At 39.1% G+C, this 118,694-nt stretch overlaps 2 protein-coding genes, 1 long non-coding RNA gene and 1 other non-coding gene across 21 annotated transcripts, besides 5 other annotated features; all 4 read left to right on the top strand.

Moving 5' to 3' along the window:
• Positions 1-30,955: 30,955 nt before the first annotated feature.
• MS4A4E (membrane spanning 4-domains A4E) lies at positions 30,956-73,823 on the top strand. Of its 5 annotated transcripts, none has more exons than NM_001393391.1 (9): positions 30,956-31,135; positions 44,022-44,181; positions 45,466-45,499; positions 59,479-59,522; positions 60,961-61,119; positions 65,399-65,500; positions 68,273-68,379; positions 69,135-69,203; positions 72,214-73,823. In NM_001393391.1, the coding sequence occupies exons 2-9, from the start codon at positions 44,038-44,040 to the stop codon at positions 72,548-72,550; spliced, it is 996 nt and encodes a 331-aa protein (NP_001380320.1). In that variant the 5' UTR covers positions 30,956-31,135; positions 44,022-44,037; the 3' UTR covers positions 72,551-73,823. The 5 variants fall into 5 exon arrangements, 4 of the variants coding, with proteins under 4 accessions (NP_001380320.1, XP_011543718.1, XP_016874130.1 ...); XM_011545416.3 differs by lacking the exon at positions 72,214-73,823 and adding an exon at positions 69,639-69,905; XM_017018641.2 differs by lacking the exons at positions 68,273-68,379; positions 69,135-69,203; positions 72,214-73,823 and adding an exon at positions 65,608-66,494.
• Positions 64,937-65,022, top strand: MIR6503 (microRNA 6503). The gene has a single exon (NR_106758.1). It is a non-coding gene; the product is annotated as a microRNA 6503 (primary transcript).
• Positions 72,124-72,979: an enhancer, noted in NCBI's record as "H3K27ac hESC enhancer chr11:59968587-59969442 (GRCh37/hg19 assembly coordinates)". NCBI's record gives its function as "activates a minimal SCP1, AML or CMV promoter by ChIP-STARR-seq in naive H9 embryonic stem cells {active_cell/tissue: H9 hESC(naive)}" and the evidence as "EXISTENCE:reporter gene assay evidence [ECO:0000049][PMID:30033119]".
• Positions 78,093-78,172: an enhancer, noted in NCBI's record as "active region_4764". NCBI's record gives its function as "activates an Ori minimal core promoter by ATAC-STARR-seq in GM12878 lymphoblastoid cells {active_cell/tissue: GM12878}" and the evidence as "EXISTENCE:reporter gene assay evidence [ECO:0000049][PMID:35858748]".
• Positions 80,123-80,410: a transcriptional cis regulatory region, noted in NCBI's record as "candidate enhancer chr11.2530 targeted for multiplex CRISPR interference". NCBI's record gives its function as "positively regulates MRPL16 gene expression in K562 cells {active_cell/tissue: K562}" and the evidence as "EXISTENCE:mutant phenotype evidence [ECO:0000015][PMID:30612741]".
• Positions 88,624-88,783: an enhancer, noted in NCBI's record as "active region_4763". NCBI's record gives its function as "activates an Ori minimal core promoter by ATAC-STARR-seq in GM12878 lymphoblastoid cells {active_cell/tissue: GM12878}" and the evidence as "EXISTENCE:reporter gene assay evidence [ECO:0000049][PMID:35858748]".
• MS4A6A (membrane spanning 4-domains A6A) lies at positions 89,427-102,486 on the top strand. 13 transcript variants are annotated; one of them, NM_152852.3, is made up of 8 exons: positions 89,427-89,551; positions 90,762-91,115; positions 92,352-92,512; positions 94,128-94,262; positions 95,777-95,833; positions 98,482-98,691; positions 100,964-101,065; positions 101,840-102,486. In NM_152852.3, exons 3-8 carry the CDS (start codon positions 92,366-92,368, stop codon positions 101,933-101,935), a joined length of 747 nt encoding a protein of 248 aa, NP_690591.1. In that variant the 5' UTR covers positions 89,427-89,551; positions 90,762-91,115; positions 92,352-92,365; the 3' UTR covers positions 101,936-102,486. The 13 variants fall into 13 exon arrangements, with proteins under 13 accessions (NP_690591.1, XP_005274234.1, XP_024304420.1 ...); XM_005274177.4 differs by lacking the exon at positions 89,427-89,551 and adding an exon at positions 89,646-89,773 and having other exon boundaries at positions 90,762-90,957; XM_024448652.2 differs by lacking the exon at positions 89,427-89,551 and adding an exon at positions 89,646-89,820 and having other exon boundaries at positions 90,762-90,957.
• Positions 104,481-105,680: an enhancer, noted in NCBI's record as "P300/CBP strongly-dependent group 1 enhancer chr11:59935886-59937085 (GRCh37/hg19 assembly coordinates)". NCBI's record gives its function as "activates an origin of replication core promoter dependent on BRD2, BRD4, P300/CBP, MED14 and CDK7 cofactors, with strong dependence on P300/CBP, by STARR-seq in HCT116 cells {active_cell/tissue: HCT116}" and the evidence as "EXISTENCE:reporter gene assay evidence [ECO:0000049][PMID:35650434]".
• On the top strand, positions 109,693-114,852 carry LINC02705 (long intergenic non-protein coding RNA 2705). 2 transcript variants are annotated; one of them, XR_950142.1, is made up of 4 exons: positions 109,693-112,749; positions 113,237-113,368; positions 113,711-113,814; positions 114,224-114,852. It is a non-coding gene; the product is annotated as a long intergenic non-protein coding RNA 2705 (long non-coding RNA). The 2 variants fall into 2 exon arrangements; XR_950141.1 differs by having other exon boundaries at positions 109,693-113,368.
• Positions 114,853-118,694: the final 3,842 nt, after the last annotated feature.

The raw sequence follows: 118,694 nt of genomic DNA, 5'->3' as shown, positions 1-118,694 counted from the left end.
TCAAAAACATTTTTAAAATTTTTATTACTGTATTTTACATTTCTAGCATTACCTTTTCATTCTTTCCTAGAAATTTCTTCTCTCTGCTTATCATATCTGTTTATTCATGTATGTTGTATGCTTTTCCTGTTAAAGTCCTTATAATATTAATCATAGTTATTTTACATTTCTGATCCGATAATTCCAAAATCTCTGCCGCATTTGAATCTTGTTCTGTTGCTTGCTTTGTTTCTTCACACTTTGTCTTTTACCTTTTAACATACATTGTAATTTTTTTTTTGATAGCTGGACATAAAAGGAAGTAAAGTAAATAGGCCTTTTATGTAAGGTATTATGTTTATCTGGCTAGAAGTTAGGCTGCATTTATTGTTTGTTGTAGCTATTTGGGTCAAAGGCTGAAATGTCCTGTAATGTCCTTGTTTTGGTCTCCCCTATTATTATTGGATCTCCCTAGACACCACTTCTTAAATAGGGTCTGAGGTTTACAGTTCATTCACTATAATCTCCTGTTATCATACAGGATCCTGATTCATCTGATGGTAGTGTAGAGTGAGGGGAAACATCCTCTAGTATCATAATTAGGTCTCAGCCTTTTAGCAACTTGTGCTTCTCAGTTATCAACTTCACAAATGCTTCTTAGCCCCTACCTGAACTTAAGTCAGGCAGGATACGAGAGAGAGATGTAGCTGAATATTCAGTTTCCCCACGTGGAAGGATAGAGGAAGGTGGAGTTGTGTATTGACCTTTTCCAAGACTGGTTAGGTTTTGGTATTATCCAAATCAATCAGAATCAATCAGAATCTGAAAAAATAGTTTCCCTTGAGGGAAGACTTTTTTTGTTAAAGACAACAGAATGCCCTGGAGTATTTAAAAAATGGTTATATTACCTTCCTTAATCAGAAGCACAAGATTTTTCTCTGTTCTTTACACTAAATACCTGCTAGGACACTTTGAGGTAAAAGCCATGCAAGTGTTTGACCTCTCCCCAGGACTGGGCCTCATGGAGTTTCAGCTCCCAAGTTAGTCCACATTGAACATCCAGCAGTTCATCGGTTATAATTGATGTGTTCCTATTGTGCTTCTGCTCCTGGTAAGCTGGGAAGCTCTGTTTGGGCCTTCCTGTCCAAATTTCGGGACAAAAATTCAAGTCTGCATAATAACCAACTGACAACATGATGTCAAGATCAAACCTGCACATATCAATATTAACCTTGAATATGAATGGGATAAATGCACCAATTAAAAGGCACAAAGTGGCAAATTGGATAAAGAGGCAAGACCCAACTATATGTTGTCCACAGAAGATCCATTTCACAAGAAATGACACCCATCAACTTAAAGTAAAGGGATGGAGAAAAATCTACCAAGCAAAAGAAAACAGAAAAATGAAGCAGTTGCTATTCTAATTTCAAACCAAACAGATTTTAACAATGATTTTAAAAGATAAAGAAGGGCATTATATAATGGTAAAGGTTCAATTCAACAAGAAGACCTAACTGTCATAAATACATATGCATCAAACCCCAGAGCACCCAGATTCACAAAAGAAATTCTTAGATACATATGAAGAGATTTAGATAACCACATGATAATAGCAGGAGATTTTGACACCCCATTGGTAGTATTAGACAGATCATAGAGGCAGAAAACTAATAAAGATGTTCAGGATCTGAACTCAACATTTCACCAAATGGGTTTAGCAGACTACTACAGAACTCTCCACCCCCAAACAGCAGAGTAAACATTCTTCTCATGTGCACATGGTACATACTCTAAAATCAACCATGCAACCGGGCATAACACAATCCTCAGCAGTTAAAAAAAATCATACCAAACACACTGTCAGACCACAGTGCAATAAAAACTGAAATAAATACCAAGAATATCTTTCAAAACTACATAGTTAAATGGAAATTAAACAATCTGTTCCTGAATGACTGTTGGGTAAACAATGAAATTCAGTCAGAAATCAAGAAATTCTTTGAAACTAATGAGAGCAAAGATATAACATACGAGAATCTCTGGGACATAGCTAGAGCAGCATTAAGAGGAAAATGTATAGTGCTAAATGCCCAAATCAAAAAGTTAGAAAGATCTCAAATGAATAACCTAACATCACACACAGAGGACCTACAGAAACAAGAGCTAACAAACCCCAAAGCTAGCAGAAGACAAGAAGTAACCAGTACCAGAGCTAAACTAAACAATATTGAAATGTGAAAAACCATAAAAAGATTAAAAAATCCAGGAGGAGATTCCTCGAAAGAATAAATAAGATTGATAGACCAGTAGCTAGACTAATAAAGAAAAAAAGAGAAAACCCACATAAACACAGTCAGAAATGAAAATGGCAACATTATCACTAATCCCACAGAAATACAAAAAATGTTCAGAGACAACTATGAACACCTCTATGAACACAAGCTAGAAAACATAGAAGAAATAGATAAATTCCTGGAAACATACAACCTCCCAAGAGTAAACCAGTGAGAAACTGAAACCTTGAACAAACCAATAACAAGTTCTGAAATTAAATCACAACAAAAAGCCTACCAACTAAAAAAAGCTCAGGACCAGATGCATTCATAGCCCAATTCTACCAAATGTATAAAGAAGAGTTGACACCGTCCTACTGAAACTATTCCAAAAATTCAGGAGGAAAGGATCTTCTCTAACTCATTCTATGAGGCCAACATCATTCTGATACCAAAATCTGGCAGACACACACACACACACACACACACACACACACACACACGAAAACTTTAGGCCACTATCCTTGATGAACAGAGGTTCAAAAACACTCAAAAAAAATACTAGCAAACCAAATCCAGCAGCACATAAAAAATCTAATCCACCATAATCAAGTAGGCTTTATCTCTTGGATGTAAGGTTGGTTTAACGTAAGGTGAGTCAATAAATGTAATTCACCACGTAAACAGAACTAAAAACATGATCATCTCAATAGATGCGGAAAGGGCTTTTGATAAAATTCTACATGTCTTCATGTTAAGAAACCCTCAACAAACTAGGCATTGAAGGAATATACCTCAAAATAATAAAATAATAAGAGCCATCTATGGCAAACCAACAGCCAACACCATATTGAATGGGCAAAAACTGGAAAGTTCTCCTGGATGACTGAAACAAGACAAGGATGCCCACTCTCACCACTCCTTTTCATAGTACTGGAAGTTCTAAACAAAGCAATCAGGCAAGAGAAAGAACTAAAATGCATCCAAATAGGAAAAGAAGAAGTCAAACTATCTCTGATTGCAGATGATATAATTCTATACCTGGAAAACCCCATAGTCTGCCCAAAACCTCTTACATCTGATAGACAACTTCAGCAAAGTTTCAGGATATAAAATTAATGTATATAAATCAGTAGCATTTTTATACACCAACAGCATCCAAGCTGAGAGCCAAATCATTCACAATAGGCCAAAAAAAAAAAAAGAATAAAATATCTAGGAATTTAGTTAATGAGAGAGGTGAAAGATCTCTACAATGAGGATTAGAAAACAGTGTTCAAAGTAATCAGAGATGACACAGACAAATAAAAAAGCATTCCATGCTCATGGATAGGAAGAATCAATATTATTAAAATAGTCATTGTGCTAACAGCAATCTACAGATTCAATGCTGTTCCTATCAAACTACCAATGACATTCTTCACAGAATTAGAAAATAAACTATTTTATAATTCATATGGAACTGAAAAGAGCCTGAATAGCCATGGAAATCCTAAGCAAAAAGAACAAAGCTGGAGGCATCATGGTACCTGACTTCAAACTATATTACAAAGCTACTGTAACCAAAACAGCATGGTAATGGTACAAAAACAGACACATTGACCAATGGAACAGAATAAAGATCCCAGAAAGAAAGTGACATGCCTACAACCATCTGATACTTAACAAAGTCAGCAAAAACAAGCAATGTGGAAAGGATCCCTATTTAATAAATGGTAATGGGATAACTGGCTAGCCATCTACAGAAGATTGAAGCTGGATCCCTAACTTACACTATATACAAAAATCAACTAATGATGGATTAAAGATTTAAATGTAAAATCTAAGCCTATAAAAACCATGAAAAATAACCTAGGAAATACCATTCTGGACATAGGCCCTGGAAAAGATTTCATGTCAAAGATGTCAAAAGCAATTGCACAAAAAAAAAAAAAAATGGACAAGTGGGACCTAATTAAAGAGCTTCTCCACAGCAAAAGAAACTATCAACAGAGTAAACAGACAGCCTACAGAATGGGAGAAAGTATGTGCAAACTATGCATCTGACAAAGGTCTAATATCAAGAATCTATAAGGAAATTAAATTAACAAGTGAAAAACAATCAACCCCATTAAAAGGTGGGCAAAGGACATGAACAGACACTTTTTAAAAGAAGACATACACACAGCCAACAAGTATACTTAAAAAACTCTCAACATCACTAATCATTAGAGAATCACAAATCAAAACTACAAGGAGACTGTGGCCATCTCATGCCAGTCAGAGTGGCTATTATTAAAATGTCAAAAAGTAACAGATGCTAAAAAGGTTGTGGAGGAAAAATAACACCATACACTGCTTGTGGGAATGTAAATTAGTTCAGCCTTGTGCAAAGTAGTGTGGCAATTTCTCAAAGAACTTAAAACAGAAGTTCCATTCGACCCAGCTATCCCATTATTAGGTATATACCCAAAGGAACATAAATTATTTTACCATAAAGATACATGTCCACATATGTTCATAGCAGAGACATGAAATCATACTGAATGCCCATCAATGGTAGACTGGAAAAAACGGTACGTATACACCATGGGAAACTACACAGCCATAAGAAAGAATGAGTTCATGTTCTTTGAAGAAACACGGATGGAGCTGGATTCCTTTATCCTAAGCACACTCATGCAGAAACAGAAAACTAAATATCACACATTCTCACTTATGAGTAATAGCTAAACACTGAGTACACATGGACACAAAGAAGGGAAAAACAGACACTGGGTCCTACTGGAGGGTAGAGGGTGAGAAGAGGGTAAGGATTAAAAAACTATCTATTGAGTACTATGCTTATTACATGGGTGATAAAATAATCGGTACACCAAACCTCTGTGGCATGTAAGCATTTATTTTCTTGAACCTCATAATGCAAATCCTTAGAGCTCACTAGCAGTTATTTGAACCAAAGAAGTGGAAAGTGCAAAGCTCTTGAGGGGAGCAGGTTCCTGTGCTTCTGAGGGGGCAGTGTGTCTGGAGACACATTGAGATTGGGATAGGGAGAAGAGAAGGCAATGTTGTCTGAGGTGTCTGCGGGGCCTCAATTATAAAAGAACTTGAGGTCTTATTAAGGACTTAGGTTTATTCTGAGTGAAATAGAGGCACTGGAAGATTTTCAGCAAAAGGAACACAGGATCTGACTAGTGTCTTAACAGTATCACTCTGGCTGCTTGCCATGATAAGAACAGACTGAAGGGAGATGAGGGAAGACGTAGGGAGGATAGTGAGGAGGCTCCGACAGTAGTCCAAGAGAGAGGATGGTGGGTTGGGTTGTTGGGATGCAGCGTTGCTTCTCACTAAAATCCTGGGAGGTTGGTACCTACACTTGTCTTTCAAACTGCATGTCACAAGGGTTTGGTGTACAGATTATTTATTTAAAAACTATACATGTACCCTGAACATAAAATAAAAGTTTTAAAAAAAGAAAGCTACAGAAAACATCAGGAAGAGCAGTGGAACACTATCAGAAAAAGAAAATATATTTCATTCCAAAAAAAAAAAATGCCAGCTCTTTTTTCTCTTGGGAGGGCAAAAAAGGGAATGAGCCGACAATATATCTTCTCACCCACTTAGACTTCCAACTTTCCCTATTCATTGTCTCTGTGAGCCAAAGCCAAGTCTCATTTAGTTGTTTCTCTCTGGAGGGGGACCAGGTAGTGTAATAGAAAGACCACAGGGCTAAAAAGCAGCAGGTCTGAGCTCCGGACAATTCAGCCATTTGCCAATTGTGTCACTCTGGGAAAATCTCCACAAATCCCCTATAAATGTGTGACAGTAAAGCAAACCATTCAGGTTTGTTTGGAGAATTAGAGGCTGGAAAGAGAGAAAGGACAAAGCATTGCTTTCCTATTCTCTCTGCATTGACACAGCCTTTGGAAGTAGCTACTTCTTCCACAGTTATACTACAAAGCAGCTCTTCTTACAAGACTTCTGCTCTTTATTGGTCCCCATAATAGTGTGTTCTCTTCTCATACCTTCCTGCTTTTCTTGTCTGTAGTGACCTCCCTTTCCTTCTTCGTTCCCTTAACTCTGCCCAAATTCTGCGAGGTCTTCATAAAAATCCCTTAAATAAGTCACATGGGATGAATTATGTTTCTTGGGGACACTTTTACTGATACCTGAGCCTTCAAAATGACTGAATGTGGGGAGTGAAAGAAAGAGAGGCGTAGGCACCCACCTCCTAGGATTTGAATGAGCAGTGATGCTGTGTTCCAACAACACAACCCACCATCCTCTCTCTGGGACTACTGCCGGAGCCTCCTCGCTACTCTCCCCACATCTTCCCTCGCCTCCCTTCAGTCGGTTCTTACCAAGACAGGCAGCCAGAGTGGTCCTGTTAAGATGCAAGTTAGATCCTGTCTTCCCTTTGCTGAAAATCTTCCAATGCCTCCTACCTCACTCAAAATAAGCCGTATCTCCTTAATAAGTCGCTTTATAATCCAGCCCCCCAGAAATCTCAGACAACATTGCCTTCTCCTCTCCCTATTCCAGTCTCAATGTGTCTCCAGACGTACTGTTTCCTCAGAAGCATGGAACGTGCTCACCTCAAGACCTCTGCTCTTACCACTTGTTGGTCCAGATAACTGCTAGGGATTTGTATTATCAGGTTCAAGAAAATAAATGCGTGGTTCCACTCATTATCTCAGCATTATTATTTCAGAAGAATAGTTCACACATATTATTAGATTAAATTTTATTCACCTAAATTGCGTTTGAGAAAATTTCTTTATTATCCATTTTGAGTAACGAGTGGGAATCCTAGGAGGTGCTCGAGCAACACCAGGTGGTTACTGCCATGAAAAGGGATGTGAGTCCCTCTGGGGAGGCAGGACTGGAAAAATCTGAGGAGTAGTCAGTGAATTTCTATACTGTGTAAAATAAAGGGAAAGAGAAACAAAACAAAAACTCCAAAAATGGTACTGGCCCAACCATGATGGGAATGGGTATTAGAGAAACGTTCAGAAGTCCTAACTTTATTTCACTTCTTTTAATCCTCTCTCCACCCAGCTTTCACCGATCCACTCTATGGCATTGGAAAATAAATGCTTGGTTCATTTCCATCAGTCAGCTTCACTAGAAACTACTAGGTTGGTTCATTCACTTTCAAAGTCACTTCTAGATCCATGAAACCATATGAGTCATCCTAAAATCTCTCATGGACATATTTCCTTAATGTGTGATCTATAAGTCCAACACCATGAGGGAGGCTCTCAGGGTCGGGCTGGTTCAGGTTATTTCCCTTATGAGAGGCCAGTGGCTGTTCCACCAAGAAGGGAAGAAGCCAGGCACAGATGTTGCCACCTGGCCACTCATCCCGAAGCCTTCCCAAACCCTCACCTTCTGCAATAAGATCCATGTTCCAAAAAGCAGAGAGGAGGGCATGGTAATGTCTCTGGTGTGCCATTTATAACCCAGATTTTTCAGAATATGAGACCAGGTGAGATGTGCAGTCTCAACCTCTCCCTCTAGCTGTATCCACACCCTCCTCCATCATGCATGTGCTCACATTTTACAGAATGTGGGGAAAGACAGGAGAAGGGAGAGGAGAGTAGAGTAAATAACAATTAGATAAAATCTAAAATATGTTTTTCAGTTCACCAGAGTGCAGAGAATGGGGTGGGAGTGGACAAAAAAGTGGTATAAAGTTAGGATGGTACAAAAAGCACCCTTTGAAATTAAAGCACTTTAATACTATCTTGAAAATCAACTTGTGATGTTTTGAAAATTCATTCTCAGGTATCCTCACTAACACCTTTCAATATAAGTAATAATATCTAAATAATACCTACAAAATTTAGCAGATGAAAAAGCTAAGGGTCAGAGGGATGACTTGCTGTATCTACTAGATTCCCAGAGAATATGGGATAGAAATGGGACCCAACCCAGCGCTAGTATACAAGACCAGAGCTGGGAGTTGACTTTTCATAAGGTCTTCCCAGAAGACACCAGATTAGGTAGGAATTCAAATTAGGTAGGACAATTTCTTGTCCACTGCCTCCCTCTTGTGGCTCAATTAAATATGACACCTCAATGTCAAAATGAAGGGGATAATAGGAAAAACAGAAAAACTGGGTTATACATTCATTACCTTCATGACTCACGTGAATCACTTTCTTTCCCTGGGCCACAGACTTCTCATATTTCAGTGTAGAAAGATTTCCACGTCTCTTCTAACTCTGATGTTCTATTTTTATAAGATGTAAATCAGGTCTCTTATATACAGCCCAGTCTAAGCAAAGCATCTCAATATTGTAAGAACTGCCTGTGTGCATGTGTGTGCGTGTGTGTGCATGCATGTGTGTGTGGAAAGAGATGACAACAATTGAGACTACAGAGCAAGTATTAAGAGAACTGTTTGTATTTCTGGACTCCTGAAAATTGTGCACCACCTTCTACATGTCTTTGTGGTCAGTGGTGAACAGGCCATACCATGAGTGCTAGGAGAATTTTCCTGATGCCAGGATTTGAGCTTACCATTGCTCATTTACCCTAATTTCTTCCCAAAGATATGTTACTTTTGGGAAAGAAACTGGGGAAAGATTGAAAAGTAAATCCTAGCTTGCATTCCTGGGACAAATAGTCCCCGAGAGATATATAACTTTAAGCTTGGTTCTGAACTGAGATCATTGTCTCCTCTAGTAACCTGAAGCAGCATCAAGACATCACATCCTACTCTCTGTCCTTACAATAAAAGGCCTCAGTTTAGTATCCCGAAGTCCAACTTGGCCCTACCCTCCAGACACAGATATGAAGATGTAAAGAGAAGGCCAAAGCTTATGGAATAAATCCTACTCAGAAGAGAAGATAGGCACAGGGCCAGGTTCTATGCATTCTGGCTCAATACCAGCGGTAGAATTTAAAAAGCCTTTAGTTGCATCTGGAGAACTCCAGGTTCGTCTAGAGCAGTAGCTCTTAAAATGTGGTTCCCAGAGTAGTAGCATCAGTATCACCTGACATTGTGGTTGACATGCAAATACCCTACCCCAGACCTATTGAATCAGACAGTCTCGGTGTGCATTCTGTGTTTTAAGAAGCCCTCCAGATTTTGATACACACTCAAGTTTGATATCTACAGGCTTATAGCAGTAATTGGCAACATTGACTATACGGTAGAATCCGCTAAAGAGCTACAAAAAATTTTGACTCTCCAACCATAATCCATATTAATTAAATCAGAATACCTGGTAATGGGGCTCATGTGTTAGTACGTGTTAAAGTTTCCCAAGTTATCCCAATGCTCAGACAAGATTGAGATCCATTGCTCTAGAGGCAAAGGCAGACTTCTTGGAGAGTCTTTTGCTTCTGTCTCCATCCTTTCAGCTAACTAGTAGAAGGGCCCAGGCCTTTCTCACATTAACTTCTGTTAAGCAAGTTCTAGTCCCATCTCAGGTTTGTGCAGGTGATTTGTTTTTAAACATAAGCTTGGGACTTTAATTTTACCTGATTAAATTTGATCTGTATTCCAACGCTCATGTTCCAGACTTTTGGGTTGTATCTTCAATCTGGACACTCTCGTTTTATAAATTATACTTCTTGTTTTTGGATCATTTGCAAATAGGATCAGCAACTAAATTCTTGATGAAAATATTAAGTGGTTGAAGATCCAACCAAGAGACTCCACAAAGGATGACATTAACACCCCCTGCATAGGATTTCTACCAGATGACAATCCATATAACTGGTTATTCAGGGCATGGTAGGCAGCCATAGTCCTGATTCTCTGGTTTTCCATATTTAGGGTCAACCCTGAGCCATTTGGCTGAGACCAGCTGGGCCTGGGTGTCATCTGATCACCTTTGTTACAGGATCAGTCCCGAGCCTGTGCACTGAGGCCTCTTCAGTACTTCTTCTGAACTAATAATACAAGGTTCCAAATGTCAGATATAGGAGAAACCGAGTGTTGGAGTTATCTGGGCCTGGGTTTTTAAAATACAAGTAAGGACAAAGGATGTCAAGATGTATAACTCTGATGTTCAGTCTTCGGCTTCAGTCTTCCTCACTTGACTGTCACTCTAGCCCTGAAGCAAATATACCAATGCCATGCCATGAAATTGCCTCATGGGCATAATTGTTGTACATTCCGACTAAACACAATAAGAAGACGGCAGGGCTTGAGTTTCACCACCAGCCCCCAGATGACCGCATAACAGCTATCACATAGTCTTACTGAACTAAAGTACCTGGGAACTTGAACTCCAAGCTCTTGGTGCTGATCCTGTGAAAAGTGCAATGTTGCATGTCCTGTCCCAGCTTCCTCTTTTCCAGGGACTTTCATATCTTAACTGTTCCTCTTGTGGTGCTCTCAGAGCTTTTCTCCACCAACCACTTTTTTTTTCTTTTTGCATTTCAAAACACATCACTTTTCGTTTATTTCATTATACAAATTATTTGCTTTCAAATCCATTTTTTCATGCATAAGTGCATGGCCATTTCTATTTCTTTAGTTAAATTGTCTGGTCCTGCACTTCATCCATTTATATTTTTTCTATGATTACTATGTGGGCATTCTATTCTCATTTTCTTGCCATTCAGTCTTTTTTAACACAACGCATCACTTGTATTAGTTATTGTATACTCCATTTTAATTTCTGATAGTACTGTCTTTACTTCAACATTAGTCTTTATTAAAATACTTTTGGCTAGTCATACTCATTCCACATGGACATAAAGAACATTAAGTCAATTTCCACAAGAGATTTATTTGAAAGTATATTATATTACGTCCGAAAAAAATGTGGAATAACTGACAACCAGAAATAAGTCAATACAGTCAAGTCTCTGTCTATGTTTCTAAATAAAAGGCGTATGTCTTTCCTCATAAAAATTCTTCATGTTTCCACTTAAGTGAATTACTGAACACTTTATATTTTTGTTTTAGTATGACCAAAATATATTCACTTTAGGCATTTAATCTGGTTATTAACAATTAAAAGTCTATAAATATTCATTGGGCTTGAAATTAATCTTATTTTGGTAACAAATATTTGTATTACTTACCTCTAGCTTTATTGATTAGTTAATGTGGGCTGGATTTTTTGTTTTAAGTTAGTGAGGTTTTGGGATGAATATTTGGTCAATTGTTGCCAATGTACCAAGGGTTCTTAAAAAGCATGCTTTCTTTAGTGTTGATTCATTCAAGTATTTTGTAATTCAAATCATCTTTTTTGGCTTACATTCCTCAAAACTTACATATGTTAAAAATTCTCATGAGTACTGTGTTTTTGTTAGTTTCTCACACTCCTAGGCATTTTTTTATTAGTAGAATATTATATGTTATTTGATCATAAGATTCTAAACAACATATCATTATAAATGCCCTCCTTTGTCATACCTGAGAATTTTCCTTAGAACTTTTATTGCCTAATATTAATATTCTATCCCATGTCTTATTGTTTTGGATTTTCTGACCTTCATTTGCCTTTCCGTACCCTTACATTCACTACTGTAATAGGAACTTTTGGAATAGAAATGGGATTTTGTCACTGTGCTGCTTGAATCTTTCTGTGTCTGCACATTGACTGCATGACAAAGCCCAATGTCTCCAGTAAGCATTTGAAGTCCTGTGAATTCCACATTTTGCACGTCCAGGATCTTACCTCTCACCCAAATGAAACTGTCACTTCTCCCACTGTGACAGAATCATAACAAAGTGTTTGCAGTTCCCCCCAGTAAGCCAAACTGTTTCAGGGCTCTAGCCTCTGTGCGCACTGATTCCCCTACCTAGAATGCATATGGCTGCAAGCACCTGCTCTTCTTTGAAAGCATTATTTGAATGTTAATTTTCAATGAATCCTCCTCTTCCCAAGGGAAATTTTAGCCAACACATCTGAACTTTTTGTGCTCTCGTGATGCTCCCTATGTACTGTGTTCAAGGGCAGGGACATTATCTTCTACAGGTATTACTGATCTCTTGCATAGGTCTGCATGGGCCAGATACTTAATAAATATTGGCTGAATAAAATAACTGTGAGTGGTAGCTCATTTGGAATAGGAACCTAGGATAACTTTAGACTGGTGAGAACAAAATGGCAGCCCTGTTCACATATACAGAGGCTGGCACTTAGGAGTCCCTCCTGTGTGAAGCAGAGAATTGTTGCTGTAGCAAACCTGTTTTCAAAAACCTCTTCATTCATGAAAAGAGAGTAATAACAACAGGGAAAATTATGTGAATTTGGAACAAGAGCAAAATAAGACAATGTAGCAATAGTAGACAGTGTAATTACTTGATATGAATGTTAGGCAGTGTATTAATGTATTTCTTTTGCACCGTAAGGTCCAAAATAGTAGCATTGAATGCCACAGCCTATGAGGTATTCATCAAGATTTGTCAATTTAGTATCGGTTTCCTACAGCTTAGAAAAACTGTTTGTCTGAGTACCCATAAGGAGCCTAAATTCCTGGTGGGAGGGGATCTTATCTTTTTTACTTGGTGGTGCCAGTGTTTTTCATATATTAGTCAAGAGAAGAAAGATTTTTATTGCCTCTCTCCAACTCATTTTTCCATTCCTGTCCCCATTGTTGGAAACACATGCTCAGTGTCACAAAAAAGAACTAGCGCTGAAACAAAGGACAAAGGGTCTCTCAGCAAGGCAAATTTACTTCTGCAGAAGGGTGTGTCTCGCATATGGAGCAATGGCGAGAGCACACAGAACAAAGGAAAGCAGGGGTTTTATTATCTCTAATGCAGCTTCTGCTTCTGTGTGTTTCCTCTATTGGCTAGGGTTGGACAGCACAGTCTAACTAGTCGTGACTGGCTAAACATTTAAACTTTCTTAGATAAGGTAGACATGTAAGGAAGGTGAGAAGAGAGAGACGAGGGGTCATTTACGGGGACATTAGGAAGGTAACCTATTCCCTAATAAGGAAAGGAATGTGGACTGGGGTTGTAGCAAGTTCAGGCATGCCTAGGTTCAGACAAGTTGGGGTGCAGCAAAGGCAAGGGGGTATGTGGAATTATAGGATAGAGAACAGGGAAACTGGATAAGCTGTTTGAAGTGGGAACCTAACTGTATCTAACACCATGAATGCCCTGGTTTCTTTGTTTTTCTCTCCTCAATTTTCATCCTTCATTTCCAGGGCTCAGAGTAAAGGATTTTGATTGTTTACTTATCTAAATTACAATCTGAATTGGAGAAATAGTGGTCTTTGTGACATTAAACAAATCATTTTTTGTGTTTCTAAATGCAAAGGATGGGAGGAGGGAGGAGTACATTATTTATCATATAGAGAAAGTCAAAACAAAAAATGTAGGCTAATGTTTCTGAAGACTACAGAGTTGAGGTGAACTTCAGATAAGATTGGAGCTACTGGTTTAGATGTTTAGATGTCATGGAGGCTCCAGCCCCAACTCTTGTGTACCTTTGTGTAGTGTATTAGCTCTACCCTCTTCTGTGTGTTGGCTTCATGCTTAGGCTGATTTCCCACCGCTTAGCAAAAATGTCTACATCAAGTCTAGGCCTTACATCCATATATCACCCTGTAGTTTGGAAGAATAGTGTTTTTAGAATAGTCTAGAGTTTCAAAACAAGACGATTGAGAATCATTCTGATGAGACCATGTAAGGTTACATGTCCACGCTGATTCAATCATTGCAGTGGAAAGGGGGTGTGAAAAGCACATTGACTGGGCCTAGAGCCAGAGCACAGTGGAGGCAGGGACGGAGTCAGTCCTCAGAATTACATGGATCCCCAGTCAGAAGTCACAGATTGCTGGGAAGAGGAAAGTGGAAGATGGATTCTGGGCAGGCAACAAGTGCATACTACAGGTCACTCCTTTGTCTGCCCTATGCCCAAGGACACTTTCTTCTGATCCATTCTTCCAACAATGATCACAGCTAACTGATGTGCATTCAGCCTTTCCCAAGTGAATGTCAAACCAAAAGCCCCATGCACTTAATACTTCATTAAAATATTAAGGGAGCTCTGTCTTAATAGGGAACTCTGCCTAAATAGTAATGTGTGTTTCTTGGCCTGACAGTTCAGCCACTTCCAGTTCTGTTTTCCAGGAATACTGCCTTTTCTCTCTTCAACCACATCCAGCATGAGAACTGAGAAAATGCGAAGCCAACTTAAATATGGTACAACTTTGAGGGCCTACATGGTGATTGTCTGTGATTGTTTAATCCATAGGGCAATTCTTGGGTCTTCCATCAAATAATAAGAAGGAAATTAAACAAAATTTTGGCAGTCTAATAGAAAAAAAGAAATTGGAAAAATAAGAACAATTAAATAATGGTGAATAGAAAGGAAAATATAAGATGTTATACATTTAAAATCTGATATATTAGTAATCTAAATAAAAATGAATACACTATACTTACTATTTAAAATAAATATTAATACCCTGAAAATTAGAAGTAATTTAAAATATACATATGCAAATTGAATAAATAATTAAATAAATAAAACACCATGCCCTGAGAAGTGAGTTATATGATACTAAAAATAATAGACAATGGAAATTTTATTCAAAATATTCAGAAGATTTTTTTTTAAAAAGGGAATGCTCACAAATTCATTTTAAAAGATCTTGATCTAAACCCAACCAGCACACTAAGAGATGGAGAAGTTTTCAGATATTTTTCAGTCTCTGAAAAATCATATTTAAAACACAAGGAAATATAATCCCACAGTGTAACATATATCATTACCAAGTTGTAATTATACTGCGAATGCGTGGGTGGTTTAATAATATTTCACTGCAGACTTCAGAGGTAAGCATGATAAAGAAGGCAATCTTGTAGAACTTAGTGAGGGAGAGGGGCACCATGCAGCCATGTCACTCCAGACACTGTCCCTTGCAGTGCCCTGAGAACAGCCACCACCAATACAGCAGAGCACATGCACAGGCAAGGCCACCTAAGCTCCCAGGTATCTGCCATGGAGTGATGGGCCATGAGTTACACACAGTCTCACTCCTGGAGAAAGCTCTGCCCTTCTGCTATATTGATTGTCTCTTCCTGGTGGGCTCAGATGAAGGGACTGCCCAACAAGGACTAGACACCCTGTTGATCCACATGCAGCAACCCAGCTGGGCCATTAACACAGACAAGATAAAAAGACCTAATAATATCCAAATGAAACTAATAAAACTCCTGGGCATAATTCAGAAAGCAGAAAAGCCTCTCATTGCAAAGATGATTGTCAAGATTTTGAACTTCTCTGTCCCTCCCCACCAAAAACCACAAAAAAAACCCCAGCAATTGGTAGACCTATTTGGCTACTGGTATCACTCCTACAATACCTGATGTAGATCTCTTGAATATACTCATCTACTGGCTTACCATAAAGACTGTTACCATGGAGTTGGACCCCAACCAACAGGACACTCAGGAGGACCTCTAAAGGGCCACCCACCCCACTCTTCTCCTGGACCCCATTGACTCCATTTGCTGTTTGAATCACAGGTCTCAGCAACCTCTCAGTTCACTGAGTGGAGCCTATGGCAAAAGAACACACAGGCCATCGGGCTTTGGATTCATAAACGTAACTCCCCACCCCTTAAGTCTGGGCTGTGAATAGTGACTTCCTTCCAAAGAATACAGAATGTAAAGGGGAATAAAAAGAGTAAATTTACAGTGAAGAAGCCTGACATCACTACCTCAACCAAGTGACTAAGAGTAACAGTGGTAAGTCATGTTGATAGTGTGGGCTGTTGATGGGATGTGATGATACTGGCTCTTTATATCTGTGATCTCCTTCCACAAAACCCAAACATCAGTCTAATCATGAGAAAAATATCAGGTAACTTCCAGTTGAGGGAGTTTCTACAAAACACGTCACCAGTACTCCTCAGAACTCTCAAAGTTATAAAACACAAAGAAGGTACGAAAAACTGTCACAGCCTAGAGGGGCCTAAGGAGATGGACACCTAAGTGGAATGCTGCACCTTGGATGGGATCCTGGAACAGAAAAGAACATTAGATCAGAATCTAAGGAAATCTTGATAAGAAAGTGTGGACTTCAGTTAGCAATAATGTTCAATATTGGTTCATTAATGGTGCATCATACATTAGTAAGATGTTCATAATTGGAGAAACTGGGTGTGGGGCACAGGAGAACTCTCTGCTCCCTTCACAAGTCTTCTGTAAGTCTAAAACTTTTCTGATAGAAAAGTTTATTTAAGATATTTTAATTTTTCTTTTGTTTTTTCACTCTGTTCTGCTAAACCATGTTGTCCAACATAGTTCACTAAAATAAGACAAAACTTTCCAATTCTACATTATAAACAATATAATTATGCTACACAGTTTGGTGTAAATTCTCTTTCATTACCAGGTTCCCAGGAAGAAATAAAACAAAAAATTAGGCTGGACACGGTGACTCAGCCCTGTAATCCCAGCACTTTGGGAGGCCAAAGCAGGTAGCTCACCTGAGGTCAGAAGTTTGAGACCAGCCAGGCCAACATGGTGAAACCCAAGCTCTACTAAAAATATAAAAATTAACTGGGTGTGGTGATGTGCACCTGTACTCTCAGCTACTTTGGAGGCTGAGGCAGGAGAACTGCTTGAACCTGGGAGGTGGAAGTCACAGTGGGCCAAGATCAAGTCACTGCACTCCAACCTGGGCAACAGACAAGACTCTGTCTCAAAAATAAATAAAATAAAATAAAATAAAATAAAATAAAATAATTAAAAAAATAAAATAAACTCCTTTACCCTGGGAGTTAAAAAAACACTCCCAAAATCATCCTGCTTCATTTTTTGGTTTTGCTACTTTTCATTCAGTGATATCCCTCAAATTCTGCATGGGGTTAAGGATGGTTTTCTTTTTTAGCAGTATTCCAACTTTTCTTAGTACCAGCTTCACATTTGCAAAATGTAGATGATGACAGTAATATCAAGCTTCTTAAACAGTTAGCCCAGGGAAAATTATGTACCAGACCCAATACTTAATCTATACCCATGATATTATTTCCAAACACCAAAGCAATAACTCAGGAGTATCTGAAGGAAGGAGGGTAGACGGAGAAAAAGAAACCTTGATTTTCAATCTCAAGGATGACAATCAACTCCAGATTTTCAGAGTCAATGATTTGTGTTAAAATCAATTAACCCTGAATTCAGGCACCTTTTCATGCTGCCATCAGTGGAGGACGGAGAAATCAGTGTGTGCATATTATATTCTCTTTCAGAGCATGGCCTTTGAGATATTATTGTCAATGAAAAGAGTCAAACTCTAAAATATTTGAAGAGATTTATTCCGAACCAAATATGAGTGACCATGGCCTGTGACACAGCCATCAGGAGATCCTCGGAACATGTGCCCAAGGTGGTCAGGGTGCAGCTTGGTTTTATACATTCTAGGGAGTCACGGGACATCAATCAAATACATTTAAGAAAGATATTGCTTTTTTCCAGAAAGGTGAGACAACTCGAAGCAAGAGGCAGGTTGTGGGGGCTTCCAGGCCATAGGTAAATGTAAACATTTTCTGGTTGATAATTGGTTGAGTTTATTCAAAGATCTGGAATCAATAGAAAGGAATATCTGGTTTGTGATAAGTGGTTGTGGAGACCAAAGTTTTATGATAAAGATGAAGCCTCTAGGTAGCAGGCTTCAGAGGCAATAGGCTGTAAAATGTTTTTTTTTATCAGACCTAAAGTCTGTGTTGATGTTAATGCCAGAGAGGTATAAGGAAGCATGCTCGACCCCCACTTCCCATCAAGGCCTGAACCAGTCTTTTGGGTTAAATTTTAAAAGAGCCCTGGCTGAGGAGGAAGTCCATTCAGATGGTTGGGGCCTTAGAATTTTATTTTTGGTTTACATTATGGTACCTTTGCAAAGTTTACAAATTTGGTGATGGCCCCAGGTTCCAAAGTCACTCTTGAGGCACTTCTGTCCCATTGGCCTTATTCAAAACCTCCTGATATTCATTTCCTCTCTGGTCTCTGTGTTCCTGGCATCCTCATGTTGCATCAAGTGAGATCTGTCTCTAGTGACAAAAGTCCCTTGCCACAGTAGCTATGGCCACTGTTTCTTTCAATGGAATCATTTAGGCTTCTAAAGCAAACCTTACAGGCACAATTTTCCCCTTGTCCTCATTGTAATTTCAGCCAAAGAACAGCTCTGAGAGAAAGGGTGAACCAAAGCTGCTATGTAGGCCTAGGGAGCCGGTGGCCCTTGGAGGCTCAGGACAGCCAGTCCCTCCACCAATGTGCTCCACTCCAGAGTCTAGCATCTCTTCAGCCTTTGATCGTTCAGGCCTTGTGTGTGGTGCTTCATCCTAAAATACTGTGGTACCTCAAAGAAATGGAAATGTTTCTTTTATCCACAGCATTTTGTTTCTGCATGATTTATGTATGACCCTCGAATTCTGCATCCTTCTGAAGTGTTCCCACATTTTGGAATGCTTGACTGAGCTCCTAACAATTCATCTGCTCCTTAATTGGATCCAGTTCCATATCTGTTGATGTAACATTGTAAGGTTGATGACGTTAATTGATTATAGTATATTCTATTTTCTTTTCTCTTTCTTTTGTCTTTTTTTTTTCTTACTGGTCTGGACATTTTTGTCTTCCTAACATACCCCTTTCATTGAGTCTTCAAGACTCTTAGTGTTCCAAAAGCATCCATTGTTCAAACAAGGCTTGTCCACCTCATCTCCCAGTGTCCCATGATGCCCCTAAGTGACATACTACTGTGTTACCAATGTAGAACCAACACTGGACTTCATTGTTGACTTGAAACCACCCAATCAAGGCTACCACAGATGTGACACAGGATTTTTCTTGACCACTTTGCAAGCTGGAGACCTCTGGCTGGTGATGGCCCCTACCCAGGCCTTGCTCAGTTCTGGGCTCACTGTAGGAGATGCCCCATCTACTCAGCCTGCCAGACCATGCCTGGTTTGCACTCCAGCATGGATCCCATGTACACTACAACAGTGCCCTCATCCCCTAGTGGGAGGAGGTGTGTGAGTGAGTGAGTGAGGGATTGGGCCAGCCGTTCCAAGCACTGACACAGGAGCAGGCTTCATGCAGGGCTTGACCAGGCATGTCACAAGTGACTCCCACAGTGGACTCCAGCATCCAGATGAGGAGAACACGGTGGCACCCAGGCAGAAGTGTCCACAATGCTGAAACCCCAGAGGGGGTGTTGCAGCACACTAATAGCAATTTTAGTCGCACCATCTGCAGCTTGATGGATGGTAGTGTGTAAACAGCTCTGTCAGTCCCATAGCCTCACTCCAGCCTGCAGCTCCAGGGCTGGCTTGTTCCTGCCACTGCTTCTCATTGCATGGGGTGGCTCCCGCCACTGTCATAGGGCAGAGGGCCACAGTGTTACGGCCTTCTTTGTACCCACATTCGGTGGGTTCTGAGTTCTTGTCCCACGTCCCAGAAGAATGAGGTTATGCTGATAATTGAAAGGTGAGGAGAGTGGAGGAGGATTTTATTGAGAGACTGAACAGCTCTTGGCAGAGAGGGGATGCAAGGGTGGTCCCCCAACCAAAGTTGGGTGTTCTCTCTCACCCGGAGGTGGTCAGTTCCCAAGTATGGCTGAGTCTGGGGCTTTTATGGGCTCAGAATGGCAGAGTGAGTGCTGATTGGCTTGTGAGTATGCAAAAAAGGCTAAAACAAAGGCAACACTCAAAGGTGGGCATGACAACGTAAAAGACCAATTAGGGAAGGGTAGGTACATGTAAAACAGGTGAAAGGTAAGAATCATTCAGAGGAAAGCATGCCAAACAGGAAGATAGGTTCTCAATCTGGTCTGTGGATTTGTCAAGACTTGTAGCTTGGCTTTCAGGCTTTAAACTGTCTTTGATTTGAAGATGAGGTTCACCAGACACCTGCCCCTGTTTGCCTAGGATTTGTCTACCTCCTACTGCTATCAGATGCATCAATCTCCCCAAGTGCTTTTTTTAATATATTTTTCAAAGTTCCTAGTCTCTGAACATAGGTTTTTTGGGGAACTAGGGCCTATACACAATACCCCTTTCTTCTAGTCCTCTCTTTAGAGTGACTTGCAAAATAAGAAAAGAATTCCTTCAACTCAAGGCCAAATGAAATTCAATTAATGTGCCAAACCAGTCACTGGCAGAGCTGGGTCATGCCAGGCCTCCTCTGTAAGAAGAGGCACCTCCAAACCCTAGCAAGGGAAGGGAAGAGCAGGTGATGATGCTGTCTAGTAGGAAGACTGTCTCCCAAACAAATGAAGAAACACAGAGGGGCTGAGCCACACAAACCCAAGCCCTCCTTCCAAACACAGAGGGGCTGAACCACACAAGCCCAAGCCCTCCTTCCAAACTCTGCAACTTTGTGCAGCATTCCTCTTTCCCTGAAGAGAATCAGGTTAAGGAGAGGAAATAAACAGGTGTGTTTCTCTATAGGAAGTTCTGCTGGAAGGAAATGTGAGGCTAGAGACAGAGGAAGTTCCCTCCTAACTGTGAATACCTCTGGGGAAGGAGGCAGGGGGAGGAGGAGACAGGGAGAGCTTTGGGGCTACCTGCAGCATTTTATTTCTGTAAGGAGGAAAACGATGTATCTAAATACAGAAAATGATCATGTCACCTGAATCTCGGGGAAGATATGTAGATATCTGTTTTATCATTTTCTACTCTTTTATCTATGTTTATAAAGTTTCACGATTAGCATATAAACATTACAAGTTATTCTGAAACATTTATCATCTCACCTTTTTATAAAGCTGATCCTTTCTGAAGGAATACCAAAAAAAGAAAAAGAGGAAAATATAAGTGTCCTAGGAACCTCAAAGTTGTTTTATTTTTACTTAATGTACCATTTTTATACAGCTCAGCAATTTATAAAAGTCCCTGAGTGCCAAATATATATATAAATATTTTCCCCTTGTTTGACCTTCTGTCTTCCTCTTTTCTTTGTGTTTCACTGTAGCCCCTCAAACAATGAGTACTCTTTTCAGGACAAAATGTCATGCACAAGTCATAAAGTACAGAGGAACTACACCCTCCAGAACAGTGGTATGGGCAACTTTCTGCCTAATAGATACTTTATATTAACCAAGCAGTAGATTTCCTCTCAAACAAATGAAAAGCAACTGAAGAGAAACCTCATAAAAACACAGCACATTTTTGTTTCCCAACAGTTATAAACAACCCAGTTTTCCTTTCCCTTCTCACCCCATGTTCAGACACTATGAGTATTTCCCAAACTTTGGAAACAAAGACCTAAGTTTCAGTTTCCTGCAATGACATGTTGGTGACATTCTACTGCAGTCTTCAGGGCAACTGCTGATGGCAGAGTTGCAGCTGGCTTGGAAAATTTATTTTTATTTATAAGGGCAGAAGCAAAGGAAGCCCCCAGGTTCACTCACTGAAAATAACTATTGCCCATCTGCATTTGTTTTTGCTGCAGCCCCAAGAGCCACAGTAGAGAGGCTGCTGGCATGGGCAAGCCTGGTCTTGGAGCTTAGGGCCACTGACCTCGGCACTAACATGAGTCCCTTTCACAACAGATTGCCACTGCCCTTACGGATCTGAAACTCAGGGTCAGCATAGGCTCAGAGAGGTCACTGGCATCTAATCCAGCAGACCAGACAGATGTATGAGCACTTTCCCTCCAGAAACCTATTTACTTCTTCAAACACACAAACATTATATTGAGCAACTTTTATAACTTTTTGGTATCTCCTTCTCTGTTTGCAGAATGGAGATAGTTAAACATAATAATACTCCATGATCACAGGATGAGAAAATATATACATCCAGCACTTAGAACAAAGCCCGACACAGTGTAATGTAATTTCATCAGGACTTCTGAGCTTCCTTTTCTTCCTCTTACATCTCTTCCTGTCTCACTTTCTTAAATGATACAGCTTCTCTACACTTCCATATACTGGCACCCTCTTTATTTCCTCCCTCCAGCACTTGCACACAGAGACACCTAAAATCCTCAAGACCACTCCAGTGATTTTCGGGTACCACTCTTGCTAGACAACAGAAAAAAGTAATATGGAAGGAAATTTTGCATCTCAACTCTTTATAGCTTAGATAATGCTAAATGGTCCATATGCTTTCTGATAGTTGAGGGCACATGCATTTATACAATAACATGCACACACAAAGTACCGTCCCATGTGAGTGTTTAGGGGGAACGCTAGGCAAATCTGAGGCTCCAACCACTTTTTGTGTACTTTTCACAATTTCCCAGCAGATGGCAGCAAAGTGTCCTGAGGACGGTTGGGTTTTTCTATGTAATTGAGCTCTGGAGGCAGTGTAAAGCTGGAGGCTAAATTGTCCCTCTAGATACACAACAGGACATAGGCAGGAGTAGCTTTCTGTTCAGTTTCCTCTGAGGCCCGAAGAGAACAGATGACACAGAGTCATGCCAAGGGCAGCCTCTGAAGCAGGTAATTATTCAGATAGAATTGAAATCAACTTTTTTTTTTTATGAGAGGAGTATTCTGTTATCAATATTGTGTAGAATTTCTTACAAGTAGGTGATAAAAAGCAGATGGCAGTTTGTTATTGTTGTAAAAAAAAGCCCAGGACCAGACGGATTCACAGCCAAATTCTACTAGAGGTACAAAGAGGAGCTGATACCATTCTTTCTGAAACTATTCCAAGCAAAAGAAAAAGAAGGACTCCTCTCTAACTCATTTTATGAGGCCAGCATCATCCTGATACCAAAATCTGGCAGAGACACACACACACACAAAGAAAATTTCAGGCCAATATTCCTGATGAACATCGATGCAAATATCCTCAATAAAATACTGGCAAACTGAATCCAGTAGTGAATCAAAAAGCTTATCTACCACGATCAAGGCGGCTTCATCCCTGGGATGTAAGGCTAGTTCGACATACGCAATTCAATAAATGTAATTCATCACGTAAACAGAACCAATGACAAAAACCACAGGAATATCTCAATAGATGCAGAAAAGGCCTTCAACAAAATTCAACAGCCCTTCATGCTAAAAACTCTCAATAAACTAGGTATTAATGAAATGTATCTCAAAATAATAAGAGCTATTTATGACAAACCCACAGCCAATATCATACTGAATGAGCAAAAGCTGGAAACATTCCCTTTGAAAACCAGCACAAGACAAGGAAGCCCTCTCTCACCACAGTTAGGCAAGAGAAAGAAATAAAGGGTATTCAAATGGGAAGAGAGGAAGTCAAATTATCTCTGTTTGTAGATGACATGATTGTATATTTAGAAAACCCCATTGTCTCAGCCCAAAATCTCCTTAAGCTGATAAGCAAATTCAGCAAAGTCTCAGGATACAAAATCGATGCGCAAAAATCACAAGAATTCCTACAGACCAATAACAGACAGAGAGCCAAATCACGATTGAACTCCCATTCATGATTGCTACAAAGAGAATAAAATACCTAGGAATATAACTTACAAGGGATGTAAAGGACCTCTTCAAGGAGAACTACAAACCACTGCTGAAGGAAATAAAAGAAGACACAAACAAATGGAAAAACATTTCATGCTCATGGATAGGAAGAATTAATGTCGTGAAAATGGCCATACTGCCCAAAGTAATTTATAGATTCAATACTATCCCCATCAAGTTACCAATGACTTTCTTCAAAGAATTAGAAAAAACTACCAAATTTCATATGGAACCCAAAAAGAGCCCATATAGCCAAGACAATCCTAAGCAAAAGGAACAAAGCTGGAGACATCACACTACCTGACTTCAAACTATACTACAAGGCTACAGTATGGTACCAAAACAGATATTAGACAATGGAACAGAACAGAGACCTCAGAAATAACACCACACGTCTACAACTATCTGATCTTTGACAAAACTGATAAAAACAACAATGTGGAAAGGATTCCCTATTTAATAAATGGTGTTGGGAAAACTGGCTAGCCGTATGCAGAAAACTGAAACTGGACCCCTTCCTTACACCTTATACAAAAATTAACTCAAGATAGATTAAAGACTTAAACGTAAGACCTAAAACCATAAAAACCCTAGAAGAAAACCTCGGTAATACCACTTAGGACATAGGCATGGTCAAAGACTTCATGACTAAAACACCAAAAGCAATGGCAACAAAAGCCAAAATTAACAAATTGGATCTAATTAAACTAAAGAGCTTCTGCACAGCAAAAGAAACTATCATCAGAGTGAACAGGCAACCTACAAATGGGAGAAAATTTTTGCAATCTATGCATATGACAAAGGGCTAATATCCGGAATCTACAAAGAACTTAAACAAATTTGCAAGAAAAAACAAACAACCCCAACAAAAAGTGGTCAAAGGATATGAACAGACACTTCTCAAAAGAAGACACATATATGGCCAACAAACATATGAAAAAAAGCTCCTCATCACTCATCATTAGAGAAATGCAAATCAAAACCACAATGAGATGCCATCTCATGCTAGTTAGAATGGTGATTATTAAAAAGTCAGGAAACAACAGATGCTGGAAAGGATGTGGAGAAATAGGAATGCCTTTACACTGTTGCTGGGAGTGTAAATTAGTTCAACCATTGTGGAAGACACTGTGGCAATTCCTCAAGGATCTAGAACCAGAAATAGCATTTGACCCAGCAATCCCGTTACTGGGTATATACCCAAAGGATTATAAATCATTCTACTATAAAAACACATGCACATGTATGTTTATTGCAGCACTGTTCACAATAGTGAAGACTTGGAACTAACCCAAATGCCTATCAATGATAGACTGGATAAAGAAAATGTGGCACATATACACCATGGAATACTATGCAGCCATAAAAAAGGACAAGTTCATGTCCTTTGCAGGGACATGGATGAAGCTGGAAACCATCATTCTCAGCAAACTAACACAGGAACAGAAAACCAAACACTGCATGTTCTCACTCAGAAGTGGGAGTTGAACAATGAGAACACATGGACACAGGGAGGGGAATATCACACAACAGGGGCCTGCTGGGGGGTCGGGGGCTAGGGGAGGGAAAATATCAGGAAAAATACCTAATGTAGATGACAGGCTGATAGGTGCAGCAAACCATCATGGCACGTGTATACCTATGTAACAAACCTGCACTTTCTGCACATGTATCCCAGAACTTAAAGTATAAAAAAATTAAGAAATTTTTAAATAAGAAACCTGAAATGTAGATATTCTATAGGAAAAGTGACATGGTTTCTTTAATAGATAAATGACATGAATAAAAAAGAGTGGGAAGGGGAAAATATAGATTGAAGGAGACTTAATTAACATATCAACAAAATGCAATGTCTGGCCTTTGGATGGATGGGGCTGGGGTGTTCTTGACTTAAGAAAATGAACAAATATGTATGAGAAAATAATAAAATTTGAATATGAACTCTATATTCGATGATACTAAGGAATTATTGATAATGCTGTAAAATGTGATAATGATATTAGAAAATGTTATGGAATAAGTGTCATCTGTTAATGATCCATACCAAGGTATAAACTAGTGAGGTGATATTAAATGTGAGATTTACTTTAAAATACTCTTACAAATATGTGCAGGGTGGAGAGAGATGAGAAAACATTGGCAAACTATCGATAATTGTTGAAGCAGACTGGTGGATGTATGGTAATTCATTATACTAACCTCCCTACTTTTGTGTGTGTTTTAAATTTTCCAGAAGAAAAAGTAAAAGACAGAAAGTGGTGATGGTTTCATGAGTGTATATTTATCTACCAAATGATCAAGTTGTATACATTAAATATATACAGCTTTTTGTATGCCAATTATACCTCAATAAAGTGGATTTTTAAGACAGATAAGAAATAAAAATAAGATAGATAAAAACTACACGTGATTGTGAAATTAATGAAATGAGTGTTTTTAGCTCCATCAGTTCAGTTTGGTTCTTTCTTAAAATAGCAATTTCATGTTTTATCTACTGTACTATTTTATTGTATTCCTTAGATTCATTGGATTAGGTGTAGACTTTCTGCTGTTGATGATCTTTGTTCCTATCCATGTTCTGAATTCTACGTCTGACATTTCAGCCTTTCAGCCTGGTTAAAAACCATTGCCGGAGAACTAGCGGAGTAATTTGGAGATAAGAAGAGACTCTAGCTTTTTGAGTTGCCAGTTCTTGCACAGCTCTCAGTCATCTGTTTGTGCTGATGTTCCTTCAATCTTTGAAGCTGCTATCTTTTAGATGGGCTTTTTTTTTTCTTTTATTGCCTTTGATGCCCTTGGGGGTTTGATTGTGGTATAAGTTGGGTTTAGTTGATTGGCTTTGATTCTAGTCAGTAGACTGGCTTTGATCCTAGTCAGTTCCTGGGTATTGGATGAGGCTTCCCTGATTACTGTCTCTCTGCTCACATTTATTATGTTGGGCATTCTGGTCCACAGAACTCCCTTAGGCAGGGGCCACAGTTGGCGGACAAGTAGTATCCTTACAGCTTAGCGCTAATCTGCTGTCTGAATGCTTTCCAGGGTAACACAGTGTTGTCCCTACCTATGGAGTTTAGGTAGAAGCAGGACCACTGGGCTATAAGCTGGGGTGTCTGGTTACAAAAGGCAAAGATTGGTGGAGTTGCCCACCCTATCATCTGGGTGTTTCTGGGGCAAGAGAATGCTGCACTTCTTGGTAATTTCAGGCAGAAAGAAGTAGCACTGCTGAGCTGGAAGCTCCAGCAGATGTGGCTCACCTGTCTACCAGTGGTAGGAGTGGGTAGGGCTGTCCTCTCTGGCATCTGGATGCTTCCCAGGGAAACAGGAGGCTGCACCTGCTGGCTCAGTTCACAGAGAAGTAGGACCACTAGGCCAGAACTCTAGCAGGCATTGCCCACCAGGCTACCAGTGGCAGGGTTGGGTTGCATCACCTGCCCTGCTGTCAGGGTGTTTTCTGATTACAGGAGGCTGTGCCCTCTGGCACACCTAAAGACTGCAATTTCTGGCTGAGTTCACATATAAGAAGGACTACTGGTCTGGAAGCTCTAGCAAGCATTGCCTGCCCGGCTACCAGTGTCGGGGGGTGGGTGCATTGCTTGTCCTTCTTGTCTGGGTGCTTTCTGGGACAAGAGTAGGCTATGGCTACTGGCCAAGTCCAGGCAGAAGTGGAAATGCTGGGTAGGAAGGTGGCACAAGGAATATTATGTGGAGATTATTTCAGAACCCTACAACAGTCCCTAATCAAGAGAGGCAAGAGCTAAAGGAATCAGGAACCCTAGGAGGGCTATGGGACTGCAAGTGTCTTTTCTTGGTAGAAGGCCCAACAGTTAGCTCAATTGTCTGTGTTAAATGTCTGGTAGTTTGTCATTGATACCTTCTGTTACATACCCTCTATGCTCCATCAATCGTATTCTAATCCTACACAAGCATTTTTTAACTCTGTATTTCTCCCACCTCCTCAAGCCAAGCCATCATCTTATTTTTATCAAGAATATTGCTTACAGCCTCTGAATGTTCCCTGGTTTTTTATGTATTCTGGATATATATCCTTTCTTAATTACATGTATTAAAATATTATCTAATATTCTGTGGGTTGTCAACTTTTGCTATGTATATTTAGAGGTTCTGTTATTAAATATATACACACTTAAAATGATTACATCTTTCTGAAGATTGTACTATTTTTATAATTAAAAATTAATCCCTTTGCTCATCAGTAACATATTTTGCTCTAAGGTCAATTTTCTCTGATCAGTTTTTTTTGGGTTAAGGTTTGCTCGATACATCATTTCTCATCCTTGTACTTTACAGTTTTTGTATGCATTAAAATTTACTTCTTTTTAACAGTAATTAGTTCAGTTTTGACCTTTTAAAATTTTATCTGAAATATTTGTATTTTATTACATATGACGTATTTATTTATATATTTGGGATTAAATCTACCATCACACTATTGACTTTCCTGGAGGAAATAAATGTTCTAAATGTTATTAGAATTTGATAAATTAAATACACATGCTTTAATTTTTAGGATTACAAGAACACACAATGAAAGACTTTATAAGTACTAAAATTAATTAGAGGGAGAAATAATGCAATAAAGGGGTATATAGAACCTTCAATCAAAAAAATAGAAAACATTTTTCGTTTGTTCATTTGTTTGTTGTATTTGGTTTCTCTGTTTTACGATATTGATTTTCTTAAATATTCAGTGTTCATTTACACTTTCATTTGGTAATTTCTCCTATCATGTCAGGGAATGTAGGTCTTGCTTACCATAGCTTACATCGGGTGACTGTGAGAGAAGAGGGGGCATAAAGCCAGGTTATACATACAGATTGGTTGTGATGTAGTTGAGAGAAAGCCCCTTCCTTCTCCAGACTAAGGTGACCTCTGTGTCTTCATCATCAGGATCCCAGCTCTAAAGAGTGAGCGCAGGACTTTCATTTGGGAATCAATTCCATAATATTCTCTGCTTTTTGCTTTTCCTTTATACCTTGTGAATGGAAGCTTAGACCTTAATTCTTGTCTCTTTCCTGTTTTTTACTCAGAGCTGGCACTCACATTCTATATACTTGTCTAGAGCAGAACCCTAAAACAGTTTTTTGGTTTGGTTTTTTGCTCATAAAACAGTTCTCATATTTTGGTTTGGGGATAAACTACCTTGTTAGGTGATGCCTGTGTGAGGGACAGAGGAACAACTGACCCCGCTTTTCCAATATAATTTTAAAAATTAATTAACAACTGCTCTGGGCTCTGACCTACTCTGCTGCTTGTTGTTTTGTCACTGAACTTGAGCTCTTTTTTATTTGCTTTTATTTGTATAGTAGTTAGTTTTGTCCTATGCTTATTTAGAGGTAGGGTGATTCTATTTATGTTTCTCTGTCAAATTTCAATTTTATTGTTCTTTATATCACCATAAATCCTCAATCACTTGTCTGCTAAGAATAACACTAATAATATCTCACTTCACACTATATGGAAGAGGAGGTAAGATTGACATCTGTTCTTAGTCTAGAATTTCAACCTCTCTTATAAAGTCATGAAACTCTGTACCTTTGTCTTCTGTAATGCCACATTTTCCTAGTTTGCCTGTTATCTTCTTTAATCTCTTTTTGCCATCCTCTGGAAACCCTTATTTCTGATAATACTGTTTCTATTCTCTAGCAAAAAGGGTCTGATTTTTTCTGCCTCCTCCCACAAGCCTGGGTAACCTCATCCCTCTGGGTGAAGAGCTGTTGGGTTTACCTCTACAGCCATGTTCTCATTCCCTAGCTCCTGCCAGTTATCCAACTTTTGTGAACCTTATTTGAAGGTGCCCACACAATTCAAATTAAATATGCTCCAAGTCTTACTCTTTGTTCCTGCAGTTCTGTCTTGGTCCATGTCTATTGCCTTACTGAATGGCTCTATCATTCATTCAGTTTCCTAACCCAGAATCTGAGCGCCATCCTTTCCTGTTTTCTCTCCTGATTTACACATCCATTATATCAACAAGTACTGTCATTTCTCGTTCCTAAACATCTTTCAAATCCATTCATTCTCTCCAACTTCACTAGCATCATAGGTAGTTCAGTAACCATCATCCCTTCCCTAGAGAACTGCCTCTTTCTTAACCCTAACTCCCTGATTTCAGTATTATTTATTCCTATTGTTGCTTTACATGAAAACCAGGACAATATTTCTGAAATATAACCCATTTAATTCTGAGAATTAAAATAATTTCAGATTATAGACAACAAAGTTTTTGGGATTAGGCAAAACTGGATTTCAATCTCATCTATACCAGCTATATGAATATCTCTGAGTTTCAGTTCCATCTTCTGGAAAATGGGAATAATAATGTTACCTAGCTCCATCCTTCTTCCATTTGTGTGTCTTTTGCTTATTCATCAGGTCTCCAATTAGATGTCCCTTTATCTAGGAAGTCTCCTCTGCCTACCTACCCAACGTTGAGTTCTTTGATCCTCCTATGAGCTCTCTCAGGATATCCAATTTTACCTTGCAGATCACTGATTATAATGGGTTGTAATGATTTATTTATTCATCAGCATTGCCACTTTACCTTGCAGGTAACTGATTATAATGGGTGATTTATTTACTTGTCTATATTGTCAAGTAGCCTATAAAATCCTTGAGCGAAAATCATTTTTCACCATTTTATCTGAAGCACATGGCACACTGCTTGGCTTATAGTAGCTTTTCTCTAAGAAAATGCTGAGTGAATGAAAATTGCATGCCACTTTGCTTTCCTCCATGTAAAGAAGGCATTATTTTATTTTACCAATGAATCAGGTTCAGGGGATTAACAAGGTCATACAAGAAATGATTGCCATTGGGTTTGTCTTAGTCAAAGACCAGCTTGTTCTATGATACCAGCTGCTTCTTTGACTTAGAAAGGTGTTGTATTAATTATTGCTGTACAACCAACTTGTTCCCATTTTGTGGCTATTCATGTTGAACCTCCAAAGGTGAAATATCATGAAAATAAGATATTTAAGTTGTGTATATTAAGGCACAATTACTTTTTCACCAACCTAATACAATAGTAACAGTAGTTCTCTGGGAAGAAGAGTACTGTGGAAATGTGTGAAATTGTGAAAGGGGGCATTTATAAATTACCATTTACTTAGTTGTGTATATAACAATCTTTGAGCAGAGTCTGGCAAACAGAAAATCCTCCACCACTGATACCCACAGTAATTAGCACTATTATTTTCATAGGAAAGACTGTATCAGGCAGCCACTGCTTTTTCAGCAAATTTCAAAATAAACGTCCACACCCATATTGGGAACGCAAAATCAGTTAATGCTTCCGATAAAAAAGAGGAACTAGTTGTGTGTCTCAGAAGTTCTCAACACATCCTTTAAGGTTCCAAACATCTACTAGAAAAGGAGTGCAGATTTAAACTGAGTGAGGTGTGGAGTGGGGGAAGCTGACTGTGTCTGGAACAAAGAACTTTGAGGAACTTGCCCAGAGCCCTGCACTCATCAGACCTGCAGCAGACATTGCAGGCCTGAAGAAAGGTAGGTCCAGGGACTTGCCTTCCTAGGCTCTCGGACTGATAGTTTGTTTCATTTCCTGGGTTTAGGATTTCTGGGAGTGGAGTGAGAAAAAAAAATGAGGTCACTTCCCATGACCCAAGCTGGTAGTCAGGGTTGGGGTGGATTGAGTGCACATTTAAATATGCATTTGGTGAGGGTTGTGGGTGGTTGAGGAACAGTCTTCGCTACAGTTGATGGGAGTTAGAAAAGCCTCCTAAAGGCTGACACTGGAGGCTGGATGAAGTTGTTTTAGTTACTTTTGTTCCGTAAGTTCTCAGGATACCAAAACACTGTAAGCAACATTTTAAACTTTGATTAATTACCTCATCTACTGTTAATGCACTTCTTCCATGGTCTTTATTCTTTGTCTCTGACTGGTTATTTTTATAATTCAAGACTTAAGAAAAGATCTAGCACGTGCAGAATTTGGTGTACATGGAGTAGGGCACAGGCAGGGTCCCCAGCCTTGTACATTTAGATGGGCTGTGGCCTGACGTAGTTCTCCAGTGGTCTTTGGCACTATTCATGTGGCACCCAGGCAGTAAACTGAGGCTGCTCATGATAAAATCTGCAAATGAAAAACATCTTGTAGACTTTTAGCATTCTTAGGATAAGAAAGAAGCTTGTAAGTAGTCGTAGTCATTGTAATCTTTCCCCAGATGAAGTAAATGAAATCCAGAAAAGGGAAATAATGTACCTAGAATCACACAAGTTAACAAAAGGGCTAGGAGCAAAAAACCCAGAATTCTTGGTTCCTAGCCCAGGCCTTTCCCCCTTTTCCCTTCCCATGCCACCATTTCTGCATCCCCATCATCCTCCTAAAAACCATCCAGATTCAGGCCTCATTTTGGGTTTCTAGTCTATTTGATAACTCTGCCAAGAAAAAGGGGATGACCGTGTATACCACTCTCCTCATGCTCTCTTGTGTTGTGACCCATAAGGGGGATGGTGACATAAAAATGAGGAAACAAGAGACTGCTGGTGCTGCTGATCCACAAGGAGACTGGGGCCAATAGAAGAGGGAAGGGTGGTCTAGGTTACCCCACCTCTTTATCCGGGGTGGGGAGGAGGGGCGGGGAAGACATTGTAGTTGTCAAGAACCTGATGCATATAGGTGATGTGGCAAAACCAAGGTTTAGATTCTTCTCCAACCTGAAAGAAATGTCCCTCCCTCATATGTATCCAATATTCTCTGCAGTTAAAAAATATATATTTTGATTGTAGAGAAGTGGAGTCTTGTAAACACACGCTTTCTTTCCTTGGGGACCTTATCTACCCTAGATAATTAACACATGGATTTCTGTGGTGTAAAGATAGGAGGCAGTTATATAAATTTATGTCAAGAATGTCTTATAAAGACAGAGCACCAGCCTTGAATGACCAGAACCTGACCTATGTTACCAAAGAATTATGGAAAATCATAAGAGTCAATTATAAGCCTTAATTTGATATAATGGCTCGGCCCTCAGGAAGCTTACAGCCTTACCCGAGAGGCACTAAACACAGAGGGAGAACTACCAAGTGTGTTTGATAAGACAGACCCAACATGTCCTAAATTCTCAGTCTGAAGGTGTGCGTGAGAGATTGAGGCCGAGTTTCCCTTACATTAAAGAATAGGCCGGGTGCGGTGGCTCACGCCTGTAATTCCAGCACTTTGGGAGGCCCAGGTGGGTGGATCACGAGGTCAGAGGATCGAGACCATCCTGGCTAACACGGTGAAATCCCTTCTCTACTAAAAATACAAAAAAATTAGCCAGGCGTGGTGGCAGGCGCCGGTAGCCCCAGCTACTCTGGAGGCTGAGGCAGGAGAATGGCGTGAACCCGGGAGGCGGAGCTTGCAGTGAGCCGAGATTGCACCACTGCACGCCAGCCTGGGCAACAGAGCGAGACTCCGCCTCAAAATAAATAAATAAGTAAATAAATAAATAAATAAATAAATAAAAAGTACACATTTAGATGGACTAAGAAGAATTATCTTCAGTTTCTTTCAAAATAACTTTGGTTTCTGTGGTGTAAAAGGAAAATAACATAGATTTCTTAAATCCTTAGTTACCACTAGAGGTTGAGTAATCCACATGCGGGAAATGGGGGCTGTAGGAGAATGGTGTCTGAGAGAAGACAGAAACTATGCAAAACTGTTAGTGTGTGAGAAGATTAGATGCTGTGGTGGGTTTGTTGCTATTCTTGTAAGGTGGTCATGGCCGGGGGAGTGGAACATTCCTGCAAACGGGCTCAACATATGCAAATGTCTCAATATAGGAATGAAATTACTTTAGAACAACTTAAATAAGTCCAATATACTTGGGGCTTTAAAAAATAAAAAGGAGAAATTCAAGGTAAGGCTACGATAATAGATATGGGTTGAAGTAGCAGCAATATCAACAACATTAAATTTTTATCTTTATACTAAAGGTGGTGAAATGCAAAGAAAGGACTTTAAAGGGGAGGGTGACACAGTTGTCTTTGCATTTGATCATTTGGCTACAAAGTCAGGGGTGGGTTGAACATCCAAGGCTACAAATGGACACCGGGGAACATTCAGAGGCTGTAAGCAATACTCCTGATAAAAATAGGATGATGGCTTGGCACGAGGAGATGGGAGAAATACAGAGTTAAAAAATGGTTGCGTAGAATTAGAATATGATTGATGGAGCATAGAAGGTATGTAACGGAAGGTATCAATGACAAACTACCAGACATTTAACACAGACAACTGAGCTAATTGTTGGGCCTTCTACCAAGAAAGGACATTTGCAGTCGCATAGCCCTCTTAGCATTCCTGTTACCTTTAGCTCTTGCCTCTCTTGATTAGGGACTGCTTGTAGTGTTCTGAAGTAATCTCCACATAATATTCCTTGTGCCACCTTCCTTTATCTGAAAGATAAATTTTGAGGAAGACTGAATATCTTCTAATTTGGTCTTCTAATGTTTGAAATAAAAATTACCTCTTCTCTTTGCTGGAACAATTTGATAAATGATCAAATTATGGGCTTTATTATAGTGACTTCAAAATTAACCCCAGAGGGGGACAATTCTCTCAAGTTCAGCAAAATTTGAGGGTATGGATTCAGTTTAAGACCAAAAATAAGGCCTGCTATTTTATTTTATTCGTTTGCTCCAAATCTAAATTTTGTATTCTGTTCAGGGGATGCTGAAGTCTACTTATAGGTTTGATTATACCTACTCAATAAAATGTAAATGTAAGTCACCTCATAAACTCCATTATCATTAGAACAGAGATTACAAGAGGAAGAGGAGGGCCTCTTGGCCCACCTCTACATAGTCTTGTATCTACCTAGTCCATGAGAGCAAAAACAAGCACAACCCTGACTCTTCTGACCAATCTTTGAGACAAACTGCAAAAGAGAGGAAGAGTCAACCTCTGACAACACGGTACCATGAATAACATGCTCTCACCAGTTATATAGACCCCTCCTTTCTGCTTTTTCACTTCCCCCAAGACAGGACAGGTTGGAGCAGGGTCATGCCAGGAATAAAGCCCCTCTTTAGCATGTCCTTGAGTGGTAGGAAGTGTTAGAGGAAATTTATGTTTTATACTTCAAGCCAGAAATGAGTAAGTGATAGTAGGAAGACCAATAATAATAGTCAATAGGTAGTTAGTATTTATTAAGTGACATGAACTGGTTTAAATGTTTACCTGTGCTATTTCATCATTAAATTTCTCTACGAGATATGCTGTATTATTCACAGAGTAGAGTTACAGAAACACAAGATTAATTAACTTGAGTAAGGAGTGGCAGGGCCAAAATTTAAATCCGGGTAATTTAATTCCAGAACTCGTTTGCTTAAGAGGATCCACTACACTAGTCTGGCGAATAGAAGAACTCTTTTATTTGCACATTTATTCATTCCTCAGTTGTTGGACATTTGGGTTGTTTGCACCTTTTGACTATTATAGGTAATACTGCTAGGAAAATTCATTTTACAAGTTTTTGTGTGGACATATGTTTTTATTTCTCTTTGTATGTATCTGGGAATGGAAGGGATAGGTCGTAAGGCTGGTTCATGGTTGACATTTTGCAAAGAATCAGTTAGGGAGGAATCCTCCTTATGTTTTAGGAATAGTTTCAGTAGGATTAGCTCTTTGGTATTTATTAGCTCTTCTGTGGTATAAACACTTCTTTGTACATGTGTTAGAATTTGGATGTGAATCTATAGGGCTCAGTAATCTAATCTTCCACCTTAATAAACTGGAAAAAGAAGAACAAACTAAATGGAAACAACTTGTAGAAAAGAAATAATAAAGACTAGAGTGAAAATAATAGAGAGTAGAAACACATTAGAGTAAATCAACAAAACCCAAAGTTCATTCTTGCAACGATCAACAAATTTGAAAAACCTTTAGCTATATTGAATGACAAAAATTACAAGAAGAAATCACTAAAATCAGGAATGAAAGAGGCAGCATAATTACCAAACTTACAGAATTAAAGAAATTATAAGGGATACTATAAAATTATATCCAAATAAATCAGATAACATATGAAATGGTCAAATTTTTATGAAGATACTACTAAAACTGACTGAAGAAGAAATACAAAAATAAGAAGAAATACAAAATCTGAATAGATCTGTAATAAGAGATTAAATGAGGAATTTTAAAAACTTTTATAAAGGAAAGCCCAGGCTCCTGTGATTTCACTGGTGAATTTTACTAAACATTTTAAAAAGAATTAATACCCTTCCATCAAAAACTAGAAGAGAAGGGAACAATTCCAAACTTATTACATAAGGCTAGTATTATTTTGACACCAAAATCAAGAAAAGACAACATAAGCGAACAAAACTACATATGAATGTCTCTCATGAATACAGACACAAATGCTAAAAAAAAATTAGCAAGCAGAATTCGGCAACATGTAAAAAAGATTATATATGAGGACAAAGTCAGATTAATCTCAAGAATATAAAATTTAGCATTCAAAAAATCAGTGTTACATAATGCATTAATAGAATAAAAGACAAAAACCGCAAAAAGCCACCACGAATGCCTCAATAGATTAAAAAATTAACAAAATCCAATACTTTTTATGATAAAAATACTCATCCAATGACGAATAGAATGGAATCACTCCCCTACCAAATAAAAAGCTATTAGAATTAATGAATGAGTTAAGCAAGCTTGAAGGATACAAATAATATACACAAATGAACAGACACTTCAAAATAAGATGTACATGCGGCCAACAGTCATATGAAAAAATACTCAACATCACTGATCATTAGAGAAATACAAGTGAAAACCATAATGAAATGCCCCCTTACACCAATCAGAATGACTATTAACAAAAAGTCAAAAAAATAAAAATAACAGATACTAACGAGGTTATGGAGAAAAAGAAATATTAATACACTGTTGGTGTGAGTGTAAATTAGTTTAACCACTGTGGAACACTGTGGTGATTCCTCAAAAACCTAAAAACAGAAATACCATTCAACCCATCAATCCCACCGTGGGTATATACCCAAAGGAATAGAAATCATTCTATTTTAAAGACACATGCACACATATGTTCATTGCTGCACTATTCACAGTAGCAAAGACATGGAATCAACTTAAATGCCCATCAATAGTAGGCTGGATAAAGAAAATGTGGTATATATACACCATGAAATGCTATGCAGCCATAAAAAAAGAACAAGATCATGTTCATTGCAGGAACATGGATAGAGCTGGAGGCCATTATCCTTAGTAAACTAACACAGGAACAGAAAACCAAATACTGCATGTTCTCACTTATAAGTGGAGCTAGATGATGAGAACACATGGGCACATAAAGGGGAACAACACACACTGGGGCTTATTAGAGGGTGGAGGCTGGGAAAAGGGAGAGGAGCAGAAAAAATAAATTATAGGTACTAGGCTTAAAACATGGGTGATATGGTTGGGCGCAGTGGCTCATGCCTATAATCCCAGAACTTTGGAAGGCTGAGGTGGATGGATCACCTGAGGTCAGGAGTTCAGGACCAGCCTGGCCAACATGGTGAAACCCATCTCTACTAAAAATACAAAAATTAGCCGGGCGTGGTGGTGCATGCCTGTAGTCCCAGGTATTCGGGAGGCTGAGGCAGGAGAATTGCTTGAACCCTGGAGGCGGAGGTTGTAGTGAGCTGAGATCACACCACTGCACTCCAGCCTGGGTGACAGAGCAAGACTCGGTTTCAAAATTTAAAAAAAAAAAAAACCTGGATGATAAAATAATCTGTAAATCAAACCCTATGACACAATACCTGTATGACCAACCTGCACATGTACCCCTGAAGTTAAAATAAAAGTTAAATTAAATATATATACATACAAAAATAAATTGGAGTTCTATATGCTAGCACTGAATAATTTAAAAATGAAATTAAGACAACAATCTCCTTTACAATAGTTTCAAATAGAACAAAATTTATCAAAATAAGCACAAGACTTGTACATCGAATACTACAAAATGTTAAAAGAAATTAAAGAAAATTTAAACAAATGAAAAAAAACTCATATTCAGGAACTGGAAGGCTTAATATTGGTAAGATGGTAATATTATTCAAATTGACCTACAGATTCAACACAATCTTTATAAAAAATTCAAGCAACCTTATTTCAGAAATTTGCAAGCTAATTCCAAAATCATATGGAAATACAAGGGACTCAGAATAGTCCAAACAATTTTGAAAGAGAAAAATAGTTTGGTGCACTTACACTTTCCAATTCAAAACTTACTACGAAGCTATAATTTTAAGACAGTGTGGTATTGGCATAAGGACAGACATATAGAACAATGGAATAGAATTGAATAAAATTGTCTAAAAATAAAAATGGGATGGAATAGAATCATCTAGAAATAAACCTCTATATTTATGACTAGTTGATTTTTGACAAGGATAACACAACTACTAAGTGAGAAAAGAATAGTCTGTTTAGCAAATCATGTTTGAACAACTTCAGATTCACATGCAAAAGAATGAAGTTGGACACTTTCTTACACCAAACAAAACAGCTCAAAGTGGAGCAAAAACCAAAATGTAAGACCTAAATGTAACTAATACCGTTCTATTTAGGTATATTGAGACCTATATGTAGACTTTAGCATCCTGTGAGCAGAACACAAATTTTAGATATAGAGCAAAGAGATAAAATAAAATAGCAGGCCTTATTTTTGGTCTTAAATTTAATACATACCTTCCAATTTTGTTAAACTTGGGAGAATTGTCCTCCTCTGGGCTTAAAGTCATTACAAAAAAGCCCATAGTTTGATCATTTACCAACTTGTCCCGGAAGGGAGACAATTTATTTCAAACATTTGAATACCTAAATAGAAGATATCCAGTCTTCCTCAAAATTTCTCTTTCAAAAAAGTAAGGTGGTGCAAGGGACAGTATGTGGAGATTATTTCACAACCCTACAAGTAGTCGCTAATCAAGAGTGGCAAGATCTAAAGGGAACAGGAACCCTAAGAAGGCTATGAAACTGCAAGTGTCCTTTCCCTGTTGAAAGCCCAACAATTAATTACTTTGTCCGTGTTAAAAATCTGGAGGTTTAAGATCAGTCACTGTGGCTCACACCTATAATCCAAGCACTATGGGAGGCTGAGGTAAGAAGATTGCTTGACCCTGTGAATTTGAGAACAGCCTGGGCAACATGGCAAAACTCTGTCTCTACAAAAAGCACAAAAATTAGCTGGGTGTGCTGGTGTGCACCTGTAATCCCAGCTACTTTGGAGGCTGAGGTCAAGGCTGCAGTGAGTCATGATAACGCCACTGCACTCCAGCTTGTGTGATAGAGTGAGACCCTGTCTCAAAAACTTCTGGTAGTTTGTCATTAATGCCTTCTGTTACCTACACTGTATGCTCAATTGCTCATTAAATGATGACCTTCTTTGCCTCTTTTGACAGTTTTTGATTAGAAGTTTATTTTATCTGACCTAAGTACAGGCAGTCCTTCTCCTTTGACTACTATTTGCATGGAGTATTTCATCCCTTCACTTTCAGCCTGTGTTTTTTCTTAAAGCTAAAGTGAGACTCTTATAGCATATAGATCTGTTTTTTTTTTTAAATTCAGCCACTCTGTGATTGAAGAATTTAATTCCTTTATATTTAAGGTTATTATTAATAGGTAAGTAGTTAGTAGTGCCATTTTGTTATTTTGGGGGGGGGGGTTGTTTTTGTAGATATTTGTTTATTTCTTCATCTCTTGTCTCCCTTTGTGGTTAGGTAATTTTATGAAGTACTAAGCTTTTAATTTTTTTTATCTTTCATGTATCTGCTGCAGTTCTACAGTTCTTATAGTTCTAGAGGCTGGGAAGTCTAAGGGCATGTATGACATAAACCTCTGGTGAGGGTGATCCCATGGAAAAAGATGGAAGTGAGTGCACAAAGCAAAGAGAGAGAGATGGGGCCAAATTTATTCTTTATCAGGAGTCCACTCCTGCCATAGCTTACCCTCTCCCATGATAATGACATTTATCCATTCACGAGGATGAAGGTCTCTGGGTGTAATTACCTCTGAAAGGTCACACCTCTTAAAACTGTTACAATGGCAATTAAGTTTTCACATGAGTTTTAGAGGGGACAGTGAAATCATAGCATTTCATCCACGACCCTCCAAAACTCATGTTCTTCTCACATACAAAATACAATAATTCTGTTTCAATAGCCTCAAAAGTTTTTACCCATTCTAGCATCAAGTCTAAAGTTCTAAGTCCAGAGTCATCAGAAGCAGATATGGATGAGATTCAAGGTATGACTTATCTGGAGGCAAATGTTTCCAGCTGTGAGCCTGTGAAATCAAAACCAGTGATTTGTTTCCAAAATATAATGGTGAGATAGGTATAGAATAGACTGTCTCAGTTCAAAAGAGAGAGCCAGGCAAGAAAAAGGCATAACTGGTTTCAAGTGAGTCCAAAATCCAACAGAGAAAACAGAATTATGTTTTAAATCTGGAGAATAATTTCCTTTGACTCCATGTCCTGAATCCTGGGAGTGCTGATTGGGGCCCTCAGACATGACCCTGCTCCCATATCTTTGCTGGACTCAGTCCGTGCTTCAGCTCTGTTAGGTTGGAGTTGCATGCTAGTGGCCTTATAGTTCTGAGATCTCAAAGGTAGCCCCACTCCCAAGGCTCCACTAGGCATATCCCTAATTGGGACTCTCTGTGTTGGCTCTGACTCCGCATTCCCACTCAGCTTTGCCCTAATAGAGGCTCTTAGAAGTGGCTCCACTCCCATAGCTATATGTGATATTCTTTGATCCTAGGTGGAGAAAGCCATGCCCCTACATCTCTTGCAGTCTGTGAGCCTGTACACATGGATTCCACCAAGGTTTACAGCTTGTGCCTTCCAGGCACAGGTATTCCAGGCATAGTGGCAGTGCGAGCTGAGGTCCTAGGCTCAGGGTTTTGCAAAACTGCTGTGGCATATGGCACAGGTTCACTCACCCAGTTGTGGCTGGATGCAGGTTACCCACAAAGCTAAGGCTGTAACTCTAAAGCACACCTCAGTAACTCAAGCCCATGGAGCAGGGATGGAATTGAGACTGATTCTGGGGTCAGTGCACAACATCATCAAGGCTCCAGGGAAAGAGGGGTGCTTTGGAGGCTTGAGCTCTGGGGAGCAGGTTACTGTTGAAATTTTGGTTCCAGAGACAATCGGGCATAGCAGCAATTCCAACCCTGGGGAATGGAGTGCCACATAGTGTTAACTCTAGACCCTGGGATGGTAGGGCATGGCAATATCCCAGGCTGTGTAAGGCTGGATGTAGCAGCAGCAAGGCCTCAGGAATGACTAGGCCTGTCTGTAGCTTTTTCCTTGGGTTTCTTGGAGCAGGTGCAGAAATGACCCCCTGGGGAGTCAGGGTTTCTCAGAAGCTTGGACTCCAGGGGACAGGTCAGTTCCGGGGAGGTGGGGCACTGCAGCTATTTTGCCTGGATGGTGGGGTGACGTAGCTCAATCAAAGCTATGGGTGCCCAGAGAGTGGAGCACAGTTTCAACTTGAGTTTGGAGGGGCAGGGTGCACCAGCGACTAAGATGGGGGCATGGAGCAGTTCCATGGGAGCCTGGCCTCAGGGAGTAGAGAGTAGATAGCGGCAGTTTGGCTCAGGAATGGCTTCCACGTGTGCATAGTGTAGTGGTGGTTAAGTCTCAGAGATGGAGGGGTGCAATGGCTACTCACTCCTGAAGCAGAATGCACTCTAGCCAGTGATTCAGTTCCAAGAAGGGGCAGCACAGTAGCAACTCAGGCCATGGGGGCCAGGGCACAGTGTCAGCTCCTCCTCTGGGATAGAACAGACATGTGGACTTCAGGTAGCTCTGTCAGCTGAGCTCAGAGCCTGTAAAGACTCTATGTGTCTCCAGTAGTAAGACTGCAGGTGTCTATGGTGGTGATGGGAGCTGCTGGGATCCTGTCACTAACCTTTTCCCTGTAGGAAGAAGGCCCTCCTGACTCAGAGCTGGTTCTAACTGGGGGAAGGGGTGATGGAAGAAAGGTGTTTTCTCTCCTTCTTCCTGCAGCCATTCTGGGTTTCTGTGCTCTACAAGATTTCTGCTACTCCTTTGCTGTTTTCTGGAGCTCTTCCTTAGTTATTTTGGTTGGAATGTAGTTGTTTATTCATTTTTGGTGTGTGTGTGTGTGTGTGTGTGTGTGTGTGTGTGTGTTGATGGCGATGAGGTTAGTAACTTCTAATTGGCCATCTTGCTGACATTCTCTAGAATTCTGAAGACATATTATAGACCTTTTAATTCTAAACTTCTAATCTTTTAAACTTTCTTCTATTGTGACCATTTTCTTGTTTTTCTGTAGAATTCTTGGTGATTTCTTCAATTTTTTTCCAGTTGACTAATTCTATTTTCAGCTATTCCTTGTTATTTAACACATTGGCAAAATTTTTTCTGTCAACATTATTTTATATTTGAAATTTGTTTGAGACAATGTTGCAAACATATTGTGTCACTTTTTGCACTTTATCTTTAACTTTTCATTTTTGTGATTTCATTTTCAATTGAATAAATTATCCATACTTTTTACATATTCTATATGTGATATATATCCAGATGCTCCTAATCTGTGGGACTTCTTGGAGGCTTGTATCAAGCATATCTACTTCCTTCTTTATGGAATCCAATGTAAGACTTATTCAGAGACTAATTGCTTTCTAAGCATGTCTTTTTGTTGGGATTTCTCCTTTACTACTAACTTTGATAGTTCTCAGAACTATAATTCTCCAGGGAAGTGATAGGTATCAGCTGATGCATTTAATTTCTAGGATTATGATCAATAATTTATGCTGTACACCTCAAGGAGACTCTTATCTTTGATAAGTATAATCTGAAATCTGTGACCATAGTGTCCTGTTTCTTTGATACTGTTTCTACATTTTCCCCCAAATTTATCCTTATGCAATCTTTGTTTTTAACACTCATTTCACCTGACTTATAGAGATTTTAGTTGTTTCCCACTTTCATAACAAAATGGAGTTCTAATTCTGTTTGTCCAAATTGTTTTTGGAACTTTTCTAGATGAGATAAGAATAAGAACATTGACTTTTTGGTTACATTCTTACATTTAAGTCCTTATCTTAACTACTTCAATCACATTTACATTATTTATTTCTTATTATTAATTATATTTATCTTTCTTTTAAAAATACTTAACTTCTTATTTTATAATTTGTAATTTTGTACTTTTTATTTTACTGCTTTTCATAATTTTGAATGTATACATTACTAAAATTAATGCTCTAAATGATTAATCTTTTATTTTCATTTTAACTTTTCCCCTCTAGCTTTCTCTGAAATTCACCCTCCTTCTCCCAACTTTAATCAATTTTATTGCTAGATAGCTAATAATGTATTTTCATTGATCTATCAGAGATAAATACACGATGACAATTATTTCCACAGAAATCTGAATTTTTTCTGTACATAGCAAATTTGGACTACAATAACTTTTTTTTTCATTTATGTTACCAATAAAAGGGCACACATCTCCAAACCTGACAGTTTTTAGCATATATGCTCCACTGAAATCAACTATGACTTGAAGGATATTAGCAAGCTTCACTTCCCTAAAATTTTATGGAAGTGGGCCATGAAACATCTGAATATCAATTCAAATACATAGGTAAAAATTTCCATGTGGCTTTAGCCTATCTCCACATTACTTGGTTGGAATCATTATACTGAGGAGAGACAGAGGCATAAAAGTAATATCTTTGTGCTTGGAATTTCAAAAAATGGCTTTATGTATTCTTGCTATGCACCAGCAAGTTAGAATTTAAAGCACTGTAATAGGAAAAGAGATTTAAATTTGTGGTGCCAAGAATATGACTCAGAGCTGTAAGTTTCATTCCCAGAGTTCAGAGCTTATGGGACAAAATACAAGGTTACATGGGAAGATTTTCAGCCCTGAGAATTTAGCTGTGCTTTGGTTATAAAAGGAGGAACTATACAATACTGTACAATAAATTGGAAGGCAGATGAATTTGTGTAGCTTATTACTATTATAAAAGTAATCCTTCATGGGGAAGTGGCTGTAATCAAGAGACTAGGCATTAAAAGGGATAGAAATAAAATCTGAGCAGACTTGGGATTTGAAGTTGAAGAAATTTCTCTAATTTACCTCACTTCTGTCAACATGTCCTCTCTCCTAGCATATTATTGATATCATATAACATTTAAGTCTCTCTCTCTCTCTCTCCACCCCCCACTTAATGTGTTGCCTCTTCCACTTCCCTAGCTCTAACAACTGTTATAATATTGGAGGGGAATGTAGACCAGGTTTTGTCCTTAGGGAGGAATCTGCCCCAAAGTGTCAAGACTTTCTTTTGTCATTTCCAGGACCTCATCCTAAATTACATTTCTTATTGTAGCACCTTTTCTGCTGCCATGACAACCATGCAAGGAATGGAACAGACCACTCCAGGGGCTGGCCCTGATGTGCCCCAGCTGGGAAACATAGATGTCATACATTCATATCTGTGTAAAGGATTGCAAGAGAAGTTCTTCAAGAGGAAACCCAAAGTCCTTGGGGTAAGTCAATTGCAAATCTGGGAGAAGACCAATAGTGTTGTAAACTCACATTTGATCAGAGCTAATGCCCAATACACTGTCCCGCTAGCCTCATAATACATCAACCAGCCCTAGTAACATCAGAATTTAATTTCAGGCCCTTTCTTTGAAAAAATATATAATATTCTATCACATCCTGCTTCCAAATTAATTATATTTAAAATATATTGACTTCAGATCTATTCTAGGGTTGTGGGTCAGCCATGATAATTATATTTAACTTCAATATAGAAGAACGGCAAAAGAAAAGGCCCACCTGTCCACTAGCTGACTCCCCCTCCACAGGCCTTCCTGACAGCTGATAGATGTATATTGCTACTCTTTCTTTCTTGCAGCTTTTCTTAGCCTACTGCTCAGAGGATGAAAAATCTGCTATTCTCTGAGCATTTCCTTCTGGAGTCTCAGGCGAACGTGTCTAAAAACAATATAGAATTAAAACAGTGACAGGTTAGGGAAGGTGAAAGAACATTAAATATAGGTTTATCACTAGCCCAAGCTTCAAACCACTGAGAAAATGTCACTGTGGATTCTTTGGATTCCTTCTCTTTTTTTGCATTATTCATTTTTTTGGAGAGAAATATAGTTACTTCTCATAAAATATGTTATTTATGTTGGCACATACTAGGTTCAATTTTTAAATGTATGGATAATTATTTTAAAATATACTGTATGTTTTAGAGCAGTTTTAGGCTTAAAGAACAATTGAGAGCAAAGTACAGGTATATCCCATATGCCCCTTGCCCCGACACATGCATAGCTTTTCAATTATCAACTTCCCCCACCAGAGTGGGACATTTGTTCCAGTTGATGAACCTATGTTGACACATCATTACTCAAAGTACACAAATCACAATGGGGTTCATTCTCTGTGTTGTGTGTTCTATGGGCTTTAACAAAGGCATAGTGATATGAATCTACCTTTATAGTATCATACAGTATCCCACCAATCCCTGGCAATCACTAATCTTCTATCGTCTTCATAGTTTGCCTTTTCCAGAAAGTCATACAGTTAACATTATAAATTAGGTAGTTTTTAAAGACTGCCTTCCTTCACCTAATAACATGCATTTAAATTTCCTCTATGTTTTCTTATGGCTTAATAGCTCATTTATTTTTAGTACTGAATAATATTTCATTGTCTAGAGGTACCACAGTTTATTTATGCATTCACCTACAGAAGGACATCTTGATGGCTTCCAAACTTTGGCAATTAGGAGTAACGTTGCTATAAATATCTGTGTGCAGGTTTTGTGTGGACATAAGTTTTCAACTCATTCGGGTAAGTATGATTACTATATTGTATTGTAAGAGTATGTTTAGTTTTGTAAGAAACTGCCAAACTGTCTTCCCTGTTACTTTGCAATTTTGAAGATTTCAGTCAACAATGAAGGAGAGTTCCTGCTGTTCTACATAATTGCTAGCATTTGATTTCCTCAATGTTCTGGATTTTTTACCATTCTAATAGGTGTGTAGTCCAATCTCATTACCATTTTAATTTTCATTTCCCTGGTGACATAAGATGTGGGGCATCTTTTTATATGTTTATTTACCATCTCCATATCTTCTTTCTTGAGGTGTCTTATTAAAGTTTTTGACACATTTTTTTAATTGGGATGTTAGTATTCTTAATGTTGAGTTTGAATTTCGTTGTATATTTTGAATAACAATCCTTTGTCAGGTATGTTTTTTGCAAATACCTTCTGTCAGTCTGTGGTTTATCTTTTCTTCTGACAGTGTCTTCTGCAGAGCAGAATTTTTTAATTTTAATAAAATTAAGATGATTAATTCGGTATTTCATGGGTTGTGCCTTTGGTATTGTATTGACAAACTCATCACCAAAACCAAGGTCATCTAGATTTTGGCCTATGTCATCTGTTAAGAGTTTCAGAGTTTTGAGTTCAACATTTGGGTCTGTGATTTATTTTGAGTTAATTTTTGTGAAGGATACAAGGTATGTGTCTAAGTTCAATTTTTGCCTATGGAGGTCCAGTTTTTTAAGTAGTATTTTTTTTTTGGAAAGACTATTCTTCTAATTGTATTATCTTAGTTCTTTATCAAAGATCACTTGACTATACTTCTGTGTCTATTTCTAGGCTTTCTATTCTATTCCCTTGATCTATTTGTCTATTTCTTTGCCAATATCACACAGTCCTGATTACTATCACTTTATAGTTTGTCCTAAAGATGGGTAGTGTTACTCCTAAAACTCCTTCTTCTTCAAGATTGTTTTTGTTATTCTAAGTCTTTTGCCTTTCCCTATAAACTTTAGAGTCAGTTTATCAATATACACAAATAATTTGCTAATATATATATATATATTTTGAGATGGAGTCTGGCGCTGTCACCCAGGCTGGAGTGCAGTGGCCCAATCTCAGCTCACTGCAAGCTCTGCCTCCCGGGTTCACACCATTCTCCTGCCTCAGCCTCTGGAGTAGCTGGGACTACAGGCGCCTGCCACTATGCCTGGCTAACTTTTTGTATTTTTAGTAGAGATGGGGTTTCACCATGTTAGCCAGGATGGTCTCAATCTCCTGACCTCGTGATCCGCCCGCTTCGGCCTCCCAAAGTGCTGGGATTACAGGGGTGAGCCACCACGCCCGGCCATTTGCTAATATTTTGAGGGAGATTGCATTAAATCTACAGATTAAATTGGGAAGAACTGATGTCTTGACAATGTTGAGTCTTCCTATCCATGGACATGGAATATCTCTCCATTTATTTAGTTATTCGACTTATTTTTTTTTAAGTTTCTCTTATAGATTTTGTACATAGTTTGTTAGATTTATGCCTAACAAACACCAAATACCAATACCTAAATATTTAATTTTTAGGGTTGCTAATTTAAATAGTATTGCATTTTTAATTTCAAATTTCACTTATTTACTATAAGTACATAAGAAAGTAATTGACTCTTGTGTATTAAGCTTGTATCCTACAACCTTAATATAATCATTTGTTAATTCCAGGAGTTTTTGGTTGATTCTTTCAGATATTCTACACAGACAATCACGTCATCTGTGAATAAAAGCAGTTTTATTTTTTTCCTTACCAATTGTATACCTTTATTTCCTTTTCTTGTCTTACCATTTCAGCTATGACTTCCAGTAAATGGTAAAAGGAGTAGTGACAGGCTTATCCCTGCCTTGGTCCTGATCTTAGTGAGAAAGCTTTGAATTTCTCCATTAAGTATGAAGTTAGCTGTAGTTTTATTAATAAATATTCTTTATCAACCTAAACAAGTTATCCTCTATTAATAGTTTTTCAAAAGTTTTTATAATAAACAGGCATTGGATTTTGCTCAATATTTTTCCTGCATCTGTTGATATAATCATGTGATTTTTCTTCCTTTTAGCCTGTTGATGTCATTAGTTACATTCATTGATTTTTGAATGTCTAGTCAGCCTTGCATATCTGGGATAAATCCCATATGGTTATGGTATATAATTCTTTTGATACACTATTAGATTTAGTTTGCACATGTTTTGTTGGGAATTTTTGCATCTTTGTTCACCAGAGATGTTGGTCTGCAGTTTTCTTTTCTTGTAATGTTTTTGACTTTTTTTTTTGGTAGATAATAGTGCTAGCTCCATAGAATGAGTTAGGGAGTATTTCCTCTTTTTCTGTTTTCTGTAAAGAATTGGTATAATTTCATTTTCAAGTGTTTGGTAGAATTCCAAACCTTTCCAGGCCTGGTGCTTTCTGTTTTGAAAATTAATTAATTATTTATTTTATTTATTTAATAATTATAGGCTTATTCAGAGTGCCTATTTCTTCTTGTGTGAATTTTGACAAATTGTCTTTAAGGAGCAATTCATTGGCTCAAGGTTATCAAATTGTGGGCACAGAATTGTTCGTAGAGTTATTTTATTATCCTTTTAATTACTATGGGAACTGTAGTGATATTCCCCCTTTCACTTATGAGTAATCTGTGTCCTCTCTCTCTTTCTCTTAGACTGGCTAAAGGCTTATTGATTTTATTTATGTATTTTTCTTTTTTTTAAAAAAAAGCATTGGATTTCATTGAGTTTGTCTATTAATTTTCTGTTTTTAATTTTATGATTTCTGCTCTAATTTCTATTACTTTTTTTTCTTCCGCTTACTTGGAGTTTAATTTGCTTTTCTTTTTCCAGTTTCTTAAGGTAGACTCTCAGGTGATTGATTTTGATCATTATTTTCTAATATATTCATTCAATGTTATAAATTTTTTCTAAGCACTGCTTTCACTACATCCCATAAATTTTGATAAGTTGTTTTAATTTTTTGACCCATTTATAATGCCATGAGATAATTGTACTCCAGCTCCTATTTTAAGAACGCTGTTTACTCATGTTCATGTCCTCAGGCCCAGACGTCAAGAAAACATCAGATTTGCTCTTCTTTTTTTCTTCCCTTGTATACACTCCTTTTTCTTCAGGTTACTTCCCCTTGCTACAATAATTGCTTTCTAATTCCTTGGCCACTTTTCTCTGAGTGTGTGACAAAAGAGAGAAACAGTTGCGGTAGAAGTAGCATCCTAGGTATCAGAAAAGCACCTCTGGGCTGGTTCTGGCATACTCCTTTTAACCGTGAAATGATTGACAGTGGTAGAGATGCTGAGAGATAATATTGGTAAGATAATATTCATGGTTCTTTATGTGAAAAAAAGAGTGACAACAGAATATCAAGGTCATATGACTATATCAAATGAAAAAGAATAAGGATAGCTTAGTGATTGGAAAGGGAGTGGCATAAGCACCATTTTTGTGGTGGATAATCAGTTTTTGCTTTCATCATTTCTAGGTTGTGCGGATTCTGATTGCCTTGATGAGCCTTAGCATGGGAATAATAATGATGTGTGTTGCATTTAGTTCTTATGAAGAACATCCCATTTTTGTGTATGTTGCGTACACAATTTGGGGGTCAGTGATGGTAAGCAGGGTATTTTTTGATATAATTGGATATAACATAATAGAGGTGTAAATACCCTGATCTTTGCAATTTTATTCTAATTCTATCTTGTAATTCTGTAAATTTGAGAATGGTATCTAACCTTTTTAAACTCAATTTTCTCATATTTAAAATAGTAATAATAATATAAAACTTAAAGCTAGGCGATTAAATACTTTATATAAGTCAGTTAGGATATATTACAGCAACACATTGCCAAAGACCCAAACTGGAATGACTTAAGCAATGAAAGCACTGATTGTTTCACAACAAGATTAGGGGCTTATCATTTCCAGAATTGTTTAATTTGGTGGTGTAAGGATTTCATCAAGGACTGCTAGCAGACTATACCAGAGGGGAGATGGTAGACACATCTCATTTTTGATAAATATTTTATATACATATGCCCAAATCAACTATCAGTAAGGGTAATGGACTTGCCATTACTGGCTTAGACTGATTAAGATTTACCTCTGTAGCTGGGAGGAGTCTACACTACCTTTTAGCTCAGGAAAAACTGAAGAAAATGATGGTTTAGTTAGCAAGGAAAAAGAGATGTGGCTGGTAAACAGGCAGTTTCTAATATAGAGTCTACTGACTATCAAATCTCAGGAAATTGTTACCTTAGAAAATTAAATTGTTATTTGATACATTTTGTTTCATAAGTTTAATAACAGTGACTATGATTAATATTAAATTAAAATTAGAATTGGAATTTAAGTTTAAAAACCTTTTCCCAAGAGAAAACACAAGAGAGTTTTGATGCAAATTGAAAGTAAAATTGAGAATAAAATACCAAGTCTTACCTATTGACAAAAGAAAAATAAAATTTATGAGGCGGGTTTATGTTAGAATCAAGGAATCTATTCTAGCATTATAGGGTTTCCATTTATTTCCAAAACTGAGAATGAGACAGTTTAGAGTTTTATAATAGAGCTTAATTTTTGCTCCCCTTCACTCGTGTACAGCGGAAGTGAAAGATTTGAAGGAGAGTGTATTAGTCAGGGTTCTCTAGAGGGACATAACTAATAGGATAGATGTGTATATATATAAAAGGAAGTTTATTAGGGAGTATTGAGTCACACAATCACAAGGAGAGGTCCCACAATAGGCCATCTGTAAGCTGAGGGGCAATGAAGCCAGTTTGAGTCCCAAAGCTGAAGAACTTGAAATCTGATGTTTGAGGGTAGGAAACATGCAGCACGAGAGAAAGATGTAGGCCAGAGACTAAACCAGTCTAGTGTTTCTATGTTCTTCTGCCTACTTTTATTCTGGCCACACTGGCAGCTGAGTAGATTGTGCTCTCCCAGATTGAGGGTGGGTCTGCCTTTCCCAGTCCACTGACTCAAATGTTAATCTCCCTTGGCAACCCCTTCATAGTCACATCCAGGAATGATATTTTGCATCCTTCAATCCAATCAAGTTAACATTCAATATTAACCATCAAGAGTCCACCCCTTGTCAACCTGAACCCACACACATCTCCTGAAGTCATACATGATTTTCAAATAAAGAAAATAAAGACAAAAGGCCAAAATTATGCCTAACATAATGCAGCTATTTTTTGTACAACCCAAAATGCACCAATCCCCTATACAAATGCTATTACCTAAAGTTAACAACACTTAAATGCTAATATGAAGTTAATAGGTCTTATGTCACATGGTAAAGAAAAAAGAAAGAAAATAAAATGAAGATATTTTCTTACTACAAATGTATACATGCACAAACATGTTCTTAACAAAAGAAGGAGGAAATACTCATGACAATTACGGTCTTCATTTCTGCAACTGATCACATGGTTGTAGCTGGTATTGATGACAGCCTTCTTCTACCACCGATTCTGTATTCCCTTTGCCTTCAGGAAGCACCTCAGCAGGTTGTGTTTTTTTTTTTCCTGGTGGAGTGACCAAAACCTTCATTCCAGAAGGCCTAGTCTGGGCCATTTGTAGTCCTGCCCAGATTGGGTTGTTGTAGTTTCCCATTGACCTTAATCATAGGGCATGGTAATACTAAGAGACACCCTAAGGGATCTCCTGTATTCCACACATACTTCCTTACCTCCATTGTGGAGTAGTAGACTAATTTTATCTTGATAGTCCAGGTCAGTCACCCTAGCCAACACTGTAACTCCCTTCTTAGCTGGTTGACTTAGAGGTAAGAGGAGCCCAAAATGGCCAGGTGGCAATCTTAACTTCCAGCTTAATGAAATCATTGTTGTCTCCCGGTGGCAACGTTCCTTCCTCTGGAACTAAGACCTCTAGGCCAGCAGAACATAGTGTTGTGGAAACAGGAAGCAAAAATTTTGCTGGTAGGTCACTAGGGGTGATGGTAAGTGGTGCCACTTCCACTTATACCCCTTGATTTCTGGACCCACAAATCTTGGCTATAGCAGAAACAGTACCTTATATTAGACGCTGATTCAGAGCATGCACAGCCTTCTGGAGAACATTGCCCCAGCCCTGAAAAGTATTGTCACCTGGTTGATGTTGTAATTGTGACTTCAAAAGGACATTCCACCATTCTATCAATCCAGCTGCTTCAGGATGATGGGAAACATGGTAAGACCAGTGAATTCCATGAGAATGAGCCCACTGCCGCATTTCTTTAGCCAACAAGTGAGTGCCTTGGTCAGAGGCAATGCTATGTGGGATACCATGACAGTGGTTAAGGCATTCCATGAGTTCTTGGATTGTAGTCTTGCCAGAAGCATTGTGTGCAGGATAGGCAAACCCATATCCAAAGTAAGTGTCTATTCTGGTGAGGAAAAACCGCTGCCCTTTCCGTGATGGAAGAGGTCTAATATAATCAACTTGCCACCAAGTAGCTGGCTGATCATTCCGAGGAATGGTGCTATATTGAGGGCTCAGTGCTGGTCTTTGCTGCTGGCAAATTAGGTGCTCAGCAGTGGCCATAGCCAGGTCAGTGAATGGAAGTCCATGTTGCTGAGCCCATGCATATCCTCCATCCCTGCCACCATGGCCACTTCGTTCATGGACTCATTGGGCAATGACAGGGGTGGCTGGAGAAAGAGGCTGACTGGTGTCCATAGAATGAGTCATCCTGTTTACTTGATTATTAAAATCCTCCTCTGCTGAGGTCACCGTTTGATAAGCACTCACATGAAATACAAATATCTTCACAGTTTTTGACCACTCGGAGAGGTCCATTCACATACCTCTTCCCAAAATTTATTTGTCACCAATTTTCCTATCATGCTTCTTCCAAGTCCCTGACTACTCAGCCAAACCATTGGCTATAGCCCATGAATCAGTATATAATTGCAGATCTGGCCATTTCTCCTTCCAAGCAAAGTGCACAATGAGGTGCAGTGCTCAACATTCTGCCCACTGGGACGATTTTCCTTCACCGCTGTCCTTCAGGGATGTCCTAGGAAGGGGCTGTAGTGCTGCAGCTGACCACTTTGAGGTGGTGCCTGCATATCGTGCAGAGCCATCTGTAAACAGGGCCCTTGTCTTCTCTTCCTCTGTTAATTGATCCTGGGGAACTCCCCATGAGACCATCAGTGCAGGCTGGGGGAGAGAAGGCAGTGTGGCAGGAATGGGGATCATGAGCATTTGTGCCACTTCCTCATATAACTTACTTGTGCCCTCAGGAGTTGCTCAAGCCTGATCACATATATGCCACTTCCATTTGATGATGGAATGCTGCTGTGCATGCCCCACTTTTGGCTAGACAAGTCAGAAAGCACTCAATTCATGATAGGTAGTTCAGGTCGCATGGTGACTTGATGACCCATAGCCAACCGTTTAGTTTCTACCAAAGTCCAGTAACAGGGCAAGAGCTCTTTCTAAAAAGGAAAGTAGTTATCTGCAGAAGATGGCAGGGCCTTCCTCCAAAATCCTAGAGGCCTCTGCTGTGATTCATCTATGGGGGACTTCCAAAGGCTCCTAACAGCATCCCTCTCTGCTGCTGACACCTCAAGCACAATTAGATCTGCTCTGTTCTATGGCCCAAGTGACAGAGCAACTTGCATAGCAGTTTGGACCTGTTGCAGAGCCTTCTCCTGTCCTGGACCCCACTCAAAACTGGAAGCCTTTCAGGTCTCTTGATTAATGGGCCAAGTAACACCCCCAGGTAACGAATGTGTGGCCTCCAAAACCCAAATAAGCCCACTAGGCATTGTGAGTCTTTCTTGGTTGTAGGGGGTGGGGGCAAATACAGCAACTTATCCTTCACCTTAGAAGGAACATCTTGACAGGCCCCACACCACTGAACCCCTAGAAATTTTACTGAGGTAGAAGGTCCCTGAATTTTAGTCATATTTATTTCCCATCCTCTGGCATGCAAATGTCTTACCAATAAGTCCAGTGTGCTTGCTACTTCTTGCTCACTGGATCCCATCAGTATAATGGCATCAATATAATGGACCAGTGTGATATTTTGTGGAAGGGAAAAGTGATCAAGATCTCCCTGAACAAGGTCATGACACAAAGCCAGAGAAGAGTTGATATACCCCTGAGGTAGGACAGTAAAGGTACATTGCTGGTCTTGCCAGCTGAAGGTAAATTGCTTCTGGTGGGCCTTATAGACAGGAATGGAGAAAAAGGCATTTACCAAATCAATGGCTGCTTACCAGGTACCAGAAGATGGGTTAATTTGCTCAAGCAATGAAACCACATCTGGTACAGCAACTGCAACTGGAGTCACTACTTGGTTAAGCTCATGATAATCCACTGTCATTCTCCAAGATCCATCTGTCTTCTGCACTGGCCAAATGGGAGAGTTGAATGGGGATGTGGTGGGAATCATCACCCTTGCATATTTTAAGTCCTTGATGGTGGCACTAATGTCTGCAATCCCTTCAGGGATGGGATATTGTTGTTGATTTACTGCTTTTCTAGGTAGAGGCAGCTCTAATGGCTTCCATTTGGCCTTTTCCACCATAGTAGCCTTCACTCTATGAGTCAGGGGCCAGTGTGGGGGTCCTGACAGCTGCTAAGCATGTCTGTGTCAATTATGCATTCTGGCACTGGGGAAATGAATGCAGGATGAGTGTGGGGACCCACTGGAGCCACTGTAAGTTGAACCTGAGCTAAAGCTCCATTAATTACATGACCTCCATAAGCCCCTACTATAACTGGAGGATCACAATGACTTTTTGGGTCCCCTGGAATCAATGTCAGCTCAGAGTCAGTGTCCAGTAGTTCCCAAAAGGTCTGATCATTTTTTCTTTCTTTCCCCAATCCAGTTACCTGGTAAAAGGCCAGAGGTCTCCTTGAGGAAGGATGGGAGAAAGATTAACAACATAAATTGTCAGTAGTATAGTGGGATCCTTCTTTAAGAGGACCTGGCCTCCTTTTCATTCAAGGGGTTCTGGGTCTGTAAAATGGCATATGTCTGGAAATTGATAGTGGGGCTGCGATTCTCTGTTTTTATAATTCAAATTAGTGTTTTGTCCACTCGACCTGGAAGTTTTCTGCTTATGTAAATTAAGTAAGAATTCGGTAAGCTTCCTGTCAATTTCACTTCTAGGAACGCTGTAATTAATTAGCCAATACCAGAGCTCTACACAAGTCAGACTATTCTGATTGCTGCTTTGCCTCTTCTGTCTATTATGGTAGCTATGCCTACCTTTCCTTTGATGGCTGAGTGCTGCCATTTGGCCCCTGCTGTCTCTAGATCCAATTATTTTTATTGCATTTAAATTTTGTAGTTGAGTGACTACAGTTTCTACTGTAAGATCTGGCATACAGAGAAAGGCAATCACAGAGCTCTTCAAGGATGCAAGTGCTGCCCTCTCAAATCTATTTCACAAAGTACTGGTCAAGGGTATATCTTCTGAACCCTCCCAGCTGGGATGAATAGGCTTAAAGTGACTAATCCACTCCTTCATCACAATCTGCCTAAGCCTTTGGATCCCTTCCTCTACATTAAACCAAGGAGATCAGGCATTTTCAGCTCACCCACAGTGGGCCATCTTTTAATCCATATTTCAGCTAACCAAGCAAATAAACTAGAACTTTTTTAACTCTGCAAGCTGCAACATTAAATGCAGAATCCCTGCTTAGAGGGCCCAAATCAATAAATTCAGCCTGATCCAACTCTATGTTCTTCCACCATTATCCCACACCCTTAATATTCATTCCCATGCCTGTTTTCCAGATTTCTGCTTATATAAATTAGAAAACTCAAGCAGTTCTTTTCAAGTGTAGCACACTTTCTTGTGTATCGCATTCTGAACCTCACCTCTAGGGGCCTGCTGGGACTTTAGTTATAGGTCTAGAAGCAAACAGGGGCCTTGGGAGTGGGTCCTAAGGAGAATCAACATTGTCTTGCTTGGCAACACCTGAGGAGAAGGCCATCACTATCGGGGAACCTGCCCCGATAGTCACGTAGGTTCTTTTCTGTTTTCCCTAAGCGTTGGCTGGCTTGAGAAATAAAGGGACAGAGTACACAAAAGAGAGAAATTTTAAAGCTGGGCATCCAGGGAAGACATCACATGTCGATAGGTTCCGTGACACCCCACAAGCTGCAAAAACCAGTAAGTTTTTATTAAGGAGTTTCAAAAAGGGAGGGAGTATGCGAATAGGTGTGGGTCACAGACATCAAGTACTGTACAAGGTAATAGAATATCACAAGGCAAGTGGAGGCAGGGCGAGATCACAGGACCACAGTACCGGGGTGAAATTAAAATTGCTAATGAAGTTTGAGGCACCATGGTCATTGATAACATCTTATCAGGAGACAGGGTTTTGAGAGCAACTGGTCTGACCAAAAATTTATTAGGCGGGAATTTCCTCTTCCTAATAAGCCTGGGAGCGCTATGGGAGACTGGGGTCTATTTCACCCCTACAGCCTCGACCATAAGAGACCGGCACATCTGGGGGGCCATTTATAGGCCTATACCCCCAGGCGCGTATTCTCTTTCCCAGGGATGTTCCTTGCTGAGAAAAAGAATTCAGCAATCTTTCTCCCATTTGCTTTTGAAAGAAGAGAAATATGGCTCTGTTCTGCCCGGCTCACCGGTGGTCAGAATTTAAGGTTCTCTCTCTTATTCCCTGAATAATTGCTGTTATCCTGTTCTTTTTTCAAGGTGCCCAGATTTCATATTGTTTAAACACACATGCTGTACAATTTGTGCAGTTAATGCAATTATTACAGGGTCCTGAGGCGACTTACATCTTCCTCAGCTGACAGGATTAAGAGATGAAAGTAAAGACGGGCATAGGAAATCACAAGGGTATTGATTGAGGAAGTGATAAGTGTCCATGAAATCTTTACAATTTATGTTTAGAGATTGCAGTAAAGGCAGGCATAAGAAATTATAAAAGTATTAATTTGGGGAACTCATAAATGTCCATGAAATCTTCACAATCCACATTCTTCTGCCATGGCTTCAGCCGGTCCCTCCGTTTGGGGTCCCTGACTTCCCACAACACATCACTGTTGCATTAGGCAGCGCAGGGTTTATCTCCTTAGACAAAGGTGAAAAGGCTGATGGCAGTGTGGGTTAGGGAGGGGATGTTGCCACTACTGGTGATGGGGAAGCTGTTTTTTCTGGCAAAAAAAAGGCTCCTGAGAGTTTACAAGCTCAGTGTCCCCAGCTTCATCAAGGTTCTACCGCACATCCCCATTCCAAGTTGCAGGGTCCCATTCTTTTTCAATCAATGCTCTCGCTTTAACAGTAGACACCTGGTGAGTCTATGCATGCACCTTTTGTTGCAGGTCAGCAAATCGCATGATAAAAGCTTGTGTCTGAGTGTCCACAATTTCAGCTCTTTCTCTACAGAAGATAAGACTCTCACTCAGGGCAATCTTAGAAGATTTGAGGCTCAGTATCTGCTTCTGAAGCTTAGAGTTAGAATCCCTGAGTTCATAATTTTCTTTCATCACTTTGTCCAGTGAACTTAGGAGCAAAACCAAAAAAAGAACTCCATCCTTAATATTCTGTTTTTCTAGATCATCTCCTGGTACCAAAATCTGTATTAGTCAGGGTTCTCTAGAGGAATAGAACTAATAGGATAGTCAGGGTTCTCTAGAGGGATAGAACTAATAGGATAGATGTATACATAAAGGGCAGTTTATTAAGACCAGAAGACTAAATGAGTCTAGTCTTTCCATGTTTTTCTGCCTCCTTTTATTCTGGCTATGCTGGCAGCTGATTGACTGAGGATGGGTCTCCCTTTCCTAGTCCACCAACTCAAATGTTAATCTCCTTTGTCAACACCCTCACAGACACACCCAGGAACAATACTTTGCATCCTTCAATTCAATCAAGTTGACACTCAATATTAACCATAACAGACAGCAAACACTGTTCCATCTCTGGAAAGTTGCAATATATATATATACATATGATATATAACCTATATATATAATATATATATTACCAATGTCAATAATAGCTTTTTATTAAACTCTTACTATGATCTGGACATTCTGCTAAGTGCTTTTTATGTGTACTTTTTATTTCACATCATCACCACAAACTTTTGAGGGAGGATTTCTCATTATCTTCATTTTATGGATGAAGAGAGGTTAAGTAACTTGCTCAAGATCACAACTGTTTGGTACAGGATCAGGGTTCAAATAGGGTCACTCCATTATCAGAATCACATACATGTAACTACCTAGGTTTCCGCTTTCATGTCCATTTTCTTTTCAAGATCTCATTGAAAACCAGCTTACATGGTTTTAGCCTTCCACACGTGTTCAGTAGATTACCAAGAACTGCAGGAGCTGTGTTTGTCCACTGAGTCATCACTCAGACTCTTGTAGGCATTGAACTAGATTGGTAAATGCAGTAAATTGGTAAAACCCTTTTTTGCTGCTACCTTCCATTATTCTTTCAACCTTTTTTTCCGAACATCACCTGCAAAGTGCCTCTCTTTTCTCCCTTTTACAGTATAAGTACCAGTACCAAGAGCCAGCTGTAAGTTTGTATTATCCTTGGCCTCTTCAGTTCTATTCCTATTTATGTTTCACATTCTTTGTTAAGTTTTTCCTCTGAGATACCATATACATATTTTTTCCTGTGGTAAATGAAATCCCTTTTTTCAATCCTATCTTCAAATACACAAACATACATACACACTTCTAATATGTTTATCTAATTTCTGTATATAACATTTTTCCAAGGTGCTTTACTGAATTTTTTAAAGAGTTTATGGTACTTTTTAGTTTATATTCTTGGATGTTTGCAATATATGTTATTCATACTTAAATAACAGTAGTTTTAGCCATTTGTTTCAACTATTTTTCTTATATAATTATTTTGGTTAATATACCCCAAATAGTAATACATAATAGTCTACATGTTTATCTTGATTTTGACTTTAATAAGATGGTCCTACTTTTTTTTTAATCATTAAACATGATAAAGACTTGTAGACTGAGACAGATGTCCTATCTTGTTACAGAAAGTATAATTATTTATATTTTACCAATAATGTTTAAGTCACTAATAATGTTGGATTGTATTAAATGTCCTATCCTATCAACACTGTAAACATGAGTAGCAATTAACAGGTAACGTTTTTCTTAAATTTATTTATTATATATATTAGAATATTTCAATATTAAAAATCTTTGTAGAGTTGAAGGAACATCCCAAATGTTCATGATGTATTTTATGTTACATGATGGATGATTTGCTCTACTGTTATTTTTTTTCCAATGGTGATTTAGATAACATGAATCATCTCTATGTCTGGGTATTTGGAAACTAAAGAAGTTTATTGAGCTATTTTATTAGTCCAGTTTCTTTATATTAGGATATAATTTTTGAATCATCTGAGATCAAATTTGTAAAGGAAATAAAAAACTCTAATAATGGAATATTATAAGGTAGAGAGTCCAACCAACTTGATTAGCTATTTTGGCTAAATGAAAAATAATTGCCCCATTGATGGATTCAGATGAAGTAGTATATTCTAGTTATCAAATAACTGGGAACTAAATTTTATGTGCTACTATTTTATTTTATAACTTTTTAAACATATTTTCAATGAGAATTATTTTAGTACATTTTTTGTTTATTGTATTCAATATTAATACCATATAAGAATTACTTCTTATCAGGAATTTGGAAGCTTTATCTTTCAGTGTCCTCAAACAGTTTTAATATCATTCCAGTTAGCTATTATTTGAAAGGCTTGATAAATTATCCGGTGGACTCATCTGGCAGAATTTTTCTGTTCTTTCTGGGAAAAGAGAAAATTATGTGCAATCTCTTGCTTTCTAAGATAATTGACCTGTTTATACATATCTATCTAATTTGGAATAAAGTTTACTAAGTTGTGATTTCCAATACTTGTTTAAAACTTTTTATCTCCATTTTTTTCTCTCATTCTTATTTTATTATTTCAGTATCCTTATCAGTTGCAGCAGGAATTAGAACAACAAAAGGTCTGGTGAGTAATGTTTTGTGGGGGGTATCAAAAGGAAAGGATTAATCAATAATGTATTCTGCCAGGGTATAAAACAGGTTTTGTTTGTTTGTTTTTAAAAAAGTCAGGAGCAACTATGCATTTTACTTAGCAGGATCTGTCTCAAAAATTACGATAAGGCTAATGATAGAATTACTGACATAATAATGGATATTTTGTCAAGGTAGTTGATGAGGGAATCTTTATGAAGATATGGAAAATTATTTAGAACAAATATGAAGTGGGATCACTCAAAAAAACTCTGCAGCTTGGGATTCAGCCCATGACAGTCACACCAAGTATTGGTGTGGCATAATGTTTATTGACCAATTGATTAAAAGGTAGATTCTGGCCGGGCGCGGTGGCTCATGCCTGTAATCCTAAGACTTTGGGAGGCCTAGGTGAGTGGATCATTTGAAGTCAGGAGTTTGCAACCAGCCTGGCCAACATGGTGAAACCCCTTCTCTACTAAAAATACAAAAAAATTACCAGGCGTGGTGACGGGCGCCTGTAATCCCAGCTACTCAGGAGGCTGAGGCAGGAGAATTGCTTGAACCCTGGAGGCGGAGGTTGCAGTGAGCTGAGATTGTGCCACTGCACTTCAGCCTGGTGACAGAGCAAGACTCCATCTCAAAAAGGAAAAAAAAAAAGTAGATTCCAACTGTATCCAAAAAGGATTTTGAATTTTCAATATAAGAAATTCACAATAAAATTATTACATAAGAAGCAGCAAATTTAAAATGTAACTCTCATGTCAAGATGCCTTTCATAAAGCCAATAAAATGCAAAAGCCAAGATCTCAACAAGGGTTTTTCTGGCTAAACACTATTTGAGTTTTCTTTGTTCAAAAGATAAATATCAAACTCTGGAGCATGATCAATATCGGTTTTCCAAATCTGGCCTAACCCAACTTCCTAGTGTCTGCCGGGACCTGCAGCCACACTACACTCTTCACACTTTCCTGTGTAATTTTAATACTTATAAAAAGCCTCCTTACCTTACCCATGAGAAGAGAAAGTACAAAAAGGAATACACAACCGAGAAAAATAATTTAAAATGTAGAGAGGCATGAGAGGCAAGCAGTGTTTAGAACAATGATAAGAGATCGGGCACCAGAAGCAAGGAATGGCAGGGAAGGACACAGACATGACTGTCCAGCTAATGTGTAAAAAATCATTGAAAACCCTGATAAATGATTTGGAGATTATCTCATCTTCTCACAGGAATTATCTGAAGAATTTAAGCTGGAGAATAATGGGATCATATTTGTGTTTTGGCGAGAGATCAGAGTTGAAACCACTATAAGGAGACAAGTTAGAAGACTATTGAAATAAGATAAAGGTAGACAGCAGTGTAAAGTAATTAACAGAGATATATCTGAGGATGATGTTGGATTGCTTAATTAATTTTCATTTCTTTCTAGGTTGGAGGTAGTCTAGGAAAGAATATCACCAGTTCAGTCTTGGCTATATCAGGGATCTTAATCAATGCAATAAGCTTGACGTTTTATTCATTCCGTTACCATTACTGTAACCACGATCAGTTGTCAAGTAATTGTTACATGACTATGTCCATTTTAATGGTGAGTGTTTTCTCTTTTCATGAGATATTATCATAGAAGCAAGTTTAGGGGAGTGCTGGCTCTGGCAACAACAATAATTATCATTTCCTAATTGCTGAATGACTTTGGAAGTTGTAAGTGATTGAGAAATAGAATAATCTTTCATTTAGGAGTCAGGTACACATCTCATCTCTGTCTTTATTTTTCCTCTATATGTGATGAGGCAAAATGGGAAGAAAGCTTATAGTTATAGAACACCTACTCCTTAATAGTTACTGGGCTGGGCATTTTGCATAAATTTTTATGTTTAATTTTAAAACATTGATGCAGTGTCTACTGTTATCTCCTCCAGACCCCTCTAAAAATGGCGTCAAAAAGTCAGTCCCAGCCGGACACGGTGGCTCACGCCTGTAATCCCAGCACTTTGGGAGGCCGAGCCAGGCGGATCACGAGGTCAGGAGATCGAGACCATCCTGGCTAACATGGTGAAACCCCATCTCTACTAAAAATACAAAAAATTAGCCAGGCATGGTGGCGGGCACCTGTAGTTCCAGCTACTCGGGAGGCTGAGGCAGGAGAATGGCGTGAACCCAGGAGGTGGAGCTTGCAGTGAGCCGAGATAGTGCCACTGCAGTCTGGCCTGGGCGAAAGAGTGAGACTCTGTCTCAAAAAAAAAAAAAAAAAGATGTCAGTGCCTATTCTCAAATAATAAAGTAAAATTGTCTTGAACAGTATTTTATAAGTGGTAACTCAGTATCCTTTCCCACATCTTTGGATGTTCTTGCAACGTTAACCACTTTTATCCTCAACATGTGGCACCTGAAAAATTCTCAATCTCCATTCTGAATTTTACTACTTTTTTTGTACCAGTTGTCCTTATTTCAATGCTATCTCAATTGCTTTATTCTGAAAATTACCACTTACACAACATTTTGTAAGTAATAAAAGTTCTTGATGTTTTGGGCCATTGGGTAAGTGTGGGGGAAGAGTTCTTGCAGCACATCACAGCAGACTAAAATGCACAATTTAATCTTTATAATTATTATTATTATTATTGTTAGAGATGGAGTTTCACTCTTGTTGCCCAGGCTGGAGTGCAGTGCAGTTCACAATGCACGTGGTGGCACAATCTCTGCTCATTGCAAACTCCACCTCCTGGGTTCAAGTGATTCTCCTGCCTCAGCATCCCAAGTAGCTGGAATTACAGGCATGTGCCACCACGCCTGGCTAATTTTTGTATTTTTAGTGGAGACGGGGTTTCTCCATGTTGGCCAGCCTGGTCTTGAACTCCTGACCTCAGGTGATCCACCCACCTCGGCCTCCTAAACTGCTGGGATTACAGGTGTGAGCCACTGTGCCCAGCCAAATCTTTATTATTAAAAAGCCTACTGGTCATTTTCAACACCACCAAACTTTCAGTTACTTTTCCTCTCTATGAACTTTCAGCCTTTCGCCTTGCTGCTTAGTTCTTTTCCTCACTGTGCCCTTCCCTCATGTGTATGTGGAAACTCAACACTCTTCCTAACTTACTAGACAGAATCAACTGCATTCTGTTTACTTCATTTCTAGCTAATCCCACATAGTCTTGAGGGCTACGTAGTCACACCAAAATAACCGCTTGAGGTGTCTTTGCGAAACTAATTTACTTCCCTTGAGATATCTAATGCTTTTTATAGTAAGTAATTTTATTTCTTGCCACTCACTCAAGATAAGAAAAGAAAGTTTCTTTTGAGAATTTGACAAATTTTCCCAATGTCACTCAGTTAGAAATTGGCAAAAGCAAGATTCAATTGTAGAACTTCTTGTCTCTAATTTCCCTCTTATTTGCTATTGCTATCCCGAAGAAGAACCTTACTTTTAGTTTATGAGGCTCTCTTCATTCATAGACTTTAATGGCACAATGATAGAGACAAAATCTGGAATTGGCCAGGTTCATAGGGCTGATTTCGTGGGCATGGGACCTGTGCAGTTACTCAGGACCTCAGAGTTAGAAGAGCCCTGTGCTTGGTCTAATGCTCTGCTGTTGCTATCTTGAAATTATTTTTAAAAATTTTAAACAAGACACTCTGTAAATTACGTAGCTGGTTCTGCATTCATCTCAATCACCTTTCCCAGAGGTCATGATGAATTCCTATTAACTGTGTGAACATTTTTATGCCTGTTCTAATAGCAGAGGACTTCCATAAGAGCTTTCTGGAATTTGAAGCAATGAGTCTCTTCTTGCCTGGGCACCTTTACATTCAGTCCACAGGTCTATGAGCCCATAGTGTATGCCCCATCACAGGGTTGGCACCCTGGTAGACATAAGAAAGAGAACAGTTCCCTACCACAAAGGAACTTTGGTTCTCCTGGAAGAAAAAGATAGAAATGCTGGAAAGCATATAATTATTAAAGAGGCCAGAAAAAGTTGAGCTCTAGAAAAAAGTAGTTAGAGTCTACCACCCGGAATCATTAGGCAGAACCATATGAAATTGCCAATGATCAACTATACTTAACCTAGAAAGACAGCAGTTTCGTATAGCTCAAGCTAAGATATATATGTAATTTTAATAAGAGAGTCTATAAATTACATAGCTGGTCCTGCATTCATTTCAGTCACCTTTCCCAGAGTCCATGATGAATTCCTGTTAATTGTGTAAACATTTTTATGCCTGTTTTTATAGCAGGGGACCTCCATAAGGGCTTCCTGGGATTTGAAGCAATGGGTCTATTCTTGCCTGGGCACCTGCACAATCAGTCCACAGGTCTATATACATGCTATGTTTTTGGAAGTCCAGCCCTGTATTTGTTTTTGTAAATAAAGTTTTATTGAAATGTAACGAACCCATTTATTTACATATTGTGTATTGCTGCTTTTGTGTTATAATAACAGGTTTGAATGTGTGTGCCAGAGACCTTACGGTCTGCAAAACCTAAAATGTACATTATCTGGCCTTTACGGAAAGCTTGCCATCTTCTAGTCTACACTTCTAGATGGTAAAATCCTTGAAGACAGGGGAATTGTCTGTTTTGTTTGCTGTTCTATATTCTGTGCCTACAACAATGTTTGAAACACAGAGGCCGCTACAGCTGTTGAAGGCACAAGAAAATAAAAAAGCAATGAATGCAAATATTCTCAAGGTCTCCTTAAGTCTGCCTCACTCATATCCTGAGCTCTTGGTCTATTGGCTCTTCCGCAACAGAGGGACTATCCCTAACCATGGAGAGAAAAAGAGAGAATATTTAAACCAGATAATCCCTGCATCAGTCCGGGGTAAAATTAATAGAAATAAGTGTACTGCCCAATTGTTCTCCAAATTTTGACTATGTTTCTTGGCTGAAGACTAGCCCTAAAGCCAGTGCTCTGGGGAGATGGATTAAAGACTGACCTACGTGATGTTCATTGTTGTATTAGCTTCTTATTGTTACTGTAACAAATTACTACAAATCATTAGGCAGAACCATATAAAATCATTTAGTGTCTCAAGACAATACAGTTTGGTTATCTTCTGTTTCTGGAGGTCAGAAGTTCAAAGTGGGTCTCACTGGGCTAAAATCAGTGTGGGCAAGGCCGTACTCCTTTCTGAAGGCTTAGGCAACAATAAGTTTTACTGCCTTTTCTGGCTTCTGTAGGCTGCCTACCTTTCTTGGTTTGTCATCCCATCCTCTACCTTCAAATCAAGCAATGCAGCATCTTCAAAACTCTCTTGAACTCTATTCTGCCTCTTGCTTCCACTTATAAGGATTCTGTCATTACTTTGAACCCACCTGAATAATCCAGGAAAATTCTCTCATTCCAGCTAATAAGCAACCTTGATTTCAGCTGCAAATTTAATCCTTTTTGTTGTGCAAAAAGAACAATGGTCCCCCCAGGGAGGTCTGCATTCAAATCCCCAGAAGCTGAGGATTAGGGGACTAGGATGCAGACCTCCCTGGGGGACCATTACTCTGCTTACAATCACGAAGATATGGAATCATAGTATTTTTTCAATGATATGAGTTTCTAGTACTCAATAGGATATGATGACAATTATCTTTATACTACCTTCCTAACATTTTAAAGCACTTTCATCTTCCATGCCCACAATAGCACTGGGAGGTGCTGAACTAGGGAATAAATGTCTGTGATTATTTTATTAGTGAAAAAAGTGAGAAGCTACTTCAGCAGATCAAGAATTGGTCAAGGGTATGGCTGCCATTGGGAGGCAGGTTTCCTGACTCCCAGCCAGTGCTTTTTCTCTTATGACACTGTGGTTGCTGGGAAATGTTTTCACTTGTCATCTCCATTTCTCACATTCCCTTGTTATGAGTTTTCTCCTAGGGTACGGATGGCATGGTGCTCCTCTTAAGTGTGCTGGAATTCTGCATTGCTGTGGCCCTCTCTGCCTTTGGATGTAAAGTGCTTTGTTGTAGCCCCAGTGAGGTCAGTATTGGCCTTCATTTGAAGGTATCTGTATTACTTTTGTATTGCTGTATAATCAGTTAAACAAACTTATAGTCTTAACACAGTACACATTCATTATATTTCAGTTTCCATGGATCAAGAGTCTGGGCCCAGTGGATGTGGGTCCTTGGTTCAGGATCTTATGACTCTGTCATCAGGGAGTTGGCCGGGGCTGTGGCCTTGTCTAAAGCTTCTGATTCTCTTTCATGTGAATGTGGCGGAATTAATTTCCTTTAAGTTGAGGACTCATGACAATGTACTTTTTCTTTGAGACCAGCAGGAGAGCCAGAGTCTCTAGTGCTTTAATCCTCTCATAAAGCATTCACATGAAGAGGTGAGGTCCATCCAGAATAATGAGTTTTTTTATAAACTGAAAGTCAACAAATCAGTCCTACATACGGGACTTGTATCCCATCTTATACACAGGTTTCATCCACACTTGAGAGAAGGGAATCACAAGGGGTCAGTGAGTGTCACCTTAGAACTCTGCCTAGCACAAGAGCTAAATAAAAGCTCTTTTTCCCCTTCCTTTCTCAAAGGGCATAACCTCTGAATCCAGATAAGAAAATATTTCACAATGAAGAGGTCCCCAAAAGTACTTGGTTTTATTCTATTATCCTATTACAACAACTTTTCCTGGAATACGGAAGGAATGTCATGATCTCAGACTTCTCTATCAGTCTGTGCCCACCTGCCCACTCTCTTACCCTGAGACCTGCAGCAGATGCTCCTGGCAGTTAAGCCAAAAGAAAGTTACACAGAGAGAGGAAAGTGAGGAATGGAAGGAGAGAAGAAATCAAGAAAGAGGCTCTAAGAATAATGGGGTGGGATATCCTCCTAGAATTGAGGGTTCCAGAATGAGGAAATGGATAGTAAAACCCCAACAGCTACTCATTAGCTTCATTACCCAAAGTCTGAAAGGCAGACAAAACCGTCAGCCAAAGAATAAAGTAATTGTAGTTTGAGGAGATTGTTTCTCTGGTGCCCTTCTCCATCATTTTGTGCCTCTCTGTCTTCTTTAGGGATTCCCAGGCAATACCATATCCCACTCCCCGACAACCCTCCCTCATAGAAGAGAGATTGACTATAGCGCATTAACTCTAGTGGTGGGGTTTTGCATTGTAAAACCCTAGAGGTGAGAGATTCTCAGCAATTACCAATGATTTTGTAATTTCATCAAGTGAAGTAACTTTCATGTCATGATATTTAAGTCTGTGTTCCCTTTGGCTCTTTGCATAGAAGCTGGGGAATGTTGTTTCCCTAATCCCCTGGTTTGAGTCCAGAAAAGCAGTGGCTTTGGGGCATATCTTGGCTAAATCTCTATCTCTTCCTGGTCCCCCACCGTGCCCTACCAATCGAATGTTGCACTGAGTTTGTGGAAGAATAACCAGAACTTTTCTTAGTTTTGTGATGATCCCTGCTATTCCAGGCCAGTGTGGTTTTTGCAATGCTTTATTTGTAACCAGCAAATCATGATTTGGGTATGTTGATGTCATCAGCATGAACAACCTGGTTTGGAAGAAGAGCCCCATATTTTTCATGATACCTTGGTTTACCCATCATATTGTGCACTGTCATCCACATGTAAGATTGATCCTCTTGCGAGACCAGGGCAGTGGTCATCAGCAGCTCAGGTCAAGAGCTATCACTGAATGTTGTGTCCTAAATCTAGCCTGATCTAAAGAATGACTGAGAATCCCCACATGACTGATATTGAGAATGAATCAGAGAAGAAAAGAGTAAACTCTGATAATGATGACTTTATGTGGGCAGGAAAGGGGCACTCTGAGGTGATTTGGGTGACTCACCTATGGCATTCTGATTGTTTGTGCTAATTACACCATCAAATTCTCACATGGCAGAAATAGCATCTCCCACACCACTTAAGACAGTTTGATGCCACCAAAAGATTAACAGAAGAATGCTCCAGAAATCTATGCTGACTGTAACACAAGAACCCCACATGAGAAAGTACCAGAATCCAACTCCAATACTGATAGACATATTGATATCATTATTATATGGAATCCAATTATGACCTCTGTGTGTGTGTGTGTGTATATATATATACGTATATATATACATATATATATATATGTGTGTGTGTGTATATATTCAAAATTTTGTTCTCATTTTTTCCCCTGGAACTCAACAACTAATTTCATTGGCCCTTTATCGAGAGTACTAGAAGTTAAATTAATAAATAATGCATTTAATGAGGCAGCAGCACTTGAAAGGTTTTCATTCATCATTAGGACTTTATATAAAGGCATTAAACTGGCAAATAAGATTTGGAAGCAGAAGGGCAAAAAGGTATTGCTAAAACGAGGTCTCCATGCAAAACACATACTTCTGCTCCCCTGTATAACATTCCTCTCACTTACTTGACTTTTTTTCTGCCATATTTGGGGACCAAAGTGCTTTTTCCTTCATGAAGTGGAGATTCATGCCCTTCTCCCCCATCCTTTTCCTTCTGCTTTCCTTCACCCATAGAAAGTACCTTGGAATAGTATAGTCAGTCCTTGCATGTGCACAAGCTATCATTTCAGTAAAGGTATACATGGAGTAAAAATCATATGAAGGATCAGATTCAACTTATATTTTCTATTTTTTCTTCTTCCTCTCCCTTCCCCCACCTTCTGCTGGGCAGAATTATATCTTAATCAAATGTGTATCCTGTGTCACATATGGAAATGTGCAACATATGGTATTTGTTAATGTTTGTTAATTACATTTGCTTTTTTATTGCAGAGCAAAAATAAAATTAGAAGCAATACTTTCATGTGCTACCTCCTTTCTATTCAGATGCAATATGATGGAAAGAGACTAAATGTTGATGTCGACAGTACTGTATGGTGGTAAATAATGTGGACTTTCTAATCAGACAACCCTGGGTTTTCATCTTGCTATCCCATCTTTGTTGTTTACTACCTATGTAGCTATGAACATGCCACAAAATTTATCTGTGCTTCATATTTCTCTTCAGCAAAATAGTAATAATATTGTCTGGCCCATAGACCTATGATAATTTCTTGGTATAATAAAGATAGAGCAATTAGTACTCTGGTACATATGGAGCCTCAAAAGCTTTAATTAATACATATACATATGTACATATATACATATTATTTATATTTGTCAGTTCATCATTTTATTCAGCATATATTTGTAAAGTATCTACAATGGGGCAGACATTGTTTTAAGCATATAAGAAAATAGCGGTGAATAAGAGAGATAATATCCTTCCTCTTGTAGGTTAAACTTTTATGGGACAGGACACAGATTAACATAAAACAATCAAAACATTTTTATATGCTGTTAGAAGCTAACTGTAAGAATTAATGTGCTGGAGAGTGGTTGTTGGTAGTGGTTGTGAAATATGAGTCATTAGAGAGTAACCAGGAAAGTTCTTTTTGAGGAAGCGATATTTTCATTATGATAAGATAAAAAGTATTGAATTTGCATGGACATTCATATTTTCCAACTCAGTATATAGGATTTCTCATTCTGCCCTACACTCACGTATCTATTGTATCCACCTTTCTCCATGCACGCTTTTCATGGGAATGTGAGGCCCTCCTTCTTTCAATGCTAACCTGTCTACTTTCTCCAGCTCCGGAGATGGACAGTATCTGGAAAAAGTCTATTATGACATTCTATCTTCTTGGTTGAGGATTGAAAGGTAATCTAGCAAGAACCACCAAATAGAACCTTAATACTGTTGCTTACTATTATGTAGTATATAGAACCTTAATACTATTGCATAGATGTTCTATGTCTCTTATGGGACATCAGTGAGAATACATGTAGCCTACTTTATTACTGGCATACGTGTGTGTCTGTAAAGGAAGTATGTTTAAAAGAAAGTCAAATAAGCAGAAATAGCAATAAATGGAAATGAAATGAATGCTTGATTTCATGGATGAGCATCTGTCTGTCACAGGGTTCATATAGTAGCATGATGGCTGCTGATTGCAGCAAACTTACCTCTTCACAGCTTCAAGCCCAACAGGAAAGAGGAAAGAGAGGGAGATCATTTCTTAGACAGTGAAGTGAAAATGATGAGAGTAATTTGATTGGAAATGTGTCAGTCATTCACACAATTAATTTTTCCTAGGTCACAAAGCTACCACAGAACTTCACTCTAGTTGAGTTGATGTAATTTGCTCACAGACGAGCAGAACTGAGAAGCGCCAAGTGAAGGATCAGACCCTAGCAAAATCCTTTGCATCTCCAAGTCAAAGTTTACCTCAAGTTGGGCCAATCCCTGACGTTTTAAATATATAAAGGCAAGGGAAGATGATTAACTGCTATAACTGGGCAAAATCCTTCAATGGCTTCCTCTCTAACTCATAATAAAAGCCAGAACTCATACTAAATCCTAGAAGTCCTTACATCTCCTGATTCTTTGTTCTGTCTTGGATTTTGTAAAATATCCTAACTTATATCCTGATATATTGCCTTGAGATTATTTTAAGTGGCCTGAGAATGCCTTCTGTTGGTTTAAATTAGCGCATACATAAACTTTTTAAGGTTAACACTTACATAAGCAACCTAAGATTAGTACATTTTTAGTTGTAAAAAGCTAATGCAAATATTTTAGGCAATTCATGCAAAATATTATGATTTCAACTTGTAGAGAAGGCTGCCTCATTTATTTCATATCATGCAATTTTAAATTTATTCTTTATTTGGTTATTCTAGGTTCTATCTATAAGTGATTAGGATGTAAAGCAGTAGGAAAACGTCCATGAAAACTTTGCCTTCTTTTGCTACATTTACAAGAAAAATAGTTATTCTTTTTATTTATTTATCTAATTTTTGAGACAGGGTCTGGCTCTGTCACCCAGGCTGGATTGCAGGGGTATGATCTTGGCTCAATGCAACCTCCACCTCCTTGGCTTAAGCCATCCTCGCACCTCAGCCTCCCAAGTAGCTGGGCTTACAGGCATACACCACCACACCTGGCTTATTTTTGTATTTTTTGTAGAGACAAGGTTTCGCCATGTTGCTCAGGATGGTGTTGAACTCATGAGCTCAGGCGATCCACCCACTTTGGCCTCCCAAAGTGCTGGGAGTACAGGTTTGAGCCACTGCACCTGGCCAAGATAATTATTCTTTACATACATGATTAAATTCCCCACAACTTACTAGCTGTGGGTAGCTTATCATTGTGTTTCTTCAGTTTCCTCATCTATAAAAATTACAATAGTACCTACCTTATAGGCTCTTACAAAGACTACAGGTATTATTAAAACTTGTAATCACAGAATGAAGATTGACACTGGTAGGCGATATGAAAAGAATGGTGAGTGATACTGATAGGTGACATATAAAGAATTATTAAACAATATAAAAGCAAATAACAAAGTAAAAATAAAATAATAAAATAAGCTAAAGATTAACATAAGTCTTAATTTGAGCACATAAGCAGTTATTATACTTTTAAATATTCAGGAAAAGAAACAGATAAGTGTGTCCACAGAATTCTGATTTTTAAATAACTGTACTAAGTATAAGAGTAATGTCCATATGGGACACAAAGAAGCTGCACTACCCTGAAAATCGGTAATTTTCATTAACTTCAGTGAAGTTTTAGAAGTGGGAATTTATAATATTACTGTTTCAAATTTAATACCAGAATAATCTAAGATTCTCTAAAAATGGAGTCATCTTCCCTCAAACCTATTTTCCAGTCATTGTGAGTTAGGTAAAATGAGATTCCAACTGTAGTACAGTTTTCCACTGTCAATAGTAATACGCAATTGGGATAAAGTAGTGGATCTTTTTCTCTAAGAGAGGAGTATTTAACTTCTACAGATGTCATATTGAGAATGACATGGCAGAACAGGCACCTGGAGTCAGGTGGAAAGGATGATCCTCCTACAAGTAATCAGCTGGGCATGCATATGATATAAATCAATTTTGTGTTTAGGAAAAACTCAGTGTGGGTCACTTAGTGGCTTTGATGTATATTTGGAAACTAGGACTGTTTTCGGTTTGGGTAATAGCTCTCAGTTGGCTATCTGAGAGGATTTTTAGGACAGAAGAAACATAGTAGGGAACAAGAAAAAGACTATAATCTAAGCCAATGTAGTGTAACACAGGTGCATGCATTCAGATAATTTTAGAATGCTACTGACCAGATTGAATGGCAAGCTCCCATACATTCTATATACAAAAACATCAGAAAGTTATTTAAAAATGTGTACTCTGTCATTAATCTTCATTGTAAACACATTCATAGCACCAAAGGATAGGTTTGTTGTGGAAATATAGCAACAATTTGCCAACAGCACACACCATAAATCTTCTTCAAATCTTCAAGAGATAGGTCCTCACCTACACCAATTCCTTTCCTTTAGATCATCTCAACTTGTATTAATAAGACGTAGAGGCAATTTGATTCTCTGTCTGCTTAGTGATTGCAAGTGGCTGCTCTGCTGGGTTGAAGTTAGGCCAAGAATTGCCTTTGTATTGGCTGGTATGTACATGTCTGAGAGCAAGGGCTCTGGCAATTAGTGACAGTGGTTAACCATCAATTTGCTCTGTGAATAATAAGGATAAAAACAAGTCATAAGGTCTTGAGTATATAAGGTGATATTACTGATAACTTCTAACTATAAGTAGTCCAACCTATTCAGGTAGAGTCAGTATACTTGGGACTAAAAATGATTTATTTTTTAAAAAAGTATTTATCGAGTGCTCAATGGTGCCCAGGCTGGAGTGCAGTGGCGTGATCTCGGCTCCCTACAACCTCCACCTCCCAGCCGCCTGCCTTGGCCTCCCAAAGTGCCGAGAGTGCAGCCTCTGCCCGGCCGCCACCCCGTCTGGGAAGTGAGGAGCGTCTCTGCCTGGCCGCCTATCGTCTGGGACGTGAGGAGCCCCTCTGCCTGGCTGCCCAGTCTGGAAAGTGAGGAGCGTCTCTGCCCGGCTGCCATCCCATCTAGGAAGTGGGGAGCGCCTCTTCCCGGCCACCATCCCATCTGGGAGGTGAGGAGTGTCTCCGCCCGGCCGCCCATCTTCTGAGATGTGGGGAGCGCCTTTGCCCCACCGCCCTGTCTGGGATGTGAGGAGCACCTCTGCCCGGCCGCGACCCCGTCTGGGAGGTGAGGAGCGTCTCTGCCCAGCCGCCCCATCTGAGAAGGGAGGAGACCCTCCGCCTGGCAACCGCCCCGTCTGAGAAGTGAGGAGCCCCTCCGCCCGGCAGCCACCCCGTCTGGGAAGTGAGGAGCGTCTCCGCCAGGCAGCCACCCCGTCCGGGAGGGAGGTGGGGGTCAGCCCCCGCCAGGCCAGCTGCCCCATCCGGGAGGGAGGTGGGGGGGGTCAGCCCCCCGCCCGGCCAGCCGCCCCGTCCGGGAGGTGAGGGGCGCCTCTGCCCAGCCGCCCCTACTGGGAAGTGAGGAGCCCCTCTACCCGGCCAGCCGCTCCGTCCGGGAGGGAGGTGGGGGGGTCAGACCCCGCCCGGCCAGCCGCCCCGTCCGGGAGGGAGGTGGGGGGTTCAGCCCCCCACCCGGCCAGCCACCACGTCTGGGAGGGAGGTGGGGGGGTCAGCCCTCTGCCCGGCCAGCCGCCCCGTCCGGGAGGGAGGTGGGGGGTTCAGCCCCCCACCCGGCCAGCCGCCCCGTCCGGGAGGGAGGTGGAGGGGTCAGCCCCCCGCCCGGCCAGCCGCCCCGTCCGGGAGGTGAGGGGTGCCTCTGCCCAGCCGCCCCTACTGGGAAGTGAGGAGCCCCTCTGCCCGGCCACCACCCCATCTGGGAAGTGTACCCAATAGCTCATTGAGAACGGGCCATGAGGACAATGGCGGTTTTGTGGAATAGAAAGGGGGGAAAGGTGGGGAAAAGATTGAGAAATCGGATGGTTGCCTTGTCTGTGTGGAAAGAAGTAGACATGGGAGACTTTTCATTTTGTTCTGTACTAAGAAAAATTCTTCTGCCTTGGGATCCTGTTGATCTGTGACCTTACCCCCAACCCTGTGCTCTCTGAAACATGTGCTGTGTCCACTCAGGGTTAAATGGATTAAGGGCGGTGCAAGGTGTGCTTTGTTAAACAGATGCTTGAAGGCAGCATGCTCGTTAAGAGTCATCACCACTCCCTAATCTCAAGTACCCAGGGACACAAACACCTCGGAAGGCCGCAGGGTCCTCTGCCTAGGAAAACCAGAGACCTTTGTTCACTTGTTTATCTGCTGACCTTCCCTCCACTATTGTCCTATGACCCTGCCAAATCCCCCTCTGTGAGAAACACCCAAGAATGGTCAATAAAAAATTAAATAAATAAATAAATAAATAAATAAAAAGTATTTATCCAGTATTTTTTTTCCTTAGACTTACTGAAGCAAAATGAAGACTTCCCACTAAGCTAAATTTGTGTATCATATATTTCTGTCCCCTTTATCCTCTAAAATCTAATTTCTCTTCACTCATCCTATATATCAAATAGTATAAGAAACGTAATGATACTAAAAGATTAAAGAATATTCAGACGTGATTTTTTCAGTCAATGATAAAGAAATGGGTAATCAATAATGAGCAATTTGTAAGTGTACTATAATAGAATTGCTGCAAAAACTGCTGTCTATTGAGAAAACATGCATCCAACTATTAAAGGTAATTTATATTTATAAAATCAAATTAAATCCACTTGTAAATGTAAGAGAAGCCTCAAAGGGCTTCAATCATTGTTACAACAGTTATAAGAGGTATTTCTATATTTGAGGTTGTAAAATAATAATACTGAATACTATATGCAAAGTCAGGAGCAAATCAACAGTTCTAACAGTCTAACAGTGATGTGTCATTCTTACATTACACAGTAAATTGGATCATAGAGCATGAAACAGATTCAGGAAGAATCATCTCGGGTGTTCACAATGACCATTAAAAATCTGTAGTTGAACTTAGTTTAAATTAACTGTTTTCAAAATTTGCCATTTTCCACAACTCTTATTTTTCTTGATTCTGAGTCCTGATCCTGTAAACTTGCAATACTCTGTGGAAAGGATTTCAAGAGAGATATACTTTTATCTTTAATAAGAACATGAATTAAACCAGAAAAAAAGGAAATGAGTTGAAGGCCACTGCTGTGGCTACTGAAATAATTGATGCATTTTATCTTAATACTTGACTGGAAATTTCCTGTTTCTTTGGTTTGTATCTTGTTATTAATTTTTATCATTAAAATGTATAATAGCTTTATAGTAGCACATATCTATGTTATTTTTCTTCATTATTAAAATTGATTTGGCCATTCTAAGTCTTTATTTCATGTAAATTTTAGAATTAGCATGTCAACATATCCAATCCTAAAAGACCTTCCTGAATTTTGATTAGGAGGGTATTGAATTTATAGGTCTATAAGGGAAGAATTGCTAGCTTAACAATATTAAGTATTCTAATCCATTAACAGAACATACTTTTTAATTGATTTAGGCCTTCATTAATATGTCTCAGCAAGGTTTTTTCATTTTCTGTTAACATGAGGAACGTCCTTTGACATTCATTGTATTGATTTTTCTGGTACTAAATTTTCTCAGATCTTTTTGTCTGTTGTCTGAATACATCTTTATTTTACCTTAAGTTTTGATTAATATTTTCAAAGGATGTGGATCCCATGTTGACAGCTTTTGCCTTCAAGTACTCTAATAATGTCTTATGACTGTCTTCTGGCTTACATAATGTCTTATGAGAAGTCTGCAAGTATCCTTATCTTTGTGATAATGAGTCCTTTTCCCCCTCTGCTGTTAAAACATTCTCTTTCTTACTCATTTTTAGCAACCTAATTAAGTTATGCTTTGGTGTAGTTTGATTTTTCTTCATCCAGCTTGTGGCTAGTTAGGCTGTTTGGATCTGTGGGTTTATACTTTTATCAAATTTGGAAATTCCAATGATTTATACAAATATGTTTTAAATTCATGCTCTCTTCTTGGACTCAGATTACATGTTAGACTACTTCATACTGTCCCACTGATGCTTTATTAATGTTTCCAGACTTTTTTCCTACTCTTTGCTTCAGATTATAGAGATTCTATTTCCACCTTCCAGTTCACTAACATTTTCTTCTGGAAAACTTAATGTGTTGTTACTCATAGGCAGTGATTTATTCATTTCATATACTGTAGCTTTTATCTCTAGAAGTTCTATTTGATTTTTTATATTTTTATACTCTTTGTGTCCAAGTATTTCTTGAAATTCTTATGCACATTTATAATGAATATTCTAAAGCACTTCTCTTTTATTGTAATCTCTATAATTTACAGGTCTTTTTTATTAATTTTTCTCCTGGCTATTTGTTATTGTGATTTTTCTGTTTCTTGCCATGTATAGTAATTTGGGATTAGATGCTGGATATTATGATTTTTATTTGATTGAGTACCCAAATTTTTCTTTTTTCACAAGATATTCCATTTTATTTCTTGCAGGAAATTAAACTTAAAGACCAATTTGATTCTTTTGAGACTTTTACAAAGGCATGATCGGGAGGGTGTATTAGTCCCTTTTCACATTGCTATAAAGAACTACCTGACACTGGGTAGTTTATAAAGAAAAGAGGTTTAATTGACTCACAGTTTCACAGGATCTACAAGAGGCATGGCTGGGGAGGCCTCAGGAAACTTACAATCATGGCAGAAGGTGAAGGGGAAGCCAGCATGTCTTATGCAGTGGAAGCAGGAGGAGGAGAGAGTGAAGGGGGAAGTGCTACACACTTTCAAACAACCAGATCTCATGAGAACTCACTATTATGTGAACAGCAAAAGGAGAGTCCACTCCCATGATCCGATCACCTCCCACCAGGTCCCTCCCCCATCATTAGGGATTACAATTCAACATGAGACTTGAGTGGGGACACAGAGCCAAACAGTATGAGAAGGTTTATCATTGTTATTAATTGGGGGTATGCTTTACTAATAATTTGTTTATTATTAACAGATTAATTATTAAAGCATTAATAATAATTGACTTATTATTAATAACCTTTCTGGAGGTCTCTATTCTATCCCCCAAGTATTCATGGAAGTCTCTGCATTCCAGCTGATTGGAACTTGAATGTCTCCCAGCATTGTGTGAGCCCTGGTAATCATACAGCTTACAACTACCTGGCTAGTCCTTGACTGTACTTTTAAAATTTCAACCTATAAAGGTACAGCTTTGTATTGGACAACAAATTTAGGATACTTGCAGATTTCTGGAACTCTGTCTCTGGAGAGCTATCCCCTTTATTGTTCTCTTCTCATTAATTCCAGCTGTTTCAGTGCCCTCAAATTCTGGTTTTTGTCTTATGAATTCAGCAATATCAGAATAAATCTCTCTCCCTACCATGGTATGGAAAGTTTCTTCATGCAGAAAACCAGAGCAATTATTATATTCACTTTGTTTTTTCACTTGTCAATGTTGAAATTCCTGCACTAACTTTGTCCAATGTCCGGAAAGAGTTGTGCTTATTTTTTTCCAGTTTTCTTTATGATTTAAAAAATTTTATTGAGACAAGATCATCCAGGTTCAAGTGCAGTGGTACAGTCATAGGTCACTGCAGCCTTGAAATCCTGGGCTCAAAGGATCCTCCCACTTCAGCCTCCCAAAGTGCTGGGATTAGAAGCATGAGCCACTGGGCCCAACCCAGTTTTTTAACTGTACAGAGTGGAAGATTAAGTCTGGTTCTATCATAATTGGAAGAGCTGAGCTTCAACTTTAAAAAGATGCTCATGAATGTAAATATTAGCATTTTTATTTTTCTTTATATTTAAAATTTACTTAAGCTTGTCAACATATGTAACTTAATTAAATCAATACTTCTAATTTAAAATATCCAAGCAGAAAATTTAAGTATTATCATTTTTATATGCTGTTATTTTTAGTCACCTTATTTAAGTTTCATGAAGTAGCTATTAAAAGACCCTAGCACATTCCAGTTATTTTATATTTAAGTTAATTTGTGATATTTTCCAATGTTTTATATAGTAATATCCAGACAGTTTTAATATATGCTCAAATGTCTTTTCTTCACACAACAAAAAATACAAGAAATATAATAAGACAAAGTTGTACACATTCCAGGGAAAATATTTAAATCTTTTAATTAATTAAAATATGTCCCTTGGTTTAAATTTTGAGTTTACTGTATGAAAAACACAGGAAAGATGTATAAAGCAACATCCTTTTGATTGCCTGGTGGATAGAAAAACAAAAAACAACTAAATTTGAGATACAGTTTGAACAAAGCTGACAATGCTTTTGCCTTCCTCTTTGAATCTCTTCAAGATCAGCAATTTATTTTTTTACTGACTCAGGTTTCTTGGGATTGCTGCTGCTCATGTGATTCCCAGGAACTTAACTACTTGTGAATAACTCTGTCAGGCTGATAATACTAGATTAAGAAAACAATTCATCTTCAATAAGTACACTCTTTCTAGCAGAAGAAGCAGTTCAGAAAGTTCCTTGTGGTTTCCCTTCTGAATCTTTTCATCGTCAATTTCAGCAAAGCGTGGTATTTTCCCCCAGTAAAAGGTCAAGATAGCTTGTTTTAATCCTTCTCAGACTCTAGGTACAGTTTCACCAGACACAGTGGGTAACTTGCTCTCATCTCTTAAATGGATGCTTTCAGCTTGGCCAGGAGGGGCTGGACATCAAGAGGAGGAAAGTCGCCGTCTGGATGGGGCTCAGGAATCACATAGTGCTGTATTAGCTAGCTGTCATCTATGTTGATTCTTTTTCCCTTATGCCAGCAGCAAAGTGCTTCAACCCTTGCTGATTACTTCCAGTAATTTATTTTTTATCTTAATTTTTTTCTACTTAGTATTCCCTCATATTTGGAAAAAGATGAAAATATTTCCACCTTACCTCCAGCTCTGAAGCCACAGACACTGTGCCCCTAACAGGGTCACCAAATTGTCTAAATAACATACATGCATATATATATATATATATATATATATATATATATATACACACACACACACACACACACACACACACACACACACACACAGGCACACATGGAATATATATATGCATTTTTAAGTTACTTGAAAATATATTTAAATACATAAATAATTTGTGTATTACACACAAATATGTTATTTGAAAATACATTTAATTATATAAATAATTGTATATTTAAATACATTTAAATATATAAATAATTGTATATATAAATATTTGTATATTACATATAAAGGTATGTTTTTAAAAACATAATATATGCAAAGGGAGAGATAAGTGAAGGAGATAGAGGAATATACTAATGGAGAAAGGAAAAGGAGATGCTGCTTACTAGCTTCTAGCTTTTGTTTTCCAGCAATCCAAAGAATAATATCTCACTAGAGATTTTATATGTGCTTCAGAAAGATGTATAGAAAGAGAAGAGTTCCTAGTGTATGGGGTACGAGAGGTATCATGGAATGGAAGGGATAACATGATAATTAAGAGAAGCACAGATGTCCTTAGGGAATAGAAGATTTTCTGGTCCTGAAGGAGAGGAGTTGGAAAGTGGGTAACGAAAACTGAGATGCAGATGGGACCTGGGAAACAGGGCTAGCTAGGAAACAAAAGCACAAATAATTGTTTTGGGTCCAAAGAGTTAAGGCCTCCTTATTCTCTAAGGAGAGATCCTTGGAACTAGAAAGGCCAGAGAGACAGACTTGCTCATGGACCTGCAGGAATAAGAGATATTTTATGGATAATGTGCACAGGGAGTTGTACGTATACTTAGAGGAACTCCAAAATTTCTCTCCAACCCCTTGTTGTCAAACATAAGCATCTGTTTTTGAGCTCTGACACAGAAACTTGGGATAACTAGATGACCTCTCAGCACAATAGGCTCTAGCAATAGGAAATTGACTTGAGTGTCATCAGCAAGACGGTGGAATAGGAAGCCTCAGGCCCTCATTTCCCCATGGAGAGACTGACTTGACAACAATGTATGAACTACAATGCCTTTGTGAGAACTCTAGAAACTAGTTAAGAGGTTGCAGCACCTTAGGTGAATGCAAAGCCAGGAAAAGATGCATCAAAATGAGGAGAAATTGTTGTCGCATTTTACTCATTCCAGCCACTCTTTCACCCTGGCACAATGCGACTTGATCTACAGAAAACATTAAAGTTCCAGTGGAACAGGAATTAAAAGAAATTAAAAACTGTGTAAGCAAAAACTCAGTTTTATGTAAAAAAAAACCCCCAATTTCCCTTAAGGAAGAGAAAGGGCTGGAGTCCTTTAAAATTAACTGCCTATTTTTCTTTCTGAGGCTAGTGAGCCTTATCTCTGTCTTTCCCAGGCATGGTGAAGCATTGTTTTTCTAGCTGTGCAGCTGCAAGATCACTAGACAGATAATCTCAAGTCATAAAACATGTTGTTTCTTGAAAAGGAAGAAATGATGTAATGCATGTCTTAATTAAATAACTGTCTTTGTTTCTCACTTCTGTAATATGCTTCCTCCTGCACAGATCTCCCCCCACCCCACAAAATGCTTAAAAGGTAACCACATTCTTTGTTCAGGGCTCATTCCTTTGGATGTTAATCTGACTGGCTTGGTGCACCTAAAAAATTAAATAATTCCTCCCCAACCTCTCTGTCTCTCTGATTACTTAATTATCCCACTGCACCAGATTCTCCTTTAAAGAGGCAAGAGGACTAGACCATGAGTCCAGCATTCTGGGTTTTGTGGGGGTTACCCAAGGTACTGGTTTCTGTCTTGCCTGACTCAGAGTGCAGAGTTGAATAGCATGTTGTGAGCCTCGGAGAACAAAGGCAGGCACACTATTTCACCACTAGGGAGATTGTAGTACTGCAGGCAGACACCAGGGGGAGAAAGAAGAAGAAGCAGGCAAAACTCTTTTACTAGGAAATTACACATACATGTCCCAAAGAAGTTTGAAGGGCCCCCAGAATCTCTAGCTATGCTAACCCGTAAAGGTCTTCCACTACATAAAGTCAGTTTGTAATGACTGGAAAAGGTTGGTGTTGTTTTCAAATGCACAAATCTCAATAAAAGATCACAAGGCATACAGAGAAGCAAGAAAACATGGCCCAACTAAAGGAATACAATAAATCTCCAAAAACTAACTTTAAAGAAATAAGTATCTATGAGTTACATGATCTTGTAAAGATATTTGTACACATATTTATTGCAGCATTATTAATAATAGCCAAGAGGTGGAAGCAACCCAAATGTACATTAATGGATGAATAAAGAAAATGTGGTATATACATACAATGAAACATTAATCAACCTTACAGAAGAAGGAAATCCTATCATATGCTACAACAAGAATGAGACTTGGAGATCTCATGCTAAGTAAAAGAAGCCATCACAAAAAAAAAAAAGAAGCCATCAGAAAAAGACAAATACTCTGTGATTCCTCTCATATGAGGTATCCAAAGTAGACACATAGCAGGACAAGCTGTAGACAGAACCCCTCAGACACCAAGTTAAAGAAGGAAGGGCTTTATTTGGCCGGGAGCTTCAGCAAGACTCACGTCTCCAAAAACCAAGTTCCCAGAGTGAGCAATTCCTGTCCCTTTTAAGGGCTTACAACTTTAAGTGGGTCCATGTGAGAGGGTCGTGATCAATTGAGCAAGCAGGGGTTATGTGACTGGGGGCTGCATGCACCAGTAATCAGAATGGAACAGGACAGGGATATTCACAGTGCTTTTCCATACAATGTCTGGGATCCATAGATAACATAACCAGTTAGCTCAGGGGTCGATCTTTAACCAGGCCCAGGGTGTGGTGCTGGGCTGTCTGCCTGTGGATTTCATTTCCGCCTTTTAGTTTTTACTTCTTCTTTCTTTGGAGGCAGAAATGGGCATAAGACAATATGAGGGGTGGTCTCCTCCTTTAGTCCCCCGCTTTGAGAATCTCACTCATTAGTGGGAGTTCTCACTTTCATTTTCACTACCCATGTCTTCTTGCAAGACAGATCAATAGTGATTCATATAGTACATTTGTGCTGAAGCATTTTGGTGAACTAAGGTAGCGATGAAGCTTTTTATCATTTGAAGAAGTACAGGTAGCAAACAAGAGAGCAGTAAGCAGGTTTCTATTACTATTATTACTCCTATTATAAGAGTTTTAAATCCTCCTAGCACTGGGAACCATTTTCCAAACATGGCCCCAGGATCATATCCATGCCACACTTGCACGGGCACATGTGCCAGTTTTGTCATATTTCTAACTATGTCTTCAACTACTTGCCCTTGGTCATCTATGTGTAGATAGCAATTAGTAAGGTTAAATGTCCTACAGACCCCTCCTTCAGCTGCCAGCAAGTAGTTGGGAGCCAATCTATTTTGATAGATAGCATTTCTCATCTGAGTTTCTTGCTGGGCCAGAATAGTCAAGGCTCTGCTGGTCTTATTAGTGATTATTTCTAAGACAGCTTGTAACCATATGCTTTGGTTGAGCATGTAAATGGGGGTCCAGTATCCCCATGAGCTGTCTTTTGCCCAAGTAGCAGGCCAATAATATTGTATGATTCTTTCAGGGGACCATTTATTATCTTTCCAATTTCTTATGGCTATGTTTCTCTTTTCATGGGAAGCATAGACAGGGAAGCCCAGGAGTTCACCTGTCTTTATGGGCAGTAGGAAGAAAGATGATTTAATAGTGCCAATAACACAACTACTTTCCCACTGGTCAGGTAATTTGGCATAAGTTCTATGCCCACATATCCAGTATAATCCAGTGGGGGCTGTCCAGTCCTGGTGGTACTCTGGGTGGGTTCACATGGTTTACAACTTTGGGAATTTACTAAATGGATTTTTCTTAGTGTGGTTTGAACGCCACGGTGGCTGTTTTTGTAGTACTATTATACAGTTTTTGCCCAAGGCAGCTGGGTCTTCCCACAGGAAGGGTGAAGTCCTTCCCCACTCTTGCTATACAGTATTGTCTAATGATTGAGGCTTTCAAGACCCAGAAGTTATCAGGGTGATTCTCTTGAGCCAGGAATTTATCAGGAACTGGGTCTGTAGGTACTAATTCTCAGGCTTCCCATGGCCATTGATCTCCCAGTATAGTTCCTCCGCATAAATAACATGAAGTGACATTGAGAGACTGGGCTACATGCTTGGCTAATTGCAAAAACAAATTTCTTGTTTTTCCTGGAATTTCTGGCACTGGCACATTCAGTTCATCATAGAAGTTTGAAATACTGGCTCAGGAGAGGGTTTATAAACTTCTTCTCAAACTATGATATTTACTCAAGGATCCAGTCCAGCCCCATCGATTTCTAGGGTTACATGCTCCCCTTTTTTCCAGGGAGGATCAAGGGGGTTGGTTATTACCAGTTCTAAGGGGTTACACGGACCCCTGGTATAGGAAGGGCCACTTTTCCTTTTCTGAAGGTGGACAGGATTTTTTTTTTCATTTTTTATCCAAGTAGCCTAAATGACACAAGACCAGTATCCACATTCATTTTCACACAGTCCTAATTCATGACAAATGTACTTATTTTTTGTCATATAGCCTCTTTTTTAATTAAGAGAACCATATCCTATTTCTAACTTATTACTATTAATGACAGCACAGGCATCAAATTTCAAGGTGACTTTTTTGGGCACCCCTTTTTCTTCTGTTTTGGCTAACACTTTAATCATGTCATTTATGAGCCCCCACGAGTCCTCAGTCCTTAATCTTATTTCAAAAACTGTGGTCATGGGAAGCTCAGATGGGTCATAACACACATAACACAGGTCATTTCCTGGGTTACATACCTTGTATAGAATAACATTATACAAACAAGTTATTTTCAGAGTTCCAGTACACTTATAATAACCATAAAATAATAGGACCATAGCAACTTTTTGTCCTACCTCAGTGACTTGGTGTATACACTGGGAACAGTCCTCAGTCTGAGGAAGGTCAGTTGAAGTCCTTACTGTACAAGTTCAAATTTTAAGGAAAATGAGTCCCATGATGAGTTTTCTTATGCTTTGGCCATGTGTGGACCAGTCAGCTTCTGGATGTGACTGGAGCAGGGCTTGTTGTCCTCTTCAGAGTCACTTTGCAGGGGTTGGTGAAACTGCTACTGTCCACATACAGCTCACAGTCTACTGATGTTCAAGGATGGTCTTGGAGGTTGGGCCTGCTAGAATAAACTAGTCCAATACCTCTACATATTTATGTTCAGCTGAGCTCTCTGATACCGGGAACAAGGTGGCAGGGTTTAGGGTGTTGCAAACTTCAATGGTTATGGGGGATTTTCACATAGCAAGCTTTGATACTTGGTTAATCTAGCATTTGTTAGCCAATGATGTCCTTTGGTATTCATCAAAGTTACCACAGCATGGAAGGCCTTTATATTCAGGTTTTGCCTAAGCGTTAGTTTATCTGCTTCTTGTGCTAACAGGGCTGTCACTGCCAGGGCCCTTAGACATGGGGGCCAGCCTTTGGAAACTTTGTCTAGTTGTTTTGAGAGATAGGCCACTGTCCTTGGCCAGGGCCCGACAGTCTGGGCTAAAACTCCAACTGCCATTTTTTCTCTTTCTGACACATAGAGTGTAAAGGGTTTTGTCAGGTCAGGTAGCCCCAGGGCTGAGGCCAACATGAGTTTTTCTTTTAACTCATGAAAAGTTCATTGCTGTTGGTTGTAATAGATGTAGTTCATCTAATCTACATATTTATTTACAGTTATCTACTAAAATGTTGACTTTAATCTTGCAGCTATTTGATTTCAAGCTTTAAAGTGATCTGGTATTCCCCATGGGAATCCAATTGCATCTAAATAGACGTGAGAGTCAAAAGACCCATAAGGGGCTTCTCTCGCTTTACAATGTCTTATTTTTCCTCCCTCTGGCTGATGAAATGCCAGGGTGAAAGGGATAGCCAATTGGACTGAAGTACAAGTGCCACTCCAGTTATTCAGCAGAGTGCCCAGTAAAGGTCCACCACAATACCACCACACATCTGCTCTGGGATGAATAAGGGCTGACTGATTGATAAGCTCTTGAAAATTCTTAAGTTCACTACATCCCTTCAGGTTTCCAAGGAACGCTAAGTTTCCTTCCTATTGTGAGAGACACGAAATGAACTTAGTGTTGGGAGATGGCAGCTGGATGGCCCTCGGGGGCTGAACTTCAGGGTGCCAGACTTTGGGATATAGCAGAGAGAGCTTGGCATGACTTATTACTCCAGGCTGTAGAATCCTGGAAAAGAGATACCATGCAGCCCACGGTCCACTGGAGGACCACCTTAGTGGAAAGGGGACTGTCTGGGCCTCTGGCCTGCCACGTGCACAAGCATAACAATTGCTTTTGTTTAACGTGCAAATGGAATATTTGATCCATTTTAACCAGGCATTTGCATCTTGGTATCTTGTCTTAACTGCCAAAGTTTGTTTTAAGTCTTTAACTTCTATGATCCTCTAGTAAAATGAATGTATGATTTTAGGAAATTACAAAAACCAGTTGGGTCAGTCCATCCTTGCTCTTTAGTGGTCAACAGAACGTTGGACCAACTATGGCATAAAAGTTCTACATTGGGGGGCAAGACTCCTGGTTGACACTGGAGTCTTTACCAAAGTTTCCCCCAATCAAATAGTCCTAATTTACTAATGCCCAGTCTGAGGAGAGTCAGGAGGGACAGAGGTACTTTTCTGAAGTAGAGAGCTGTCTTTGACTTGGCAAGTCCCCACAGGGTATAATAAGGCAAGCATTAAATGCAATAGTTTGAGGCAAAATTGACTTGGTTATGTTAATAACTAGATGGTCAGCAATAGAGTGAGGAAAGAAGAAAGAGTAATAGAATAGATAAAAGAGTTAAATTTTTCTCAGCTTTAGTTTGGTAGGGTTTTCCCCTGGGACTATGGCCCACGACTCTGGAGCGGGTGGAGCTTTCTTGACTGGTGTGATGAGTCCATCCTTTTTCCACTGTATGAACAGCAGTCTTGGTGGTTAGCAGCACAGGGTAGGGTCCTTCCTAGGCTGGCTCGAATTTCCTCTTTTTTTTTCACTTTTTGATGAGAATGTGATCTTCAGACTGGTGCTGGCTTACCAGAAATTGTAGGGGTGGCACATGTGTTAAAAGACTTTTAGTTTTGAGGGAAAGGAAAGTGGGAGATAAACCAAGTATATAATTTTTAAGAAATTGACCTTTTGTTTTAAATGTGGGGATGTCAGCAGTGGACTTTATAGTCCTTGGTGCCTTTCTACTGAGAAATTTCCTTTAGCACCTATTTTTTATTAGTTTTTAGACCAAAGAAGCCAAACAGCTTTTTATATTTGACGCTTCCTGTATGATTTTTATACCAGATAAGCTAAATGTCACCCTTATATTAGTGTGTTATTAATGTTAAACTTAGTTTTAATAAAACTTAGTAGGCATATTTATTTAATTTTTAATGTTAGATCATAAGGTAAGATTTTTATAGACTCTTTTTAACCTTTTATAATCTTTGTTAAAGAGCAGGTTAATGCTTTAAGAGAAACCCATTGTGTTTTTATTTTAATGTTCAGTTCACAGAAAAACTGGATGATACCCCTTTAACTTTAGCCAATATGTTTACACACAGAATTTCCTTTACAATTGACGTTTTAAAACTTGCTTAAACCTTCAAAACAATTTTTAAAAATCTTTTAATGTAGGTAAAAATCCACATTCTTATGCCTCCTTATAATGCTTTTACCAGAGGTGTATTTTACTTTTCTTATACACCTTGCACATAAACTGTTTTCTCAGTAGTTTTACATTCAGGAGGCCTAGTTACTTTTAAATTATACAACATTTCTTGCATCAATTCTTTTTTTATAACTCTTTTTCTTTCATGACTTTTGTAGACAATTCTTCAACATGCCTCAACTTTCTGACTTATTACAAACATTTCTTTCTTTAAACAACCAGTTAATTTATTTCAGGACAAGAATTTACTATATAAGATTCTTTTTACATAAATTCTGCCCCCGCTTTTTTCCCCCTTTTTTTGGGGGGATAACCATTCTTTTCCAAAGCAAACTTCCTTTATGTCTGTGGATTAGACTGTCTAAGGCTACAAGATTAGAAGTTACTATTATACATGTTATACTGTTAACTTTTAGCAAATTTTACTTTTGTTGAAAACCTTGTACGTTTGGGATTTCAATTATCCTTTGCTATTAGTAAGACTTTGTTTAGTCCAAATTAACTTAGAATTGGTATAGACGGCTTTTTCTTTTCCTTCCATTACCTGGGAGGAACCGTCTATCATCCAGTCCTGAAGGGAGTTCCTCCTAGGTCTGGTCAGACCTTTGTATGGCAATTAAGATTTAGATCCCCTGTTAGGAAACCTGCTGGGTTAAGGGAATTTTTAGTGGTTAATGTTAAATCATCTTTTTTTTTTTCCCTTAGGATACTTCTGAACTGGTGAGGTGTGCTCACAATGAGGTTTCCTCTAAAAGTTATTTTTCTACTTTCTTCTGTTAGCAAAGTAGTTGCCGCTACAGAGTGAATGCATTTGTGCCATCCGCAGATTACTAGGTTAAAGATTTTTGATAGGAAGTCTACAGGTTGTCAGTGGCCTCAGTGCTTTCGGGCTACGCACTTGTTTACACTTACAGCAAGGTGGTATTGGAGTGTTGTAGGGTCACAGAGAAGACCTTCAATTATCAATTATAGGTTTTAAATTTACCCTGTCTTTTAAAGGAATAGGGTACACTGTTTTTTTCTTAACTACTTGTATATCTCTTTCTTTCTGTCTTTGACTTTCTGTGTCTTTCTCTTTGACTTTCCTTTTGCCTCTGTATCTTTCTCTCTCTCTCTCTCTGCCTCTTTCTTTCTCTCTCTCTCTCCTTGACTCCCTCTTTGTCTCTCTGTCTCTTCCTCTCTCTCTCTCTGCTGGTCTTTCCTTGCCTCTGCCAGCTGCTTATGCTGCTGTTCTCTCAACCACTGTGAGTGGGTGGGGTCTAAAACCAGCTGTACCCAAGTGTCTATATACGGGAACTGGTCTGGGTGCCCTGGCTTACAAGTTACCTTGTGCCACACCTTTGAAACAAGGGACCTGTCCAGGCTTCCTTCTGATGGCCAACCCACCTCCAATACTGGCCAGTCTATTTCACACAAAGTTCTAGTTTTTCCTGGTGTCATAGTAACACTGTAATCTCCCTTAAATCCTTTCTTGAAATTTTTCAACATAGCTCCTAGTGGTCTTACTTTGTGCCTGGCCCATGCTTCCTGAAGACAAAACACCATGCTCACACTGCAAAACAAAAATGGGTAAAAAGGGCACACACACACTTTTGCAGTTTACACCAAACCAGAATCAAAACCAAAATCAGAGTGTCAGGAAATCCAAGCCGGGTCAAAACCAAAACCAAAGTATCAAGCAATCCAAGTCAAGTCAAAATCAAAAACCAAAGTGCTGGTACAGGCACACCATGGGTGATCAGGCCATGCTTCCACTTAAATGGAGTGGGCAAGTTCCAAAGACCAGTCTTACCAAGTTTTAGATGTCCGGACTCCAAGTGCCAGTTCCTTCATGGTGTTCAGCCACTGCATTGATCCTCCACAGGGGCCTGCTGTGCACTGCTCTGATGAGGCATTCCACTGGGGCAATTGCCTACCTGGGAGTGCTCTCAGGATCTGCTTCACTCAAGCTGGCTGGAGTCCCCCTCAGGTATGCTCCACAGGGCAGGCCTAAGCCACCTAAGGAGCTGTCTCGACCATCCATTAATCACCTTGTTTCCTGGTCAGGGAACCAAGAAATGTAGCAGGACAAGCCACAGACAAAACCCCTCAGACACCGAGTTAAAGAAGGAAGGGCTTTATTCGGCCAGGAGCTTTGGCAAGACTCACATCTCTAAAAACCAAGCTCCCCAAGTGAGCAATTCCTGTCCCTTTTAAGGGCCTACAACTCTAAGGGGGTCCCCATGAGAGGGTCTTGATCAATTGAGCAAGCAGGGGGTATGTGACTGGGGGCTGCATGCACCAGTAATCAGAACAGAACAGAACAGGAAAGGGATTTTCACAGTGCTTTTCCATACAATGTCTGGAATCTATAGATAACATAACCGGTTAGGTCAGGGGTCAATCTTTAACGAGGCCCAAGGTGCAGCACAGGGCTGTCTGCCTGTAGATTTCATTTCTGCCTTTTAGTTTTTACTTCTTCTTTCTTTGGGGGCAGAAACTGTGCATAAGACAATATGAGGGGTGGTCTCCTCCCTTAGAGACAGAGCAAACATGGAACAGAAAGTAGGATGGTGGTTACTAGGGGCTAGGAATAGGAAGGAAAGGGGTGGTTGTTCAATGGGTATAGAGTTTCAGTTCTGCAAGATGAAAAAGTTCTAGAGGTCTGTTACACAACAATGTGAACAAAATTAATACTAGTGGTCTGTACACTAAAAAGTGGTTAAAATAATGAATTATATGTGTTTTGTACCACAATTTAAAATTTTAAAAATAAAAGTTGAGAAATTGATTTAAAGAAAATATTGTTCTGTTTCTAGCACACCTGCCTTTACACAGAACACACAAAAACCCTTTTGCTCCTAGGTCAGTAGCTCTCAACATGAATGTGAGGGGATTTTGTTCTCCCTCCATCAGGAGACATTTGACAATATCAGATACTGTTTCTGGTTGTTACACATAGGGTGGGATTGTGCTGGCATAGGCCAGGGAGTCTGCTAAGCATCCTACAGTGCACAGGATAGCCACCTACTGTAAAGAATTACCCAGTCCAAAGTGGCATTAGTAGCTTTTTTGAGAAACCTGTCCCAGATCATTAATCAGAACGTGTTATTGATATACCAGTCTTCTCCCTTGTAGTTAGGTTGGTAGAATTCAGACTCTGGAAAAAACTGGGAATGTAAAAGGCTGAATGAGTGTAAGCTGAAAGACAAGAGAAAGGAGAATTGTTTTAAGCTTACTAAAGCCAAAATGGAAAAAAAAAGAGGGGGGAGGATTGGGGGGTGAGGAAGACAGTCAACAGACCGCTTTTAGGCCATCATTCCGAAGGGTTCTGTGCTAGGAACCTTACACGTGTTGTCTCACATAATCCTTAAAACTCAGAAATGATTTTAAATTAAATAGCACAGAGAGGAAAACTGACTGGAGAGGGAGCCTTTGCTTAGGTAGGCAACTTTAACTGGTTTATTAGCACATTCCCCTGAAGGGAAAGGGGGTGTGATTGCTCCTGAAGAGACCAAAGAGACTGGGCTCCTTTTTAATCAAAGCTCAGGAGGAGAGCTGCATTCCACTGTTTCACAGATGCTGTGAGGGTGACAAAGATGCAGGGCACCCACTGGAAACACAGACGGCACTCTGCGAAAGAGGAAGGGGCGCCAGGAGCTTGGGTGAGCAAGGTTGGAGGTGATTCTGCCCCTCTCCCCAGGCTTTCTGTGTGAGTCCATTCCTCCTCTCAGATTTATTGTTAGAACTTAAGACAAGCCAATTACATTTCATAATGTCTGTGTCATTCAGACGCTGAGAACTAATCCAGCCTTCTAAATGGTGCTTCTTAACTCCTTTCTTCAACAGGAGAGTTAATGTGTGGAATTAAGTGCAGAATCCATGGCCCTCTGTGGTGACGGTGATGGTTCAGGTTGTGTTTCTGGGTTCATTCTGGAAGCTCCCCCAAGGAAAGGAGGAAGGAAGCTTGCAGGGTGGGGCTTTGCCATTGCCCTGACTGGCTCTGGTTTCCTTGCCTGATACATTGAAGTCAGCTTCCAAAGAATGCCACCCAAGGTTTTGAAGGGGCACAGTGCCTCTGTCCTCACAAAACCAGCCTGCATATGAGTTTACTGAATTCATTTAGGTCCTGCTGAATCTTTCCCATTTGTTCCTTCTCTGTTTCAATATTTCAATGCTTCCCTGGAGGGGCCCAACCTTTCTGGAGGGCAAAGATCTGTTGTTAGAGAAAAAGAGCAGCCAGAGGAGGAAGATGACTTGAGGGTAGGCAGCAGTTGGGCAATCAGTATTGAAAGGTTGCTTTCAGCCTGCCAAGACTTGGGGAATTAGAAAAGCAAGATAAAACAAAACAAACAAACAAACTATATATATAAAAAACAATTTTTTAAAAGTTTTTTTATGTTCTATATTACTATTAGCTATATATTAATGAATGTTCCTTTAAAGCAGTGTAGTCATTATTGCTATTATTATTATTATGGTTAGTTATAGACAGTGGAATATTGTTCTTTCTCTATATTATGATTACTAGCACTATTACTGTTATTAGTTACATGTTATTGAAAGCTTCAAAGCAGCATAGGCTTTTTATAAATATTTTTGCTCATCTTTATGACAATTCTCCAGTGTTGGTATTGCTCCTCTATTTAACAGATTAGAAAACTGAAGCTTCAAGAACAGACTTGCCTAACAACAGGAAACTTGTATGTCTCGAAGTGGCAATTCACACATAAGGCTCCATGACTCCTGAACTCTCACAAATATTAGTTGGCTCTTTTCATGGTTTTACTGAAGTTGCTAGAAGTTTACAGAAAAGGAAGTGCAGGAACATTTCACAAATCTACAATCTGTGAGTATCACATCCTGTATAGCTGTAAACACTGGAATAAGGAAGGGCTGATGACTTTCAGAAGATGAAGGTAAGTAGAAACCGTTGATGGGACTGAGAAACCAGAGTTAAAACCTCTTTGGAGCTTCTGAGGACTCAGCTGGAACCAACGGGCACAGGTAGGTAATGCTGGAAGACTTTTCTCATCTCACTATTCCCTTGCCGTGACCTCATTAGAGGAGTAATTTAACTTGAAACTCCTTGACAGCAGTTAAGAGACACTAGGGCCTTTTGGAAATAGAGTGGGCAAATGGAAGGAGTATCTGTTTTTAACTCTGTGTCCGCTGTATTCTAATTGCATAAACTCAGTGAGTCACTTACCTAAGGTTGTGTAATTAATGGGAGCAGAGCTCTTGTCTCTTCAAATGTGTTTAGACCATTTGTAAACTGGGCGGTCTGTGCTTTGAGAATGGTGCCGTGAAAAGGGATCCAAGCTGAGCTTAGCAACAAATACCACAACCTACTTGGTCTTTATGCTAAAAAGTGGGGAGGACCAACGACGCGAGCCTATGTGTTATGAGTCCAAGACTTGTTCTCATACCACTGCATGCAGCTGTTTCTCCAGCCTGAGTAAACTCAGACACAGGCTGGCAATGCCAGGTGGGAAATTAGGAAGAGGTAGAATGATCTAGAGATTTATGCAAAGGCTTCAGACTCCAGGAAAGCTGAGATCCAAGACTGGTTTTACAGCTTCCCGGCTGTGTGAACCAGGGTGAACAATAAGGGTAACTGCAAATATTTCTTCAGCATTAACTCTGGGCCACACATATATGCAATAGGTATATTATTTGCATTCATAACTTAAACTTTATTTTGCATTTTCTTATTTATTACATGTTTTTACTAACTTACTAACATGCAGAGCTGTTGTAAGGATTAAAAGCACTGCAGGGTAAAAATTAAGAATGTGTCTGGTAAAATATGATAAACATATCTGAGTGCTAATAAATAGTATTATTAAACAAGAAATAAGTAAGCAGAGTTCATTTATTAGTCTGAAAATTCATCAAATATATGGCAATACAGTTGTTGTCAGTAGGACTAGAGGAAAGGGAGGTTGTTGCATATTGCAAATTTTGTGTGACCATTTGCCTCTGGACATTGAGACCTCTCAAGATTCATGTTGCTGCCACCCTGTGATGTGTTTATTATCTATAATGGACTGTGTCAAACATTATGGAAAAATCCTCATGAAACCAAGATTGTGTGGTTTTCACTGTTCCATACTATCAGTTTCTTTCTCTAATGGACAGGCCAAGCCTAGACTAATTGGCAAAGACTGAGTTACTGTTTTTGGAGTCAGAACCTGGGAGCTCTGTACTTTTTAAGAGCTAAATCTATTTTTTCTTACATAGTTGGCAACACCATCATGACATCACAACCTGTTCCCAATGAGACCATCATAGTGCTCCCATCAAATGTCATCAACTTCTCCCAAGCAGAGAAACCCGAACCCACCAACCAGGGGCAGGATAGCCTGAAGAAACATCTACACGCAGAAATCAAAGTTATTGGGGTAAATCTAATTCAGAACGTGTTGGAGAGGGGTTGGGGGAAGTGCCAAGAGATGATATATGTCTTGGGACTGGACATCTGTCGTGAGTGTGGAGACCCTAAAATTTTGCTAGAGGGACTTTAGGGTAGAAGCCACTTGGAGAAAACTGTCCCAGAACTTTTCCACAAGAGGTTGTCTTAAAAATATATTTTCCCTTATTCTGAATATGAGGAATTGATTTTCTATTGTTGTCTTTGTATTTTTACAATACAGTGCTTTTCTATATTTTCTTTTACAAAAGTAATGGTGGTAAATAATGACATATTGTGTGTATGTGTATATATTCCACAACTGCATGCTTAATAATCCAAACTGACTTTTTGCAAATAATTTTTCCCTCACTGCAAATTAGAGGAAATATACAACTCCTTTTCCTCTTTTCTCCTAACGTTTTTGAGAATGGAAATGATATTCACCTTTTGTTTGTCTGTTTCTCCTCTCACCCAGAATTTATTAAAGAAGCTGTATTGCATGAAGGGAGGAGAGAAAGAAGGGATCTATCTTGGATTGGGAGGGAAACACAGAGTTTTGGTTTCTAGAATTGCCTCTGCACTTATGTGATCTGAGGTGAGGCACTCTGTTTGACTGGATTTCAGGACCTGGTGGGACTGGTTTCCTTGCCTCATGTACAATCACATGGGTTTCTATGAGGCTCATGTGACATAAGGTCTAGAAAACTTTTTGGTAAATGATAATAGAGCTGTGAATCTCTGAGGTGGATGTCAGGAAGGAAAACTACCTCCTAAGACAGAGCTTCAGTTATACATGAGAACATGCAGTATTTGGTTTCTGTCCCTGTGTTAGTCTGCTAAGGGGGATGGCCTCTAAATGATGAGAACACATGGACACGTAGAACAGAACAATGCACACTGAGGCCTTTCAGAGGGTGGAGGGTGGGAGGAGAGAGAGGATCAGGAAAAATAACTAATGGATACTAGGCTTAATACCTGGGTGATGAAATAATCTGTACAGCAAACCCCCATGACACAAGTTTATCTATGTAACAGACATGCAGTTGTACCCTTGAACTTAAAATAAAAGCTAAAAATAAAAGAGCTTCCAGAGCTTCAGCTATAGGGTTGTGAACTGCAGTTTCCGAGGAAGTGACCAAAGGGGCAAACTCCATGTCCAGTGGAGTCTGGGAGATGAGGGGAGGGCCTTCTGCACTGCCAATACTGCAGAGAATGTGGGGGCTTTCAGATGTCCCCTGTTTTCAGAGAGATAGAAAGAGAGTTAACTAGTCATGGACTTAGAGGTCCTGAGAGCTGGGAAAGTAAATCTCAGCACTTGCTGTGAGCTGGAAGCAAGTCTCATGAGCAGACCAGGGCCTGAGAGGCAGAAATGCAGAAGCCTTCCTGAGCACCTGCCAGACACCTGAGACTGTGGCTTCTGTGGCAGAGCTGCACACCCTCCAGGATGTCTTTTCATATTTCTCACTCCAGAGTTTCCACAGGGTTTGTATCCTCATTAGGATCTTGCAGAAGGCGATAATGCATTAGTGCCATGGGAGCGGCAAAAAGGCCCTGTCTTTACAAATGCTGGTTTTCATCCTCAATCTCACTTTCTCTTCCCACAGACTATCCAGATCTTGTGTGGCATGATGGTATTGAGCTTGGGGATCATTTTGGCATCTGCTTCCTTCTCTCCAAATTTTACCCAAGTGACTTCTACACTGTTGAACTCTGCTTACCCATTCATAGGACCCTTTTTTGTGAGTAGAGTTTCTGAGGAGGGCAGGATGGGGCAAAGAGGGGAGGAAGATGCCAATAGCTTAGACTTCCCACCTGCCAGCTTGCTATGTTTGATCTGCCAGGAGCAAGGAGTCAACGGTGAATCTTGTTCTCCTGTCGGGTAGGATGACAGGGGTTGCTTGATTTTAGATCAATTTCTTATCAGACTCAAATAAACATTTCTTTTGAAGATCATCTTATTCTTCACATTATCATCTTGAGCTATGATGAAGCTAGTGACTTCTCTCCAGGTTTAGGCGAAAAAAAAATCCATGAATTAGGATAAAGTTGGGAAGGAACATTTTATACAAAAAAAAAAAAGAGCATAAATGGAAGACATCACACACTCACAGAGAAACCACACTGTTATCCCCCCCATGCTTGTGGGGATCATGGAGGAAGGAGAACTTACACCTCTGAGCATTTTGAAAATACTTTTACTGCATTGACTGATTCCCAGGTAAGGCTGAGCAGATATCTATGCCCAGTGATTGACAGGAAATTCCTCTGAAATAGCTGCAAGTCTGGAGTTTCAAAAGGACTTAGTAGTCCTTTCCTCAGAGAACTGCTTTCTCTAAGATGGGGGCTTTCTCATAGGTAAGTTTCCCTTTCATAGATGTTTTTTCCTTCAACTTCCTGCAATTCAGTAGCTATTTGTTTTTCTTACATTTGTGTATTTGATGCACCAAGAAGTCCACCTTTTTGTGTATCTTGTCCATTTTTCTTGTCTTATTAACTAAAGTTACACTTGGATTTGGATTTCATTGGTTTTCCCCAAATGACCTTTTTCTGTTCCAAGATCCATGCCAAGCTACTACATTACACTACATTACATTTTGTCATGATGTCTCCTCAGGGTCCTCTAGGCTGTCTAAGATTTTCCTTTTCCTTGAGAACTTTGATAGTTTTGGGTAGCGCTGGCTGAGATTTTTATAGAATGTTCCTAAATTTGGGTTTGTCTGATTTTTTTTTTTGATGTTTAGAGTATGGTGATGAATTTTTGGGTGGTGATGATGAGGTAAAGCACCATTTTCATCAAGTCGTATCAAGGGTCATGCTACCAACATAATGTCACTGACACAATTAACCTTGATTATGTGGTTGGGGTAGTATTTTCCAGATTTCTCCTCTGTAAAATTACTACTTTTTTTTTTAACCATTGCTTTTATGTCCTTCCCTAGAGAACATCTTACACCAAAACTGTCTCATTTTATTAAAAAAACAAAAATTATTTCCTGGCTTTTAAGGTCTTTTTTTGTTTAGTGGGATATTTTTTGTTTATTAGGATATATTTCTGCTATCTTTTTTTTTTCTGATGTTATCTGAATGTTATATGGACAAAGGGACAAATCTATGTATTTAAATGGAACTTACCTCATTGATCACTGGTTTCTCAGGGATTTTCCCATGAGAGTTGTCTATAAACATTGTGATAGTGACGTCGAAGGTACTCTGTACATGGAATCTGACCTGACCATTTTCTCTTTTATCTTAGTTTATCATCTCTGGCTCTCTATCAATCGCCACAGAGAAAAGGTTAACCAAGCTTTTGGTGAGTAAGAGAGCTATAACCCACAACCCAATGGATCAAAATAAAACTTAGACAGAACTCTTTAAGGCTAGTCTTTCTACTTTGAAAAGTTGAAAACTCAGTTCCAGAGCAGTTGGTTGTTGTTAGAATTAGGAGCTGGGCCTGGATCCTCTGTATCCTTGTTCAGAGAACATTTCTCCAATTATTGTACCCTACATCAAAGTCTGCATTCAGGGGATTATAATATTCCCTCTGCCCATGCCGAAGAATGTATCACAGAGAAATTGTGCCTGTTTATGAGGTTCTTTCGGTGATAACTGGCCTTCAAATTCAGGTTTTCAGTGGCAAGGAAGCTGACAGTGTTATAAAGCGGTCTATTGGTTGGGGTCCATTCTTTAAGCCCAGGTGTTACAACCCTTGAAAAAAAAATGAGTCAAAGTGTTGTTCATGTGAGGTATCCAAAGTAGACACAGAGGCTACTACAGTATACTACATTACATTTAGGCCTGATGTCTCCTCAGGTTCCTTTAGACTTTCTCAGATTTTCCTTTTCCTTGAGGACTTCAATAGTTTTGGGTAGTGCTGGCTGACTGTATCCTTTCATCTATCTCACCAGAAGTATAATACTTTTATTTTGTTTGAGTATAAATTCTTGCACCCTAAAAAGTTGTCCTTAGTCATTTGTATTGGCTAACAAAAAAACAAAACAACAACAACAAAAAACAAAGCTTTACCCGTCTTTATCCCTTATTCCAGCAAAAACTAGAGTTGGAAGTGGCAGGGAGACAAAGCCTGGATTATAGGGAGAATCTTCTCTTGTCTTTAAAGTTTCATTAAGTCTTCGCTCAATCCATTATCTCTCAAGGGGTTGATGTTGGAGATTATGTGAGAGAATGTCATACCATGCAATTGCACCGAGACTCAATTTGGAAGCTCTGGCTACAAAAATCTCCCAAAGCCAGCAAGGAAGTGAGAAACGGCATCCAGAAAAATGCCAATTCTTTTTCTCATCGGTATTTAGAGATTATTATTTGGAACCCTCAGTTAGACTCGGAACTACTAACTAGATCTGTGCTGTTTAATTTAACTTTCTTTGAGGATGGAAATGAAATGTAACTTTCTATGATGATAGAAATGAAATGTAACTTTCTATGATGATGGAAATGCACTACAGCTGTACTGTACAATATGGCAGTCACATGTGGCTATCGATGATGTGAAATATAGTGCAACTGAATAAAAATTTCTCTTAATTTTACTTTAAATATAGATAGTCTATGTGGCTATTGGCAACCATACTGAGTAGCCTGGCACAAGGGTAGTGCTTTCAAACTTTTAGGAGGAAATATATGGGCCTGTTACTCCAGAGAACAATCCCACAGTGAACATGCAGGAAGCTCAAGGATGCAGGATGTGGTCTCGGGGTGGGCTCAGACTTACCAGAGACATCGAGGCTTTAGCGAGTTCTACTCTTGTCACACATTGCACCAGCCCTTTTTGAGATTGAAGAAGAGTGCCATCTCAAGACAAATCTAGCTTATTCTAAGAAATATAGACTCTAGGCATCAAGAATACTACTGGCTACTAGGAGGCCCAGGAGTGTACACTTCAGTCATTATGTTGGGAAATTGGGGTCCCAGAGTATCAACTGGTGAGTTCCTAAAAGAAGAAGTGCCCATGTGGGATTAAGTAACATTCTACTGTATGGCTGTGAGGTGTGCCCTGGAGCCTACCTACCTGTAACTATAGCTCTCAGAGTACTCTTAGCTCAATTCTCTTTTCTGTGTGAGTTGGAGTACAAAAGAAGTCACTTCTGAGGTTAGTTTATCTATTCCCTTCACTTCATAAATGTATAAATGAGAACCAGAGTGGGAAATAAAATCAAGGAACTGATTACCCAAGGGAATAAACCAAGGCAAGTCTAGTACTGTGACTTCAATATTCTGACCTCCAGTTCAGACCTTTTTCTTGTACTTCCCGCTGCCTCCCACACATTACACCATCCTTGGGCCTGCACCTAGACCTCTGCCCACAGCCACCCCATACTGCACTCAGTGTGGCCAATCATATGCCTGCCCATGTTCCAGGGCCTGCCTGAGACTCAGAACCACCCCCTCACTCATCTTTGAGAGGTGTGCTTTTGAGAGAAGCAATGGGCAGGCGAGAGTGAGCTATTAGGTTGGTGCAAACATAATTGTGGTTTTATGGCAAAAACCACAATTACTTTTGCACCATGCTAATACATGATCTATCTTTTCCATGTGGCTGATGCTTCCGCCAGGGGTTTTTGAGTTGAGCGAGAGAGAAACTGCATCTGGTACGTTGCCACCTTCACTTTGGGTCACGCTCTCTTGGTAATGTTGCAGGTAAAGCCTCATGAAAGCCCTGCTATCTGTCCTGGGGAAAGAATTTAGGAGAGTAACATTCTCTACCACACCACTGAGGTCCTGCTTAAGGTGAACCAGTTCGTATAGTCATTCATTCAGCCAAGAATTACCCTGGAGATTGAGAGATTTTTGCTGGACACTGGAGAGGCATACAGCAATAAATGATCAATCCCAGACCTCCTGAGGGGACAGATAAGGGAATAACTTACAATTTAATGGCAAAGATGCATAACAGATTCATGAGTCATTAGCAATGATCCTTACCCAACATTTCTCTTTCAGGTGCATAGCAGCCTGGTTGGAAGCATTCTGAGTGCTCTGTCTGCCCTGGTGGGTTTCATTATCCTGTCTGTCAAACAGGCCACCTTAAATCCTGCCTCACTGCAGTGTGAGTTGGACAAAAATAATATACCAACAAGAAGTTATGTTTCTTACTTTTATCATGATTCACTTTATACCACGGACTGCTATACAGCCAAAGCCAGTCTGGCTGTAAGTATTTTTAGATGGGATGTTCTAATCTTATGAGGTATTCAAAAGCCTTGATTTCTTGTTATTCCTTCTTTTGAAAATCTCTCTATTGGTTCTGGTTTGGGCATCTGGGGGAAAGCCAGGTTTATGTAAATCAAAGGGGACTACAGGGATGAGATTAAGGGGATTACATACTAATAGAGTGGAATTGAAAATGTTAAATAAGGTTGATGATGAAAAACTAAAACTTACTGTTTGTAGAGGTTCTTAATTATCAAACTAATCCAATTTTGGAGGCATAAATTATGAGTTTATCAAAATGAGAATCTTGGTACATGGAGTGGTGAATTAAGAATGGAAACAGAGCAGAAAGACCCAGGAGATCAGAATAGGCCAACAAGGAAACAGTATGTGTGCATGGTAAGGAGTTAATTTGGTTTGAGAAGACATCAGATTCAGTACTAAGAAAAAGAGGATAGGAAATATGGGATGAGAAGATAAGGGCTTCTTCTTCTAATGATCACAATAATGAATAATACTGATCAGGTGAGAATGCAACATTATTGTTGCTTTTTGTTATAGCTGAAAGAAGTGTGATATATTAAATCAGGAGATAAGAAATATAGGGAGATGGAGAGTGTAATTGAGAATGATTGCAGGAGAATTCTATCTCTTTGGAAGAAGAAAAATAATGAAGTTTGGCTAATAGAAATAATATGTCTGAAGTTGAAAGATTAAGGGGCATGTGCATGGTCAGCAACACATTGAGAGAAAAACAGGCAACATAAGAGTAAAGGGACGGCTGGGTCAGTGGCTCACCCCTATAATACAAGCATTTTGGGAGGCCCTGGTGCATGGATCACGAGGTCAGGTGTTCAAGATGAGCCTGGCCATGACGGTGAAACCCCATCTCTACTAAAAGTACAAAAACTAGCTGGGTGTGGTGGCGGGCAGCCGTAATCCCAGCTACTTGGGAGGCTGAGGCGGAGAATTACCTGAGCCTGGGAGGTGGCGGAGGTTGCAGTGAGCTGAGATCACGCCACTGCACTCCAGCCTGGGTGACAGAGCAAGACTCCGTCTCAAAAAAAAAAAAAAAGGAATAAAGAAATTGCAGAATATTTGTTGTCCTGCAATCATAAAAACAAGATAAGCCAAGAACTCAGCTGGAAGATGGACAGATAGAAAGGTCTGGTCAAAGTCATGTTTGTATAGCACTCATTATAAAGAGGGCCTTGCTCCCAAGGTAATGGTATAATGAGAAAAAGTACAAGTAAATGAGGCTGACAGCAATTGGCACAGATTAATACCTGGCACAGCCAATTCCACCTTGGGAAAAATTCTGAAGAGAAATTTCAGAGAAATTTGGTAGTGATAAAGTATAAATTCATGATGGGACGATTTTACATTGGAAATAAGAGAGATTCTGTCAAGTTTGCTTGCTGGAACAATTTCCAGTAATGGAAAAAGTTATATCTTCTCTTTAACTGTGTATAAATACCACAAACCAAAGTTTCATGTGATCAAATTATTTCCGTTTATTATCAGATGGCCAGTTCTGCACAAAGAATGTCTCAGGACAGAAATGATAGAATTCATTCTTGTGAGTTGGTGTTGGTGATTAGCAACTCTGACAGTTTACTACCTTCACTGTTTTTTTCTAAGCCTTACAGTTACACCCCCAAAAAAAAGAAAAAAAAGAAAAAACAACAAAGAAACAACAACAAAAATCAAGAAGAAATACAAAGGGGTTCAGATACATAGACAGGGATGTCAATACTAAATTTTACAAAGGACTTGCACAGTCAAAACCTCCTTGATCCTTACAAATTTCTGAGAAAGAAATGTTAGTATGCATGTTTGATACATGAGGAAACAGGAGCTAGAGAAAGAGAGAGACTTGTCCAGGCTTACACAGCTACTAAGCAGTAAAGGTGAGACTGGAACGGAGCTGCTGATTCTCAGTCCTGGGAGTTATTACGCCACTCTGCTTTCTTACCGAGTGAACAATGTCATCAGAACTATGGATGTCTCAAAGAAGTAAGAAATAAGTGTATGAAGTAGATTAGTTGATTTAATTACTATTCATCTCCCTTTCTCCTCTCAAGGAAATGAGTTAAGGGGTTGAATTAAGACAATTGTGAGGTGTGGGAGGAGCAGTTTTATCTTCCTGATGGTGTCCTTTCTTCATTCTCTAATGGTTGAGGTGGTCTTCATCTCTATGGTCACCTCTCAACTAGGCATGAAGGCTTCAGCTGACCTAAGCAACATCAATCTTTTATTTCTTGACTTTCAGGGAACTCTCTCTCTGATGCTGATTTGCACTCTGCTGGAATTCTGCCTAGCTGTGCTCACTGCTGTGCTGCGGTGGAAACAGGCTTACTCTGACTTCCCTGGGGTGAGTGTGCTGGCCGGCTTCACTTAACCTTGCCTAGTGTATCTTATCCCTGCACTGTGTTGAGTATGTCACCAAGAGTGGTAGAAGGAACAATCAGTCAGTCATGAGATACACATGGGAGGGCATTTGCATTGTGATGGAAGACAGAGAAGAAAAGCAGATGGCAATTGAGTAGCTGATAAGCTGAAAATTCACTGGATATGAAAATAGTTAATCATGAGAAATCAACTGATTCAATCTTCCTATTTTGTCAGCGAAGGGAATGAGACTCTGGGAAGTTAAATGACTGGCCTGGCATTATGCTATGAGTTTGTGCCTTTGCTGAGGACACTAGAACCTGGCTTGCCTCCCTTATAAGCAGAAACAATTTCTGCCACAACCACTAGTCTCTTTAATAGTATTGACTTGGTAAAGGGCATTTACACACGTAACTGGATCCAGTGAATGTCTTATGCTCTGCATTTGCCCCTGGTGATCTTAAAATTCGTTTGCCTTTTTAAAGCTATATTAAAAATGTATTGTTGAATCAAACCCCTATGGACTTATGGCTTTATTTAACTGAATTAAAAAGCCTTGATTTATCCAAAATTGTATTATAGAGTGTAGAATGAATACTAGGGTGATAAATTGCAATTATTTGAAGAACCTGGTGATATGCTCTACTTATCTTGGATTAGCTAAGAATTCTATGTATACAGTTGGAAAAATGGCATATATACATCTATCTTGAACCTGATTGAAGTCTGAAGACCTAACATATTTTGTTTCTTCTAGAGTGTACTTTTCCTGCCTCACAGTTACATTGGTAATTCTGGCATGTCCTCAAAAATGACTCATGACTGTGGATATGAAGAACTATTGACTTCTTAAGAAAAAAGGGAGAAATATTAATCAGAAAGTTGATTCTTATGATAATATGGAAAAGTTAACCATTATAGAAAAGCAAAGCTTGAGTTTCCTAAATGTAAGCTTTTAAAGTAATGAACATTAAAAAAAACCATTATTTCACTGTCATTTAAGATATGTGTTCATTGGGGATCTCTTGATTTGCCTGACATTGACTTCAGCAAAAGCACGGGGCTGTAAATTACCATTTACTAGATTAGCCAAATAGTCTGAATTTCCAGAAAACAAGGCAGAATGATCATTCCCAGAAACATTTCCCAGAAAATGTTTCCCAGAAAACTAGACAGAATGATCATTCAATGGATCACAGTGAAGCAAAGGACACAACTTTTTATTGTACCCCTTAATTGTCAACAGGAGTTAACTGATTTGTTGTGGTGCTCAGACTTTTTTATACAGGTGCTAGTGTTTTATCCTATGTATTTTAACTCATTAGTGCATAAAGGCAAGCCCCATATAATGAAGTCTCAGGGTATATGAAAGTAGCTGGCTTCAAAATAAAATTTTTGAGTGCATATTTTGTTTTAACACTCGTTTTGTTGTTTTTTCCCTTAAACACAGAATAAGTCAACAATGACAGACATAAACCCAAATTGGAACTCCATTTTCTCCCCATCAAATATTCAAACAAAACTAATGAGCAAACAAAAGCTAACCAGGAATACTCATTTTTTATGAAGCATCGACCAGTTCATACTTATTTTCTTATTGCAAGAAAGACCAATTGTTTGTGTATAAATATTAAGTTTCAGCATGTGTGTACACACACACACGTAGAAAAGTATTTCAATTTTACATGAGCTCCATTTCATTGAAAGAACTGGTCATGTTTCCCTTGCTTTTACCCACTGTAGCAGGGGTCATACCCACTGTATCAGATATCCTGATACTCAGCTTTTCTGCTGTTTTCTTTTCCAGGCTGAAACTGGACTGTCAGATTCTTTGATTTTAGCTTTATCTTCAAACTCTCGTTCATTATGTCTTCTCCCTGTCCATTGCACCCCCCACTGACACACACCATTTCTTTTATTTATTTACCTACTGTGGACATTCAACTTTTATTGACGCTTATTGGATACCAGACACTATGTCAAATAAGAGAAACAGAGATGACAGTGAAATTAGGGATATATACAGGGCACTAACTATTATTTGAACACAGAATAAAGCATACCTTCTTCTGCCTAAAAGAATGTAGGGGATAAACAGGTGTGTGTGTGTGTGTGTTTGTGTGTGTGTATGTGTATGTGTGAGAGAGAGTCCTTCTTTTGAAAATCCACATCCCCCATATCAATCACATGGTGCCACCTTCTGCCACAGGAGAGGACTATGACTCAGAGTCCACAATTGGTGTATTCATCTACTGTACTCACACTCCAGCTTTGTTCCTCACCCCCTGCCACCATGTCTTCACCACCACCACAGCACTCTGGATACCAGAAGTCTTACTGATTACCCAGTCAAACTTCTGGTCTTCAAAGTTCCCCCCGGGTCTCTCTTCAGCTTTGACTTGTTTATCAGAGAAGGCATCCAGCCCTTTAGGCAACACTCAAAGCCACTTTTTATCCTAGGCTCAACCTCACTGCCATGTCATCCACTGATATCTTTTCTTTCAAGTAGCAATGCCCCTTCAGCCCAAGTCAAGTGAGAATGATGCCTACCTTGAGATAGAAGATGTATTGAGATAACCTTTGTAAAGCAGTTACCAATATAGCTGACACATGAAAGATGCTCAGTGAACTCGAGTTTTATTGTGTGTTTACTTCCCTTTGCTTTCACTTCCATAGTCCAACTTTCCTTCCCCTTCCACTTCCACCCTCTATGTCTAAAATTAACTTCAACCCCAATACATCGCTGGGATTTGGAACCTGATTATACTCATGAAATCTTTCATTTCTTCAAGAAAGTCTGGGCCAGGCACAGTGGCTCTTGCCTGTAACCCCAGCACTTTGGGCGGTTGAGGCGGGCAGATTGCTTGAGTTCAGGAGTTTGAGACAAGCCTGGAGACCATGACCAAACCCTATCTCTATAAAAAAAAAAAAAAAAAATTAGCCAGGTGTGGTGACACATGCCTGTAGTCCCAGCTACTCAAGAGGCTGAGGCAGGAAAATCACCTGAAACTGAGAGGTTGAGGCTCATTGAGCCATGATCTTGCCACTGCACTCTAGCTTGGTGGACAGAGCAAGACCTTGAAAAAACAAAAAAAAAGGAAAGAGAGGAAAAAAAAGAGAGAAAGAAAGTTGTAGAATGCTCTAAATAGGATGACTCAGACTGTGTAGGAAACATGTTTTCTCTTCCCTTTGCAGGAGAAAGATTTTAGAATTATTGGCCTTTCCCAATTTCTGCACAGTTGACTCTACTGACACCTTATGGTGATAACGAGGAACAACTTTTCTCCCAAGAGAAATAGAAAAAGGCAAAACAAGGTATCTGGAATTCACTGGAGGTATCTAACTTGACCACAGGAAATCACACTTGCTACCTTTGTCCTTTACAGTGTCTCCACATGTCATCAGTGAGGGGAAACTATGCATTTTTCAAAAGTTATTTATTATTGTAAGGAAAGTGGCTGTGCTTCAGTCAGGAGTAGGCCAAGGTAAACATCCGGTATGGTATGACACAGCGGGTTTGGAGCGCAGGTGCACAACCCCATGCATTATGTAACCATTTACTATAATCTGTTTGTGTGAGCTCATACCTGGCTTTGAGCCACTCTGTCTGTGAGTAATATAACTGCACTGCTGACTCTGTAGGACAGGAGAGAGAATAAAGCCACGTTCCAACTGCCTACAATCCAAGTGTTCTTTCAGCTACCCACCACGTGTCCACCAGCTCCCTTCAGAACCCAGCTCAGGTTGGAACCTGTCAATTGGCATAGTCAGTAGGATCCCAAGATGAGTGAGCCCTTGGCCTCAATGATCCCAGGTCAGCCATGTGGCCCCAGCATGTGTTGTGGTACCTGATGGTAGCTGTGCTGCTAGGATGGGCCTTGGTGGAAACATGGGTGGTGGTGGACAGGTCTCCTGTGAGCATGGAGAAGGCACTGAAGTACCTGTAAGCACAGAGCAATGAGAGGACAATACCTTTGCTGGCATAGTTCAATGGGCGTTTTTGACTGTACTACGGTAAGTGCACACTCAGTCCCTGCAGGATGCAGCAAAGGTAGGGGACCTCCAGGCACAAACAGAAACCCAGAGGCCCAGACACACAGCTTGGAATGAGAATTAGAGTCTGCCATTAGTGTGGGCTTGGGCCCACCATCCCAGTCAGAGACTCCTGCTCAGTCTGATACTGAGGAAGAAGAACATCAGTTGCGAGTTTGCCCAGTGGTCCATCAGAAAATAGAGCAGGAACAGTCATTGGGGCCCCAGGGTTGGGCTTGGGGACCCCCTACCATGACAGAGCACATGTCTTACAGTGCCTATACCCCAATTATATTGTGGGAATTAGATAAACAGTGTCAGCAGTGCTTGGGGGAACCCCTACCTGCCTCGATGCCTCATCTTTGGGATGAGGGAGCCAACAGCATCGTCTGCTCTGCCTCTGAAATGGAGAAGTTGGCTTCCATTATGACTCATCCCTCCCTCCGTCAGTGATTGCAGGTGAGCAGGTGGTTAGCACAGGGCAAGGCGACCACACCCTAATTGAATGGCTGATGGTGGCCATTTGAACGATATGGAAAGATGCCAAAGAAATACCAGAAACTGTGAGTAAATGGCAGTCGTATCTAGATTTAGTGCATGTAATTTGGGAGATGGGTGTGTGGCAGGCTGTTCCATCTGACTACCCAAGGGCCAAATGATGAACACTTTACCTCCCACATGAGGGACTTTGTGTTGGGCTCTGTGCCCCTGAGTGCCTTTGGTTCCCTGGCCACTGTCCTCACTCTATGTGGGGTGCTGCATACATAAGGTGACTACTTCCATGGCGGCCCTCAGGGAAGCAGAGGGCTGTAGGTGAGACCAGAGAGTCTGTGCCATAAAAAAGGGGAAAGTTTCCCTACTCCAGGGGGCTACCTCTTGGGACAAAATGCATCCCCAGTAGGTGACCTGCACACAGATGTAGATTGATTTGATTTTGGCTGGGGTTGCGTGAAAGAAAATTGATAAGCAACTCCATGAAGTACTGTTAACTTTGTGGAGGCAATTGTCCCCAGAGCAGCAATTCTGGAAAATGCCTAAGAGGGAGAAGGATGATGCATCCTGCAGGGACTGAGTGTCCCACCCAGACACTCCAGCTCAAGGACTACTAGAAGATGGGTGGAGGTATAAAGCCTTTTTTTTTTTTTTCGAGAGAGACGGAGTCTCACTCTGTCACCCAGGCTGGAGTGCAATGGCGTGATCTTGGCTCACTGCAAGCTCTGCCTCCCGGGTTCACACCATTCTCCTTCCTCAGCCTCCCGAGTAGCTGGGACTACAGGCATCTGCCACTGCGCCCAGCTAATTTTTTGTATTTTTAGTAGAGACGGGGTTTCACCGTGTTAGCCAGGATGGTCTCAATCTCCTGACCTCGTGATCCGCCCATCTCAGCCTCCCAAAGTGCTGGGATAACAGGCGTGAGCCACCACGCCCAGGCTGTTCTTGATTATTTAAAAAATTTAATATCTCAATACCAATTATACTATTTACTGTACATTTAAAATACATTTTCTTATTGCTTTCAGAAGTTTAATTTTATTATTTTTGGTAGGGTTTATTTCTGGGATGTGAAATTGGTTCAACATATACAAATCAATAAATATGATTCACCACATAAACAGAATTAAAAGCAAAAACCATATGACATCTCAATAGATGCAGAAAAAGGTTTTTGATAAAATTCACCATCCTTCATGTTAAAAATCCCTCAACAAATTAGGCATCAAAGGAACATAACTCAAAATAATAAGAGCCATCTATGACAAACCCACAGCCAACAGCCAGCATCATACTGAACTGGCAAAAGCAGGCAGCATTCCCCCTGAGAACTGGAAAAAGGCATGGATGATTATTCTCATCACTTCTATTCAGCATAGTACTGGAAGTTCTAGCCAGAGCAGTCAGGCAAGAGAAAGAAATAAAAGGCATCCAAATAGAAAGAGAGGAAGGAAGTCAAATTGTCTCTCTTCACAGACAACGTGATTCTATACTTATAAAATCCTAAAGACTCCAGCAAAAGGCTCCTAGAAATCATTAACAACTTCAGTAAAGTTTCAAGATACAAAATCAATGTAGAACCATTACTAGCATTTCTATATACCAATAATGTTCAAGCTGAAAGCCAAATTAAGAATGCAATCTCATTTACAATGCTACAAAAAGCATAACATACCAAGAGTAGAGCTAACCAAGTAGGTGAAAGATCTTTACAATAAGAACTACAAAACACTGCTGAAAGAAATCAGAGACGACATGAACAAATGAAAAAACAGTTCATGCTCATGGATAGAAATAATCAATATTGTTAAAATGGCCATACTTCTCCATGAATTTCTTTAAAAAATTGTATATATCGATTTTTATCAAAAGCTTTGTCTGCATACCTCTGTTGAGATTAACAAAGTCTTTTTTTCTTATTTGATGTGTTTCTGCAGTAAGTGATTTTCGAAGATTTTCTATTGTCAAATTATATATGAATAACTGGAATGAGTTCAATTTGGCCATGACCAAATGCTTTAAAAATACATCTTCCTATTCTATTTGCCACTTTTATTTTTCAGTTTCTTACATCTATATATATGAGGGAGAGTGATTTATAATTTCTCATTATCACACTGCTTATATTAGTTTTCTATTGTGCCTGTAACAAATTACCACAAGCTTTGTGACTTAAAACAATACAATTTTATCTTAGAGTTCTGTGGGTCAGGATACAACACTGGTCTCACTGGGCTAAAAATCAAGTTATCTACAGAACTACTTTCCTCTCTGGAGCTTCTAGGGAAAAAAATCCATGACCTTGCCTTTTCTAGCTCCTTGAGGCTGTCTCATTCATTGACTCATGGGCTTTTTCAAGGCTGGCAGTGGCAGATCATGTCCTTCTCATGTTGCACCTCTGACTATTCTTCTATCCTCAATTCTCTCTTAGACTTACCTGGGAAAGGTTCTCCACTTATAAGGACTCTTATTATTACATTAGAATTGCCATAATTCTCCAGGATAAACTCTGTGTTAAGATCAACTGCTTAGCAAACTTGATTCTATCTGTAACTTTTAAAATCATTTGCCAGATATCATAGCATACTCTCAGATTCCAGGGAGTAGGATGTGGATAACTTTGGGTACTATTATTCTTGGTAACATACTGCCTTTTTTGATGTTGTTATTGCAGAAAATAGAAGAAAAATAACAACTGTGTCCTGGCCGACACTGGCTGGGAGCTCATTGTCAGTAGACATGTGGTGAGGCAATGAGTCATAACCAACGTGGGTTTCTTTTTGTCCCATGAAAGATTTGGTGTGACATGAGCTGATGAAAAAGAACTTAATTCAAGTAATAAATTTATTTCTATTTTCACAAATTTGGAAGTTTTAAAATGGTACCCTGTTTCCTGGTTCCTTGAGAAGTTGTGGGGTTGAAAGGTGGGAAATCAAATGCATAATCAGCATCAGCATTACATTAAAGAGTACACGTGCAGGTTTGTTACATGGGTACATTACATGATGCTGAGGCTTGAGGTCCCAAAAATCCCATCACCCAGGCAGTAAGCATAGTACCCAACAGGGGCTCTTCAACCTGTTCCCCTCTCCCTCCCTTCCCCATCGAGTGAGTGGTCCTCAATGTCTATTGTTCCCATCTTTACATTCATATGTATTCAATATTTAGCTCCCACTTGCTAGTGAAAACAATGCAGTATTTGGTTTTCTGTTCTTCCGTTCATTTGCTTAGGATAATGGCCTCCAGTTCCATCCATGTTGCTGCCAAGGACAAGCTTTCATTGTTTTTTATGATCGCATAGTATTCCATGTTTTATATGTACCACAATTCCTTTATCCAATCCACCATGGACAGGCCCCTAGGTTGATTCCATGTCTTTGCTATCATGAGTAGCACTGCAATGAACATATGTGTGCATGTGTCTTTTTGATAGAATGAATTATTTTCCTTTGGGAAAACCCAGTAACAGGATTGCTGAGTCAAATGGTAGTTGTGTTTTTAGGTCTTCTAGGAATCACCACACTGCTTTCCACAGTGGCTGAACCAGTTTCCATTCCCACCAACAGTGTGTAAGTGTTCTCTTTTCTCCACAGCCTTGTCGGCATCTGTTGTTCTGTGACTTTTTAGTGATAGCCTTTATGACTGGTGTAAGATGGTATCTTATTGTGGTTTTGATTTGCATTTCTCTGATGATTCATGATGTTGAACATTTTTTCATATTTGTTGGTTGCTTGTATGTCTTCTTTTGAAAAGTGTCTGTGCATGTCCTTTTCCCATTTTTAATTGGATTTTTTTTTTTTTTTTTTTTTTGGTTTTTGCTTAAGATCCTTGTAGAAGCTGGATATTAGACCTTTGGCAGATGTATAGTTTGTGAGTACTTTTTCTCATTCTTAGGCTCTCTGTTTACTGGTAATTTCTTTTTTTGTTTTTTTTTTTTTTTTTTTTGAGACAGACCCAGGCTGGAGTGCAGTGGCACGATGTCCGCTCACTGCGAGCTCTGCCTCCTGGGTTTGCACCATTCTCCTGCCTCAGCCTCCTGAGTAGCTGGGACCACAGGTGCCCGCCACCATGCCCGGCTAACTTGTTTTTGTATTTTTAGTAGAGACGGGTTTTTTTTTTCTGGAAATACACATAAAAATCTAGAAATATAACACATTATAGAAATACCACAAGACCACATATCTGAGGGGAAATTAGAACCCTCTGTGGGGTTACTGTGCTGAGTTACACCCTAACAAATCTATCCCCAAAGACACCTTATAAGAGTGAACAGGACTTGCTAACCTAAATAGGTGTAGAGCTAGCACTACTCCAGGGAAGTGGAAATAGCAGCAAGTCAGCCAGGAAAAACAATAGAGGTGTAAATGAAGGGAATAATTAGGACACTAGAGCATAACCATCATCAACACTTGCCTTGTATCCTCATTTCGGAAGAACTGCTGAATGCTGGATATGAAAGCTAATGTCTTTGAGAGTCAGTGGACAAGTCTGTAACAGGGACATGCATCTATGCAAAAGCGACAGTGAGACTAACTCACGGAAGGGTATTGTGGAAAGTGGTGTCTTTACCATTGTTCTTTAATGGTCTGGTCCATGTGCCATGGATAACTAGTTTTCCTTGTGTTGCATCTAGCTGGGACTGGACAGAGAAACAACATCATATTGTATCCATGGAGATAGTTGAAAGTGCTGTAAAATGACATCCTGCAGTTGTTTTGTTTTGTTTTTGGTAAAAGCCTATCTAGTGATATCTGGGAGATATATACATATATATATACACACACACACACACATATAAAGATACACATATATATGTATATATACACATGCATGCTCACACACACACACACACACACACACACATATATATATCCAGGTATAAAGTGACATCTGTAATTTACCAATGAGTGGCCTCCAGTCACCACACTTAATTGGGAACATGTTTTCCATGGCAAAAACACAATTCTGTTGCAAAGAAAGAGAAAATTATGCTGTAATTTAACCAATTACACACACAATAGTGTAATGAACATTATGTTAATATCTTTGACTCTGAAATGGGATATCCAAGAGTTTTCTGGTTGATCGACAGAACCAGATGAAAACCAGTTTCTCCCCTGGAATGAGAAAATATATGAGGAGGCTGATATAAAGGCCCAAAAGATATTTTTGTCCAGAAACAAAATGAGAATTTTGCCTTACAAAATTAAACTTGGAAGTAAATGTTTCTATTATCATGTGTCTTGAACATCCAAATAAGTGCTTACAATGGAGAAAAAAATCAGTAAGTTAAAAGACACATATATATGTATATAGATATGTGCATATATATGTAAACATACATATGTGTATAGATATTCACCTATGTAAATTCTTGTGGAGGAATCATAGAATTAACATGATTTGTAGAGGGAATTTAGAGTCCAAGTTGAATTGTTTAAATGTTAATGGATGTCAGGATGTTATTAGGCTTATTGTTTTGTTTCAAATATTACAAAATATTTTATAAGAAAAATCCTGAAAAGATTTTAAGAAGTCCTTGGCAAAAAAAAAAGAAAAAGAAAAAGAAAAAAATACCAAGATGAGAGAGTGGATTGGGAAAGTGTTAGTAGCAAACTGATTTTTGTTTGTTTGTTTACATGATGTCAATCTTTTGGTTCTATGAAACATTTTTCCTACTGCCTTAAATATGATACACAATAAATTAACATTTGCCAACAATATGGTATTTTTCTTGAATTTTTGGAAACTTCTGAAGCATTCACTAAGGAGTTACCATTTTACAAGGATGAGAAAATAGAGCAGTCCAGTTACTGTGGCATAAGAAAAGACTTTGTCATACCTGGGGTTACAAGTCTAATGAAATCACATGAACCGGGAGGAGAGTTTTTCAAAAAAACAGAAGTAATAGTCGGGAAAGTATATTAAATAATTACAACTGTTATGTGATAAGATACACAATAAGGATTTTATAAAATACAATATTATTAAATAAAATCATGTTTTTAAGAAGATCCCTAATTCAGAAGCACTCATAATTTATAGTTAGTTTTTATTACATGAAGCCAGAGAAACATGAGTCCTATTAACAGTGAATCTGGCAAGCGAGACATGCATACTATTCAGGAGACACGGCAATGGAGGGGAGCTAGCATTGACAATGTGCTCTTACATTGATACTGTGTTAGCATGTGAGAAGTGAAGTTAGATTATTATATCAGGGATATATTACAAAACTTAAAAACATTGCAGATACCTATCTGGCAAGGAGAGTGAGATAAATCACAGGAAACTAGTGGCCCATGGGTCTAAGACAAAGTTTCATCACAAATTACACATCAGACAGGTATTCATCCTCTTTGAGGACTGTGAATTAGAGTCCACACACCAGAAAGGACAATAACTTCCATTGGTGTGCCCTGAAGAGATGCAAAGGTAGGAAGAGACCGTGCCTTATAGTAGTCCCATGTTTGATCTTACAAGGAGTCTAAGTGGAGATGATGTGAACGCCAGGCCTGTGGGGGTCACTGTAAACTGAGCTACAGGAAACTTGGGTATGGAAAAATATTGCCTGAAATTTTGCTGCAAATAGTCAGTTCTCTTTCTTTCTGGAATCTGAGCAGGAAGGTAAATGTCCAAATTTCGTTCATCAAGGCTTAGATACTTTGCATAAGGTCAGTAACACTGTGTTCCCTTGCCGAGGATTAGGCAGCTATAGTTCAGTGCAGATTTGTCCTAGCTGACTGCCTGGGTCAATACGAGAATGAGGATGTAAGTAAAAAATCCAGCTCTGCCCTAATCAAAGTTGTGGAAATAAAATATTATGAATATTATTTGATTATTTCAATCAAATATCATTATATTATTATGATATTATTTTCCAGAGACACAAAATCTCTTGCCACTACATTTTGATATTGATCAAGGAAAATATTTAGAAGTGGCTCTCCACTAAGCGTTTTCTCTCCTGGTGCCAACAGCAATACCTGGACATCAGAGGCAGATGCAGTCAAGGGAAGGATCATAAACTTTCTTTGGAAAGAGACCATCTTACTACCAAGCCAGTCGGGGGCTTGGATCTTGCCCTAACAGCAACTGAAGGATTTGAGGCTTTTTCTGAAAAGGCAGCCCCAGGTCCTAGGGGTGAGTGAACACGAGACCAGAGCACAGGCTTAGGGGAAAAGCATCATTTCCTGAGACAGGACTGAGATTTCCTCAAGATATCCACATTTTCCAGGTCACTGAGTATGGTAGAAAACTATCTGAACCTTTCTGAACTAAACAAACCTTACAAATTGACAAAATGAAAAGGGACTGAATAAAGCTGTTCATTATTGGAAGGAAAAAAAACACAAAAATGTTATCATTACTTATGTATTAGGTTGGTGCAAAAGTCACTGCGGTTTTTGCCATTAAAAGTAATGGCAAATATATAAATAAATAATAGTAAGATTAATTGCAGTATCCTGTGTTGGACAAGAGAACAGACAATGCATACATTTTTATCTTCCTGCAAGATATCTCAAGTTTGGAGTCTCGGAGGTGGGGAAGGAATTAATGTGCAATGATGTTAGAAAGGCCTTCACCCTGAGAAGATGCACCTCCTCACAGGATGTTTTTTACTCTCCAGGAGGCTCAGATCCTGATTGGGCTGATGACACGATGCCTGCGTCTCACAATGGCGCTTTTTGTTTCAACTGTTTATGCAGTTGGAGTTCTCCATATAATTAATATGAACTATCATTTATGGGGATCCTTCTCAGTGAGTACTAGTCATTGTTCTACTACTTCTAATTTCAGGTATCTGCAAATGACTTCATCATTTTCTCTTGAAAATCTATGCATTAATTTTAAATACCAAACTTGGACAATTGTTTGGGTAAATAATATTGACAAAAGAGTGGGAGAAGGTAGGAGATTATTTTAGGAAAGGGAGTGCCGATGGAAGCTCTGAGTTGATTCTCTTTAATCAGTTCTTTCCGTCTGGAGCACTGTGGAAATAGCAGCAAATCAGCCAGGAAAAACAATAGAGGTATAAATGAATTGAATAATTAGTACACAGAAGCATAACCATCATCAACACTGGGTTTGTATCCTCATTTAGGAAGAACTGCTGAATGCTGGATATGAAAGCTAATGTCTTTGAGAGTCAGTGGACAAGTCTGTAACAGGGGCTTTGCTGCTGGAAGGAAAGCGACCAAGGGTCTGGTAAGTGTCTTTTGGTTAAGCCTGAGAGTTCTAGCAAGAGACATTTCCTGAGCTGCAAGGATAAGACACATCAAACCTGGCTGGTTCTCTAAAGAGGCTCCCTAGAAATGTTCTCATGTAATCCTAATAAATTTTTCCCCTGTGACACTTAGGCAAGAATGATAGACTTAGCTCTGTGCTATGACATTCCATGTGCAATACAATCCCTGCATTGGAGCCTGATGTAATCAAGGCTTCCTCTATACCAGATGCTTCCTCCCCCCCAACATTTTTTTTTCCAGAGTGGGAGCACTGTCCAAGTTGATATCCAAATTCAAATCAACTGAGTTAAATGTCATTTTGTGGACTCTCAGAGACAGAAAGAACACGAGACTGTATATTTCCAAAAATCTTTTTCTCTCCTTTTCAGATCCAAGGCAGCCTGGGGATGAATACAGTCAGTGCCACCACAGCAGGAACAGGCACAGTTCTGATGGCTGTGGAAGTAATATATATCTTTTTAAGAAGAATTTGTATCTCTACTTATAGCACATTTTTTTCTGTAGTAAGTACTGTTGCACTAATACAATAATATAAATAGGTTTTATATTCAGGAGGTTTCCTTGTGAATTCTCACCATGGAGCTAACTGGAGTCATTGGACTTATACATATTGGACTATCTCTTGAAATTTACAGGATTTGGGCTTTTGAACCATGCCAGGAATAACGTACCGAAAAAAAAATAACCTCTTCTCTCTGACCACTCTGATGTTGTGTGCTTGGACAATGGAAAATGTTGTAAGGACTCAGAGTCCAGGGAGCACTTCCCTCTTGATTTGAAACACTAGCTGAAGAGAAAACAGAAAACTGACAGCTGTAGCTACACCATAATTTCCAAGGATTCTGAGCAACAAGCTAAGATGACTGGGTCATATACATTCATTTTCCTCAATGGCATCCACAGTGAGTGAGAAGTTCAGGGAGTTAAATGCAGGCTGTTGTGAAATAAGAAGCAACTGGTTTTAAAGACTAAAAGATACTTCTAAGCCAAACAAAAGCAAAACAAAACAAACAAAATACTATGAGGTGTAGGGATGGCTAAAACAAACAAACAAAATCAGTTTAGACACTTTGTCTAATCTGCCACTCTTTTTAAATATACATATATATATTTATATATATACGTGTGTATATATATGTAATAATAGTATATCTATATCTATAGTATATCTTACTGTGGTAAGAATATTTAACATGAGATTAGCAACCTAAAGCATTTTTGTGTACAAGATATTATTGTTGACTATAGGTACAATAGTGTACACAGGATCTCCAGAGCTTACTCATCTTGCTTGACTGAAGCTTTATATCTGTTGATTAGCAACTCCCCACTTTTGCTATCCTCAGATCCTGGTAACCAGCATTTCAGCCTCTGATTCTATGAGTCACACTATTTTAGATACCTCGTATGATTGGAATCACGCAATATTTGTCTTTCTGTGACTGGTTTTTATCGTATGCATCATGGCCTCAAGGTTCATTTATGTTGCAGTATATTGCAGAATTTCCTTCTTTCTAAAGCCTTAAAAAGGCCTTTCTTCATTATTGGAAGAAAAAAAGCAAAAGCATTATTTATTTATGTATTAGGTTGGCATATACCACATTTTCATATTTTGGCTACCATGAATAGTGATTAAATGAACATAGGAGTGCTAATATCTCTTGGGGATCCTGATTTTACTGTTTTGGGATTAATACCCAGAAATGGGATTGTTGGATCATATGGGAGTTATTTAAGTTTTTGAAAAAAATTATATGTCTTTCCAGAGCGGCAGCACCATTTTACATTTCCACCAACAGTGTGCAAAGGTACCAACTTCTTTACAACCTCACCAACACTTGCTTTGTTCTATAGTTGCCAGCCTGACAGGTGTGAGATAATATTTTACTGCGGTTTTGATTTTCATTTACCTGATGGTTAGTGATTTCAGTACTTTCCCATATACCTGTTGGTATACTTAGATAAGTTTCCTACTTATCTAACTATAAGATAATTAGAAATAAGAAAATTAGAATTTTCCTATTTCTTCACAGGTTGTGTTTTTTGTACCAAATAACGAGAACGAACGATCTGTAGTCTCTCCTGAACATATCTATGATGATGTGGCATTTCCACAGATCCCAGTGGTTTGAGGTTTCCAAAACATTTGTCCTATTCTCACACTATTGGGTAATCACCATGTACAACTGTGAGACTATATATAGCTGACTATTTGGGAGTTTACACATTAAGAATCCTGTAATGACAAAATATAGTATAATAAAGACATCTTATTTTATAATGCTGATTATTGTTTTGATTCTGTACCATTCCTTTCTCCTACTTCTCCAAGAACCAGGACACAGAATATCATTTCAAAGTTATGAGACCCATAATAGAAATAAGTTGTTAGTTGGTTTGGGTTATTTTGGTTTGGTTATTTTTGTATCACTCCATGTCACAACAAGTATTTCAAAGGAGAAAAAGAAATCCATGTTGGTTGTTTCTCATCCCAACAACTCTATTTGTCCCACTTTTTAATATGTTCTTCCCCTATGACTGAAGTTACAGGATATTTCTACTGCCAATGAATCCTCAGCTGGAGTATAACCTGTTATTGTTTTCCATCTTCCTTGACAATATCCTTAGACAAGAATAATGTGGTATTTAGAATAATAGCCCCACAAAGATGTCCACATCCTGATCCCCAGAACCTTTGAATACATTATATGGCACATGGGTGTCAAAGGTTGCAGAATTAAGATTGGTAGACTCTGACTTTAAAATATGGAGATTATCCTGGATGCACTCCCATGTCCAGTATAATCACATGGATTCTTAACAGTGGAAAACCTTTTCTGCTTGTAGTCATAGTGAGTGATGTGACAATGGCAGAAGAGTTCTTCTCCTTCCTTGTGAGAAGGACTTAACTCAACATTGCTGGCTTTGAAGGGACCAAGAACTGTGATCAACCTCTGGAAGCTGAAAAATGCAAAGAGGTGGATTCGTCCTTGGATCCTTCAAAAAAGAACAATAAAAGTTCAATACAGGCAGGGAAATAATATGCATATCTCACTATGAATGAAGTGTAAGGGGCCAGAAGTAATTTTTCAAATAAAATTTTATAATATATGAAAAGAAAAAATATGACAATGTATCAAGATCAAGATGAACTCATTCCAGATATTCAAATATATTTTAACATTCTAATTTTTAAATACCACATTTACCACAGAAGCAGATTGTTTAAAGTTTAATAGTATAATAATCTCAATAGATGCATGACAACAAATCTTTGGAATGAAAAAGCAAGTATTCATAGTTTTAAAGCAAACTCTTAAAAATAAGGATAAAGGAAAACTTCCTAAGCTAACAAGAAAATTATTTTAAACCTACAGTGAATAACATTATTAGTGATAAAACCTGAAAAGTGTTACATTATTGTCAGCAACACAACAATTATACACACTTCCTACATTTATTCAGGATTATTCTGGGTCCTTTATGTAGTAAAGTAAGACAATTCATAATTAAATATAAATTGTTAGAGAAGAACCAAACTGTCATTAGTTGCAGATAATGAATTTTTTGTGTAGAAAATTTAAATGTATTTATAGAAAAAAATTAGATATAAAATGAGAATTTAGCAAGGAGGATGTATATGGAGGAAATATTAAAATCACTTGTATAACTGTATGACAATAAAAAAGTAGGACTACATGACTTAAAATAATTATATTGTCAATAGCAATAGATATATTAAGTGTCTTAGTCCCTTTTGTGTTTTTATCAAGGAATTCCTAAGGCTTGGCAACTTATAAAGAAATAAGGTGTATTTGGCTCATGCTTCCAAGGACTGGAAAGTTCAAGATTAGGCATCTGCATCTGGTGAGAGTCTCAGGCTGCTTGCACTCATTGTGGAAAGTGAAGAAGAGCTAGCATGCACAGAGATCACAAGGGAACAGTGGAAGCAAGGGGGAAGAGGCGCCAGACTCTTTTTAGAGAAAGTGGAGAAATACATTATGTTTGTTGACTGGAAGATTAGTTATTACAAAGCTATCTATGCTGTGATGAGATTGCAAGCCTTGCTGAAACCTAGATTTCAGCTTCTCAAAAGACCTAGTCAAGCCACGCCCAGACTTCCGAACCACAGGAAATGTGACATAATAAACATATTGTTTTAGACAACTAAGCTTGTGGTAAGTTTCTACAATAAAATTGCATGTGGAATTTTAGTTTTAAAAAATCACTTCACAAATGTTCCATTTTCTTTATTTTTAAAGAAACACCTGTTGTTCAAATTGTTGTTCCTTTAAAGGATTTCTCAATAGTGGCCTCTCCTATCCACCAGCCTGCACAAGTTGTTTCAACTAGTCAGAATGCTCCTCTGTGATATATTTCACAGAGGTAAAGCCCTATTTCTGGTGCATTTTCCTCCTTTTTATCTCTTTATTTTATAGGCTATTTTTATAAATTGTTTTTCCAGCTTTTATTTGTAACTATTCTTGGAATGAGTAGGATTTTATTGTTCTAGTTACTTATAGAATATTTCTTTAGAAAGTGTGTTTTTGCTGACATATTCTGGGCATTTTAAAAATTATTTAGGCAGTATGGCCATTTTCACGATATTGATTCTTCCTACCCATGAGCATGGAATGTTCTTCCATTTGTTTGTATCCTCTTTTATTTCATTGAGCAGTGGTTTGTAGTTCTCCTTGAAGAGGTCCTTCACATCCCTTGTAAGTTGGATTCCTAGGTATTTTATTCTCTTTGAAGCAATTGTGAATGGGAGTTCACTCATGATTTGGCTCTCTGTTTGTCTGTTATTGGTGTATAAGAATGCTTGTGATTTTTGTACAT

The sequence above is a fragment of the Homo sapiens genome, chromosome 11, assembly GCF_000001405.40.
Source record: "Homo sapiens chromosome 11, GRCh38.p14 Primary Assembly".
NCBI classification, from domain to species: Eukaryota; Metazoa; Chordata; class Mammalia; order Primates; family Hominidae; genus Homo; species Homo sapiens.
The sequence above is the reverse complement of the archived record's forward strand: the minus strand, read 5'-3'. Positions and strand labels throughout refer to the sequence as shown.

Excerpts from the sequence above, each read along its gene's own strand:
- MS4A4E (NM_001393391.1), top strand. The coding sequence starts at position 44,038 with ATGACAACCATGCAAGGAATGGAACAGACCACTCCAGGGGCTGGCCCT. Across the intron at positions 44,182-45,465 it reads GGAAACCCAAAGTCCTTGGG|GTTTTGTGTGGACATAAGTT; the intron begins GTAAGTCAATTG and ends ATCTGTGTGCAG. Across the intron at positions 61,120-65,398 it reads TGACTATGTCCATTTTAATG|GGTACGGATGGCATGGTGCT; the intron begins GTGAGTGTTTTC and ends GTTTTCTCCTAG.
- MS4A6A (XM_005274177.4), top strand. The coding sequence starts at position 90,888 with ATGGTTTTACTGAAGTTGCTAGAAGTTTACAGAAAAGGAAGTGCAGGA. Across the intron at positions 94,263-95,776 it reads CATTCATAGGACCCTTTTTT|TTTATCATCTCTGGCTCTCT; the intron begins GTGAGTAGAGTT and ends CTTTTATCTTAG. Across the intron at positions 98,692-100,963 it reads CAGCCAAAGCCAGTCTGGCT|GGAACTCTCTCTCTGATGCT; the intron begins GTAAGTATTTTT and ends CTTGACTTTCAG.